The 144,179-nt window shown below is 43.1% G+C and overlaps 1 protein-coding gene and 1 long non-coding RNA gene across 3 annotated transcripts; both read right to left on the bottom strand.

Moving 5' to 3' along the window:
• Positions 1-11,818: 11,818 nt before the first annotated feature.
• LOC117876211 lies at positions 11,819-102,995 on the bottom strand. 2 transcript variants are annotated; one of them, XR_004645453.1, is made up of 4 exons: positions 102,829-102,995; positions 73,634-73,800; positions 42,067-42,189; positions 11,819-11,951 (listed from the first exon to the last, which is right to left on the bottom strand). It is a non-coding gene; the product is annotated as an uncharacterized LOC117876211 (long non-coding RNA). The 2 variants fall into 2 exon arrangements; XR_004645454.1 differs by lacking the exon at positions 73,634-73,800 and having other exon boundaries at positions 102,829-102,982.
• DIO3 (iodothyronine deiodinase 3) lies at positions 15,554-16,999 on the bottom strand. Its single transcript, XM_034768139.1, has one exon. It carries the CDS (start codon positions 16,896-16,898, stop codon positions 16,071-16,073), a length of 828 nt encoding a protein of 275 aa, XP_034624030.1. The 5' UTR covers positions 16,899-16,999; the 3' UTR covers positions 15,554-16,070.
• Positions 102,996-144,179: the final 41,184 nt, after the last annotated feature.

Here is a 144,179-nt window from a genome sequence, read left to right on the forward strand (position 1 = left end):
ATAATGTTCTTCTCTCCCACCTCAAACCCCCTTTCTCATGGGAAGTTCACTGAACTTTTAGTCTTTCAGTCATTTTTGTAGGACTGAGTGGGTTTTTTTTTTCAAATGGTTAATGATCTACTTGGAGTCTCTAATCATGGGTCCCTCATCCTCCTATCTTACCTAATCTCATGGCAGCTTTTACTAACCACTTTTATTGGCCACTCAACCATCCCTGAGTGCTTCAAGCAAGAAGTTCTGTCTCCAGAAATGTCATGGACTGTTCAGATAACTGTCGTCTTTAGGGACCTCTCTCACTGAATCCCTATTGTTCATAAACATGAAATGTATATGCCTACCCTGAGATTTATCCATTTAGCCTGTTGCATGAGCAACTGTGGGGCAGACTGTAACATTGAGGTGGGAAACCTTTATCTCAGACAAACTGCAGATAAGTCCCCTGTAATACAAACAGAAGTATCCTCAGGGCACAATAGAAAGGAGAGGGCACTGAATATAAAATGAGAAATAACTGATTAATTACCATACTTTATTAGAATTCAGAATGGTTCTCCTCTCCTTGTCTGCTGGAAGTGGGATACCAAACATGATCAATTGTTTTTGAGAATTGGCATGCCCCAGTTAGTTTCATAGAACAGTACACCTTTTAGCTATAAAAAGTTAGAGACCCCATTAAAGCTATTCTGACCCCTCTCCCCACATGGTTAGGTGTAACATCCCTCTATGCTTTATACAGGAATGAAATAACTGAAATGTGAAGTCAGATGCTGGCATGCTTGAGAACCATACGCCTGCTCTACTAAGAGAGCAGAGCAGAGCATCTGGAGAGAGATGAGAGAGTGTGGGTGGCAAAAGAAAAAACAACCAAGGCTGCACGTTAGAAAGATCATATCCTTACTTAATTTTGTGGGTCTCAGGAGCGATTAAGAAAACATTGGGGCTTTAAAAATATTGTTGAAGACTACAGAGTGATTCACAATAACACTTCAAAGAAGGGAATTCTTGGAAGTTTCACTGTAATGCCAGAAAGTAGACTGGAGGGCAGCAGAACAGCAACATAAGAACATAGTGATGGAGAAAGAACATATCTGGAGAGGAAGAAAGAAGAGAGAGGCTGAAGATTGGGAGAGGTGGTCAGACAATATAGATTTGTTCATATTGAGAACATGTGATCCCACTGGTGGGGGCAGATTCATTGCTTTTCAGAATTTGATTATATAGGCTGGGATGTTAGCCAATGCTTAGCCATATTTTCAGCAGAGGTGATGCATTAGCATATTGGCCAATCAAATAGTGAATTCAACTTCACACCACTGAGTGAATGACTCTACAGGAGCTTGTGAGGAACTTTTTGAGGAAGCGTTTTTATTAAAAAAAATTCCATTTAATCAAGTTTTGTGTGTGGAATGTGTTGGTTTTGACAAAACTTTAATTTATAAAGGTTTCTTTGATTCTAGAAGGAATTTCTGGTCACAGTGGGCATTTTTTAAAGACTACTGGAGCTCTCTCACAGGACACTAAGGCTAAAAGCTAGATATCAACGACATTTTTGAAAAATTCACCAGTGCTAACAAGGGCTGTGTAATGGGGTACACTCACCTCTCGTGAGCACCCCCTTGGCCAAGTGCGTGTGCCTACTCTCTCTCTCTGATTGTCCCTGCTCTGGGTTAGGGCAATGCCCCAGGGCTCCCTCCCTGGAGACAATGTCTTTGCCCTCTTGGCTACAGCCCTCCAGCTGGGCCACTATAGTTCAGTTCCCCCTCTGAGGTGCCTCAGGCCACTTCCCCCCAGTAGCTGATGGGGAGTGGGGGAAACCTAGGCCCACCCACTACCCCGAGTCCCAGCCCAGGGACCCTGTAGGTAGCAGCCATCTGCTGGGTCCTTTTAACTGTGTCACACACCTTCTCTAATTCCCTGTGCTATCTTCACCCTTTCTTCAAGGCCTTGTCCTAATGGAGTCCCAGCAACCAGCTCAAGGCTCCTTCTTGCTCTCCCTGGCTTCTGGAAGCTCTGCCCTGTCTGCAGTTCTATAGCTCCATCAGCCAGCTAGCCATATTCCCACAGCTCCCGCAAAGAACTGAATTCCCTCTGGCCCTGCAGCTCTTCATATATTAGGCTGCTGAGCCCTGAGTGGCTGTGTCCCAGCCACTCTAGGCAGCGTGGAGGACCCTCTCCTCTGCCATTTTTTGGTGAGAGGGTGTGGCAGGGCCATGAGGCCTCCAGCAGGGGACCTTGCAGGGTCTGGTATATCCCATCACAGGCTGTTTAAAATAAGTGTCAACATTCTAGAGACCAGTTTGAATTATATACAGTATCAGATGCCACATATTCTGTAATTTTATAAATGTGGAGGTTTTGAAGAGTAAGCTTGAGCTGTACTTTCTAGAATCTTCTTTTTAACTGTTTGACTGTAGAATAAATTGTTACACAGTGTCTTGGATGCAGTAAGAGACAGACATAAGGGCTCTGACTGTTTAGAGTTCTGCAAAAATAGTGAAACAAAGTTTTATGTTGTATCCTCTTTATTAAGTATTACAGCAGTTTTGGTCCCTATCCTGCATCATACTGAGAACTGGAACTAGATGAATAGTACAAAAGAAGATGAGTAAGTTCAAATTTTTTATGGTCATATTATCAGCTGTTCATTAGTATTCAAATGTCCATTGGAGATTCATAAATCTTAAGTGTTTGATGAATGATTATTCATAGCAAAGAAGTGTTATTTGCTAGTCTCCTTTTAAAGAAGTTTCAGGCGTCTAATGGAGAAAAAAAAAAAATAGGCTATGAGATTACCAATCACATACCACAGATAAGCAGAGAGTCGAAACAATGGGTTTACAAGTGCTAGGTTGAAAGTTGTTCACCAATTAGTCAGTGAAGGTTTATGAATACATTAAAAAATCAGTTCAAGAATGATACATGAACAGAAAAATTATTCTACCAGATATCCTGAGCATCATCCCAAGTCAGTAGGTAAGAAATGCCTCATTTGTTAAGTGATTAACATAAATTTATTCATTTTAACATTGCCAATCCTGAACATAAGTGGCCATTTGCAGACTCAAACTTGGTGACAAAATCTGCAACTCAAGGCCCTATAAGATTCCCCTATCAGACAAGATTGCAGACAGACGGATTGAAAAACAAACAAACCCACACACCATTAAATTGAACCATTGCAAATATCACATTTCAACAATCATTAAAATATAGCAAGACAATCTGCATTTTTTTGAACTGCAGAGCAGGTAAGTTTAAGCTACGACTTGGAAACATTTTACTGAGATACCCAGTTATGGATATGCAGCTCAGTCCAAATACTCACCAATTAATATTGCCCTTTTCTATTGTCATAGACGAGATTTAAATAAACCCCCCAAAACTAAGTGACTCAGAGTGGTATCCTTCATGATGAATTTACACCCATCAGCAGTCTTCATTGGTTATCTGTATCACAGCAGCAGCTGATCCTAGTCCAATCCAGTAATGTGTTTGTTTGGCCTTATTAAAGAGTGAAGTGCAGACGCCAATGATATCCTTAGCTGTCTCTTGACTTTCTCAAAAGCCTGGCTTGAGCGTTGACTTCTTTTCCAAAAACTGAGTTGTTGTATTTACTAGTGATGGTACATTCAACAGGATGGATATAATACCCTGTTTCCCCGAAAATAAGACATCCTCCGAAAATAAGGCCTACTTACAGTTTTGCCTCTCGTTGTAATATAAGGCATCCCCCCGATAATAAGACCTCCCCGATAATAAGGCATCCACCGATGTGTACCGTATTCTTCTTCATTGAAAAATAAGACATCCCCTGAAAATAAGACCTAGCGCATCTTTGGGAGCAAAAATTAATATAAGACACTGTCTTATTTTCGGGGAAACAGGGTAGTAAGTATTACAAACAGATGTATCCTGATTTAATGCCTGGTATTAAAGTTAACACATGGTATTAAAATCAATGAGTAGAAATTGCTTCCAAGACAGTAGGCAGATACACCATCTGGGAAGATGAACTGAAGAAGAGTTTGGAGAGAGTTTATTTTAAGTCCCTTTCCTCAGGATTGGCTTTATGAAGATAAAGACGGCTCTAAAACAGGATCAAAGTGACAGCGAACACAAGGCAACTGTCAACAGATGTTTCTCCAGTTTCCAGCAAGCTGTGAGGGAAGAATACACACACTTCCCTTTATGTGGTCTCCCATAAAACAGCATCCCCTTTTCTTGTATAGCCCTACCCACACATCACCCATATGATGGGCAGGGAACTTGGATTCTACTTATAACCCTTGTAGCAAGACTGCTGCCCCAACACACCCTCTCCTGGCTAGATATGGCATTACAGCACCATTTCCCTGAGTTTCCCTCACCTTCTTTTGGGTACTCTAGCCATAGGAGTGTCTTGGTCTTCCAGTCACACCACTTCACAGAGTCTAGCCCCTTCCAAAGCTTCTGAGTTTTCTACCGTGTCTAACAAAAAACATGACCACAGCCAGACCACCTTTTCCTCACAGGCACACCTCAATTGTGATAGGCTTTCCCTACACCTCATCCCAGAGTCCTATACCTCCCACAACCCCAGGGGCTGGCACGCTCTGCTCCCTAGCAGGAGCTCAGGCAGGCTGCAGCTCATCAGGGATCCTGCCTCTAATCAGGCATCCAACTCACCCTGGGAGTAGCCTGTCTGCTTTTTCCACCCTTCCTGCTCCTCAGCCTTTTTTCAGAGTATTTCATAGAGAGAGGGCATTTGCCATCACCTCCTCTCCTCTCTAGTTGGGCTTACCCAGCTCCATATGAAAATCCCCAGCTCATCCTCAGAGGTCTGCTAACTAAATAGAACAACCTGATCTCCAGCTGATTAGAATTAGCACAAGGCAGAGGGGGAGAGTGCTCTGTTACAGGCTGAACCCTTAGGGGTCAGCCAACCTCTGACACCCCTTATATGTTGAAATTTAAGGAGCAGCTTTATATGCTAAAGGTGATTTAGGTAGGGCTAAAGCTTTGACCTCTGTACAAATGACCTTAAACCTCTGTACAAATCTTGTGCCGAAGGTCAGAGAAACCAAGCATGCTGGAATTTTAAAGACTATAATTGCATATTGACTAATCAGTCAGTGTTCATCAGTTTCTTCATAGTTTGTCCACTAAACTTAGCCCCTGTTTACACTAAGTAAATTTGCACCAATGTAGTTGCATTTCAGAGCAAAACTGATGCAGAAACACTGACCTAGTGCAAAGCAGGGCTCAAACCAGTGTAGCTTATTTCAGTGTTACCAGCTAAAACTGCACTGGTGTAAATCCTGCTTTACATCTCCCTGGTTGTACACTCATGGGTATTTCCTTAAGATCGACAGGACCGTAGAGACAATACACGCTCACTACAAAGCCTTCACATTTATCTTCAAAAATCATGAGTGTGCTGCAGATTGCATGCACCTTATCTCAAATGTAGGGTGCCTAAAGCCAAGAAGATGACAGCCTAAGTCAAGCTAGGATGTTTCCAGGAAGTTTAAAACTGAAGAAAATAGTGTTGGTGGCTTTGGGAAATATAAACATAATTAGTCAGCTAATGGAATATTGAGAATCGGGTTGTCCTAGCTTCCTGGTTACTGCACTGTACTGCTAGAAAAAAAGCAGCGCTGCAAACAGAAAAGCACAGGCATGGCAATGTGTAGCCTATCAGAAGGTTCATGTTCTCATCTAGACACTTGATAGTTTCTTTACATTCTTATATTGTTACCATGTATATTACATGAAGGTACACACTTCAGTTATGTCTACACTGCATGCTCCTTTTGGCCATCTGTAGAGTACATACACTGCATGCCCTCCTAGCATGGGTGTAAACAGCAGTGTAGACAGAGATGTGAATAAAGACATGCCTGAACCCTGGGGGTATGTATCCTTTGCTCCTCCAAGCTGTGCCTCCTCATCTACATTGCTATTTTTAGCAGTGGAGTGTCCTGCAGCTGCCTCCTTGCTGCTGGGGTTTTGGAGGGAAAGGCTCCAGCAAGGGGGAAAAGACTTTGGCAGGGAGGAGGCAGTGGGAAAAGGTTCCAGCAGCCCCCTGCTACTGGAGCTTTTTCCCACCACAGGGACTTGCTGGAGCCTAGCTCTGCCACAGCGAAAGACTCCAGCAGCAGGGAAAGGCTCTGGCAGGGGGAGGCAGTGAGGAAAGATTCCAGTAGCTCCCTGCTGCCGAGCCTTTCCCCACTGCCTCCCCCATGTCAGAGCTTTTCGCTGACTTGTAACTACACACCACAGTGGGAACGCAGCCTGCTTTTCGCTGCTGGGTGTAGCTACACATACCCTACATGCTGACTCAAGAGGTGTGCAGTGTATACCTAGCCTTATTGACAGGATGTGGACCTGTCTCAAACTCCCTCTCTTCCAGTTTCAAGTCAAAGATGCCATATTTGCAACTGTGCTTTTATTAATCTCCCTGGAGCCTATTTGCTTGTTGCATCCTACACTTTTTCAAAGAAGTACCCAGGTGCCGGAGCATGCACCAACTTTTCAACATTTAGATGCCATAAGGCTTGAACCAAAGCCCACTGAAGTCAATGGAAAGGCTCCTGTCAACTTCAGTGGGCTTTGGATCAGCCCATAGTGTACTCTGATGCAATGGAAATCTGCACAACCACCAGATGTGAAGGTCATCATACTCACGGGAAAACTTGTACTTTGCGTGAATCTTATTTATTACTTCATGCAAAACATGCATGTACATTGTTATTAAGAACTTAGGCTACAGTAGCATCCAGCAGATCCAGTCATAATGAGGGCCCAGTTTTGTTAGGTGCTATACAACCATAGACCTAGATCTTACAAATGGATCCACCTGGGAATAGTCCTGTGCTTGTGCTTGAAATCAGTGGAGCTCTGCATGGATGCAGGCTTGTGCCCAGCCACATCCATGTGTAGGATCTAGCCCATGGAAGTAGTGCAAGCCCTGAAGAGCTTACTCTCTAAGAAGATGAGCATATGGAATGTGGGGGAAAGAAAAATAATCAAATATACCCAATTAATCTATCTGCATTTACATACATTTCCTATGTATATAGTTTAGGTTTGCAATTCCATAAATAAATCAATATCCACTTTCTCCAAATCCCCCTCAGCTGCCCACCAAAGCTAGCCAGCAAACTTTGAAAATTCAACCAAACAAAAGATCATTTTCAGTGAATTTTTTCATTGAATTTCCCTCCCCCACCTTATGGCATGCTCCGCTCAATTGCCTCTCAGCCTAGCCATTAAACGCTGGCTGATTTCTTCTAGGTGTTATGGCACAAATGGTCTTGAGAAGACATCAAACAGGTAAAACTTTATCAATACAGCTTCATATTATAGTTGTATATTTGTGATATTACACACAAAATGTTGATTAAACATTAATTTTTAAAACTATGAACTTGCATGAACTTCATAAAAAAAGAGCTACAATGATCATTACTGGGCATATCTTTTAGAAAAGAAATACACAACTGAAAGCGAAAATACACTTGCACAGAGTAGTGGAGAAAAACTCCAATTTAGTACCACCTGATACTTCATATGTCTCTAGAGCCATTTGCTAGTCACTTGACATATAGTCTAGTAGAAGGACCCTAACTGTCATTGATAGGAGAAAAATAAATAATCCTGGTCATTTGCTTAAATTTTAATACAGTTATCACTTTCTCAAATAAATGGTTCCCTTTATAAAATGCATCCCCCTTCCCCACCTTGTCCAAACACTTTTGGGCTAATTTTGATCTCTGTTTGAAATTGTATGCATGTGCCTGAGGAATTGGTAGCACAGTATGTTCTCTACGTCCATGTGCTACAAATCTGGCTGATAACAGCTTCACACAGTATTCTTTCCTGATTGTCCTTCATCACAAATGTTAAGTGCTGCTATCAAATAACTTGAAACTTTTTTTTTTTTGCTCTGAATTGTATGGTTCCCAGAATTTCCTCAACCCATAGTTCTGCAGCCTTAAAAAACTATTTTAAAAAGTCAAAATAGATATCCTCTGCTTTCATTTGTTACTACGGATATCAGAATCAGGTGAAACGTATGGTTTTGCAGGGGTTTTAAATTTGATCTCTGGGCTACATGAGAATGTTTATTTTTAGGAGTTATTTCTGTTATCTATTTCTATTTTGAACTAACAAAGGACATTGACATAGAAAATAACATAGCTATAAAGTACTGGGACTTTGGAAAAGCTTTGACTATTTTACTACAGTAATTATAGCATTGGAAGTGAGCTGCTTCACTGTATAAAGAGCTGGTGTGAATACTGTGATGGATCATTTACCATCCAGGAGAGAGAACATCTGATATAAACTGGAGGTATTAAATACATATACTCAGCTTATTATTGGGACTACAAGGGACTTACATACTGTCTAACCAGTCTGGTAAGAACAGCAAGAAGCCCCAGGGGAAAGAACTGTAAACATATAAATGAACTTTATGTTAATCAAGACAGCTTGGAATAGATGTGAAGCTAAGTGAAATATTCAAAGATTCTGGGTCAGATCCTATTCAATTAATATTGGATATAAAGGTATAAACAAGAGGCACAAGCTAGAGAAAGGGAATGAACCATGAGTCTGGAGAGAGACACAAGACACAAGAATGGCCTGACAGTGTGGATGTTAGAAACATCCATAAACTCCATAGACCAGAGTGCGTAACCCTTACCCACACAACTAGTAAGATTGATTTCAATGGGATGAAAGGGAGCAAGTATTCACCCATGTGAGTAAAGGCTGAACAATCTGGCCCTAAGAAGTGAAGAATTCTTGTTTAAATCCATAGTAACTAGAAGATTTGACCTTGTTTAGCAAGGTTGTTTCCCTCACTGGATATTTAGTATAATGCTCACCTTTGATTTTTTAAAATAAACTTCTATATTTAAGATCATTTTGGCAGTAGGCTGTTACAGGAGTAACCACTGCAGGCCATATCCAAAGACCTCTGGGGACCCAGGCGCTGACTTTTGTTTTTGCCGGTGGGTGCTCCTCTCTGCCCCCTCCTCCCCATGTGAATGGCAGGCGGGGCCTTGGGGGAAAGAGGCCAAGTGGGGACATGGTCTTGGGGCAGAGCATGCTTGGGGCTTGGGGGGGGAGAAGTTGATCAGGAGTAGGGCCTTGGGGCAGAGCAGGAGTGGAGCCATGGCCTGGGCACCAGGGCCCACAAAACATTAGTCTAGCCCTGTGGTTGTTGAGTACGCCCCTTTTTTTGGGGTGAGTGCTTGAGTCCTGGAGCACCCATGGTGTCAATGCCCCTATGTCTGAGGAGACAGGTGGAAGGCATGACAGGAGGTTCCTGGAATACTCAGTTAAGTGTGCATAAGAGGAGTGCCAATTTTCCGAAGGTGCGGACAGGACTTTGTCTAATGCTAGTTGGACAGTGGGGGGAGATTTTCAAAGACACAAAAGCAGTTAGGTGCCCAACTCCCATTGAAAGTCAATGGGAGTTGGAGGCCTAACTCTCATTTGTGTCTTTGAAAAATCTCTCCCTGAGAAAGTTTGAAGATGCAGGGGAATGGCAGGCATGACTGATCAAAGAAAGCTATACCAAACAAAATGAGACACCTTTGCAAGTGGAAGGAACTTTATATGGAGGAAGGCGGCCAGTAGGGTTCAAAGAATGTAAACAAGATGTAGTAGGTTGTTGATGGTATAAATTGCTGAAGGGATGTAGGGGACATGGGGAATATTTCCAGTTGAGAGTGGCTTCGAAACTATAAATGCAAACAGATTAATGTTTTTTTTTTACAATTCATTGTAGAAAAACTGAGGTTTTGAACTGTCACAGAAGATAAACACAGTGGCCCAGATTTTGGTCATAGTTAAATCCAATGTAAATCTGGAGTGACTACATTGATATCAGAGGAATTATTCCAGTGTAAAACTGGTGCAATTTAACCACGCCCTTTGTTTTCCTGCATGTGTGTACAGACCTGAGCACTATGACAGCACTTAGCAACTAACTAACTAACTAATAATGGTAGGTATCCCTTGTTGGTGGAAGGAAGCATAGAAGAAATTAATGTTAGAATAAGAATTGTTTGCAGGAGTGTTTGAGTGTTTAATTTCCAGGTTTGTACCTGAGACACTATTTGTTGCTGGACTAGGTTTGATTCTCTCTCTTCTTCCAGATAATTTGAAACAAAGTACAAAAACAAAGAATAAAAAGTTTTTTTTTTAAATGAGTAAGATCTCTGGCTTATTTGTCATAAAATATCTTACTTTGCCCAGTATAAGTAGTTCTCAATGAAAACAAGTGTATGAGCTTTTTGCTGTATACATTTTGTGAAGAGAATAACACAATATTTAGTAGTAGGATGTGTCTCAAAATGCACCAGATCACATTATGTTACATCACAGTTATATTTTTTAAATGTCTGGAAGCATCCCCTTTAGACCACACCACAAGTTCCTTCCTATTCTATTCCTCCAAGCTTGAACACTGAAAGCGTGATTATGTTAAGAGTATAACTCAATTAACTATTAACAGGAATAGGTAATTACGGCTTAGATTGTGCTCGGTTTGATATATCCCTTTGCTGCCTTTTGACTTTTGTTTGTCATCCAGTTGAAGGGGGGTAAAAAAGACAAGGCAATAAAATGTGTTTTAAAGTAGCATGTTTCTCAATACACTGTAGCAACTGGAAATACTTCTGACACATCTGAGCTTTTCAGAAGTGGAGCATATTGTTCTAATCTGATCTAAACAACTCTCCCTGAGCAACCTCAGTGGGATATATGCTTAAGATTTATTTTGAGTGGAGGATGTAACAGGATCAGATAACTTTGATTTGTACAAGAGGGAAAGTGTGATCTTTTTCAAGGTTTCCTGGCATTCATCGCAAATTTCTCTTCTGTTGCTCATTAAAGGGAAAGTGATAAATAAGTGATCTGCTTTCCGTTTAGAAGCAAGAATGTGGATCCGGAAGCTGATTTATTTCAAAACAGATGAAAAAGCTTGACCTCCGATAGCCTTTTACCAAAGTTCAGTAATAGCTGAAGGTACACTAGAGGCATGATCCTTTAACTATAGAAGCCAGTTAAGGACAGGGACCACTTCCTTCCACATTTTGTCTGAGTGGAAATCATTTTGTGAGCCAGAAAATGAGAGTGGGTCTGAGCTAGCAAGCTGCACAAAACTCCAGGCTTTAACTAAAGTGTGCCAGAAACATGAGACTAAGAGATACGAGGAGAAAGAAAGCAGAAGGTGAACTTTATTGAAAGCAAGGAAAATCTGGAAAGAATTCTACTGGCTAAATTCTGCCTTGGTAAACTGTGCAGCTGCGGTAAGCTCTTCATCATAGTTGAACAAGACTGTGAAGAGCCCAGTTAGGTGACACAATGCTGACCATGACTAACAGGTCTGTTTAGATCATGGCAAGTTGTGGTCAGCATTATGTCAGCTAATTGTGTCTAAATACGGCTGGGATCTGCATTTCATCATAATTAGCTGATATGATGATGAACACAACTTCTGGTTGACACTGAAATTGTGAGCAGCATCGTTTCAGGTAATTATGTTTAATTGCTGCTGGGACAAGGGTTTAATCACGTTAGCTGCTATGATGCTGGTCTACCCTAACTGCATTGTAGCAGATAACTTGACTCTTTATCATTGTTTTCAAACACAATAACACTTTCTAGAGGGGGGCTGCACAGGGCTAATATTGTATAAAGTTAATGTTAGTAAGATTGCACAAATAAGGATTAGGTCAGAATTTTTCTCTTTCTTTGTTACAAACTAACCAGAAAGGGAGACAATTTGGAATAGCTCTGGTTTGCATTAAACTCTTGTAACTGTCTTAGGTTTTCTTTATTCAAATTGATGTCCAAAGTCTCTGATTTCACAGTTTTGACTTCTTTTCTCAGTCCAAAGGCCAGGTGCCAGTTAGGAGGGGTCATAGGATGTAGCATATATTATCTCAGGATACCTGTATGGGTGAGAGAAACAGTGCTATTGTTAGGTCCTGGAAAGAAGAGTAACACAGCAGTGCACTGAAAGAGGCGGACAACAATGTATGCAAGATATCCATCTCCCAGGGTTAAGAAAGACTGGAGACTTTGTCCATTTCATGAGAGTATCTGAACACCAACTGATACTCATCATTGGGCTTATTTCCTTTGAACCCTCTCATGTAAATGCTTCATGACAGGGCACAGCAGTTTAGTTTATTTCCAGGGGCTGGCTCTCTTTTCTTCTGTTCTTTTTAAACTGGGGGAGTATATTGCTAACTGCTTTGGTTCCTTCCAACCCAGGAACAGTTTTGAAGGAAGATGAACCTATCGCTTTGAAAATGACGGTACTGTTGCAGAGTGCAGTGCTTTGGGTAATTCAGAAGAGTTACTTCCCCATGGGTCAGGGTTTCATTGCAGATGCTAAGATTAGTCTTCACCACCTGACTTTGGAAAGCAAACTATTCTTGGAGGTTTGGAAGATGTGTGAGAGCTCTTGTATGTCTATGAGAAGCAGTTACCCCATAACCATAATCCCCTGTAACCTACAGCATGAGAGACGGTCTGTGTTGTGTGTGTGACTAATGTTTGTGACAGCAAATGGATTCAGCTCAGGGAGGTCTGAAATGGATGGGGCCATTTGGTTTCCCTTTATGAAGATGGTAAGTTGAGCAGACCCACAAATACGCAGAGAGATATCATATTAAATGCATGGCTACAGAATGAAAAACTTAGAGTCTGTGTCCAAAATTTTCAAACTTGTATGCCTAAAGTTAGGTACATGATTTGATATTTTGGTACCTATATCAAAATAGCCTAATTTTTAGAAAAGCTGAGCACTCACGGCACCTATTGAAGTCATTAAGAGTTGTGGGGAGCCAGCAGCTTTAAAATCAAACCAGTTTGATTTGAGTGCCTAGCATTAGGTGCACATGTATGAAAATATTGACCAATATAGTTTTGGTTGCAGATTTATGAGGGGAATTAAGTGGTATACATTCCATAAGCCTGAAGTGGTTGAATGGACATGGCAACCTATTTCTGAAAAGAGAAGGGTTGTAATATGTTTATAAATGGTTTTCTACAAAGTTAACAACATTACTTTGCATAATAGGACTTAACTTGTCTTAAAAATTCTTCCTTTTTCTCATTAGGTCTAATCTGATATGGGAGAAATCTTGTTAATTAATCTCTTAATCAGGGAGATTGCAACAACTTGAGTTTCTCACCTTCATCTTTTCTAAGCCAGATTTTTATATGAGGAGCTACTAAAGACATTACAAGAAGATGCCTTCATCCCAAAATGTCTTGATAAGTGTGTAAAAAGCAACAAAGAGTCCTGTGGCACCTTATAGACTAACAGACGTATTGGAGCATAAGCTTTCATGGGTGAATACCGACTTCGTCAGACGCATGTAATGGAAATTTCCAGAGGCAGGTATAAATATGCAGGCAGGAATCAGTCTAGAGATAACGAGGTTAGTTCAATCAGGGAGGATGAGGCCCTCTTCTAGCAGTTGAGGTGTGAACACCAAGGGAGGAGAAACTGCTTCTGTAGTTGGATAGCCATTCACAGTCTTTGTTTAATCCTGAGCTGATGGTGTCAAATTTGCAAATGAACTGAAGCTCAGCTGTTTCTCTTTGAAGTCTGGTCCTGAAGTTTTTTTTGCTGTAGGATGGCTACCTTAAAATTTTCACCCACGAAAGCTTATGCTCCAATACATACGTCTATAAGGTGCCACAGGACTCTTCGTTGCTTTTTACAGATCCAGACTAACATGGTAAGAACCCACAAAAGCTTATGCTCCCAATACTTCTATTAGTCTTAAAGGTGCCACAGGACCCTCTGTTGCTTTTTACAGATTCAGACTAACACGGCTACCCCTCTGATACTTGATAAGTATGATCAACAATTTCCAATTGTCATTACTTATAGAAGTGTAGGGCTGAAAAGGATCTTGAGAAGTCATTTAGTCCAGCCCCCAGTGCTGAGACAGCATGAAGTAAACCTAGACTATCCTGGTGTTTGTCTAAGCGGTTCTTAAAAACTTTAATGAGGGGGACTCCACCACCTCCCTTGGAAGCCTATTTCAAAACTTAACTATCTTTGTAGTTAATGAACTTTTCCTAATACCTCACCTAAATCTCCCTTGCTACAGATGAAGCCCCTTACTTCTTGCCCTACCTTCAGTGGACATGGAGAACAATTGATCCTCATCCTCTTTATAACAGCCCTTAAGGTGTTTGAAGACTATCACCAGCCCCTCCCATCTTCTTTTCTTGGAGATTAAACATGCCCACTTTTTAACCTGATTTATAAGGACAGGTTATTCTAAACCTATCATTTCTTGATGGTTTCCAAAAAGATTATGTCCAAGGCAGAAAAAACAATACTTGGGCATAATCACTTAGAGGTGTTATTTCTGGATTCTCACTTGGGCTTCATATACATATTAAGATGTTAGATGAATTGAATGTTTTAGCCGTTGTGGTTTCATCATAAATTGGTGATGACTTATTTTCCCTGCTTGGTTTTACTGTAGGACTTCAAAGCAGTATGTAGTAATGAACACCTGCAACTTGAAATCAAACTGCTGTTTTCCCAAGGTTTGGGTTACAGAAAAGCCTGAGGGACTGATGACACACAGATGGAAATAGGGCTACCATCCCCCGCTAACCCATTCTTTAAATACATTTCAGATTACTGAGCATTTTGGGCCGGTCTGCTCTAAGGGGATGCACAGCTGTCCTTTGTTCAGGTAGGGATTGGGGCTTTATTCAGTGAGGTGCTTAAACAGGTGCCTTAGTGAAAGCAGGTGAGTAGCCACCTGGCCTTCAACGGGATTATTCATCTGTTTAAAGTTAGGCAGGTGCCTAAGTACCTCCTCTGAATCGGGGCCTTCCTGAGATGCTCTAAATTGTAGCTGACGGGAAGCGGCTTCCCAGCCTTTGCGGGACGTTACACGTGCCGGAGCCCAGCAGGTTACTCCAGTACACACAGCTGTGAGGCAGGGGTACCTTTGGGCTACGCGGCGGACACATTTGCAGCGTCAGCACGCTGCCGCCTGCCCCTAAGGAAGGGCTTAATTGCCTGTGCTCACGCCCTCGCGGACAGCCCCAAGCGCATGGCTAGAGCGATCTCCGCAGTCAGACTGAGGGGGCTCCGCACCGGGAGCGGGTGATTGGTAACTTTACAGAGCTCGGACCAGGAGCTGGATGCGTTTGGGATCAAGACGCTCAGTCTCTTTAGAGTTAGCGCTGGGTTTGTTTGTTTTAAAAGGTGTCTATGGCCATTAATGGTCGGAGCCCAGCGGTTTCCTCTGCCCAGCAGCATTTTGCATCTCAGCGGGGAAGGCTGTAAGGCACCCTCCGGGCAGGTTTTCTGCGGAGCGCGGACAGGGGTCCACTAAGTGCCCGGGATAGCGCGCGCCTCCAGCCCCTGCCCCAGCTCGCCTGATCCCCAGCAACTCGGAGAGTGTGGAGGGGCGGAGAGAGGTTACAAGGTAGAGGTTTCATTAGCTGATCAGTTCCGTTAAAGGGAGCCAAGAGCAGGCGTGTATTTATTCCAGATCTTTATTACTATAAAAAGTTCATAAAAAATGAACGCACATTTTACAAAAAAAAGGAGAGATCCCATAAATAGGACATTCCGTTTTGCCCCGGCTAGTGGCACTTCTAGTATCTAACAACATCGGACTCGATTCCCTGGTATTTTGAAAACCATTTCAAAATCGGTCGTCACCAAGCGATACTAGAAATGCCAACTAGTGTTTTCCGGGCACTCAGCAGAGACCACTCGTACACACAAGCACGCGCACACACACACGGACCCAGACCCCCTAGAAAAACCTCCATAAAAATAGGGAACGCTTTGTTTTTACAAAAAAGGGGTATTTACAAGATGCACAAGGACATGCAGCATGAACGGAGCTGGGCTGGCAAATCAACATGATTCGATCAGAGAAGGGGCAACAATGGCACTTGCATGAAACTCACACAGCAGCCTGCAAGTCCCGAGGGAGAGGAGCGGAGAACAGCTCCTACCACCCCCCCTGGAGGACACCCCCCTCCTCACCCCAGCACAGGGGCCGTTTCCTTTACACGTGGATGACCACCGTGCTGGGGCTCTGGAGCCGGTTTTTGTACTGGTTGAGCCAGCTCCGCAGTTCGGAGATCTTGTAGCCCTCTGGTCCTCTGCCTCCCTGGTACATCACCACCTCCTCCTGGATGATGTAGAGCCTTTCAAAGAAGGCGCCATAGGCGGCGCTGGAAGCATTGTCCATGGTGTCCACTGCCAGCGGGCAGCCAGGCGCCCCTTCCTGCATCAGCTGAGCCGCCCTCAGCCTGTCCTGGAGGCACTGGTGCTTGGGGATCTGGTAGGCTGCGTCCGAGCTGACCCAGCCGTCGGAGGGGTGAGCCTCTTCGATGTAGACCAGCAGGAAGTCAGCGATGTCCACGAAGTGCGCAGCCAGGCGCTGGAAGGACCTCAGGCGAGCCATGAACGGGGGTCAGGTGCAGCTCCCGAAGTTCAGGATCAGGGGTCTCTTGCCTCGGGCGTAGTCCAGGAGCCTAAGCCGCTTCTGCCCGTCCAGCTGGATGACTTCGGGGTTGGGGGCGGAGGAGCCCACGTGGGCTGACTTGAAGAAGTCTAGCTTCTGCCCGTGCCACACGGCTTTCAGGGACTCCAGGGTGAACATGCGGTTGGAGTCGGACACGCAGACCGGGGGGTCGTCCGGGGGCGGCTCTTGGCCAGGACAGGCTTCCTCCTCCGCCCTGCTGCCCACCAGCAGCACCTTCTTCCTGATGCAGAGAAAATCCAGGAGCCAGAGCATCAGCGCGGTGAGCAGGAAGCGGGGGAACAGGAGGATGCAGGCAGCGACCTGCGTGAGCAGCTGCAAGGTGTGAACGCCGAGGGAGTGGAGCATCTTGACGGCGGCTGGGCTCCCGCCCCCTTCGACACACGCCTGCCTGCCTGCCGGGCTCTGTGCAGCGCAGCTGAGATCCCGCGTCTCTTTAAGCCCATTTTATAGTCAGGGATTTAAATGAAAAGTGACTCCACCTCCGGCCAGAACCCGCCCCTTTGGAACTTAAGCCCGGGGATTACCTACCCCTCCACTCCAATGACCTAAAATACACAGGGAGGAGGAGAGAGACCCGGCAGGAGCTGCAAGGGACGTGCCACGGAGCAGGGAGCAGCTACTCTCCAGCAGCAGCCGAGAGCCAGGGCACGGCCGGGGGCTCCGGCGCAGATAACAAACAAACAAACACACCCCCTTACAAACAGCCCGGCCTGCACAATGCAACAGGCGAGCTCCGCGGCCCCGCCCCCTCCCTACTGCGCTCTAGGGGTGTGCGCGCCTGGGGGGCAGCGCACGTGGGGAGGCAGCGCGAAGGCCGGCTATAGCCGGGCGCCCCCAAGGCGCCTCCGACCCGGGTGACGTGACCCCGCTCCCCGGGGGCAAAACCAGTAATTCCCTCCGATTGATTGCGACTATTGCTGGGAGTGTTCCCCTCCCCCGGCCCTGACGCGCCCCTTCCCTAACTTCGGGAACTGAGGCTGGCGCAAGCCGCCGCGTGTCTGCAGGGCGAACTTCCCCCGGCGCAGCGGCCGGGCGAGAGGCTGGGGGTCCGGGGATCGGACAGGGGAACCCTCCGCCTTGACCCCCCTGGAGGGCTGGGCCCTGGAAGGGGCCGTACCCAGGAGGTGCATTTGCTTAAGGGGCGCTTCGCTTTTGCTCTGCCGTGATGAGCAAACTCCCGGTCCCCTGGCAGACCGCGGGGCGCCCTGCGCCCAGGCTGGGGAGCGACTGCAAACGGCCTCGCTGGGCTGCAGCCGCCGGGGGTCTGCCCTGGAGGAGGGGACGGGGGCGCTTGCCAGGTTAATGACCACTCGCTGCCTCTAATTGCTAAACCTGTTGACAGCATGAAATAAACGAGAGGGGAGAGAGACAAGGGAAGCGATTCCTCGCCACTAGGGGTAGCTGTTGTCCGAAAGCTGAAACGTCCCCGCGCTGCTGTGGGTGGTGAAGGGAGAGAGCCTTCTCGCCTCTTTGCAGAGTTGTGGCCGCCTCGCCAGTTGTAATCTTACATAACCCCTGCCGGCTCTTCCCTCTGCTGCAGAAAGCAGAAGCCTTGAGTTCACCTTGACCAAGTATCCGTTCACAGTGACAAGCAGGTGCCAGACTGGAGGTGAACTTGTGACCTGATGGCTCTTCATTCTATCCACTCTGATCCCTGGGGGGTAATTTCTTGTCATTGAACATTACTGTCCTTTCTTATTTCCAGTACAGAAATGCCTACAGGCTGCAATTGAGACCAGCGCCCTGCTATGCTAGGCAAGGTGCAAACATACACTAAGAGATGAGCCTTTGCCTCCAAAGAGCTTAGACCCAGATCCTCAAAGGTATTTAGGTTCCTAACTGCCATTGAAATGGGGCTGGGCCTTACAACCTAAGCAGAAAGGAAATGCTATTTATCCCCATTTTACAGACAGGGAATGGAGGCCTGTGGCAGAACAGGGAATAGAGCTCAGACTTCCTCAGTCTCAGTCTAGTGCCTTAATCTTATGACCATCTTGTCTCATTCTTTCTGAGAAATTCTAAGCCTCCAAAAATCTAGACCTGTCCTGGTTATCTGGGTATATATCTGTCCCCCATCGCAGTCATATCTGAGCACTGCCTTTATTGGGACAGTTAGACCATTTCTTGTCTACTTGATCTTCTGGGTAACAAATATGTATTATCAAATTTAATCTGAAGTGGTAGGATGGGATTTGTTGCATGCAGTGGGGTCTGTAAAGTATGGAACCAGTTTAATCAACATTGACTAAGTCAGGTTGAAAGTTCACTTAAAAAGACCCCAAACAGACAGAGACAGCAAATAACATAATGCACAGAAAAAAAACCCTTTCCATGATCAAGAGGAGCATGAATATAAAGTCTCGTGACAACTGGTGATGGAGCAAAAGACTTTAAATAGATGGGTGGAGTATTGGCTACGGGATGGAGCATGGGATTCGTAACCAGAAGCTTTGGATTCCATACCCAGCATTGCCACTGACTTGCTCTCACATAGTCCTAAGTATTCAAAAGTGTTCACTAATTCTGAATGCTTCTGTTGTTGTGTCATCAATTGAGATGTCGGGTGCCTGATTTGCAGCAGCGCTGAGGATCTGCAGCTTACATTGACTTCAATGAACACTTCTGAAAATTTGGCTGCATACCTCTCTGCCTTAGGTTCACTGTCTGTAAAATGGAGGTAATAACACTTAACTAGAGAATAAGACTGAGAATATATTATTGCCCTTATATAAATCGATGGTACGCCCTCATCTCGAATACTGAGTACAGATGTGGTCTCTTCATCTCAAAAAAGATATACTGGCACTAGAAAAGGTTCAGAAAAGGGCAACTAAAGTGATTAAGGGTTTGGAATGGGTCCCATATGAGGAGAGATTAAAGAGGCTAGGACTCTTCAGCTTGGAAAAGAGGAGACTAAGGGGGGATATGATAGAGTTATATAAAATCATGAGTGATGTGGAGAAAGTGGATAAGGAAAAGTTATTTACTTATTCCCATAATACAAGAACTAGGGGTCATCAAATGAAATTAATAGGCAGCAGGGTTTAAAACAAATAAAAGGAAATTCTTCTTCATGCATCGCACAGTCAACTTGTGGAACTCCTTACCTGAGGAGGTTGTGAAGGCTAGGACTATAACAGAGTTTAAAAGAGAACTGGATAAATTCATGGTGGTTAAGTCCATTAATGGCTATTAGCCAGGACAGGTAAGGAATGGTGTCCCTAGCCTCTGTCTGTCAGAGGGTGGAGATGGATGGCAGGAGAGAGATCACTTGATCGTTGTCTGTTAGGTTCACTCCCTCTGGGGCACCTGTCCTTGGCCACTGTCGGTAGACAGGATACTGGGCTAGATGGACCTTTGGTCTGACCCGGTATGGCCTTTCTTATGTTCTACCTCACAGGGGTCTAGAAGGCTTAATGTTCATGTAAATTGTCTTGAGAACCATGGAGAAAGGCCCTGTGAAAAGTATTATCCTCATTCTTCTTCTTCTATTCCAGAATAGACTACAGTATTGCGAAATAATCTATCTGTGCCCACAGTCCAGAGGCCAACTGTGGGTCATCCTTAATGTGTGACAGCAGTGAGTGAAGTGATTCAGTGTTCTGTTATCCAAATGGAACTGCATTTTTATCTCCTTTTTACTAGGCACCTCATAAAGACATGTTAATGCACTAGGACTGTTCTTTGTCTTGAGCCTGGACTAATAACTTATAGCGCATGCCATGGTGCTCAGTACAGGGCAAATCACTGAACAGTTATTTACTGTATTGTTAAACTTATTGCTGAACTCCTCATATGGGCCTCTTGCCACCTCTCAGTGCAGTTACACAATCTTCAAAACCACAAATTAAAGCTTCTAAACGAACACAGTAACAAATTATGTTGGCTCTAAAGAAACCCCCAGCAAAAAAAGTTGGAACTCTCAAAGCACCCCCTTCCAACTAGGCTGACAGACAAAAACCTGAGTAAACAGATGGGTCTTGCAACCTTGAACATCAACAAACTTTGCTCTGTCAAACCCATGGGAGTGACCCTGAGGCATCAAAATATGGAGTTTTAAATAGATTCGTTGGTGGAAAAAGATTGGAAATTCAGTCTTAGTTTATGCCTTTGGAAATCCCTCACTCTCCATTCCATGCAAACAACTTTGTTTTTTCTTTTCAGTTTGAGAGGTACTTTTGAACTGTGGCTTCCTATTCAGGTGTGGACAACTATGTTGGGCAGAGCACCTGGTGGAACAATTGCTGCAGTGGCCTGTGTTTGCACTCTTTTGCTATGGACTCCAAATACAATCTGAGGGCATAATTTCATTCTGATGTGAGGTTATATAAGATGGTGTCTAAATTCAACCCTCACTTGCAGCTACATAGAGCTAGAAGGAGAGGGAAGAAGATCCCACCTCGCCTGACAGAGGACCTGAGAAGATTTGCATTCCTGGCATATTCAGACACCAAGGAGGACTGTCAGGGTAAATTGGCAATGGACCATTTTATAGATGCCCAGCAGGACTTGGATTTGCAGATCAAGATGAGCAAAAGGAGCCCAAAGACACACTGAGAAGCTATGGAATTTGCTACTGAACTTGAATCTTTCCTTGCAGGGGTGCACTGGAAGAGGAAGCAGCTGCTAGTGAGGAAGAGGGAAGCTGAGTGACATGAGCCCTAGGCTATAAGTATAGCTCTGAGTCAACTATGTATGAGGAAAAAGGTGTTTCTAATCTGGTTCATGACCTTGTTGAACAGTTAGAAAAACTGATAAATTCGGTTTGTAAAACAAGGGAAATTGGCAATCATGCAAAACTAAGGGAAGCGGTTCAGTTAAATGCTAGTACTGTGGGGAAAATGAATAATAAAAGAGACTATTGTAAATATAAGGTGGGCCAGAATATAGCATCACAAGTATCTAATGATAGCCTCTTTCCTAGCTGGGAAATGGGGGGACACCATGCTGAAGGGGCAAATCTTGGCAAGGACCAGCGCTATTTAAAAAAAAAAATCTAAAGAACAATATTGGAAGTTTGGCTATTGAGTGTATATCAGGATCTGTGAAAAGTGTGGACATAGTGGACACTGTCTCAAACATAAATTATTAAACCGGACATGCTAAAAAGCCTAGGGAATAGGGGATTCAAATTGAACCAACTAATTTGCCTCAAATAGAGACAATGACTAGGGAGTTATTTGGGAAAATTGGGTTTGAAAATTGGACCTCTGGAATTAGAGCAAGAAGTCTGGCTAGCCAAAGTGGTGGATAAGCTGATAATTGTTTGGATTTTTTTATGGCTAATAACTTTGTAATAATTGCCAGGCTGGTGTCTTACAAATCCAGTCTATAGAAATTCCTGCTAAAGAAGTAGCCCAGGTGAAACAAATGGTTTGTAGGCAGTTGGCTCACAGTGAACAAGTTTCCCTGCTTCCATGGGCAGAAGTCATTATAACAGCTACAGGCTATGGTAGCTTTCCAGAAAAAGGAAGATGGGCAGTGGTTGAAACCTGTTTTGAAACCCAGGGTCTTGGGGGAATCTTAGCTACTAAAGCTGTTGTGGCGCTTAAAGAGAAACAGATTCATTTGCTGAATGTTTCCAACAAGCAGCAAATAGTAATGAAGAGAGCCATGGTTGCAAAATGTGAACCAATTGATCTAGTAAATGCTGATACAGAAGAAAACTACAAGGGGCCAAGGGTTAAAGGTGAGCTCACAGAGTTCTGCTGGGGCTTGTCTACATGGAGCGGCAACATGCATGTCTTACACACTGATTGGTCCATGTAGACCCTGTTGGGGTGTGCACTAAAAGTTCCCGAGTGCGCTTTACATAGTGCTGTTTGAAACTAGGAAACTCTTAGTGTGCACCAGCAGGGTTTGCATGGACCAATTAGTGTGAAACACATTAGGATGCTTTAGAAATCACACCCCGGTAGTGTGCATTGCGGCACCGTGCAGACTAACCCTTGTGCTTGTTCCGGCACAGTAATGTACAGTTAAATGGGGAACAGCAGAATGGTCTACAAGACTTTCTGATTAGGAATCAGGAGTTGTTCTCCCTGTCAAACCAAAGTATAGGTTGTACTGTACTAGTCCAGCATAAGTTCGATAGTAGGGGAAAACAACCCAATAAACAGTAACCAGTAGCAAAGAGGAAAGAGGCATTACAGGCCATTGAGGAAATGTATTAGGAAAGCATAAATGAGCCTTCAACCACCCTTGGGCCTTATCCATAATTCCAGTTAAGGAAAAGGATGGCAGCCCCAGATTCTGTGTAGGCTATCGAAAACCAAATGAAGTCACTTGGACTCTTATCCCGCACCACAAATAGAGAATACTCTGGATGATGTAGCACATTCAATCTGGATTTCTACACTGGATCTTAAAAGTGAGTATTGGCAAGTGGAAGTGGATGCAAAGGACAGGAAAAACTGCCTTCACAGAAGGGCAAGGTCTGTGGCAATTTTAAGTGATGGCTTTTGCCTTGTGCAATGCACTAGCCACATGTGAGAGGGATTCCATGGCATGCCCCTCTCAGCCTGTCTCTTATACCTAGATTATATCTTGGTGCATGCTAAAACCTTTGCATAAGAACTGATACACTTACAAGTAGCCTGGAATAAGCTGAAGGATGCCAATCTGAAATTAAACCCAAGTATATGTGAGTTGTTTCCGAAAGAGGTCCTTTACCTTGGGCACACAATTAGTGAGGAGGGAATTTCCACTGCAGAAAAGCTTTACAGAGCTGGCGGACTCCCTAGACACACACAAATGTGCAGAATTTTGTAGGACTCTGCTCCCACTACAGAAGGTTTATTTGTGGGTTTGCTAATATTGCAAAACCATTGCTTAGGTTGGGTAAGAAATGGAAATCATTTCAGTGGTCAGCAGAGTGTGATGCAGCATTTTCAGAGTTGAAAAAGGCTCTAGTGGCTGCACCTGTCTTGGTCTACCCATGTTTCAAAACCCCTTTCATGTTGGGCGCAGTACTGACACAAGGACACAGAGGGTTTGAGAGGGTGGTGGCTTTTACAGCAAAAGTCTAAGTTTTCATGAAAGAAATTATCCCACCACCCTAAAAGAACTCCTAGTGGTGGTTAAATATATAGAACATTTTCATCACTTATTTATATGGGAGGAAGTTTATGGTTTGGACAAACCATGCTTTCCTGCAATGGCTGTTTAGATTAAGGAATCCTGAGAAGCAACTTGCCAGGTGGTTGGAAAAATTGCAGTGCTCTGATTTCACAATTACACACAGGCCTGGGCAAAAGCACATAGTAATGCTGATGCCTTGTTGGGTGTGATAATTGCATACACTGCCCTGACCAGGGGAGCAAAGTGTTAGTTGCTCAAGTGAATGAGTGTGCTCAGAAGAGATGGCTTTCTCCTCTCTTCACCTAATATGCAGAAGTGCAAATGTTCCTACTTCATCCACTGGAACAATAGGAGTGGGGTAGCAGGAATGCACTCCAGAACTAAAAGTTTCCTAAAGAGCAGATTGGATTTTGATATCCGAATAGTGTGTAATTGGAAAATCAGCTGGCAAACACAGTCACCCTGGAAAGTTGTCACCTTGCAACACCACAGTAAAAGCTTTCTGGTCACAGTGGGAAAGCTTGGATTGGAAGATGGAATATTCTATAATAGATGGGAGAAAGCAGCCAGAGGGATACAGATACATTGAAAAAGGAGGTTCTGATGTTATGTCATGATTTTAAAACTGCTGGATATTTTGGAGTTGCAAAAACCTTAGCCAAGTGAAGGGAGAATTTCTATTGGGTAAAATGCAGAATATTGGTGCAGGAAATGTGATTCAAAGAAGGGTCTCCGTATGACAGGGAGAGCCCCTTTGCAGCAGTGTCTCATGGGAGCACCAGTAGAGCATATTCCCACTGATGTGCGTTGGGTCTTTGCCCGAGACAGAGGCGGGCAATCAATACTTGCTGGTAGCTATGGACTATTTCACAAAATGGCCTGAGGCTTACCCAATAAGAAGTCAAAAGGCTGCGACAGGGATCCTAGTGAATGAATTCTTCACCAGACTTGGGGGCTGAGGGAGTTACACACCAATCAAGGGAGAAACTTTGAAACTAAAATATTTCACAGGCTTGTGATATTCTACGGGTCCACACAACTTGCAGCACCACATCACACCCACAATCTGATGGGATGGTGGAAAGATTCAATAGAACACTGTGAATTCAGCTGGCTACCTTTGTAGTATGGTGCCAGAGCCTTTTATATTAAATTCGACATTATTCACAATTTCAGTTGCATTTATGTGCCTTCAGTCTGTTAAGCCAAACTGATGTAGTTGCTAAGGGCTAAACTCTGTTGTTAGAACTAGAGCCTGTATTTCTTTTGAATGTATTAAGACTTCTATCAAGGAAAACTCTTGTATCTTCCCAATCCTCAGCATTGGAGATCTCAGAGAATACATTATTCTAAATGCTGTACAACACAATAGAACATTTGGGTATGGATGGTTTTCACCCATCTACATGTGGTCTATGGTCTACAGTCACTAAACTCGTGTGTGTGTACATTTAAATGTATAATTATACATATGTATGTGTCTACGTTTTAAATTTTCTTTTTCCCCTTTTGAGGTTTTTTGGTTCTAGTTTTTCTTAATTTGGTAAATTTGATTTCTAGCCTTGTGGTAAAGTTTGTTTTTTTTACCAGCTGCTACAAAATAAATTCAGCAACTTATAAAAACAAAACCTCAAAAAGCTAAAATTAAAAACATCAGTTCTGCTTTGATCTAGAGGATGTGTTGAAATGGTATATTTACATGTTTATTTTCTATTTTCTAATTCCCAGTGCAAAAGCATATACAACTTCCCACATCTCGTATCTTTTTAGTTACATGTAGTTAATGTGTTAGGACAGAAAATGTAAAAGAGATGGGAAAGACTTGTATTAATCTCATTGAACTTTGGATGAGACCTAAATCTGCAAATAAATAATTTCTCCTCCCATAAGTGGCTACTCATCCCAAGTAACTACAGTGGAGCAATTACTCCTAGTTAGTACAGGTCTTGCTGCCCTTTGACCAGTGTCTCAGATCATCTCAGTTCACCTAACATTTTTTCCCTACGTTGGGTTTTAATACACTCTTAGCTGGTCCTGTATGTGTTGTAACCTCTGCTATTAATTCCACTTCTCTGAAGTGCAATAAAAGCTGGAATAATGTTTTTATTGTTCTGCACACCATCTTAAGGGACAGAGATGAAAGTGGGCTCTTCAGAAATGGATTATTATAACTCATGCCCCAAATAGAGAAACACATTTTTGGGAGGTGGAGGGGGAAATATATAATATCTAGGCCCCTCCCTCCAACATGCTCCTCTCTCCTTAAATAATACCCTGTTTGGCACTCAAAACACTAATATAATGCATAGTGCCTGAGAGACTGTAAAGAACAGTAGATAGAACACTGATTCTATGGGGTGGAATAACTGTGTTGATTATCAGTCTCCTACTAGAACTCTGCAGTGGAGAAATCATGAGAAGATTTGACCCTAAGGTGATACTATATAATTGTAGCCATCAGAGTGGTTTGCTCCATAGCAAAGGCAGCAGCTTAGTCCAGAAATTGAACTCCATGGAGCTGAACTTAACCTGCAGCTTTATACAGACTGAATACAGATCGAGTATTTGGGGAGGGACAGTGCTAGTCTCTCTACCTTTTTCATAGTGACTTCAGGCATGATACAGAAAGATGACTTTTCTTAGGAATGAGACTCACTATTTGCTTAGATCTGGACCCCTTCTGAGAAGACTATGGCAAATTATACCAAACTCTATGCTGTACAGAAGTTTTATAACAGGACTTAGTGTTTTCAATGGCTACAGAGTTCAATCAACTAACATCATTCAGAAGAATGAAAGCAGACATATGTGCCTGATAGAAATAAGGTTGTTCGTCATCTTTTAAACTGCAGCACCTAAATATTGTGATGGCAACAATATCTTGCCAAGACTCTATCAAGTGGCTCTTGTTCCATAGAAGACCTGACTTGTGAATTGGCAAACTGGGTCCCAGCTCTGTTGGTGGAAGATAATCAGCACACTGCTGTGCATCTTCTGCTGTGGGCAAGTTTCATCATTGTATGTCACTCTTTGTTTAGTGCTGATTCTTGGGCCACAAATACTATATAGGCAGAGCTCCTATTGACTTCAGTGTAGTCAGGATTTCACCTGCTGTGTAGTGAGATAACAGGACCCAAAAAGGGATGAAGAATCAGAAAATTGTTGCTTCACTTTGCTGCGTTTGGGAAGTGTAATAGAGTTTACCACATTTTTGTCATGTCTTTAGAAAAATAAAACCTTGAAACCTTGAATTGTCCAGACTGTGATGTGCGCCTCATCTAAAATGAACATGGATGTTTCCGTTTTCAGTCTACAGCTGACTAGGGGAGTGGTAAAGCAGCATTTAAGCAAATGTCTATTCAAGAAGAAATCTTTCGGGATCACGAGTAGAATAATCTTTTGCGAGGTGACCTTCACTTCTTAGAATGTAAAGATTTTATCCAGCAATGGTTTAACATTTTTTGAATAAGCTGTGGAGCTGAGACATGAATAGTTTAACAAGAATGTAGGAGTTCACTATGCAGTAGAGAGGCAGGAATGTTAGACTACTTTAAAACGTGGAACTGAGATGAGTAGCTTACTGAGCTTGTAAGTGTTTTTATCAGCCCAAAGCCAGAAACAACACTAAAACTCATCTTACACACACAGTATGCCTTACTTCTGTGAAAATGATCATTTTAAGTAAGATGGCACTGCGTTAAACAAATGGCCTTCTCAACATAAAGCTAGAATTCATTATATTGTGTCTGAATTCTTACCAACTCTTCAAATAATTTGCTCGTTTCAGGGCTTTTCTTTGAACATAAGTGTTTGCGCAGTTTTCCAGAGATTTTTTTTCCTGGCATTTGCACCATAACTCCATTATTTTTAGCCATATAAAATGGCATTATGCAACATCTGAAATTTGTTTCTTTAGATCTTGGTGATTTTATAAATCTTAATTTCCAGGATACTCCCTTGAAGTTACCTTCTCTTCACGGCTGTAGGCTTTCTCTTCCCAGACCTTTGGTATTTATTTTTACCATTTCTGTGGTCAGGGTTTGGCAATGTTGTATTCTACTAATGACAAAACATAACATAAAAATTGGAAGGAACACACCTCTTAATCTCCTAATTTAATGCAACTGAAAGGCTTTGTTAATCAATAATAGAGAGAATTATAGCTAGTTTCTGGACAAGTTTGAGACAATATAAAAATAGACTGTTGCAGCCAGATAGACTCTGACAAACGTGAACTATTCAACTGAAGAATAGCATGTAATTCTTTGTTTGATCCAAAATAGATGCAATTTGCTTATTTTAAATTGTAATACAGTATTTCTTTCTAAACTATTGCCCAGAAAGACTTGGAAGTGGTAGTCTGTTAGTTTGGACAAGTATAGGTTGTTTATATGGAACATTTTAATTGACATAAAAATTGTGTAAACCCAATAGCTCCTCTGTTCTTGGATGAAGAGAAGATCTTTGGCATAACAGAGAGTTGAATTTGTTCTCTAATTTTTTCTCTTAGGCAGGAAACTGCACATAGTTTAATGCTCGGATGAAATTTCTCAGCATCTTACATGATCATTACATTTTCCCTATAAGTGGCAAATTCTACTTTATACTATCATATATCCACTATTGATTTAAAATCACATCTGCTGATCTTTGCACCTGCCTTATGTTTTGATTTAATTTTGTTGTTTATTTAGTTAAGCTATGCAGACAGGGAATTAAGCTTATTTTACTGATTAAAATGATGCATTTTACAGTTTAATTTGTTTACATAGAACTCTTTCCATTTTGTATTCCTTAGAATCAAAAGAGAAATAAAGCAAAAATCCTATTGACTTCAGTGGGGTTAGGATGTCACCCAAAGTTAGGTTAGTTTAACAGCTGGTTTAAGAGTATTGGATTAGTTTAATAGCTCAGGTTGATTTGTGAGGTCGCTATACCTTTGCTTCTATACCTTTTTGTTTTTAGAGGAATAACAGTTATTTACTCTGTGAACTTCAAGGGTATTCTTAAACTAAACAGTACAGTATCTTTATAGGGGAAAATGTGATAAGTATAACTACAGTATGTGATATAGCCCATCATTTTCTCCTGAAGCTCTGTAGGAAAATCTAGCAAAGATGAAGTGTGTACTTCAAACTCAGATATTACATTTTGGATTCTGATTCACTCTTCTCTGGGGATGAATTACTGTGGATGCTTAGAGTGGGTCCAGTACCTCTGCAAACATTAATTTAAGGGAAGCTGATTGCATTTGAATATTAATGCCTACAAAAACAAGAAATCCATCTATATTCACTACTGTTTTTTTCAATTAATTATATGGGAATGTTAGTCCTTTGCTGTTAGTTATTACCTGAAACCTAATTTAAATCCCTTGAAATAAGAAGACAGTATTTATTTAGAATAGGTATTCTGTAGCATACCTTTATGGAATAATATATGCATAAAGCTAGAAATGTTGAATATTAAATGTGAAGAAAATCAAATTCTCTTAAGTCCACCCCAAAAAGGGCAGCTGTTTCAAATGCTTGCTTACTGCAAACAAAACCTGGATTTAATATGTACTGAGGGAACATTTTCACAAATGATGATGTATTTGGAGAAACTGATATTGTCTTTATCTAATTTTAATTGGTGTTGTGCACCAGTTGAGCCAAAAACAAATGGAAAAACAACCACAAACCCCAGGAATTGAAATAGCAACATAATAACTGAAATGGTGAAAGTGAAAGCCACTCAGAGGTAAGACTCTGAATTCATCCTTAGCTCACCCTTCTGCTGCTGCGTGCTCTCACTGCTTCCATCCTGCATTAATACTGGTTTAACAATCTCTGACATCGGGCTGCCAATGGAAGCAGCTGTCCCTTTTCAGCAGGAAAATAACTGCCAGCAGCAGGCTCAGAGAGGCTGATTTTAATTAAAATTCTGATTTCAAATACAATTCAGTTTGTTGTCCGTGACCAAAGGAGTTTTGCAGAATGGAATCTAATGGGACACCATGTTGACGAGAATAGGAACCACATTTGTTTAATAATCTTTGGGCCCTACTAATCATGAGGGACAGATCCTTAGTGGGTGTAAATTGTCAGATTGTCAATTTACACCCACTGAGGATTTGCCTACAGGTGATTAGAAATCTATATTTAAAACATAATATTCTTTAATTGACTAAAGTGCCTTTTAAGGTCACGCAACAAGTTTACAGTCAAATTGTTTTGCTGTTCATCATATTTTTGTTATTAGATTATTAGTACAGGCTGGTATTTCAACAATCAGGACTATGCAGCCATATAAAATCCATTGTAAACCTATTTTTTTTATGTACAGTAGATCCCAATTAAATCTTGTCCCTTCCCCACATCTCTCCAGGATAGTACCAGTGAGGTAGGGGAACTAGGACCTGATCCAAAGACCACTGAAGTCAATGGGACATTTTCCTTTTATTTCTGTGGTGGATCAGGCTCTAGTACAGTTCTGTGGGGCAAAGAGCATCTCACAGAATTGTCATGTGTGTCTTCATCTGCCCCACTCGGTCTGGGGTCCAGGGAAGTGGATCAGTGACTGATATATCCTAATCCCTTTGGAGTCATTGGCAAAATTACTGGTGATTTCAGATGGAGAATAATTGGGCCTGATTCTGTCAACACTTGCTAGGGGGCATAGCACTTATTACTGACAGAGTCCCATTGATTTCAGTGGGTTTCAGAATGTTGATTAAGCCCTAAGTAGATACAGGACTTGGGTTGAACTGTGGTGACACAGTCTACCGGCACTTATCTGACATTACTATCTTGGACTCCACGCTCTTAGCATTCATTATAACCCCCCCCTCTTCCTCCCAAACAGTGTAAGACTCTAGCTAACCAACATTCCCAAACGGCACCTGGCAGTAGGGTAACCAGACAGCAAATGTGAAAAATCGGGACGGGGGTGGGAGGTAATAGGAGCATATATAAGAAAAAGCCCCAAATATCTGAACTGTCCCTATAAAATCGGGACATCTGGTCACCCTACCTGGCAGCAGCTATAACCTGGCTACTTCCTGTGACCACAAGATGCAGAGATTTCACTCCACAGGAAGTTCCGCCTCAAGTGATCCAACTGACAGTTGTCTTAGTGATCCCTGATTGGCTTCTTGTTAATGTATAAGCCCATGGAGCATACCAGGAAGTGTCCAGGCACCAGTATGGATCTCTAGCTAGCTGCCATGACCACTCTGCTTCTGAACTCCCAGTACTGATATCAGTTCTGACTGGGACTGGGACTCCTAATTGAGCCCCCGAACCCCAAAACTGGCCTTGATACTTGGTATTGACCCTCAGCCTGATTCCTGCTTCTGACTTTGGCTTGGAGCTTCAACTTGATTCTTGACTCTGATACCAGCTCTGACCCTTAGCTTCAGTTCCTGGTTCCCAAGGTCCTGCTACTAGTCCTGTCTACCTTCACCCAGGATCCTGACAAACGTACACAATCATATTTGGAACAGCTGTATGATCTCCTTTGAGCAGCCTCTCATGTTGATGATCCATATGGGTGCTGCTTATTTTGTGGGTGGAACTTGGAAAGTACTACCACCACCAGTTATCCTCTCTCCCCCAGTTCAACCCATGGCAAATAGATGGTGAAAGCAGAACACTTGACAGAGGGGGGCAGTGCTGATACCAGAATTTTATGAAGCTATTCTGAGGAAATTTGAAACTTGCTCAGATTTCTAATCATTCAGGGATCTATCAAAGATCTCTACTCTACACTGCTTCTAAGAGGTCTCCCATTAAGGATTTCCTTTGGTTTAGATATAATGGGCTATTTTTTCTCTAGGGTGTGGGGAGAAGATGATGTAATTGATTAAACTCCTTTGATGCCAGCTATGGTACAGAAGCACACCAAAATTACCCATTCTGAATCTTTTCATCACATACTGTACTGGAATAAATGCTTCCACTACCAATCATGGGAATTGAGAAGATTCATTTACATTGCTCCTCCTGAAAGGTTTGCACCAGATCTAGTACTAACTTTTATCCCACACCAAGTGCTTTGTTACATTTGAGCAATGTTGACTCTGTTATTTCCTTACACTAAAAGCAAGAAATCATAAGCAAGGCAACAAAGATATAGACCACTCACATCCAGTGCAATGCCAGTTTCAAAGTGTTAGCTGGCAACTGTGATGATGCTCCTCAGCTAGTAACCCTCTTTAACACTCTCACTTTCAGTTTAACAGTACCACTGACTTCAGTATCCAACCCAAATAACTGAAAAATCACATGGCAGCGCTCACCCTTGATTTCAAGCCATTAACTTGCTGCTTTGTTGTATAACATACTGTTAGTACACATATGAATCTGTATGCATCTGTATAATTCAGTGGGTAAGATTTAATTTAGTAGTGTATACAGTACAGTTGACTTTTTGAGGAAGTCAGTAGTAAGTACATGGTAGAAACGTGTGGCTTTTAAACAGGTAAGAAGTTTTGAATTCTTTCTCTAGTGTATGTTATGTAGCGGTGCCAGCTAGTAATTTTATGTTGATAATTGTCATTGAAAGATTAAACAACATAACACTAGAATGCAGGGGTTAAGGCTGAATGTCACAATGTGATTTTCAGCTCTTTGTGTGCATTAATGGTGATGGTATTATTGAACTGAAAGGGAGATTACTGTCCACACCATGTAAGCTCAGTTTTGTTGGCTAGTGTGTGGGTGGAACCAAGCCAACTGTGCCTCTCTGATTTGGGCAAGATTGAGAAGTGCTGGGCACACGCCCCTGCTTTTCTCTCTGTGCCTAGGGAGATTATGCAGACAGGTGTGTGCGGGAGCAGGGTTTTAACTTCCTCTTATGCTCCTGTGTGACTGTGTAAGAGTTGGCCATGATCTAATCCACTGTTAGGCTGAAAGTGCCAAAAACATGAACAGAAGTACAACATGTAACTTTTATCTTTAGTAAACCAAATATTTTTTCAATGGGGAAAATACAGCACATTACATATGCTTAGATTAAATAAAATAGTTAATGTGACTCACTAGTACAGTATAACCTTGATCATCCGAATGTCATGGGAGACATTGAGTAAGCCCCGGCAGTCAAGGTTTTGACGGAGTGGAATTTTCAAGGCAATAGATGCTGGGGGAGTTGACCTTGTTTTGGATTACAGGAATTCTTGAATCAGAAAGGTTTGAATTAATTGAGCCTGTGTTGTGAATATTGTGTCAAAGATTGCTGAAATGAATGCACCGAAGTTAAACAATAATGTTCTTCAGTGTGTATCTTTTCAGAAGAGTTCATATTTTTCACTTAAAAGAATCCATTGTTGTAAAGCATATTCACTTTCTGTGCTTTCTTTTTTCATCTGGGCTGTCTGTGCTTCATTACTGATTATTGACATAATGTATAGCTTCAGTACCCTCTGAATCGATATCTTTGAATCTTGTTACACATTCCTCTGCTCATATTTAATACTTTTTCCACAGCTGAGCTTTCCCATACTGTGCTGTAAGTGGGCTTCTACCTTGACCTGTAGGGAGAGACCAGAGGGGACAGGAAGATAGCTTATTCTTCATGTGGATGCAGTCCTTGGCCTCTTTGCTGAGACTCCTGCCAAGTGTTCTAGTTGTGTTGGTTGTTTCTGTCGTGTATACTTGCTGACTAGGGACTTCACTGAGATGCTCAATAGCCACTATGTAGTAATGAATTTTGATTGTTACTAATGTGAGACAATACAAATTAGTGACCTAAAGGTGCATTTGCTTTTGTAAACAGTGATGTCATCCACCTGTCTGGTTTTAAGATTAAATTAGATAAGTTTATGGAGGAAATGGTTTAATGGTAAAACATAATTGGTGGGGAATACCGAGCAATAGCAGGTAAATAGTATAATGACTAACAAGAGTCAGGCTGGAGACTCTTGTCTACATGCTCGGGGTCTTACTGATCGCCATATTTGGGGTCGGGAAGGCATTTTCCTCCAGGGTAGATTGGCTGAGGCCCTGGAGGTTTTTCGCCTTCCTCCGCAGCATGGGGCAGGGATCGCTAGCAGGAGGGTTCTCTGCAAATTGAAGTCACCAAGACACAGGATTTGGGACTTCATCAGCAGAGTCAAGGGAAGGGTAGGGACGGTTTTGTGGCCTGCAGCATGCAGGGGGTCAGACCAGATGATCATAATGGTCCCTTCTGACCTTAAAGTCTATGAGTCTATAGAGAATGGTTTCTATTTCACTGTGTCTCAATACATTGTCATTTAATTAAAAGTGGTCAAGAGGAATAGCCACACAGATTGTGTAATCTTGCCATTTCATTTTTGTCTAGGTCCATTTTAGTACATTTACATGTCCATTATCTGCTCACTAATTATTTCTGCAATTAATGCCCCTTAAAAATATTGCATTTTTTATTAATGTCAAAAGATAAGATGAATTTCCCCGAGTGATAAAAGCATGAGTGAAATACAATGTTATCAGAAGTCTTATGGTTATAAATTAACTGCATATATGAGTGGTGCTTTGAAGTATTTGTTGTAAATTATTATTCTTAATGTGTTGGTATTATTCCTGTTTAATTTTTGGTTGAAGATATGGCTTTATTATTGTATACTCTATAGCAGGGGTCGGCAACCTTTCAGAAGTGGTGTGTCGAGTCTTCATTTATTCACACTAATTTAAGGTTTCATGTGCCAGTAATACATTTTAATGTTTTTAGAAGGTCTTTCTATAAGTGTATAATAGATAACTAAACTATTGTTGTATGTAAAGTAAATAAGGTTTTTAAAATGTTTAAGAAGCTTCATTTAAAATTAAATTAAAATGCAGAGCCCCCCAGACTGGTGGCCAAGATCTGGGCAGTGTGAGTGCCACTGAAAATCAGCGCGCATGCCACCTTCGCCACACGTGCCATAGGTTGCCTACCCCTGCCGATTGGCTGCTATTCTTTCCATTTTCAGTATGTCCCTTATTTTCAGATACCATCATTTAGCTGAAGGGCTTGATTAATTGAACCAGAGTATAAAGATTCATTTCTTTGCTGCAGTGATCACAATTCCCCACAGATAACTTTCTTTGGGTTGCCTTACTGGGGTTTCCAACAGGGCTCCTAGAAATTTTCAGAGAAGAGATTGAAAAAAAAAAAAGGAGAGAAATACCTCTTTATAAGTGTTACACAAATTTGAGTCCAGCAAAGTTTAATTTTGAGATATAACCAGAACACCATGTGCATGTGTTCCTCCCTAACTGCACACTCTTCAGCATAAATCAGATTTAGTTGAATCTAGTTTGTTTTGTATGGTTGGTGTACAGAAATATTTGGTTATTTTCCATTGAAATTCTCACCAGCTTGGGGCAGCAATGCATTTATATGCGTCTGCACAAATCTCCTTTCATCCCTGCTCTGCAATCTTAAACTGAAACTAATTTTCCTATTTTTCTGCTATTTCCTCTCTGTTTATATATACTTGTCCTTCATGAGACAGGAGAGAATTTTGCAGCCTTTAGTGATCTTGGTTTATATATTTCTATTGAGTTTTCTAAAGGGCATTGTTGTTCTTTAATTCAGAGAATGGGCGGGCAGATTCTGATTTACATCCATGGTGCTAAGAGCAGAATGTGGCCCTCTGTGTTTAAGGATATGACCACAATTTTAAAAAGTAATCTCGGATGACTCCAATTTTGAGTGCCCAAATTGGGACACTTTAAAAGTCTTGATTTTTCAGAGGGCGGGTGCTCAGCATTTTCTGAAAATCAGTCCCCTTTAAAAATATTTCAAGTTGGGCACCAAGGATTTGAGGCATTCAAAGTCATGTATGACTTTTGAAAATCTTGACCCTCATCTGGAAATACTTGTAGAAATCTTGTCTGTGTAACTTCTTGTTGTTTACTATATTTATTATTTGCATGCTGACAAGGTACTTGGCGCTGTACAAGACACTAAAATAAGATTATTCCTGCCTCAAAGAGCTAAAAGCCTAAAAGACAGGCACAGAGGAGACAGGGAACACTGAACAAATCCAGAAGACGGAGTAACATCCATATAATAGAATCATAGGACTCTAGGGCTGGAAGGGACCTTGAGAAGTCAAGTCCAGCCTCTTGTGCTGGGGCAGGACTAAGTAAACCTAGACCATCCGTGATGGGTATTTGTCCAACCTGTTCCTAAAAATCTCTAATGATGGCTATTCCACAACCTCTCTTGGAAGTCTACTAAGAACGTAAGATTGGCTACGCTGCATCAGACCAATGGTCCATCTAGCCCAATATACTGTCTTACAACAGTGGCTGGTGCCAGATGCTTCAGAGGGAATGAACAGAATGGGATAGTTATCGAGTGATCTGTCGCCTGTCCAGTCCCAGATTCGGGCAGTCAGAAGTTTAGGGACACCCAGAACATGGGGTTGTGTCCCTGACCATCTTGGCTAATAGCCATTGAAGGACCTATCATCCATTAACTTATCTAATTCTTTTTTGAACCCAGTTATACTTTAGGCCTTCATACCAATGCTTGGCAATGAATTTCACAGGTTAACTGTGCATTGTGTGAAGAAGTACTTCCTTATATTTGTTTTAAACCTACTGCCTATTAATTTAATTGGGTGACCTCTAGTTCTTGTGTTATGTGAAGGAGTAAATAACATTTCCTTAATCACTTTCTCCACACCATTCATGATTTTATAGACCTCCATCATATCCCCCCTTAGTTGCCTCTTTTCTAAGATGAACAGTCTCAGTTTCAGTCTCTCCTCAGGTGGAAGATGTTCCCTATCCCTAATCATTTTTGTTGCCCTTTTCTGTACTTTTTTTCAATTCTAATATGTTTCTTTTGAGATGGAGTGACCAGGTCTGCATGCACTATTCAAGGTCTGGGCGTACCATGGATTTATATAGTGGCATTATGACATTTTCTGTCTTATCTGTCCCTTTCCTAATAGTTCCTAACATTCTGGTAGCTTTTTTGGCAGCTGCTGCACATTGAGCAGATGTTTTCAGAGAACTATCCACGATGACTCCAAGATCTTTCTTGAGTGGTAACAGCTAATTTAGACCCCATCATTTTGTATGTTTAGCTGGGATTATGTTTTCCAATTTGAATAACTTTGCATTTATCAACACTAAATTTCACCCCCCATTTTGTTGCCCAGTCACCCAGCCTGGTTTGATCTCTTTGTGATTCTTCATAGTCTTCTTTGGATTTAACTATCTTGAATAATTTTGTATTGTCGGCAGACTTTGCCACCTCACTGTTTACCCCTTTTTCCAGAGCATTTATGAATATGCTGAACAGCACAGATCCTAGTACAGATCCTTGTGGCACCCTGCTATTTACCTCTCATGGCTGTGAAACTCATTTATTCCCAACCTTTGTTTCGTATCTTTTAACCAGTTACTGATCCATTAGAGGAGCTTCCCTCTTATCCCATGACTGCTTACTATGCTTAAGAGCCCTTGGTGTGGGACCTTTTAAGAAGCTTTCTGAAAGACCAAGTACAGTGTATCTACTGGATCCCCCTTGTCCACATGGTTGTTGACCCCCTCAAAGAATTCTAATAGACTCCAGAGCTTAACTACCCTTATAGTTATTTTTTCCCCTAATATCTAACCTAAATCTCGCTTGCTGCAGATTAAACTAATTACTTCTTGTCCTACGTTCAGTGGACATGGAGAACAATTGTACATTGTTACGATGTTCTGCCTTTGTCATTGTTTAGCTAATCAATGCACAATTAGTTGTTTCCTCATATGTCAGTTCCTCCAGCCAATGATTCTGTGAACTCCCTCTAGTTTATCAGCATCTTTCTGGGCGTATGGTGCCCGACCTGAATGTAAAATTCAGATGCAGTCATGACAGAGAAGGAATTAATCTCACAGCTCTGGGATGAGATGCCATTGCACATGCAGCCTAAAAGTGCCATGTTTTGCTGCCATGTGACATTGCAACCTCGCCTCAAATGTGCTGTCTATACTTAACCCTAGACCTCTTTCAACAGTGCTGCTTCTCATGTTTCTTCCTCCCAATGATTATATGTGGAATTATGTTCCATTGGTTCTCCCTATATATACTAGCTTGAATTTTGCCAATGTGAATTTCATTTTTAACCCATGTTTCTAATATTTGTAAATCCCTTTGAGTTGTTCCTCTCTCATGACTGTTGTTCACAACTCCTCCCACTTTAGTACCCCAGAGAATTTCACTGAATTTCACTCACTCTTCCAGACAATCAGTTGAGATGTGCAATAATATTGGATCAAACCTCAATCCCTGCAAATCTCCCCCAATTTACTACATTGCCATTTATTACACTTTGCTTATAGTCTGTTAGCCAGGTTTCAATCCATAGGACAGTGTTTCTATCCAAGTCAGTTTGAACTAATTTTTAAATAAAACTTCATGAGACACGGTATCAAGTATTTTACTAAAATCACAATATATTATAGTTAGTGGATTCCCTTCATTCACTTAAAATTCTGTCAAAACAGGCAGCCAGTTATGTCTGGCAAAATGCATTCTTTTTAGCCCTCCACTGCTTCTGGCTCATGCTTTGGGCTGAAAGTGGAAGGTTATTGTCTTTCCCAACTGAAATTGGGGCTCTTTCATGTTACGGTTTGGTTACCCTCCCTTAAAGTAAAATGACCGTATTTCCCTTTCTCTTTTATTATTTTATGATAAACAACAGTGAATTATGTGATGTGAATTATTGTTAGGTTATGTTTTCAATACACTGCTCTCCCAGGAGAAAAAACAAACCTTATAGTATTTTTGGGCTGGGCTTTTCAGAGGAACCTAAGGGATTTAGCGACCCTTCTCCCATTGAATTTCAAAGGGTTTTGAGCACCAATCTTCCCAAGGCTCCTTTGAAACTCTACCCTTAATTATAATAATTTACTATTGTTAGGGTTACCAGATAGCAACTGTGAAAAAACGGGACAGGGTGTGGGGGGTAATAGGCGCCTATATAAGAAAAAGACCCCCAAAATAGGACTGTCTCTTTAAAAACAGGGCATCTGGTCACTTTAATTATTGTTCATGATTTCATTTTGGTAGTGCCTGAGGACTATGTCCGTGTTATACTAGGCACTGAACAAATGACAATAGGACAATAAGCCCCTATTCCAGAAAGCTCACAATCTAGGATTCACACTCTTGCAATAGGTGACTAAACTGACATGACGTGGGGAGAACAAGGTAACAGTAAATCTTTATAATTTGGTGCTTTTTAACAAATGCTTTCTGCTGAAATCTGAATTAGGAAAATATATTTTTCTGTGTCTTAGATATTTCTTATTCACTGACGTTAGTCCAATTCAGAAAACAAGAGATTTTATTTTTTGCTCAGAAACATCAGACTAGCCAAGCACTTATTAGGGAGAATTTAGTTAAAAAAAAAAAGGCACATAACAATGGGGAAATGATTTGATAAAACATCAGTTTGGGCATGAAAATATTTTTGGTTATTGGACTCCACTAGTTTTACAGTAAGCAAAAATTTCAATTTAAACTATTGTCAACCCAAGGCCGTAAAACTAGGAGTGTGAGATGTTATCTTCTGCCAGTTACGTAAGTTCATGATGCATAAGTTATTGCAAAAAGTAGGGTCATGACTCCTAAAGCAGCTCCTTTTGAAGTGGTATTGTAATTCTTCTTGAGCCCTTTCTGCATATTTGTACGTTTCAGTGGATTAACTCTTAGCAGAATTTACCTTGATTTTAATGAAAATGAAATATTGATGTAAAAAAATCCTTAAATCTTCTATTGGAATATTGACTCATTGATATCAAAACAGCCCATACAGAGCCTGACCAGTTTAAACACAGATTCAGTGCCTAATCTTTCTTGTAGGATAGTTTAAAAATACTTAAAAAATAAGTGTGTTCTAGATTCAGACATGAATATCAAACATATTGTGCAGCATTGTCTAGCTGGAACAGAGGATTGAGAGTCAAGCAACCTGAGTCCTATTGGCACCTCTGCTATTGTCTTGCACTGTGACCTTTGGCAAGTCACTAAATTTCTTTGTGCCTCAGTTTACCCTTCTTCAAAATATCACCAAATGCTAAAGTTTATGTACATGAAAACTGTACATTTCAGTGAGTAGTAGACATACAGCTCAGCTTTATGAATTTCATCGAAGCCAGAAAGTAATTTTTTAATAGCCCACACAAAAGTGGAAACTGGAGTGGTTCTGTTTCGCAGGTTGGGGTGCTGGGTGTGGAGAGTCTGCAAAGAAGTCAATGCCATCTTTGTGTCATGGGCTCTGGTCCGTCCATCCTAATGCAGAGGGGTTTTTTGAGGATGTTGAGGGGATGTGACTGTTGACTTCACAACTACATAGATCCACTAACTAGTCTATCTAAGGTATTTATATGCCCCCCATCACTGTATTATCTAAGCACCTGACAATCTTTAATATATTTATCCTCACAATACCCCAATGAGGTAGGGAAGTGCCATCATTTAAATTTGACAGGTGGAGAAATGGAGGCACAGAGCAACTGAGTGACTTTCCCAAGGTCACACAGGAAGTCTGTGGCAGAGCAGGGAATTGAGGCCAGGTCTCCTAAATCCTAGGCTAGTACCATAGCCCCTGCACCAGACAGAATGGTTTGGCAGTCATGGCGATTATTGGAAGCCCTGGGTTTGGAGTAGTGCCTGATGAGCAGCTTCATTGCTACTCTGCAGCCTCTGAGGACATGGTTCCCCAGGAGCATTGCAGAACTCGTGAGCAAACAGCTACATGAGTGTAATATTTATGAGATGGTTATTGCTATAAAATCTGCTTGTTCTAGGGCTTCTACCTGCTACACTAGACTGGGCATAAAAGGGTGAAAATGGATGGAGAAATGGGGCAGGTCATTTGGATTCTGATAATTAACATTCCTTCTTAGAAAATAAAACTTTTGAAACTTTCCTGGAAATGGGAATTTACGATTTGCCACAAAGACCCACAGGGGATGCTGCAGCCGACACATACTTACAAGTGTGGTTATTACCATGCAATTCTTCTTCATGAGTAATGTCCAGAGCAACACTGAGCCATCCAGTCATACATATAATGCAACAGTGTGCTTGGGAAGAAAGACTCAATTAGAGGCCAAAGATTATAAAGATTTATTACCAATATTTGGGAAAAAGTTCTGACATCAGGGGAAAAGCAAATTGAGCAACAAAAGGGGAGGGGAAGTAATGGATTCCACAGAAAGAGAAGCTCTCTCGGCGTCTGATCCAAAGCCCATAGAAGTCTGAGAGACTCTTTCCATTGATACCAATGGGCTTTGGGTCAGGGCCTAAGAGAACAGAGACACTTTATCCTATACTCTTTCCTACTGTCCCTTCCTGAATTCACACACTGCAGCCTGTTCATGATCAGCATCATCATTATAATTATGAAAAGAAAATAATTGCCAAAATGTTCAAACGTGCTTGCCTGGACTTAGGTATCCAAATCTAGGCACCTAAATAAGTGTCTTGATTTTTTTCAGGGGGGCTAAGCCCCTGCAGTTCCCAGCGATGTCAGCCACCTCTTTTAAATGTTCATAACTGAACTATTCTACCGTTAACTTTCTAAGACCATTTTTGTCTTCACCCTTAATGCGCATATGAATCATGCGGCATTTTGATCGATGCCTTGTGTCTTGCATATCCTGTCCCAACACACTCATTTCTTGTACACATTACTTGTCTAGGTTCCCTAAGTTAGATCTGCTGTAAATAGTGCTTGTTGTTTTTCTTAAGTAGCTATTAAATGCTTCAGGAGCTCTTAAACCTTGCCAAAGAATACTTGGAATAAAAATAGTGCATAAACATAACTGGAAATGAGGTTATAGGACTGTGTTTAATTGTGTGAATCAAATCAGGTGTTGTGCTTAGGGTCAAAAGGGGCTGTACAGAATGTCAGGCAGGTCCTCAGTGACCTATCCCTATCATCATTTGGGTTCTCTGTTAGCAACTATTCATCTTACATTTACAGTAATAAAAAATTGCTTTCCAACTGCATGTAGTGGGGTTTAGATTAACTAAGCCTGCCATGATAGTACCATTGTTTCAGTGTACAAAAATGATTTTTTTTCACCAGGCACTAGGAAAGGTCACTTGCATTAATATCAGACACTGGGGAGAGGGGAAGCAAAAGAACAATTAAGGTATTCCTAATTTCAGTACTATTGAACCAAATTAAAATCCACAATTAAGCCTGACATGTGGTCTAAACACTCTCTGGTGGCTATTAGGGAACATGTGACATGGAAGGTCACCTGCAGTTTGAATAGCTGTGAAATAATCATGCACTGTAGACTGCATTAGGACTTGTCCATATAGGTCTGATACAAATCCCATTGAAGATAGTGGAGATTTTTCCTTTGATCCCAATGTGCTTTGGATCAGGCTCTCATTTCTTAAGGACCAGTTAACACAAGGTTCTTTAACATGATGGACCATACAGGAGAATTGGTTTTACCTGATAATTTCTGTTCTTGGAGCCATCCAGCACAGCAGGCTTGTTCATATCTATGGAGGTACTGGAGACTGCTGGAATTCAGCCGTCAGACAACCCTTCAGGATTTGCTCTAGCAAGTTCTGCCTACACACAGAGAGAGTATGGTGGTTGAAGCACCCGCTGTTTGCAATGTCTCTATTGCAATGTATTTTGTTTGCTTAGCAGCAAGCTCTAATGTTTGGAAGCTTACTTAGTTTTGTTGCTTTGGGGAACCAAATTTTATTTATATAAATGATTTTTTAAAATTTGACATCACAGCCACACCCAGCCTCAGGATGGTGAGGCCCTCAGAGAGGATTACGAAGGCGGAAAAGGTAAATGTAAGCTCATTTGGGCAGAGACTGACCCCTCCTCTGTGTTTGCAAAGCAGCTAGCACAATGGGGCCCTGATCTTGGTTGGTGCCTTGAGGAAATATCACAATACAAATAAATAATAATAAAAACCCCATTTCAAGTGCCCAATCCAAAAACCACTGAAATCAACGGAAAGATTTCCCCTGAAGGATGGAAATTCCCTGCCTTGCTATAACCCTATATTGAAGAAAACACATGGCACTTATGCTCTCAGACATAAGACTCAAGATCTATCTACATGTTAAGAGCAGCTGTAGGGTAAAGTCGTTTTCCCCTCTACCCTCTCCAGGTGAATGGCTCAGCTAAAGTCAGCTGTAGGGGATCTGCTGAGGTCCCTGCTATTGTTTCCAGACACATGCTGTGACTTGCTCTGAGGCAGAAGCCCATTAAATGAAAGCTTCCAGCCATTTGGTTGAGAGGGGTGGATGTGGAAGTCTGAAACAGAACAAGTGCTAGAACTGATATGGGAACCTTCATAGAAAGCCTTGGCATCACTGGCAATTTGTAAAGAAGACACCTGAACTGAATGTGGTTCTAACATATGCAACTTTGAGGACAGTTCTGTGGCTGGCGTGAAGTGGCATGTTGAAGATCAACATCTATCAGGTCCATAGATGACAGGTAGCCCTCCAGTAAAATTGTTAGTAAGCCTGATGAGGAAAACGTTAATTTGAATTTGGGTTTGTGATATGCTTGGGTAAGGACTTCAAATGCAACACTTTCCCCCTCAGTCTTTTTGGGATCACAAAGATGATCAAGAATCCTCCAGCTGAAGGATTTGCTCGATTGTTCCTATATATAATGGCCATCTGGCTGCCTTCTTCATGGCTTAATGCTTTTCTAAATGCTGGGGATTGGACGAAGCTTGGCACTGGGAACCAGTTTAACATGATTTCCTTCCTGAAGCATTTCCAGGTACCTTTCATGAATCTGAGCACTTCTGGCTTGATTAAAGATGGTCTTCTCCCTGCATCCTGGGACTAATTCTGATCTTTCACCAGTCTGGACTCTTGACATTGGTGCAGCTTAAACGGTGTAAAACCAGAATCAGCAACTTTGATTCTGGACTTTGTGAGGCTCATGTGATAGTCACACACTTATTTTGTTAGAGGAACCTTTTAGAGAGAAGATTCTTTCTGAAATTTCCCCCTCTGGCAAAGCTATTCCTTGATTGGTTTCTTGCACTGGATCCATTTCATCTGTTGGGCCTATCCATGAACAAAGAGAACTTTGTTGAATTGCCTGCAGAGTTTATTTTTCTTAGTCTGAGGCTTGGAAGATGGGAGCATTCTGCCACTTCTTTATTCAGCCCTTCAGTATGTGGGCTACACCCTACATATTTGGAGGATGCTAGTAAGTTTTACCCTGATTCTCTGCTTCTTTTCATCTTGTAAGCCAGAACTGCCTTCTGCTTGCCAAATTAGAAGCAATTGCCTATGTATAAAATCTGTGAGAGTCCACTGATGCATCTGCCATAAAGGCTCAGGCCAGAGTAACCTTATTCAGCAATGGCTTTCTCTTTGTGTTTCATGTTTACTGCTCTTTCCACTCTCCAACTTCCATTCTCTAGAGGGACATTTAGTTGTTTATTTGGAGTTGTATAACGCATACTCATCAAAGAATCTTTGGGCACATGTTCAAAATGCGTTGACTGACCACTACAGCTACTACTACTTAGAACTTAGCAGCTTTTATGTGAGGTCTTGAAATGCTTTATGATGGTAGCTATTGTGATCTCCTCTTGGAGATGTGGAAACTGAGTCACAGAAAGGTTAGGCCACAGAGCAGGCCAGTAGCAATTTCAAGACTAAGAACGAGATCTGCTGACTCCCAGCAACTACTTTAACCACTAGCCCATGCTGCCTTCCATTGATGTGCCAGTCTATACAGCGCATAAGTGCAATACTTTCCTCAGGTACCTGTATCAAAGAACTTTTATAGCATAAAATGCCTCATAATATCATTTCAATGATGGAAAATATGGCCATTACACAGCGATGCCCATGATTGACAGTTTCATCCATTTCATATACATGGTGCTGCTCCCTCCACAGCAAGGGACAGCACCATATTGTAGGATCTCTGGACAGGATAATAATAGAGACTAGCTCCATCTTATCATTCAGTAGATAAGTGTGAATTTAGGGATTCTTTAATAGTTGTATTTTTGGTATAACAAAGTAAGAGCTGTGAGAGGAGTACTTTAGGGTGTTCATGTACTATCTCATAACTGTCTTCAGTTCTACACGCTAAGGTAGTATTTAATCCCTGGTGTGACCTTATTGAACTCAGTGGAATTTCATCAAGGAACGTATTTATCCCAGCATTTTGTAATGATCTTTGTGAAATGTTTTGATACAGAGCATTACACAGATAAATGAACCAACATTCATAACCAGCAAAATTCCAGTCATCCCATGTTTTTTTGTAAGGAAATGTTTATTAGAGATGGTTATTGCTGGAACATTCTGATATAAAAAAACCCCAAAACTGTTTACCAGTTCTTTCTGTCCTTACTCAGGTAAAACTCATTACTGATGTGGTGGGAGTCTTGCCTGGCTAAAAGTTGAGTAAAGGCTGCAGGATTTAGCGGTGTGTTGTTTGCCTTGTGCTGCAAAAGTTCAGTTAGTTTGTTTCTGGCAAGCAATGTTAGCAGTTTTGATGGCTTTTTTATTGTATTTAATTATAATGATAAACTGTGGCAGTGATTTACAATAACATTTTGGAGCATTACAAACACAATTCTAAGGAAAAAAGGTTTCCTTTTATATTACAAAACACATTGACAGTGGAGTGGGTTGTCTGAGGCAAAATTCCTGATATATTATACTCTAAATCTCTAAGCTTTTAAAATATTATTTTTTATTCTGTGGGAATGGACTGTGATTTTTACTGTCCACAAAAGCTGCAATGGCAAGAAAATAAAAATGTTAGCACAAACTCAGAATACCACAGTGCTTTCTTATAAATTTGCATGTGAAATCAAAGTCAAAACATGCTTTTCAGTATTAAAAAATCACATTGTTCAGAGGATAACTGGAGGGTATAGTAGGGAGAACAGAAATGACATCCCTGGTACAATTATGTGCCTTGATTTATTTAATACTCACTTCATTAGCCAGGGCACATACTAAACTGGTGTTAGGGCCACACCAAATAACTTATGTTGTACTAGACAGTCAAGCGCAATTAAAAATTGTAGAAGGGTCACTTGAACAAGGCTGTGAGCTCCTTGGGGAAAGGACTTTCCAGAAAGCACCTACCATGCTATGTGCACGACCATAACCAATAGCAATAAGGTATCCTTCCCAATGTGGCTGATATTTATTCACGAATAAGGATAGACTTTTATCATGAGTTATGATTCCATGATTTTTATGTTTGAAAGAACTATTTCTCTGTGACTTTTGGCATTTTATCTGAGAGTGGATGGATGTGATGGTCCTAACCAGATTTTGCTGAGAACTTTGACAGCTGCCAAGTTTTTTCTGTCTGCTGCTGGTATCTACCTTAATCTGTTTTTTGTAATCGATAATTATTTTTTAATGTGGAGTGGTGGATTGAGTTTGCTCTCATAATTTACACCAAAAGAGACCTCTCACTTACTGCTCTAACTAACTGGTTCACTTTATAGTTATCCTCTTCTCACCTCCCCTGCTTCTTTGTCTCATCCTCCTGTTGCCACTTGTCATGACCTAGACTCTTTGGGGCAGGGATTTTCTTTTTAGTGTGTGTCTGTATCGTGATTAGCGTGACAAGGTCCCGATCAGAGACGACAAATAACTGTTGATAGTGGGAAGGGAGGGGGGGGAGGGAAGGGCACAATTAAAAGGTTCTGGTGGTATGCAGTGGGCTTCAGGGCAGGGCATATAAATCCTGGCAGAAATCTGGGGGGACACATGCCCACCCCCATGCATCACCTCAGGTCCTGATTCTTGATTGGTATCCCTAGGTATAGCTGCAATACAAATAAATAAGGGAACTAGGAGCTTGGTGTGAGACTGTGGTAGGTCCCTGCAAGATGACAAGGAAGTGACAAGAGTGGAAAAAGAAGGTTCAATAAACACACACAAATGAAGCGTGAAGGCTAGGAATGAAAAGTGTATATTCTTGATTAGATGAGTGCACAAGCAAAAGCTGCTGCTGGGGCAGCCCTAACTAATCCAAATGGTGTTTATGCAGGGCTGGGCTAGAGGAATTATTCAAGTACGGTCACATCTGCAGGGCTTATTTTACAGCACACACAAGCATTTTGTATTCTCTCAAAAGCTACTGCCGTTACATTCACCACTTTTTAACCAACATTCCCGAGCTAGTAGGAATTAGAGATGGGAAAATCCTTTTAGGTCCCCTTATTCTTCCAGCTACTAGTGCAGGATTGATTCATATATTATTTTATCAAGTGCTCTGCCCAGTCTAATTTAGATAACCCACATAGTGGGGTCTGCAAAGTGACATCTATGCCTGTCAATAAATATTCTTATGGTTTAAAGAGATTTTCATAGTATTTCTTTACTTTGAAAATAGCTGTGTTTTTTTCCCTTTACACCCCTCCCTCCTTTTCACCATTAATAATACTTACCTCTTATATAGTGCTTTTCATCCATTGATCTTAAAGCACTTTACAGAAGGCAGTATCTTTATCCCCATTTTACAGATGGGGAAACTGAGGCCCTGAGTGGTGAAGTGATTAGCCCCACATAGCCCAGTGGCAGAGCCAGGAATAGAACTCAGCGCTCCTGAATCCTAGCCCAGTGCTCTATCCATTAGGCTATTCTATTAGTTAAGCCCATTTCTTATTCCACCCAACTATCCTTCTTTGTGTCTTTCCTTCTTCATAAGCATGCATGCCTATAATATATATTATGGCACAAGGTTTTAGCGTTGTGACTCCTATTGATATTAGTTGTAGTTATAGGTCTAACACTCAGTGTGCAACTTAAAAAAAAATAAGGAATGGGGCAATTTACACAAAGGGGCAGGTCCCGGACTGAACACTGTGAACTCTTAGAAGATAATAAGCCTGCTGCATACTTGTGGTGACATCTGTTTTAGGCTTGTGGGAGGGGAGTGTTGGTTGAGGTCTGGGATGCTCTACTGAGGCATCCTACTCCTCTATTTGCTTTCTATTAGGCTTGAAAAACAAATGAAATGTGTTAAATGATTTCAAAGTGCCACTCGCTGTACTTCATTCCTATTTTGCAATTGCCAGCTCCCCGTAATTCCTAACGCTAAAATGTCTAAAATAACAGTCATTCTATTAAGAGAACCAGGGCCAAAGGACTATGGACCACATCGACACACAGAAAAACTGTGTCAGAATAATTTCCATTGGGTGTTTGATTGTTTGGGGGTCCAGCACAGTTTCTTCTTGTGCAAGAGGTCTTTCTTTCTAAGCCAGGAGCTAATTTTGCTTCATGCAGTATTGACACATAGCTGACCTCTCAAATGCAAAATTTTTGCACAGGCAAAACAGACTCATGTTTTTACATGCATACAGACAGCTACACAGGCCAGTCAAGTAGCTGGGCACTCAATTTGTGTATGTAAGTTTAGGGCCCTTGCTGAAAAATTTGGTCTGTGATAACCACCTTACCCGGGAATGGTCATTGTAGATTAGGTTGTGCATATCTTATTGTTAGAATGCTCGTAGAACTGAGCCCAAACCAAAACACAAGAACCTTGAGGAAGATCACATCTGGATCGAGAGTTGAATTTTGCTTCCTGCTCTTGAATCTGTAATAGACCAAACCAACTCTCCCCTCCCCACCTTAACTTTGGAAAAGTTTGCATCTGGATCTGATTGTGTGCTCTATCCCGTCTCAAATGACCGTATGGTCCTTATGTACTTTTTATCCAGTCCTCTGCATCTTTAGGTAGCTGGAGGGAAGAAATACATTTTTATTTTCAATCCTTTGCTTTTTTTTTTTTTACATTAAAATGTATAGAGTCAAACTGTCCATGTGAGAACTGAGGGCTTACGTTATTTGGCTGAATCTCCTTGATATGGGTAGCACCTGTGTATTTCCAGTATCTTGAAAACTGAATACCATGCTGAGCCCGTACTCGCAATGGTTTTGTATTTATTTAAATGTATCCTCAAACCACCACTTTGCTTCCTCAATCCCATGTAACATAGAAGGATCTTCACTGCAGTGCTGAATTAAAGCCACTGCAGTGAGGTGTTAATAAGCAGGCACAGAAAGGGAATTAGTATAGAGCAGTTCTCAGGCTTTTTCATAATGAATGTAGATCCTAACAGAGCATTTCTCAGAGCCAGCTCACCTCCCAGTCCCAATCACATGGGCTGCCTCACCACGTGCAACTCTGTAATGTCTCTGTGGCAGCTACAGTGATTGCTTAGAAGGAAAACCAAAATGCGTACAATAAATCTTTTTAATGCGACATGGCAGCTGGAAACAAGGAAAAGAAAACAGCACCATATGACCAGCCAGCTGTCTGTGGACTGACAGTAAGTGATTTGTGGGCCATCCGTGGCCCATGCACCACAGTTTGGAAATTGCTGGTTTAGAGAAGGGGGCCATGTGAACATACAACACAAACCTGCTTTTACTCAGTTGTGCAGCAGTCTTACCTCCTAGTGCTTTGCATTTCTATTGCCTCCCTCTCTCCCTTTTCTCTACCCATACCTTGTGTTTAGCCTGCCCCGTATAAACTCTTCCAGACCTTTTTACCTCTGTACCATCTTCCAGTCTGTCCCTTAAACTCTCTCACTAGTTGGGTGTGACATACCTTGCATTGCTACCTATTATGTATCGCTTCTGTGTGGTACAGTAACAAGCACAAGCCCCTAACTGGGGTTGTCAGAGGCTGACTCGCCCTTTAAAGGCAAGCTATGCTCAGTCTTTTCTGTGCCCTACCTGCTAGCCCCCAGCTAATGGTGATTTGGCAACTTAGTGCTAGCATTCCCCAGCTGAAGAGAATTGGAGGGACTACTCAAGCAGAGCTGGGAAGAGAGTCTAGGGGAGAGAGACTACAGAGAAGTCAAGACTCTTCTGCAGGTAGGAGAACCCCCCACTTCCCCTGGGAGTAGCGTCAGGCCCTAAAATAGAGTGAATAAAAGCACTTAGTACAGCCTGATGGGGTGGAAGATTTATTAGGTCAGTAGAGAGGGAGAAGCTAGAGGCCTGAGAGCCAAAGGGAAGCTGTGTGAAGCAGCCCAAGGGGACATAGCAGTAGGATGTAGTCTAGGGAAACAGCAGCATGTCTGAAGAAAAAGACCTAGCTGTTAATTCAGGGTCCCTGGGCTGGAACCCAGAGTAGAGGGTGGACCTGGGTTCCCCTAGCAGACCCTGGGGAAGGGACATGCAAACCCAATTGAAGAAGCAGGTTAGGCTCCTGTGGGGGAGGCCTTGAGCGAGGGCCAGTAAGAATACTGCAGTGGCGCCCAAGAGGGGTGGAAGAATTATTATTGGGATGTTGATCCTAGCTTTTCAGTTGGACCTTCTGTTACCCTAGAAGGGGACTGAACTTAGTGACTTAGCTGGATGGCCAAGCTCTGGAAGACCTGGTGAGAGGCGGATGGCCTGCAGCAGGTTCTGGAGACAAAGGCCCTTGCAATATCACAAGTGACACAAGGGGATGCGATGGGTGGCGAGTGTACTGCCTTACAGGGTGCAATTTTGCTTAATTAGAAGTATATGTATCTAAAAGAGTGTCTTTGACATAAATTATAAAATGCAATTATACATATACTAGTTCCAGCTGCCTTCTCAAAGCAGAAAATAACCATCTTAAAAAAGTACTAGTCTAGCTCTCCAGTAATGGAATTTATGTTAGCAATAGGCAAATGTTTCAAGGTTTGAAGAGTCCATTCAGCTGAACATCAAAAGGTTCAGATGATCCACTGAAATGTAGCCAAATCTCTTTGATCAAGTAACTGGTATTGACACTGCATGAGAATAAATGCCCTCTGTTGTGATTTCTGGTAATTCCTGGTTCCAGCCAAGTTGGAGAGTTTGGGTACCCCATGAATAGCCTTTGTTAGAGCACTGTGGTGTGGTCTTTCTGGTCTCTGCCCAAAGCAGTTGTTTACATAAATACAAGTAAGAAGTTAACTGAATGCTAGCAAACCTAAATGTTTTGGTGCTAGTTTTGGGTGAAAAACTGGGTTAGGTCTTACTTTATTTGAACCAAATTGCCCTCTTGAACTTGGCCCAATCCAGCAAAGTTCTGAAGTCAATGGGACTGGACACTTTTTATGTCTTGACTGAAGGTTCTTTAATTCTTTATGAAGCAACAGAGAGTCCTGTGGCACCTTTAAGACTAACAGATGTATTGGAGCATAAGCTTTCGTGGGTGAATGCCCACTTGGTTGGATGCACCCGACCTGCATCTGACGAAGTGGGCATTCACTCACGAAAGCTTATGCTCCAATACATCTGTTAGTCTTAAAGGTGCCACAGGACTCTCTGTTGCTTTTTACAGATCCAGACTAACACGGCTACCCCTCTGATAATTCTTTATGGGTTCTCCAGTTTATTTCAGAAATCCTGTATTGCCATTATCCTTGAATTCCATTCTAAACCCGAGGGCTGGGACTCAGAAGCCATGCGTAGAGCTCTGCTGAGTTAAGTCATTCCATTTTGCAGAGGATTTCTATCACACACAATATGGTCACTTGCTCCAGGGCAGTCCACCTGGGGGGCTGCCATCAACCTTGGAAACCCTTGGGTCCCTGACTGCAAAGCAGGCTGGCAGGAAAGGGGGCAGGTTGTTTCAGAACCAGCTCTGCTACAGACTTTCACAACGACCTTGAGTAAGTCACTTTGTCCCCAGTCCAGCAAAGCATTTAAACACATGATTAACTGTAACTTGATTTCAATGGAACTACTCAGATTTAAAGTTAAGCACATGTGTCAGTGTTTTGCTGAACTGGGACTTTAATCTCCCCAGCTGTAAAATGGGAATCCAGCTGCTATCTCACAGGAGTGTTTGTAAGTATAAATGAACTGATATTTCTGAGGTGTTCAGATTGTGTGGTGGATAATATATCATAGCAATTCCAAGGCGCACAGATAGAGCTGCTCTGCTGTATGTCATACTTACTCCCTGAGCATCACTTAACACTGATGTGCACAGACAAAGAATGGCAAACCTGAACATATTTTAAAGCTGTTACTGGCTCTGCTATTCTTTTTTCCCTGTTAAATGGCAGTTGTATATAGCTGGCCAAAAACTTTTTCCTGAAACTCATCTAGAGCTGTTTTGCTTTTAGAAATCTAAAACTTGAGTCAACCTTATTCTGTTTAATGTCTGCATGAGTAACTAAAGTTTAAATCCACTTTACGGTCACCATCATTGAAAACAGGACTCTTTTTCTACACTTTTATCTCAATTTTATTACTTTCTTGAAGTTTATTAAAATTAGGATTTCTAAAATCCTCTTTATTTTGCAATCTTTGTTGGACTGTAGTCTCAGTTACTCTGGAAGTTACAACTTTGGCTTTTGTGGTATTTGGACAACATTTTCTTTAAGAAATCCCTTGGGGGAAGGGGGAGAAATCTTGACTTTTAAAAAGTTGGGGCATCAATTTCCCTAACTCTTGTTTTTTTCTTCTATGTTGTCCTTTCAGACAGCACAATAGCAATAATATATTTCAAGGGGAGCAGCTCTGGTCTGTGCTTCTCTTGAATGTGATCCAAGAGTTAATATCCTGTTCCCTTTCTAAGAGCTGGATCCTTAATAAGCTCCTGCCAATTAGACTCTTTTTGGATAGACTATGTCTTCCTCCCATGAACGATAATGTGTCAAGGATAGAACAGACTAGAATTAGGCCCAGAGAGGTGCTTGCCCTGAATTTGGGGGTGTTCAAAAACAGGAACCTGGATATTAATTTTGCAAATAATATTTTTCCCCTCTATAAAAATGAGCTGAATCAAAATACCCAGATCCAAACTCCCTTAAGTTTTTAGGTATTCAAAATCTGTATCCAGCTCTAGATTTGGGGCCTTATTCTCCTCTGATGCCAGTTTTAAACAGGATTTGCCATAGTGAATCAGACTAATGGTCCATCTAGTTCAGGATCCTCTCTCTGACACTGGCCAGTGCCAGCTGCTTCCGAAAAAGAAATATTGCATTAGTTAGTTGGGGATTAGCCAAGAAAGTTTCCTCCTGATTCCCAGTAGTGAGAGGTTGTCTTGTGTTTTGAAGCTTTATATCCTTTTCAAAGCACCTTTTTAAATACTAAATAACTCTGCATATTCTTATTATCCATATACAAGTTTACTCCATTGAGTTCTTTTTGATTTGCACTATTGTAAGTGAGAAGTGAATCAGGCCCCTGGACTTTGCAGCTTGTTCTCCTCTCTAAAACAAATTCTCTTCGCAAGTTGATTAATTTCCCTGCCACCAAGCAATGTATGGATTGCCACAGTTAGCCTCTATGCATCTAAAGTCCTTCTAAGAGCATCCCAGTAAGCTTGAGAAGAATGCTCAGAAAGTTTGATGCCAATTGATCCCCTTACATAGCTGTACAGTCTTGTTCTAGACTTCCAGTATAACCTTGGGTAAAGCTCTCTGCCTCAGTTTCCCCTCCCATAAAACAGGGATCATGTCTACCTCCCAGGGGTGTTTGGAAGGATTAATTTATTAATATTTGTAAAATGCTTTGAGATTTGGGGGGGGGGGGATAGCTCAGTGGTTTGAGCATTGGCCTGCTAAACCCAGGGTTGTGAGTTCAATCCTTGAAGGGGCCACTTAGGGATCTGGGGCAAAATCAGTACTTGGTCCTGCTAGTGAAGGCAGGGAGCTGGGCTTGATGACCTTGCAAGGTCCCTTCCAGTTCTCCAAGATAGGTATATCTCCATATATTAAAAAAATATATATATTTTCTGTCTTATCAAACACATTTAAAATTGTCTATACTGTTTGTATCAGCCTTCCCCTCTGTCAATTATCTGACAAAATAAGATATTTCATGTTGTCTATTAGGAAATATCTCCCATTAATGTAGAAAGGCAGCTCCTTGTTCTCAGAGTCCATGGCATTTCAGTGCCTCTGAAAACCACACTGCTTATTTAGACACCCAATTTTGAGAAGGTGCAGGCTCCACTCCAAACAGCTGTAAGTCAAGCTCTAAATGAGTATCAAAGACTTGACCCTCTATGTAGATTCCCAAATACCCCTCCCCCCAAGTTAAGGTTCACCTGCCATATGCCAAGCCACTGGCTCAGCAAGTCTTTTGCTATTTTTGTCCCTTCTTTAGGGAGGCAGCTTGTCTGCTTAACTCAACTCGTAATTCTCAGATCATGATCTGCATGTCTTCAGGTTTGCCACGTGTAAAACCCTTCTGACTGCATGTGTATTGTTTTACTCTTGGAACCAATGACCTGTAGCATGAGGGCATGACCTGGACAGAATGACCCAAGCTTGGAATAAGGAATCGCAGCTAAAAATATATCTTGTGCTACCAATACGGAAATGTGGGCATTTTACATTCATAAAAGACAAAACTTGCATCTCAGGGAGTGAAATGATTTATATTTTCTACCCAATAAAAATATGTACCTCAAAAAATAAGTCTCAATACTATACATATATCCACCATATTTTGTTAGCTTTTGGGTGAATTATAATAAAAAATGATTTAAAAAATAGAACTAAGTTAAGCCACAATTTCTGATCCAAGGAGGAGGGATGACCCCTTTAATTCCTTATAAAACAGGACAGGGCTGAGAGGGACATCTGTTTGATTCCCCCACCCCACCCCTAGAAAAACTGCAAGAACTGTGGACAGATAACACTCTGGGAGGGATGAATAAATCCTGCACAGCCCACAACCTTTATTTATTTATTTTAGTTATAATTTCAGAAGTGTGTAGGGTGAAATCCTGGCCCTATTGATTTCAGTGGGGTCAGGATCCCCTCTCCCCAACACTTTTAGATTTGTATTGTATGGGCTTGATCCTAATCCCACTGAAATGAATGACAACATTTCCATTGACTTCCATAGGCTTTAGATTGGACCCTACTTACAGCACCTGTTATCAGTGCAGAAAGGGCATGCACTGTGTGTTAGCATATCTTACTCAGAGGTGTTCTTCCAGTTCAGGACAAAGAATAAAGGAGTCCCCCAAAGGTACAGCCGTACTTGTGTGGGACAGCCTAGTGATCTCTGTTGTGGCTCATGGAGGAGTACTGTTGTATAAGATGTAACAAAACAGCCTTTGTGTAGAGCATAGAGCAGTACTTACAAAAGCCACAAGACAACTTTTCAATCTATTTATAAAAATGCTTGCAAGTCTCATTTCAAGGTGGGTTAAAGATTATCTTTCTCAGCTCAATATTTTTATCTAGAGCACGGTAACAAATAAAAAGGGATGCGGGGAGAAAATACTCAACAAGCAAAGAACATACAAATTCACTGGGTCTTGCAAACTCTTGTTCTCCTGGCCACCAACTGACTCTTGGTTGCCTGCTAATAACTTGCAGTCACTATTTCTGCTTGACTTTGTTCATTCCCTCTGAGCTGCCTTTACTTTTAGACTGCATTGAGGTTTCACCTCGTCCAATCTATATCAAAAGGTCTTGACGCAGCCCTGCGTACAAGTTGTAAAAAAGGAATGAATATTTTGCCTTATGAAATATTGGCTAATGGATCCAAGTCCTAAAGTACTTATGCTTTTTTAATAGAGTGACTTCTGGTATGTTATGATGTGTTGTTATTTGAAGCCAAATTCTGATCTCATTTGTACGCACACAACCCTATGGACTACAATGGGCTTGTATGTGTGTAACTGACAGCAGAATTTCACCTAATACTTCAAAGGTTTATAGCAGAATATGACGCTATTAGCTGTTTTTTGCTAATCATCCCACCTATTCTACTTGCAAGTGTTCACTGACCTGTTTACCAGCAGAACTGCTTCAGTTTAATCAAGACTGTATGGAAAAATAACAAATAATGATACTTATAGATCTTATATTGCCTAATGGTAGAGTGCAAAAGCAACTTCATAAAAATGCTGCCATCAAATCAAAGATTAGGTTTGAAGTCAGAGAGGTTGCTAGTCTTGCTACTTGATCCACATTTCTTTTGTTATGGTGAATTCATGTATCCATTTCCTGGGAACTGCTGTCATCAGGCAATTATTTATATATTACCATGCACAGCACTTTATAATAGGTAGGGTGTGCCAAAGAATACAATTTCTCTCTTGACAAGATTATAACCCAGGGGGTATACAATACAGTGCAAAACAATAGGCAGGTACCAAGTTAATGAATATAGAACATGCTGTACAGCTGGAATGTTTTGCAGAACAGGTGAATTTTGAGGAGGTTTTTGAAGGAGAGTGCTGGCTGGATATTAACTGGGAAGCCTTTCCAGGTGTGGGCTAGCATGGACGTGGTGAAAAGGGATAAAGATTCTGCCTACATGAGGGAAATTTCTAAATATTTCCCACTGTTGGTTCAGCTCCACTGAAGTTAGTAACGTTGGAAGACCTAATATAGGCTAAGGTGTTAAAAACACCAGTGGCAGCTGTTTACAAAGGCTCCCAAATTTAATACTGGCAGTGGAGCTGAACAAATGTAGATAGGGCGACAGGGAGCAGACAGGAGTGAAGTCTGGGTGAAACAAAAGGAGTGGGAGGGAGCACAAGAGATGAAGTACAGCCTGTTCCTAGTCGGAGTAAAACTGTCCATAGTCCAAAATACAATACACAGCATATCATTGAAAAAGATGCCTAGACTGAACAATAACGTTTACGTTCCTTAACTTGTGCGTGCCAAGCAGTAGGATGTTCTGGTCATTAAGGAAATTAGCTTTTAAAAATTATTTTTAAAAAGTTTTTTAATTACAAGCTGCATTTTGCCTTTGTTATTAGATGGGGTCAGTCAGGTTACTGAAGTAATTATTGTGCTCTGCTTGGCACTGGTTAAAGCTTAACTGGAGTTAAGCATTCAGTTCTGTATGGAAAAAAAGACACATGGACCAATTGAAGAGTTTAGAGGAGTGCAACAAAGATGGTAAGAAGTTTGGCAAATAGGATCTAAGTGGAAAGGTTAAGATAACTTGGCATCTTTAGCCTAAAGGAAAGACAAGTGTGCGTGGGGGACATAACAGGAAACATAAAGGAATGTTTTAAAGAGGACAAGGATCAATTATTCTCATTAGTCACTGAGGATTGGACAAATAATAATTGGCTGAAGCAGGAGGGAAGTTTTTAGGTTAAATATTAGGCAAAACTGTAGAAGAACTGTTAGACGATGGGACAAGCTGCCAAAGGCAGTTGTGCAATTTCTGTTGTTGGAGTTATTCGAGGCTAAACACCCATCTACAGGAACAGTTATAGAATAATTAAATGAATCCTGCCACAGTGCAGAGGGGTGGTTCCTAAGGGCCCCATTGATTCTACGATTTGGTTATGTATCCAATTTCTCTAAGTTGTTTGGGTTTTTTTCTTTCTCCTAAATCCTGGAGTTTATTTCAGCCTTCATTAAAATCTATTGGAGGGGAAGGGGAGAGAAATTCAGCCTTTTAAAAATGTTATTTTGGCTGTCCAGAAAACTTTGAAAAACATAAAATATCAACTGATTTGCAATCATATGTTTCCTTTTAAGTCTTTCGATCTCTCAGATTTCCTCTTTGCACAATAGAAATCTCCTTTTTGTCCCTCTGAAAATGTGGGGACTAGGAAAGAAGGGCAGAAAGCACTTAATAGAATTGCAGTAGTTTATTCACTGGCCCTCTCTCTCCTCTTTTTAGCAGCAAAATTTGGGATTGCAGCCTTAAATTATCTCTGGAAATCACTGACAATATGCTTGTCTTCATTTCTGTGTCTTCTACCTGTAAACAAATGATCTGTCAGATAATGAGCAAATCTGCTTGCTTGGGAGTAGTCCCATTTAGAGAATCCGTCCCCTTCACTTAATCAGTACCAACTAGGAGTAACTCCAAGTAGAGTTACACTGGTATAAAAATCACATAGAATCAGGCCCATGCACTTCAGTGAGCTGAGTCAATGGGATTTGGCCCAAAGACTCAGTAGGACAGATCCTGTTGTCAGATGTATGGTGCGTATCAATGCATATATCAAAGTATCTGTCACCATGCTTGCAAGCAGAGCAAAACTTTTTTTTAAGATTACAATCTATTTGACCAAATGACAGTCATGAAGATGAAGCTATTATGTGTTACACTGTGGTGATGATAAAAAGGCCAGTGAACTAACTTACATTGCTAGCAGTGCATTACATATGCAATTGTAAACCAGCAAGCTGGGCTTGTTTGTTTTCCCATTAGCATTATAGGTATAAAACCAAAGCAGTTTAGTGTTCTCTGAGAAATGGAGTATGGTTCAAGCAACCAATCTGCTGATGTTAACATGGAGGCAGAGGCACAGCTGTTCTTAGGGTTAAAAAAAAAGAGTTAGCAAGGATTTAACATACCACCAAAAACAGTGGAGTCAAACCAAATCTCTCTTCTGCCAAGACTGAAATTGCTGAACATGCCATCCCCCCCCACCCCAGCATGTTGTGTTTACCACCAAGCTAGAGTATTATCTCTGCAAAACAAGGATATATTTGTTATGGAGATTATCACTGTTTGCCAAATCAATAGGGAGAGAGGGTGGGTTGGTCCAGTAAAAGATGTTACCTAACTTCTGTTGGTGAGAAGGACAAACTCTCGAGTTTACACAGAGCTCTTCGTGAGGTCTGGGACCTGTGCTCAGAGTGGAACAGATTGTCTAGCACAAGTTAACACATTTCAAGAGACCATTCAAGGTGAAGTGACCCATTAATGCCTGGGGAGGGGAGGGAGGAAGGCTTTCTCTCTAATGGCTACAGTAATGCTTCCAAATCAATAAAAATATAAACTAGAGTAGGAGATGCCAGTATAGTGTGATGCCCCTTAGGTTTGTGTTAAATCCCTAAGCCCCTCCACCCTTTCGTCCACTGTTGTGTTGCAATGAGTAAATTGGGGACAAGATTCTGCTCCTGACACCCTCTGGAGGGGTGTGTGGAAGAGCTGCAATGCAGCCAGGGAGCCCCTCAGGAGCCTGGACCACACAGAGGTTTTTGGGGGCCTGGGCCAAAAGCTGAACCTGAGATCCTTCCAAAAAAATGACCACTGATGGGAGGGTTGGCAAATGAGCCCACACCACAGTCACCGTACAGCAGCAATTCCTGTCCCCCGGGGCTAGGTGGTGTGACCTGGAGGAGGGGAAGGGGTGCCCAGATCTACTCATGGCAGCAGTAGTTCTGTCACCCTTGGAAAGGGTGTAGCATGCTCCAAACTTCAGGCTGAGTCAGCTCCCTTGGATAGTGGAGAGGAAGTGGGAGGAGCCCCACTTATCCTGGCCTTAATGCCCCTGCATGCAGCTAGCAGCTGTTGGGGCAGTAACAGAAGCTCCACCTCGAGTCCCTGCTACCACCCCAACAGTCTAACCCCAACCCTGTCTCGATAAGATTCTGTCCAGCTCCTGCATGGCTGCTCAGAGAACGAGGAGCTTCTCATACACCCCCTCCCTCTCCCCATCCTTGCACCCAAGGGAAATGGAGCCAATTTATGGTCCTGTTTGTGGCAGGGGCTGTCGCTTATTTTTCCTTAAAGGGACATGTGCACCTAAGGCATCATATAAAGAAGAAGAATCTCTGCTGAGAAATTTTAACATAGATACTCTTGTTCATCAACCAAAATCTATGTTTCTAAAACAATAGGTGGGAGATAACACACACACCCTTATAGACATTATAGACTCATAGACTCATAAACTTTAAGGTCAGAAGGGACCATTATGATCATCTAGTCTGACCTCCTGCATGATGCAGGCCACAAAGCCGTCCCAACCCTTTCCCTTGACTCTGCTGTTGAAGTCCCCAAATCCTGTGGTTTAGAGACTTCAAGCAGCAGAGAATCCTCCAGCTAGTGACCCCTGCCCCATGCTGCGGAGGAAGGCGAAAAAGCCATACACATCTAATAGAGAAGAAATTATTCTTTTATTTTGTAATGTATATTAATGGGTCTATGTCCACAGATTCTCCCAGTGATCTTAGAGCTATAGACCCTTACTCAGTATCTGTTATCTCAGTTCTTTCTCTTCCTCCTCTGCCTGGATTAAACCACATGTAGATTTAAAGGGAAGGGATATCTCCTCCCTCCATTGGTGAAACTAAGTAGACAGGAGAAACCAAGGAATAAGAAATATCTACATCAGAAGAAATGGTTCATAGGTTAGCACAGAAGAGAACTTATTCCTAATCACAATGATCTAAGTGGCAAATCAGCTGTAATAGCTTGCAGAAGACTGTCACACTCTTTTGCTGTTATCTGTACCCATTCTGTTCTGCTAGGAGCAAAGGTAACTTGGTGTTTCTACTGCTGCAACATCTGGACCCTTTGCAGCTCAATGTGAATTCACATGAGTGAGTGTGACGTGCCACATTAGGTGAGCAGATGTTATCAGTTTCTGTTTGGTAATAGTTTTAAAGGCAGATCCAGCTACGAGAGGGTAGAGCAAGAAAAGCAGGCACCACTTTGGGGGAGTGCAAGTGAGGCATAGGAAAATCACTCCAGAGATATCTTCAGAGACTAGTCAAGACAAAAGTTACAGCACAAGCATTTGGAAGGGGGCCATTGCAAACAACTTGTCCTCATTCCAGTTGAGCAACTGTAAGCAGGGACATTTTCAACACAGGCCATTTAGGGACAGAAGGAAAGATTGGATGGCATTAAAAGCAACTGCACAAATACACAGGCCTATGAAGATGTGGCCACCGGCCATGCATATTCAGAGCAACCTTTCCTGCTTCCCGCCGCCCCCCCACCCTCCTACAGGCCCTACCTCAGAAAGGGTCACACCTATTGCTAAACACATGACATACCAGAGATTGGCATAATTTAACCTTTGACTGAATCACTTTTCTTAACTGGGGCTCATACTGAAGAGGGAGCAGGAGTGAGGATGAGGGTGGGGGAGCAGAGAATAGGGCTATGAAGGAATGTTAAAGTAATCAATGTACTAGAGGGAAAAGAGGAGCTTTCCTTTGGTGAAATATTCACCCTCTGATCCTTGGTTTTAACGGGCCTAGGAAGAGCCACAGTGACAGTCCTACATATTTTTTGAGGAAGTGCTGAGGTGGTGGTGCCAGATCATTGAAGTCTTTTTTCTCTTTTTTTCCCCCTACTCACAAGCTGCCGTCCCTCTGTCTTTCCCCTAGCCTCTCAGAGCCAGCTCAGCTTGTTTTAAAACTTCTGCTGTTCTCCGCACTTCTGTATTTGTTCTACATAAAGAACAACACAGTAATACCAGGGTATAAAATATATCAGAAGGACAGGTCGTGCTGGTGGGGGAGTGGCACTATAGTGAAAGAAAGCATAGAATTGAAGTAGAAATCTTAAATGAACTAGGGTTACCATATTTCAACAATCAAAAAAGAGGACGGGAGGAGCCCCACCCTAGCCCCGCCCCCATCCTGCCCTAGCCCCGCCCCTGTCCCTTCCACTCCCTCCCACTTCTTGCCCCCCTCAGAATCCCCAACCCTCCCCCCCACTCCTTGTCCCCTGACTGCCCCAACCCTTATCCACACCCCCACCCCCAGACAGACACCAGGGACTCCCACGCCCCATCCAACCACTCCCCACCCCCTGACAGCCCCCCCCAGAACTCCCGACCCATCTAAACCCCTCTGCTCCCTGTCTCTTGACTGCCCCCTCCAGAACCTCCCTGCTCCAGACTGCCGGAGGCCCGATGGGAACGGCCGGCCGGCGATCTGCGAATGCAGGGAGGGGGAGGGAGGGAGATAGAGGAGTGGAGTGATCTCAAGTTGCAGGGGAGAGGAGGGGGAAGCGGAGGAGGGGCTCTGGCTGCCAGAGCCCCGTGTGAGTGGCACGATCCGGCCGGCTGCCCTGTCAGCGCGCGCACTCTGCATGGGGGGGAAATCTGGACATTTACAAATTTCCCTTGGATGCTATTTTTAACTCAAAAAAGCCGGACCTGTCCGGGGGAATCCGGACGAATGGTAACCCCAAATGAACCAAACTGTACCATAGAATCCTTATGGATAGTAATTCCATGATTGAATAATAAGAATATAGCAGTACGGATATACTACCTACCGACCACCTGACCAGGATTGTGATAGTGACTGTGAAATGCTCAGGGAGATTAGAAAGGCTATAAAAATAAACTCAGTAATAATGGGGGATTTCAACTATCCCCATATTGACTGGGTACATGTCACCTCAGGACGTGATGCAGAGATAAAGTTTCTTGACACCTTAAATGATTGCTTCTTGGAGCAGCTAGTCCTGGAACCCACAAGAGGAGAGGCAATTAAGTGGAGCACAGATCTGGTCTAAGAGGGGAATATAGCTGAACTGCTTGATAATAGTGACTATAATATAATTAAATTTAACATCTCTGTGGCAGGGAAAACACCACAGCAGCCCAGCACTGTAGCAATTGTTTTCAGAAAGGGGGACTACACAGAAATGAGGAAGTTAAACAGAAATTAAAAGGTACAGTGCCAAAAGTGAAATCCCTGCAAGCTGCATGGAAACTTTTTAAAGACACCATAATAGAGGCTCAATTTAAATGTATCCCCTAAATTAAAAAACATAGTGAACCAAAAAAGTGCCACCATGGCTAAACAACAAAGTAAAAGAAGCAGTGAGAGGCAAAAAGGCATCCTTTAAAAAGTGGAAGTTAAATCCTAGTGAGGAAAATAGAAAGGAGAAACTCTGGCAAGTGAAGTATAAAAATATAATTAGGAAGGCCAAAAAAGAATTTGAAGAACAGTTTGCCAAAGACTCAAAAAATAATAGCAATTTTTTTTAAGTACATCAGCAATAGGAAGCCTGCTAAATAACCAGTGGGGCTACTGGACAATCAAGATGCTAAAGGAGCACCCAAAGACAATAAGGCCATTGTGGAGAAACTAAATGAATTCTTTGCATCAGTCTTCACAGCTGAGGATGTGAGGGAGATTCCCAAACTCGAGCCATTCTTTTTAGGTGACAAATCTGAGGAAGTGTCCCAGATTGAGGTGTCATTAGAGGAGGTTTTGGAACAAATTGATAAACTAAGCAGTAATAAGTCACCAGGACCAGATGGCATTCACCCAAGAGTTCTGAAGGAACTCAAATGTGAAATTACAGAACTACTAACTGTGATATGTAACCTATCATTTAAATCCGATTCTGTACCAGATGACTGGAGGATAGCTAATGTGATGCCAATTTTTAAGAAGGCTCCAGAGGTGATCCCAGCAATTACAGGCTGGTAAGCCTGACTTCAGTACTGGGCAAACTGGTTGAATCTAAGAACAGAAAGAATGGAATTGTAAGACACAGATTAACATGATTTGTGGGGAAGAGTCAACATTGTTTTTGTAAAAAGAAATCACGCTTCACCAATCTATTAGAATTCTTTGAGGGGGTCAACAAGCATGTGGACAAGGGGGACCCAGTGGATATAATGTACTTAGATTTTCAGAAAACCTTTGACAAGATTCCTCACCAAAGACTCTTAAGCAAAGTAAGCTGTCATGGGATAAGAGGGAAGGTCCTCTCATGGATCAGTAACTGGTTAAAAGATAGGAAAAGGTTAGGAATAAATGGTCAGTTTTCAGAATGGAGCAAGGTAAATAGTGGTATTCCCCCAGGGGTCTGTATATTCATATTCCTAAATGCTCTAGAAAAAGGGGAAAGAGTGAGGTGGCAAAATTTGCAGTTTCAAAACTACTCAAGATAGTTAAGTCCAAAGCAGTGTGAAGAGTTACAAAGGAATCTCACAAGGCTGGGTGACTGGCAGATGAAATTTAATGTTGAGAAATGCGAAGTAATGCACATTGGGAAAAAATAATCCCCGCTAAACATACAAAATGACGGGGTCTAAATTAGCTATTGCCGCTCAAGAAAGATCTTGGAGTCATCGTGGATAGTATTCAAAACATGTGCTCAATGTGCAGCAGCCATCAAAAAAAGCTACCAGAATGTTAGGAACTATTAGGAAAGGGACAGATAATATGACAGAAAATATCATATTGCCTCTATATACATCCATGCTACACCCACAGCTTGAATACTGCATGCAGATGTGGTCACCCCATCTCAAAACAGATATATTGGAATTGGATAAGGTTCAAAAAAAGCAACAAAAATTATTAGGGGTATGGAACAGTTTCCCTATGAGGAGAGATTAATAACACTGGGACTTTTCAGCTTGGAAAAGAGATGAGTAAGGGGGGATATGATAGAGGTCTATAAAATCATGGCTGGTGTGGAGAAAGTAAATAAGGAAGTGTTATTTACTCCTTTTCATAACACAAGAACTAGGGGTCACCAAATGAAATTAATAGGCAGCAGGTTTAAAACAAACAAAGAGAAGTGTTTCTTCACACAATGCACAGTCAACCCGTGGAACTCTTTGCCAGAGGATGTTGTTAAGGCCAAAACTATAACCGGGTTCAAAAAAGAACTAGATAAATTCATGGAGGATAGGTCCATCAATGGCTATTAGCCAAGATGGGCAGGGATGGTGTCCCTAGCCTCTGTTTGCCAGAAGCTGGGAATGGGCAACAGGGGATGGATCACTTGATGATTACCTGTTCTGTTCATTCCCTCTGGGGCACTTGGCTTTGGCCACTGTTGGTAGACATGATACTGAGCTAGATGGTCTTTTGGTCTGACCCAGTAGGCTATTCTTATGTTGGCTCCAGTGCCTCGGAGGTTGGGAAGAGGACATAACAGGACTAGGGTGCCAGCCGTGACCAAGACTTGTGCTTCCTAAGGACAAGCTCTGGACTGCTATTGTCAACAGATATTTCAAAACTGCTTCCCTAATCCCCCACTTAGCTAAACCTCACAATACAATTTCATCCAATGGAATTTTAGCAGGAGGAGTCTGGCTGGCTCCACTGGCTGGTATTTGGGTGGGGAGTCATTCATCTCTAGGTCACTGATTTGAATTTGGCCCACCTTGTGGGTAACCACAAGCCATTCCCTTCTGATAGCAGTTCAGTGCTATATGCAAAATATGTAGGTAGTCTCAGATCCTAGGAAATATATCTAGATCATGAAAGCTAATAAATGGGTGGTAGAGACAGAATTACTCTCATATCTGTCCAAGGCTAATAGTGAAGCACATTGGTGAGGGGGTGTGAAAATGTCTGCACTGCCCCTACCCTAGGAGAGGTACCTGTTGGGTGAAGAAACGGAGAACTTCAGTCTCTTGGGCTGAGGATCCAGCACTTTTAAACAGTATTAATTTCACTTATTTGTAAGTGCAAAACAAAACAGCTATTAGTACTGGGACCTTAAATGTATTCGTGCTGTTTCCTACTGGCATTGTGTACTTATTAATAAGGCTAAGTTTTTGTCACAGATATTTTTAGAAAAAGTCAGGGACAGGTCACAAAAATTTCATGGAAGCCGTGACCTGTCCCTGACTTTCACTAAAAATATCCCTGACGAAAGGGATAGGCAGATTTAGCACCCACTGCCGCTGGGGCTCCTAGTCCCGCACAGCTGCGGTACGTGGGACCTTGGGGCTCCCAGTGCCCGCAGGGCTGGACTGCTGCAGGGTCCCCTCGCCCCTGGCTGCAGTTGGGAACTGCAGGGTCCCCCAGCCACTCACCACGTCTGGGTAGCTGCGGGGCTCTCCCCGCAGCCTGCTGCGGCTGGGCAGCTATAAAGTTCCCCCGTTGCCATTGGGCTGCTGCAGGGTCCCCTGCTGCCCGCCGTGGCTGGGCGAGGGCTGGGAGCTGCAGGCACGGGGCTGGCTGGGAGCTCCAGCCCCGAGGCAGAAAATGTCAGAGGTCAGTGGAAGTCATGGATTCCATGACATAATCGAAGCCTTGCTTATTAATACTATATTGTAATTGATATCTTCAAAATGCTGTGCAAATTTGAACAAATTAATCCTCCCACCAATCCAGGAGACAAGTAATTATTCTTATTTCCGACATGCTATAGATACATCTAGCTGGAAACTATTGCAAATAAGTACACTAAATTCTATCTAGTAAACAATAACTCTTGAGGCTTGGATCCAGCAAAGCACTTACGCACAAGCTTAACTTTAGGCACATGAGATACCCCTTTGAAGTTAATAGGACTTCTTGCAGGTGACAGAGAGAAACATGCTTAAGTGTTTTGCTGGGCAGAAGCCTTGATTAGGAACCACAGGGTCCTATTTCTCTAGAAAGTTTATAACAGGGGCTGTATGTCATTGTACTTGTATGAAATACCAAAAAAAAAAAAAAAAAAAAAACCACCCACCCAATCCCTCCCTCCTCAGAACCCAATCACCCTAAACTAATAACTGGGATATCTGGCTTTAATCCTTTAATTAGTATTAAATTCACCACTAGGCAGAAGCTGACAGGAGTGATAGCCTGCACAAGTATTCCGTCCTACACCTGTGGTACTTAGGTTGTACTTCTTCTTGGGTTTCTGAAATAGAAAGAGCTCAATTGCTCTTTGGAGCTGTCTCCATTTGGCACTTGGACATGAAGTCTCCTAGAACACAGAGGTCTTTCTGTGAAAGACGAGATAGCCCTGATTGCTTTTCCTTTACTCACCATCTCAGAAGGACCTCAGCCTCTTCTTTGCTGCAGTTATTCATGTACAGTTTTTCTTTCCCTCTTATCTATTTTCTGTGTGATGGTTTCTGTCGGGGGTGGGGAGGGAGAAGTTGTTCTTTAGGAAGCCAAATTCTACAGTACACAGCACATCTTGAATACTTGGCAGCTCTTCAAACTTCCTCAAGAGGCTGTTTAAAGGGCCCCAAGAAGGGGTAAGGTATTATCAGCTCATTTTTAGCATGCCAGAGTATATTATTTTACACATCTAGCAACATGATGTGTTGCATCACAGTCCACCTCAAGAGCCCAAAGGAGATCATGACACAGTGCCTAAGAAATATCTGATGTCATCTATGCTACAAGACTGTGTAGTTGACAAATGAGCAGCTGTGCAATTGAGCCATAAACATGTACAAAAGTAAAGTCAGAAGTTAAACATTGTTATCTGCCAATCATCCATTGTTCAGAGGGAATATCCTGAGTAGATGACCTTGCTGGGGTGTCTTAAAAATGTACGCATAACTGTTGGAAGTGGGCCCTTTGACACCATTTGGGATTAAACTGTTGGCAGCAGAGACTTGCTTACTCAGAGTATGATGTGGCTCTGTTTCACAGCTTCCAGCCACATGGGAAAGAGGTATGGTCTAGTGGGAAATTCAGTCTGTTAATAGAATCCAGAGCATGGGAGAAAGTTTTCTTTCTTTGTAATGCAGGATTAATGGCAACATAATGTATCATCTAAATTGGAAGCAACATGACATCAAGATAAGCAGGGGGATCAGTTGATGCAAATTGCCTTATGTTAGCAAGATCCCCTGTACTCCCATTGAAATAACTCACTGGACTTGAGTATGATAGAAGGTACAACACAACTGGATCCCAGGTTAGGCTCCTTTTACTTATTTAGTAGCCTATACACAATGGCTCCCTTTTTCAAGCAGTTTGTTACCTGGAAATAGTCTTGTGACTCTATTCTTCCAAACCTTGTGCTTTTTCAACGTTTGCCAAGAAGCTGAGACATAGAACAGATTATGATTTCAAACTGATGCCTATGGTGCATGAAATGACACTTCTTTCTGTCTCGTCATAGCTCCCCTGTGGGATTGTAAATGTCTGTTGTGTGCATTTCCCTTATCCTGCATCTCCCTCTCATTTTCTGTGTCAGACTGGATTCACCTTCGTAAGTCCCTTGGGGTATAAGGATATTTAAGGGAAAGGAGAGAGAACTACATATAGGTGTTCTTGGCTGGGTAGTCATTTCCCCCATTATTAAATATAGTATATGAAATAGGCTGATATTAAGATTCAGGAGCTGATGGCTAGGCTGTGGGGACACATTTAGCAAGGTATTTGCTTCTATTGATTTTTTTTTTTTTTTTGAGGTGCTAATCCCAGGGGCCAAATTCTATCTCTAGTTGAGCATAAGCATGGGTCTCAGAAGTGGAGCAAGTGATGCAATTCTAAGCTTGACCCCTTCCCCTCTCCCCAGAAAAGGACTATCCCTGAGATGTGCAGGATACGGTGCTATACCATGACAATGCCAGAAAATGGAATGCGTCTCTGAGAAAGTGGGTGGGGTATTCTGAAGCCAGGAGTGAATTATATATTGCTACCTGGGAAAGGTGCTTATAGCTACTGTTCATTGCAGGAAATTTAATTTTGGCTATAACTTGCCTAAGTGGGCCATTAATAGGTATTGCCAAAACAGCTTGCTGTGACAGTGAGTATATTACATTCATATATACTGCGGTGTTGCATTGCATCATTTCCTGGCTTACTGAGTAAATGGGAATTTAACTTTTGATGTAAGCTCTCAATCCATCACAAATATCCTCTGCAGCTGACTAGAGAGGAATAGGTGTCATTTTATGCTATGTCTGATATGTGTGGCAAGCAGCCCCATGACAGTCATCCCACCTCTGAAATTGTTATTTGTCATTCTTTTCTGTCAGGTTCTGACAAGTGCCCCAATAAGAGAGGGCCTGAAGCACAAGTGTTGTAAGGGGCATAAGGAGAATGAGCTACACATGCTCACAGGAAAGGACAATGAGATTCAACATGCTGTTACAGGCAGGTGCTATCAAAAGGAACTCAGTGTATCCAAGCATATTGGTGTTTGTGAATTACTTCTGGCCAGGAGGACTGCAGGCAGGGGCACTGAGAGAAAATCCATTTCTTTGCAGATAAGGGCATGTTCTGGGGTGGAGACGGTCACTGGGGGGAATACCAGACGGTTTGCATGACCAGATGTGCAGACACTGCTCACATCCTGGAACATGCAGCTTTTGCTCTCTTATATATGTATCTCCTTTTGGGGAGGGGAACATTTGGCCACGTGACTTTTTTTTTTTTCCTTAGAAAGTGGATTAGGTACTTGTACTATTCCTGAGCGTTACATGGAGAACTCCCCTGGTATTAATGACCGCATCTGAAGAAGCAAATCTCTGACACATGCGGTTTCCATTTAGATCAAATGGCACGTGCATTTTGGAAAGGTGCCTTATTGAAAGACAGACATTTGATGCAGTAGTTACTTTGATGGCTAGTGACTAATGTTTGCAGTAAAATCCAGTGCAAATCGCTAAGATACAGTTTAAATCCATCTTTGGTATCCAGCCAGGCAAAACTGTGGAAAGAGAAAGCTGCACAAAAAGAAGGATGGCTTAGTCAATAGAGAAACCAAGGAATTTAATCATGATAGGCCATATTCATCCTATTTGCTTCAAGGGAGTTACTCCAGGGATGAATTTGGCCCAGTCGATGTATTTGTATCATCTATTGTTAAACTTGGAAAACTCTATGAATGTTAGTATACATAAAATATCAATACCTCAGAGAATGAGCTCTAGTGGACAAGATAAACTGATGGTACTAATGAAAGCGAAATCAAGTCTGTGAAATCAAGAGATTTTTGTAGCAATCAGACAGAAAAAAATCCCATTTTGAGCTCTTGTTCTTTTACACTGATGCACAAAAATAAACACTACCAAACCCACTCTTCCCCCCCACACACACACACAAACCAAAGCCCATAACAACCAAGCCCCCTTCCATCTCACTGACCCTTCCTGATGGTCAGCCAAAAATGAAAAAAAGTGAACAAAGATGACCTCTAAAGGAAAACAGCAGCCATGGGAACATATGCAGTGAGTTAAGGACACAGTGGCAGCTATACTTTAGAATCGTCTGTCTTTTGTCAGTGGAAGTCAAAGCCCTAATAGAATGGTAATGTAGCTTTTCTTCACATGAACTACTTTTGGTATTTTAGTTTATGCTTTATTAAAGTTCTGTTTAAAACACACTTCCAAACCTTTTACAATTTGGATTGTCTTTTTGCAACCACAGCCCTGCCCAATGGCCACTGTCAGAAACTCTTCCCAAACTTTGCCCAAATCGGGCAGATTTATGGCAGTCTATTGCACCTGAAGAGATACAAGCTTGAATAGGGAGAACCATGCATTCCACCCACCTTTTCAGAACTGGGCCTAGTCCCACAGAATTTGGTAATGGGTACACTGAAAAAGTCTGTTCCACTACCTATGATCAAGTCTCATGCCAGTCTTGGCTGTTCCAAGTCAGCAAGGTAAGCCTTGGCTGACTGCTGACAAGAGGACACCCTGAAACAGTCCATAGTAGGAGTATTGAAAGAACAAACCAGGTGGCCTGATTTTCAGAGATACTATTTACCCACAACTCCATTTGAAGTTCATGAGAGCTGTGGCTACACAACAACTCTGAAAATCAAGCCCTACATTCACTGCCAATCATCTTGCTGACTACGATGTAGACTCAAACCTCTCTTTCCCAGGTGTAGTTAGCAAGAATGATTCCCCCAACACCTGGCCTCTGCTTATATTCCTGGTATTGCCTACTTTAGGGTTAGTCCAAGTTCTGGCACAAACACAGCGCCAGCTGCATTGATGACCCCTGTGTGATTTAAAAACAAAAACAAAAAAAACAAAAAAACCCAGATGGTTTCTAAAATAAAAATTGTAGGCCCTTTCAGTACTAAATAAAAACACAAAAAGCCCTGAAATGTTCTGAGACCATTAGCATTCTTTTTCAGTAAGCTGATGTCTGTAAATGCATAAATTTGACAATAATGTCCAGGAACTAACTAGGGCAGACTAGCTGCTATGTTAAAAGAAATATTGAAATTTATTTATTTAGCCAATTTATGCAACCGTTAAAAACAAAATACGCCCCCTCCCTACCTTCCTGCAACAGGTTTCTGAGATTGGCTGCAAGAAAGTTATATTAAATGCAAAATGAAATTAGTTAGCCTTTCAGAGCTTACTGATATAACCGTAGAAGGGCATTTAATTTCTTATTACAATAAAAGTTGTATACAAAATTCTTAAACTTTAATCAAGAAACTTGGAAAATTACTTTTTTATTCATTTAAGTAGAGTATGTAGATAATTGGACCGGTTTTATTTAGAAGTCAATATTTATCAACTAAACTACCATGACATAATGCAGTTAGTCAAATGTCAGTACATGGGGACTAAGCGCTTCTGAATCCTACTCTTGGATACAGGTCAGTTGGTCTACATTAAGTCCTAGAAAACAGAAAATTGTTTCCTCTTGGTAAGAGATGTGATCTGGTAATAGTTTGAGCACAGAGCTGGAAGCCCAGAATGCTTGAGGTTCAGTCCTGTCTGGTTTTGCTACTGGTTTGGGTTGTGACATTTTGTATATTGGGTAAACTGGGGCACAGAAAGCTTAACTCTGTAAAATACATGCATCACAGTGATGTCCTCAGAACTAATTCATATTTGTTTAATGTTTAGAGGTCCTCAGACTTAAGGTGCCATGTACATGAGGAAAAAAAGTTTTTATATTATTTATTACTGTTCTAAATGATTATGTAAAATTTTTTTAGCATCCATGATCTTGCAAAGTCTGCAATATTAATTGTCAATAGCCATCTGTCTTTATACACTCTCTCTCTAGCTGATAGAACGAGGAGTACTAACACGGCTACCACTCTGAAACCTGTCATTCTAGCTGATGGAATTTATTAAAGAAAAATGACCATAGATTAAATAAAATGGAATTTATAATTTCTACACTAGGAGTTAGTAGTGTGGTTCTACACTTTTTTAAGAATAATGCTGCATTTTGGTTAAGCTTTTCAGTGCTGCTCTAGCTATAGTCTACAAAAGATGTTGTTTTGCATATAATTATAATACTTATTAAAATGTGACTAAAGGTTTAGTACTGATGAACACTTCATTCGTAAGATAAAAGCTTCCATTAACTTAAACTTATTATTATTCATATTTTTGCAGAAGCCATTCATCTCCTAATTTCAGCTCTTAGTGCATAATGAGTACTCACAAGTGTGTGAATGTCCATATTTCCCATATCTAAAAAGAGAGAAACAATGCAGACACTTCTGTAGTGATTGAGAGAGAACAGCACTGAGCTTTGAAATTTCCTGGTTATTGCACCAGAACAAGATACAATGTGAGAGTACCTAACTCTAAAAGAAAACACTCCGAGTAGTATCAAAGGGCTAAATAAATGGGACTACTAGTGGGATAGGATATTACTCTGCGTGAGTAAGGCTTGCAGAATCTGGCCCAAATAATCAGGCTCCAGTGATTGTTATAGGAAATTCCTATGACTCTCCATTAGGGGAGTGCTCTTTCTCTGAATTTGCTATATTCTCCACTGCAGCTCTCAGTGTAATTGCCACATTGTAAGATGTATGATTTCAATGGGGCTACTGATGAAACACAGCAACATTCAATGTAAGTAAGGACAGCAGAATCTGGCTTTATACTAGGGAAGATACGTCACAACACATTACCAGCTCAAATGAGAGTGTCTCAGTTGGAAACATAACCAAGTTAACGCAAGAGCAGAGCCATTAATGAGCTTGTCTTCATTGATTAAAACAACTTTTTTTTTTTTTTAAACCTCGGGGTAAGTAACGTGTGAGTTATCCTGAGGTAAAAACACAGTGAAGACAAGACACTGCAGTTTTACCACAAGGTCAGCTCTATACATGAGCATGGATAGCAGACTCTGCCCCTGCGTCAGAATAAGAGAGGTTCAATTTTATTCTCTACTATGTAGGTTTTTATATCCCGCTCATCACCATTGTATCCAAGCATCTTCCAGTAGTGTATTAGCCATGTGACTAAACACCTGTCATATGTTGGTTGTTCTCTTATCCTCAGCTTCCCAGAGGGAGAAGTGGGTGCAGCGGAGTGTCTTGTTGTGGTAATGGGTGTCTTATATTATTTAAAAAAAAACCCACACACATAGCAACAGGCACTTATCTTAGAAAAGGCAAGGTCAAAGAAATGTGCCTGGCACTTGGAGCAGACAGTGGTGAAGTTTGTGATAGTCATAAACTCCCCCAGGAGCTAATTCCACAGTCTCAGACCACGCCGGAAGACAGTTCTGTCTCCCACACATGAGCTTTACACTTATTGTTGAGAGTTCCATTGTGTCCGAGGATTAGAGTTGTTGACTGTGGTCTTCATCCCAGAGCTTTAGATCAGTGGTTCTCAACCAGGGGTATGTGTACCCCTGGGAGTATACAGGGGACACACCAACTCATCACTGGACATTTGCCTAGTTTTACAACAGGTTACATAAAAAGCACTAGCGAATTTCATAATTCATACAGACAAAATGAGAAAGTAAGCAATATTTCAGCAATAGTGCTGTGACACTTACTTTTATGTGTGATTTTGTAAGCAAGTAGTTTTTAAGTGAGGTGAAATTTGGGGATATGAAAGACAAACCTGACTCCTGAAAGGGGTACAGTAGTCTGGAAAGGCTGAGAATCACTGTGTTAGATGATCTTTTAGATGTCCTGGAGCCAAGCCATCCAGCATTTTGAAGAGAAGGACTGAGACCTTGAACTTGATTTGATATTCTATGGGAAGCCAGTCGAGAGAGAGGACAGTGCTGCAGCATTCTGTACTGATTGGAGTTTCCTCAGCACTGAAGGCTTCATGCCCAGGTATATCACATTGTTCTTGTTTGGATTACGGGTGACAAAGGCATGAATAACTGAGACCCATAGGCGTGGACTCTGTGGGTGCTCTGGGGCTGGAGCACCCACAGGAAAAAAAGTAGTGGATGCTGAGCACCCACTGGTGGGCCCCACTGATCAGCTCCTCCCCCTCTCCCCCAGTGCCTCACGCCCGCTACTGATCAGCTATTCAGTGGCAGGCAGGAGGCGATGGAGGGGGGGGAGGAGCGGGGGACAGGAAGAGGCAGAGTGAGGGTGAAGCGGGCTTGGGGATGGAGACAGAATGGGACAAGAAGAAGTGGCGTGGAGGCACAGCAGGGATGGGAAGAGATGGGGGGAAGGGGTGGACTGGGGGTGTGGGGCCTGAGATGGGGTAGGGGTGGAGCACCTCCAAGGAAATCAGAAAGTTGGTGCCTGTGCTGAGGCCAGATCTTTGTCCACCAGGATGGGATGGAGTTTCCTAGCCAAGCGGAGATGGTAGAAAGCATTCCTTTCAGATGCTGCTATGTGAGAGTTCAATAGCAGGAAGGAACCCAAGAGTGCTCCTAGACTATAGACTGAATTGACCAGTTGTGCACGGTGGTTGCAAGCGCTTCAAAATACCTTACTCTGACCAACATCACCTCTGTCTTGCTCAGCTTCAGCTTCAGCCAGGAACTGATCTCATCCAAGCACTGGGCCGTCATGGTAGTAATGATGTGGTCGTATGTGGTGAAGGTTGGATAGAGCATATTGCTGGTTCTTGAGTCCATGTTGTCTGACCTGTTCACTCAGTCATTGTATGTAGATGCTGAAAAGGACCAGAAAGAGAATTGATCCTTGTGGAACTACATAAACCAGGGGTCTAGTGTTGAAGGTGCAGCTTCTCATCACTACTTGTTGGGACTGTTGTCCCAGAAGGATTCGAACCACTTGAGTATATGAGGTTCAGAGACTAGATAACGTTTTCTTTTCATGGCCAAGCTAAAATAAATCCTTAGGCCTGATTCTCTTTTCAAGACTTTAACTCCACTGAAGCGAATGGAATTGTACAAATGTTATCTCCTGATTTACAACCATGTAAGTAAGACGAGAATCAGCCTGTTAACCTTTTACAGAAGTATGATGTTACGTTATTCCTGTGAAGCATCATATGCTGGCTGTGCATCAGACAAGAATCGTGCTTTATAAGTCATTATTACTTCAGCTCAACTTACACTAAAACCATCAGCTACATCCCATTTCCTTTATTTATAGTTCCTTTATTATTGGAAGCATCATACCCATGATCTGCTTTCCACTCTGTTAGAGATGGTAAAATGAATTGAATGTGATTTTCTTTTTTTTTTCCAGTGACAAGGGATCTCTTCCACTCCATTGAAATCGATGGAAATCTTGCCAATGACTTCAGTAGGAGCAGGCCCAACCAACTGCCAAGCATTTTAGCTTTCCCTCAAAGGAGAGTGAGGAAGGCAAGAGCTAGGGCTTGTCTACACTTAAAGCAGCGGTGCAGCTGTAGCACTTCAGTGGAGATGTTACCTATGCTGATGGGAGGAATTCTCCTGTCGGTGTAGGTAATCCATCTCCCAAAGAGGCAGTAGCTAGGTCGATGGGAGAAGTCTCCTGTTGACCCAGCACTGTCTACACCTGGGGTTAGGTACATTTAACTGCGTCACTCAGTGGTGTGGATTTTTCCTATTTCCCAGTGTAGACAGGGTCTTAAAGTGCAACAATCTACAATGAATTAACAGGTCCTCATTACATCTATTCAAATGTGGCTTTACAGACAATTAAATGCTGGAAGTGTAGTGTACTGGAACATCTACTGATGTACTCTAGTTGTATCCAGAAATTTATATCTTTGCTTATATGTAGTAAATGATAAACCACTTCATTCATTCTTGCATAATGTATTCTAATCAGTGGTTGAAACAACTGAGGTTGGTCTGACACCAGCATTTTTTGTTAAATACACGCAGAATATATATATGGAAAATATTTATGCATTGTTTTATCTAAGAGATTTTCCTGCCTATTACTGTTCTCATGAAATTTTACCAAGGCCCTGTGTGTGTTCTCTGCACAGGGCTGAATTTCACCAATTCTGCATATCTATTGCATTGCCAGTCACACATGATCATAATTTTAAAATCCTCAAGATACTGGGCCAGACTCTGCCCCGTGCCCCAGGGTTGGTTGGATTGACACATGCTAGCTCTGCTTGAGCTAGCATGCTAAAAATAGCAATGTGACTGCAGAGGCAAGGCAGCAGCACAATCTAGCCACTCATAGTCAATCCCACCCAACCCCCTGGCTGTGTACTCGGGTGGCTAGCCCAAGCGGCTGCTCATGCCACTGCAGCCAGACTGCTATTTTTAGTGTGCTAGTCCAAACAGAGCTAGCGTGTCTGTCTATCTATGCTGGGAACACTCCCAGCTTCTGTGTAGACCTTCTCTTAGACCAAACTCTAGCTATGCCTTTATCCAACAATAAGATCCTGATCCATCTCTTCACTGGAAAAAGATATTGGTGAGGAGTAGAACTTTTTTAGCCATTTATGCTGTCTATGAAGCATGTCATCTCTATATATCAGTGGCTTTCAATCTGTTGTCTGTGGACCACCACTGGTCTGTGGAACAATTGCTGGTGGCCCATGGAGAACTGGCTGGTCACATAATATTGACTCTATTATTCCAACAGTTACTATTTTAGCTTCTTATAATGCAATTTATTAAATACATGAGCAATTGCTGTACTTGTGTCGTGGGCCACAGGTCTTGATCCCTGGAACACAGGACTCTTAAGTACTAGTAAGCTCAACACTGCCACCCAGTGACCTGCTAATAGTTACTAGGGCAGAAGCTGAACCACAATGGAGGACTCCAGTCCTTGAACCTGACTGGCAGACTGCTGGGGATCCTGATTGATCCTCAGTTCCTATATAAACCCCCAGCACAGGAACAGGAAGTTGTCCATGCAACTGGGATTCACTCTGCTCCCCTTCCCTGGCTTGATTTCCTGGCTTCTGACCTGGCTTGACTCCTGGTGTTTGTCTTGTGGTTCTGATCTCGTTTGTCATCTGCCTCTGACCCCCTGGTATCCCAACCTAGCCTGGCTCTGGTTACCAATTCATGATTCTTCTATCAAGTTTATTTCCTGTTTCTGAACTCCTAGTATCCTGACCTATCTGGATCTTGATTCTCATCCCATGACTGTGGATTCCGGCTCTGAGCACTAGGTCTGACTGCCTATGACCTGACTCTGACAACTTGCTACAGAGCTGCTACTGAGCTCTTACATTGCAATGGCCATGAGTAATACTTTCTACTGTTTCTGGTTGGCTAGGAGACTCTGTCCCATCCTGGCCAACGAAGACCTGGCCTCAGTTATTCATGCCTTCGTTATCTCTTGGCTGGATTACAGCAATGCATGAAGCCTTCAGTGCTTGGGAAACTCCAGCTAGTACAAAATGTTTCAGTGTGTCTTCTCTGCAACACAGGCTACTGTGAGCATATCACATCTGTCCTCTGCTCTCTACACTGACTTCCCATAGAACTTCAAATCAAGTTTAAGGTCTCAGTCCTTCTATTCAAAATACTCTATTTTGGGCCCAGGATATCTAAAAGATTGTCTAAAGCTCGGGGATGAAAAGTGTGGCCCCTCTGCTTCACTCCTCTGGCAAAATGGAACTCTCGGCAATAAGGGTAAAGCGCATCTGTGCAAGAGACAGAACCTTTTCCGGAGTGATCCAATATAATGTTGTAATGAAAGCCCTGAGCAATCAAGGACTATCACAGACCTCACTACTTTCTGCTTCAAGTGCAAGTCGCATTTCTTTGACCTTGCCTTCTCTATGCGACACACATAGCAACAGGTATATTTAACAACACAAAGTAAAAAATGTACCAAAACAAGATGCTTTGCTTCACATGCTGCTCCCTCTGGGATGAGGATGAGAGAACAAACACATGACAGATGTGTAGTCACATTGCTTAATGCACTGCTGGAAGGTTCTCAGATACAGGGGGGAGGGATAGCTCAGTGGTTTGAGCATTGGCCTGCTAAACCCAGGGTTGTGAGTTCAATCCTTGAGGGGGCCACTTAGGGATCTGGGGCAAAAATCAGTACTTGGTCCTGCTAGTGAAGGCAGGGGGCTGGACTCGATGACCTTTCAAGGTCCCTTCCAGTTCTAGGAGATGGGATATCTCCATTAATTTATTTATTTACTCAGGTGATGTGTGGTATAAAAACCTATATAGAATAGGACTGTTCTTCAATCATCAAAAGCAGGAGGTGGCCTGTTCCATCACAAAGAGGAAGGGAGGGCTCCATGGCAGAGTTTCTCTGTTAAGATGTGGTCTATGCTAATAAAAATCTTTGCAAATCCCTACTGTGTACATTGAAATCTTTGGGTAAATATAAATCTGTTATATAAATACAGGCATTTGTTTAGTAAAATAATTGAGATGTCCTAATATCAATGTCCAAGTACAAGTCATAGAGTGATTTAAATCACAATTAACTAGTATGGGTCTGTCAAAGTTAAATTTATTGTAAGGATTCATTCTTTGTAAGTATCACATGGTGGTTATTGAGTTATATACTGGAGAGGAGAAAGAAAGCTATTTATTGCCTTTAACCCCAGAAAATATAAGTGCTAAAATGGAGATATGATCTAACATTGCATCACTTGATACTAAATTTGGTCAGGTTTTAAAAATCTTCTGAAAGGATACAGGATAACTTTTAAAAATGGGCTGACATTAGTTTGTTGTTTAATATAATCACATATTTATTGGGTAGATACATACACTATATAACAGCTTTTTGAGAAATCACAACAATCATCCAATGGGAGAGAGATTCAGACTATATTCTGTTCTACTCACTGACCATTTTAAAATCAATATTGGATGTTTTTCTAAAAGATGCTCTAATTCAAATACAAATTATTATGGGGACGTTCTCTGACCTGTGCCATGCAGGAGGCCAGACTAGAAGAACACAGTGGTTGGTTGTGGCCTTGGAATCTCTGAATCTCACTTATCTTCATGCAACTTGACTGCAGACCCTGAACCTGCATGGGTGTAACCCAAGGCAAAAACTGGCGATTTATGAGCGAAATATTTCCATAGCTGGTATTTTTACAAGCTGTTTACTGTTAGTGCTGGTATTTATAAGAAATGTTCATACTGACTCTAACAGGCAAATAAAGATTTCACCCTCTCCTCCCCTTTAAGGCAGAGAGTTGGCCATCAGAATGAGATGCAAAGGTCATCAGAATGTTTTCCCGGTTGTTTGCACCATGGAATAAGCTTACAAAATACAGATTTCACAATACTACGTTACCAGAATTTCCAATGGAAATCGTCTGAGCTGCATATTCGGTATAACTGAGGCTGCAGAAGGGCTTTCTAATCGAAATTGCTGAAGCTATTATAATCCCTGTCCATTTTAAACTCCTCTATTATAACATTACAAAGGAAAAGAAAATGGTTAGTAACCTCCCATTTAAACCATTGGCAAAGAAATGGAGAGAGCTTAGAAAGTCTACACTAAATGAATAATTGATAAAAGCAAAGTGACTTGAACAGGCACAGAACATCACTCCTGACTTGCTAGAACAATTAGTTAAAGCCATTACTTGGGAATCACTAAAAAGGAAACTGTACCCTCTGCTCAATCCAGCAATTTAAAAGTTCTGAGGGTGAGAAGCACTTACTCTCATGAATAAACGGTGAAATGTATCTTTAAAATAAAGTTTTTTAATTAGAACTGGCAGTTCTGAACCTGCTGTTGGCAGAGACCATCCTGCTGAAAAGGAGTCCAATGCAATAAACTGTAAAATATGTCTCTCGCCTGCTTTGGTACTTAACAATCAGCATTTAAAATTGAACATTGTATTACATATTAGACATTACAGCTCTTTTCCCCAGTGGCCAAAGTAGGATGGAGGTTTTGTCATCTCTCTTTCAGTGGGCTCTATATTCAGCTGGTGTCATAAATGATGTCACTTTGTTTAATAAATAAAAAACATTGGCCACCTGTGGTAATAGAGTCAGCAATCCTACGTGATAGTTTTAGTCCCATCCTGCAAACCTTTGTTGCCATGAGTATTCCTTACTCACCCAGGTCCTGATTCAGGAAATCACTTAAGCACATGGCTAGGTTACATTGGCTTTGATGAGACTTAAGCATGTGCTTAAAAGCTAAGTATGTGCTTAACTGTCCTGACTAGGGTCATCCTGAACTGGGGTTGCTGTGTCAATAGGAATGCTAATATGAGTAAGGACTTCTCAGGTCAATAGGGTTTTCTAGGATCAAACCCTTTATTTTCAAACTGGGACTGTAAACTCTGAGATGAGAAATGATTCTAACCCTGTGAGATTAAACTTTCACTTAAACTGAGCAGAATAAGTGATTTTGTTTAACATTCCGGGGGGGAAGAGAGCATATGTTTAAGGAATAGAAAGAGTAGGTGAATGGAAGTACAAAATGTCCCTTGTGACTTGTCTCTGATTAATCTTCCAAGAAGAATGATCCAATCTCCTCTGCTTTCCTGCTGTGATTGATGGGCCTTTGTGGTTTCTGCACTCTTCCTCCTTTTAAATCTGCTCTGGCTGTTTTATCATGTAGCGGAGTCCATTTTTTTTTCTATAGCCCAAACACAGCAACCCTTGTCGCTGACCTCATCAACCATGTGCTCAGCATGGGCATGAGTCACAATAGAAATTAGAAATCTTAGCTCTTTCTAATTTGGCCTTCTCGACGGGGAGCAGGGGATTCTGATATTTCCAGACTTGTTTACTGGAAGTCTTGTCAGTTACAATAACCCAGTTTAGCTCAGAAATCTTCAAACTGACCTGTCATTCCCAGCATGCTCCTCGGAGTCTAATTGAGGAGTTGCATTTTCTGTCAGCCACATGCGCTGGTGGCAAAAACAAGTATGTGAGGAACAACAGGGACAAGCTAGAAATGAGTCGAAAGTAAAGTTGCTTGTTTGACCAAGAGAAAGGAGGAGGCAGGTAGGGAAACAGGCTGGTTAGAAACCCATTGCTGCCACTGTTGGACATGTATTCCATGCTAGATATGCTTTGCTTCCTGTCCTGAGGTTAAATACACTGGGGAGGGAGAGGAGGCAAGCAAACAAGAATCTTTAGTCATTTAAGGTTGCAGGGAAAAGCCAAGGGCAGCAAAAGAATTGACGGGTGATAAGAGCTTCTACAAATATATGTGGGGGGGGAGAGAAGCAGTGTCAGGGAAAAGAAAAGTCCATTTATAAATTAGGAGTGGTCTGAAACTAGTGGTGAGGGCGTATGTGGCTATGTAAAGGTTTGAGTATTGCCCTGTGCCTGCCTACTAGGAGCAGTACTGGAAGTCTTGTTCGTTCTCTCTCTCTCTCTCTCTCTCTCTCTCTCTGGTGTTCTCCTTAGTCTGAAGGACAAGTCCCCCAGACTGAAAGCACATTTCACTCTTGGTGGATGGGGGAAAAAAATTACATATTTAAAAAAACTGGCTGCAAAGATAGGCTTGCACAAAGAAAGAAGAGCAAAAGTTAAGCTTCCAGCGCCCTGATCCTGCAGTTGACTGCCCACAGAGCCCTTGTTGCAAATAAGCCTATTTGGTATAGGCACCCATATTTCAAAATCAGCACAATGTTATTCTGAACTGGCTAACTGACAGATCTCGAAGAGTTATTGTCAATGGAGACTCCTCATTGAATGTGGGTGTTTCTAGTGAAGTTCCGCAAGGACTGGCACTAAGCCTGGCAGTATGCAACATTTTCATCAATGGTCTGGAAATAAATAGAAAATCACTGCTGATAAAATTGGAGGATGACACAAAGATTGGTGGAGGGATTAATAATTAGGAGGACCGTGCAGTCATAAAGAATGATCTGGATCACTTGGTAAGTTGGGCCCGTTCAAACAAAGTGCATTTTAGTACAGCCAAATGCCAGGTCATACATCTAGGAACAAGGAACACAGGCCACAGCGTGTTCTGAAAAGGATTTAGGGGTCATAGTGGGCAAGCGAATGAACATAGATTCCAAGGCCAGAAGGAACCATCTAGTCTGACCTCCTGTATAACACAGGCTATAGAACTTCCCCAAAATAATTCCTACTAGGAAAAACATCCAATCTTGATTTTAAAATGGTCATTGATGGAGAATCCACCATGACTCTTGGTAAATTATTCCACTGGTTAATTACGCACTCTTAAAAATGTATGCCTTATTTCCAGTCTGAATCTGTTTAGTTTCAACTTCCAGTCATTGAATGGTGTTACCTCATGTTACATGGAACGTGAGCTCCCAGTGCAATGATGAGGCGAAAAGGACAAAGGTGACCCTTGGATGTATCAACAGAGGAGTAGGGAAATGATTTTACCTCTGGTATATGGCAAAATGGTGCAAGGGCTGGTGGAAATGCTGCAGAGTAAGACACTTAAAGTGCTTGGTCTGTGTAGCTTATCAAAAAGAAGATTGAGAGGTGACCTGATTACAGTATACAAGTACCTTTAAAGGGGAAAAAATACTGGGTACCAAAGGGCTCTTTAACTTAGCAGAGAGGCATAACACAAGCCAGTGGCTGGAAGCTGAAGCCAGAAAAATTCAAATTAGAAATGAGGCACACATTTTTAATAGTGAGGATTATTAACTATTTGTACAAGCTACCCAAGGAAGTGGTGGATTCTCTCTCTCAATGTCTTCAAATCAAGACTGGAGGTCTTTCTGGAAGATATGCTTTAGCCAAATGCAAGTTATTGGACTCAATCCAGGGGTAACTGGGTGCAATTTAACAAACTAAATGATTTAGTGGTCACTTATGGCCTTAAACTCTATGAATCTATGAAACAGTTGTAAACCTCTAGGGCTAAATCCTTCTCATCTTGTGTCTCGATGGAGTTTCACCCATGTCAAGGGAGGAATAGAGAATAAGAGGACCATGAACAATAAGCAACTTAGGTTTAGAATGGTATGAATCTTGCCAAATAAACCAGATTTAAAAAAAATAGAATTAGGGTTCAATCCTATAGATACTTCCATGAAGGGAACTCCCACTGATGTCAATATGAAAGTGTTCGGATACTAATGTAATGAGCATGGTATGTGAACAGATAGACAAATAGGTCAGCCAATAGAGTATATATAAGAGCAGGCCCGTAGTGGATAAAGAGAATGTTGTAGATGTAATATATCTGGATTTGACTAAAGTATTTAATACTGACTCATGAAGTCTTGAAAAATGAACTTAAATTGTTTTGGATAGGAACGCCGTCATGTGGGCTGAAACTGGCTGAAGAGAAGGGTAATGATAAATTGCAATGTATCGAAGTTGGTGGAGATGGCTTGTGGGTATGGCAAGGACTGTCGTTAGGTCTGGTTCTATTTAATGTCTTGATTAAGAGGACGTAAACAGCACAAGAGTAAAATTTTCTGATGATACTAAGCCAAGAGGAGATGCAAGCAACAGTCATCAGAGAAATAACACAAAGTGACCTAAGCATATTAGAAACATGGGTACAAAATATAATGTGGTTTAGCATGAAACAATGCCAGCATCTGAAGAAAAATAATCTGAAATGTATAAACTTATTAGAAGGGGGAAATAGGGACAGTAGTGGACAGCAAATTAGATATGAGTTTGCAATGTGAAATAGGCTATATAGGTAAAGACATCATCTCTCAGAGCAGGGAGAAAATACTCCACCGGTAAGATTCTGGTAATGTTGCATTCAATTGTGGGCTCAATATTACCAGAAAGTTATTGACAAATTGGAGAGAGTTTGGACAATTGCAACAAAAATGATCCATGGGATTGGAAAAACTGTCTTAGAAAGAAAGATTAAGGCTCTGATCCAGCAAAGTACTTACATCCATGCTTAACTTTAAGCACATGAATAGTCCCATTGACTCCCACCACTCCCTTTGTAACCGCATTAGCTGTCTCTACCAGGTGGCTTCAGTGGTGCTACTGATGTGCTCAAAATTAAGCATGTGCTTAAGTGCATTGCTAGATTGGAGCCCAAATGAGCCCAATTTGACTTGGGGGAGTAGGGTAAAAGTTGACAAGTATATGAATGGTGTAAATTAGTTTCACTGAAGTCAGGAGCTACCCTGATTTATATTAGCTGTGACTCTGCCCCTAAGCATGGACCAGAATTAAATAGACTTGATCCTGCAGTCCTTTATTGCACTGGAGTGGTGGGGCTGTAGGACTAAGCCACGTTGTGGTGTATTTCTGAAACTGAGAAGCATTAGACTGTAGGATAGTCTTTCAAGGGGAACTCTTATTGCTGGGACTTTTCAGACAGGACAAAACACCATAAAGCATACCTTAGGGAACAATACCGTATTGTTAGATTGGAGGGTGTAAGAATTCTTTTCTATCTCTAAGTTCTGTGATTCTACCGAGCGGTAATCGCAACTCCATAATTTAAGGTTGGAGGAACCATTCCATTCTAAGCTCTTCTTTGCAATTATAACTATTTGTAAAAATATTATTTTGTGACTGAATTTCTCATGTTCATTTTTGTGATGCAAAGGAAATTAATAAAAGTTTTTAAATAATAAGGCTGGGAAATACAGAAAGGATGATAAAATGCTTTTTATCATAATGGGCACACCTGTTCTAGCTACCTTTTTGTTGTTTGGGTAGATCAGGGCTAAAAAGCAATTGACTTTATAAGGAAGGATTTTTCAAAGGAGTTGAAAGGAGGTAAGTGCCCAAATCCAATTAAGGGTCAGTGGGAGTTGAGCACTCAATTCCTTACGTTCTTTTGAAAATCCTAGCCTAAAAGGATAAATAAAATTGGTTTGATAGCAAGAGGAATCAATCTGTTATGGAAAGAGTCAAGAACACCTTATTTTAAGAATTAAAACAGAGATCTGATGGGTTTATTGTACAGTACTGATAAGGGTGATCATATAAAGCTGATAAAGAAATGACTGGAGTCTGATCTGACTCAAAGTCTTGAGTGTATTTTGAAGCTATATTATTTTTCAAGGCAATGTTTCTTACAATATAATAATGCCCTGAATTATAATGTCACACCATTTTAACTATTATTATTATTATTATTTATTATTATTTATTTAGTATTTCACACTGTCTAAAAGAGCATCCGCTACTGCATTTTTTTCTTTCATTAAGTTACTTTTTATTACTAACTGTTAACTTTGGCAGCATTTTAGTTGGTAATTTTTCAGTGGCCCTTCTGTGGGTGTGGCTGGCAAGTATCATAGAATATCAGGGTTGGAAGGGACCTCAAGAGGTCACTAGTCCAACCCCCTGCTCAAAGCAGGACCAATCCCCAGACAGATTTATACCCCAGTTCCCTAAATGGCCCCCTCAAGGACTGAACTCACAACCCTGGGTTTAATAGGCCAATGTCAAACCACTGAGCTATCCCTGCAGAAGCTAGTAAAGCAACTGTACAGGATACGGGTAAATGAGAAGGAAAGGGCAACTGAATGGCGATTACAGTGGAACTTCAGTTTTCTAAGCCTTGATTAATCAAACCTCTGAGGTGCTGAAAAGTTAGTTTCCCCCTGAAGATGAACATCAGCACATAGGGGCCAAATTCTCTTGCTACATCCTCATTTGTCCCTTTTGTCCAGTTTTGTATCATTCTGCTTCACCCTTTCCATCTTCATGACCCTGGTCTTTCCATTCTAAATATGCTGTCTCAGCACTCTAGCTTGGTGAATAACTCGCCATCCCATGCTACGCTCAGCTCCTTCATTCAGAGCGCACTCCCGTATTTTGTTTGGCAGAGCAGCTACAAAGGATCGCATACATTTTTACACCTCCAGCACAGAACGAAAACGACCACAATAGAGGCCAATATGTGGGCCCATGGTGAGAATGCACTCGGAGAGCTTACAACAGTATGATTGAGTCCTTCCTTTTCATCCCTTTGTACAGAAGCAAGCCCTGAGCAATGGTCTCAATCTGAGACTGATGGCAAATGGAATTCTGTTCTATGGGAAATTCTGACCTTTTTGAAATGTTTTCATTCCAAATCGGAACAAAATGCTGAAGTTTCTAAATTTCCCACAAAATACAAATTTTGAAAAATTAAGCTTAAGAATGATCAAAATGTTCTGTTTTGATAATGCCCAATTGTTTTGTTTTGATAATGATGAAATGTTGTAATATAATATGTGTTTAATATTTCATGCAGCATACAAATATAATAAAATAGTATATAAAAATATATACTATATAATATAAAAATATATAATATATAAAATATTATATAAATAGTATATAAAAGTCAAAATGAAACATTTTGACCTTATCAAAACTGAACGAGAAAGTTGCAGTGAATCATTTTTCATACTTTCACTCTATGCATCCGAAGAAGTGAGGTTTTTACTCACGAAAGCTTATGCCCAAATAAATCTGTTAGTCTTTAAGGTGCCACCAGACTCCTTGTTGTTTTTGTAGATACAGACTAACACGGCTACCCCCTGATAAGTGAATCATTTTGATTTTGTTCCCTTGAAAATTGTTAAAATCCACACATTCCCATGAAAAGTTTTGATTGAGATGAAACTGCATTTTCTGACAGCAAGCGTTCCACTGAAGATGTCGGCACTAACTCTAGCCTCAGTGAAGTGCCTGACAGCCAGGGCCGCGAGAGTGGGTTCGGGCCCTGGTGAAAATTTTCTTTTCGGGCCCTCCAGCAAAGGCAGACTGGCTAAACAGGGATGATGAGGTGGGGGGGAAGATGGGGAAGCCAGGCCCAGAATTTTTTCGGGCCTCCCTAGCAAGGGTGGATTGGTTAAACAGGGCCCCAGTAATTTGTACCGGCTTCCTGCACCTCTTGTTGGCCCTGCTGACAGCATTTGGAAGAACTCCATATATCCCTGTGAAAGACCAAGGTAAATGGACACCACACCCACACCATCCTTGGAGATACATTTGTGTTTCCCCAGAACGATGATGTAGTGTTCCAAAATGCAGGTGAACAAGGGTACGTCCACACTGCAACCCCTTCCCCACAGAGGCGGCTCCAGGCACCAGCACACCAAGCGCGTGCCTGGGGTGGCAAGCTGCGGGGGGTAGCCTGCCGGTTGCCATGAGGTCGGCAGTCAGGCTGCCTTCGGCGGAATGCCTGCGGGCAGGGCTGGCTCCAGGGTTTCCGGCTCCAGGGTTTTTGCCACCCCAAGCGGCAAAAAAAAAAAAAAAAAAAGCCGCGATCGCGATTTGCGGCGGCAATTCGGCGGGAGGTCCTTCGCTCCAAGTGGGAGTGAGGGACCATCCGCCAAATTGCCGCCGAATAGCTGGACGTGCCGCCCCTCTCTGGAGTGGCCGCCCCAAGCACCTGCTTGGCAAGCTGGTGCCTGGAGCCAGCCCTGCCTGCGGGAGGTCCGCTGGTCCCGCGGTTTTGGTGGCAATTCGGCAGCGGGTATGGCGAAGGCGTGGGACTGGTGGACCTCCCGCAGGCATGCCGCCTGACTGCCGTGCTTGGGGCGGCAAAATACATAGAGCCGCCCCTGCTTCCCCACCAGCTCCAGCGACTCGGGCTATGGGGCTAACAGTAGCACTGTAAACCGTTCTCCTCAGGCTGGAGCTCAGGCTCTTCAACCCGGTGAGGGGGGTGGGTCTCAGAGCTGGAGCTCCAGTCCAAGCGGGAACATCCACACTGTTATTTTTAGCCTTATAGAGTGAGCCCCACAAGCCCAAATCTTTTGAACTGGGCCCTCAGACTCACTGTCGCAGGCCTTTTATTTGCAGTGCAGATGTACCCTCAAATACCTGCACATCTTGGACAATACATGTGTATAATGTGCAATCATTGGCAAACACTTCATTATAAACAAAGTTATTTCAAAATGTTCAGTAGCGTTCCAAGGAGTTAGTTCTAAGTATATGCCAGCATGGCAATGGATACAGTAAGCAAATATTATAATCCACTTAGTTTAGGGTAAATATGTGGCTAAAAATGTGTGAGATCAATCTATTTCTTTTTACATTTCTATTATGAGAATCAGAGACCAGGCAGCTGAGATACAAAGATTAGAGGATGATTTTGCTCTTCTCTTATCAGGTAGGCTAGCAGCCAATAAAACTAAAACCCACACTGGAAATGAATGAGGGCCTGTAGGTGTAGGAATCTGCTGTTTGTACAATTGCACAAGTTCTGCTAATGACTGATGAATATAGGCCAAGTATTCATGTAGATCTGCAAACTTTTGTTGCAATACCTGGGAAGCTGAGTGCAAGCTCCTTGGCTCTTCCAAATCAGTCATCTTATGGGAAGTAAGGAATCCTCTGTCCTCCTTTCATGCTCACATCTGTCATATCATGTTTTTTTCCCCAGATTTAACACATACTTAATCCTACGGTACCATAATGCAAAGCCTGGAAAGTTGGGGGTGGGGTGGTCAGTTGTAGATTCAGAATTCCTAGTATGTGCACCTGGCAGATGCAGGAAGAGTCATGAAAAATTGGGAACCACCCACCAGTTTCAGAGAAGGAGTGCTCTGGTTCAGATGCAATACCTTAACTTTTCACTTCCAGTTTGAGTTCATTTCCTCCTTTTGCATCTGTTCATCATTGGGCCCAAGAGAAGTAAAGATCTGTCCCTCACAATTAGAAACAAGTGGATTCTTTTTGGAGGATATGCCCATTGTTTACTCTACCACACGGACAAACTCATAAAAAGCCACTGAGATTACTGGATGTAGGGCTGCAGGCCCAGAGGGATGTGGAAGCCATGAGGTTGTATAAAATATGATGTTTAGTGAAGGACTGGCAGTTATATGTACTGCCAAAGTGGCTGGATCGAGTATCAGCACATTGTGGGGACTGAACCTCAGTCATTTCAGAAAATTCTTGTGTCTTGGAAGGAACGGGGTCTGGCACCATGCACCTCCTCCCTTTCTGCTTAACCCCAAGTTACTGCACTACTTATGTCTTTGATTAGTGACTTGCGACTCCTCTTTCCCAGGCAGGGGTGTTACCCTTGGGAGGTGAGTGAGGAGCTTCCATGATAGACATGTGCATGTACTTTAATGGTACTGAGAAGTATAGATCATTATTCAACTATGTGCCTCTCTTTCTCTAGGTTAACTTGTCATTGTGTTCTTGCTTATTTGTACTTTATATTGTCACTTCACACAGCAAACCAGTGTCGGATGTTCTTCCATTCTCCTTCAGGAGAAGAAAAGAGTCTGTGCACAGAGACACGCATCTAATCCATAGCAACCGTGCTGCATATCTCTGTTTCCAGACCACTGCCAATTCTGGTTGTAAATCCGAGGAAAGCAACCAGTAATGACAGGAGCTCAGTTGCTCTTTTCGAGTCACATGCAGCCTAAGTTCTCCATGCGAACACAGACCAGGCTACCATTTCATATTTAGAAATGATGTTTTTCAACAAGCTTTGGTTTCCCTGAGCAAGCATGGTTTTACCCAGTGAGTTGAGCTGTGAAGAGAATCTGTGACCCCCATCACACATCTGGCACACGAGCATAGTTGCATCACATTTTAAGACAGATGGATTTCCCACCCAGCGTGAGTTCAGTATCTGATCTCTGTACCTTGGTATTTATTCATGTGATAAGTCTGTTTCTGATTATTCTTTTCTCTCTGCTGCATAGTTTAAGGGCAAGACTGTGGTTTGGCCGATGCACCCATGCAAGGGAGTAAGGGTGCCTGAAAAAAATAATCAGAACCAGACTAATCATATGAATGAATAACAAGGGACAGAGAACACACACCATGTATACAATCAGATACTATGCTCACACCGGGTGGGAGATCCATTTGTCTGGAAATGTGATGCAACTATGCTCATGTGCCACATATGTGACGTGTGTCACAGATTTCTCTCTCTAGTCAGACTCATTGGGTAAAACTCTCTTGTGTGGATTGCATATCATAGCATTGCTCTGATATGCAATTCTCCTGTATGGAGGACTACATATCAGAGCAGGGGGCGAGATCAGCCTCCATCAGGGGTGGAGATAGGCAGAATGAGTGCAGCTTTTACTTGCCTCCCCACCACCTATGCTGATCCGGAAGAATAATCTGCTACTGGTGGTATAGACCTGTAGTGTATTTACTTTCCCCCTTGAACAAGGGGAGCTAATTGTGACTCTTAGAATCAGAATTTCCTCCCTACTCTGCTCCTGGGACAATGCAGCTATGCATCAGCCCACTGATCAAGGCAATTTGTAAAGTGACAATCTTGCCCGATGCAATTCACCCTGGTTTGGGTACTTACGATGGCCTTTTGGTGTTATTTTCTGAGAGCTACACCCGGGGCTACAAATGGCTCTTATTCTAAAGTCAGACTGCAATTTAACTATGGCTGCAGCTAACCAGTCACTGATGTGGAAGTGGGCTTACCTCCGCTCCAAAGAGACAACCCCAGACTCTTAGCGTAAGAAATGTCATTGAATTTTTGTGTAATTGTGACTGTGTGACTGGATTAGGCAGAGCCTGTCAAACTTTCATATTAATTTACTGTGACTAGCTTTTATTTACCACAGTATTAATGCTGAGGAGATGGAGAGTGGGTTGACACATTTTCATAGAACCATAAAACCATAGGGGTAGAAGGGACCACAAGGGTCATCTTCTGAGCCTCTGCCAAGATGCAGGATGTGTTGTCTAAACCATCCAAGACAGATGGCTATTTAGCCTCTTTTTTGAAAATCTCCAGTGAAGGAGCTGCCACACCCTCCCGAGGCAGTCTCTTCCACTGTCCTACTGTTCTTACAGTTAGGAAGTTTTACCTGAGATCTAATCTCCATCTGCTATGCTGTAGTTTGAACCCATTACCAGCTTTTCTCCATCATCTTTATGGCGGCCTTTCAAATATTTTAAGGTGGCTATCACATCCTCCCCACCCCCCATCTCCTTTCTTCCAAACTAAACATATCCAGTTCCTTCAGCCTTTGCGCATATGGCTTCCATTCCATCCCTTTGATCATCTTTGTCACTCACTTCTGGATCCTTTCCAGTTTGTCTACATCCTTTCTATACATTGGTGGATGTATAGAAAATTGGACACAGTACTCCGCTGAGGCTTAGTAGAGCGGTACTATCACCTCTCGTGACATGCATGCTGTGCCTCTGTCAATGCAATCTAAAATTGCATTTGCTTTTTTTAACAGCATCGCATTGCTTGATGAGGTGGTGATCTACCAGAATTCCCAGAGCCTTCTCAGCAGTGCTGCTGCCAAGCTAGTTATTCCCATTCTGTATTTGTGCGTTTGGTTTTTCTTCCCTAAGTGGAGCACTTTACATTTGTCTTTGTTGAATTTAGTTTTGTTGTCTCTAGCCCAGTTCTCCAATTTATCAAGATCCCTTTGAATTTTAGCTCTATCCTCCGAAGTGTTTGCAACTCCCCCAACTTTGTGTCATCTGCAAATTTGATCAGTATCCTCTGTATTCCTACATCCAGGTCATTCATAAAGATGTTAAAAAACACTGGACCCAAAACAGACCCCTGTGGAACCCCACTCAAGACCTCCTTCCACTCTGACATCATTCCATTAAGAGTTACACATTGTTTGCGGTTTAACCAATTATGTTTCCACTTAATGGTAGTTCGGCCAAGCCCACATTTCTCCATCTTACTTAGCAACATGACTAAGGGACTGTGCATGGGCGTAATTTGAGGAGTGCAGGGAGGGCATTGCCCCCTGCCCCAAACAGAGGTGAGGTATGGGAGGTGGCATGTGGGGTCACATGCCACTCCCCCATGCCCCAATTTTTACGAGTGCTGAATTGCTCTGCAAGGCTTGCTCTGCTCATTGGCCTTCTGGGGAAGGGAGGGGAAGGAAGAGCGGGGCCTCTGTCCTTCCCATGCTGCGCCCCACCCCCTACATGCTTCCTGGGCCCCTGTTCCTGGCAGCCAGGTCGAGGCAGGGAGTGGGATGGATCAGCTGCTCTGGGTTGCTACCTCTGCAGCTGCCTCCTGGGTCATAGTGTCCATCTGTTTCCAGTGAGTGCCCATGGGAGGGGGCAGAGCAAGGGGAATGGAGGTGGGGCTGGGAGAAGGGAGGAAGACACAGTGGGGAAGGGTGATGGGAGAGGGCAGGGGGAAGAGAATGGGATATGGAAGTGTGTGTGTGTGTGTGTGTGTGTGTGTGTGGGATGGGGAACCAGGAACCCTGTATGTGGTGTCTCCTCGGCGGTGGCAGCAACAGCCCCAGCAGGGAGGTGGCCACAGCAGTGCAGAGAAAGCAGCCACATTGCTGCAGCAGCCAATGCTCAGGTCGCCACAGCGGCAGCTGAGGCTCCCCTCATTAAGCTGACCTGTCCGACCCAGCACTGGCAGCCCAGGAACCACTGCAGGCAGGGGGAGTGAACCAAGAGAACTGGCTTCAGCATGCGCACCCGTGCTTCCCCCACTCCCCCAAATATAGCAGTCAAACTAAGCCTATGGCACTGTGTCAAAAGCCTTGCTAAAGTCCAGGTATATTATGTCCACCACATTCCCCCTGACCACCAAACCAGTTACCATGTCAAAGAAGGAAATGAAGCAGGTTTGACATGATTTGTTCTTAAAAAATCCATGCTGGCTGCTAGTGATCACCCCTTCATCCTCCAGGTATTTGCAAATTGAATGTTTTATACGTTGCTCTAGTAGCTTCTGAGGTACCGAAGTCAGGCTGACTGGTCTATTTTCTGGCATACACCACATCACCCAGTGAAGTGAAGGACATGCCCGTCACAAGCAGACTGTTCTGCTTTGGTAAACGGCAGGCAGAATTGACGTGCCACAGAATTATATCAGTCTCGATCCTAATTTTTTCTACACAAATTGACTTCACATCATGGTTTCAACCTCCCCAGGGTTCTTTAGCCCCTCTTTTCCAGTGACCTACAGGTCCAGAGAAACAATGGGATGATTACTGGCTTGATACTATGTTAAATGTTTAAAAAGGGCAGGGGAAATATGTCTAGCAAGGGATCATTTAAACCTAGGAAAACATCAGTAATTATAGGAATTTACATAACACCTTACTCTCAGAAGGATCCCAAAGAGCTTTACAAACAGGCTTACACAATCTCTCTACAAGACTCACTTGACCCACCACTGAAACGCAGAATAAAATTTAGTCATGTTTAACAGTGCATGGGAACAATGTAGAAGAGGAGGTAAAAAATACTGTGTTCAGCTGAAACTACAGGGGGATTTTTAAGGTAGCAGGTAACATGGTGCTAAAACAAGACAATTAGAGGGTCACAGGATTTAGAGCCCCTTAATTGTCCCTGCCACCAAATGGGGATAAGGGGTAGAATGAGGGAGAAAGGAGGACTCCAGTATTTTCCCCAGGAATTGAAATTAGGGGGGTGTTCAAATTTACAGGGAGGTGAGGATCGAGGGGTGAGATCGTGAGGGTGAGGGTGGGCTGTATGGCACCATAATAAAAACTGAAAAATGTTTCACAACCATTTTATTAGATTTAACTCATGTTTTAAAATCATCACAAATTAAAGTTAGCTACTCAAGCCTTCTATGAAAGCACTACATCCTTCTTGGTTTCTTGTTGTAATTTTGCACAACTCTGTTAATAAACTTCTTGAGTGCAGTGTGTTCATCTTTGGTGGCTTCTTGTGTGTTCGGTACTTCCAGTCCTTCAGTTGGTATGCTCATTAGTTCATTCACATGATCAGGCAGAAGGCGACTTCTTTCAGAACACAAAATTCTATTCAATGATGAAAAAGAATGCTCAGCTGTAGTTGTTGTGACTGGGAGTAGCATGAGATGAATTCCTACTTCTTTCATCCCAGGAAACATAGCACAATGATTGGGTCAAGCCACTAATGATGACTGAATAAAGATTTGACTTCAACTTCTTTTTTTATTTGTTGTATGACATTCCACTCTGTGTTCAAATTCTCTATTCTGTCCTGATCACATTGCAGCCCCATTGCTGGTAGTGCCTCACTCCACTCAACTGTTGGTATTTTATAAGACTGGCATCCATAAAAGCTACGTGATAATGACTTACAACTCACTCACCCTTGATAGGGAACTTGATGCTAGAATTGGCAAAGCTTCTGTTACCTTTGGGAAATTTACCTCGTGTTTTGGAATAACAAGTTGCTCACTCTGAACATAAAGATGTCTGTTTATCAGGCTTGTGTCTGTACCCTCCTTTACGATTGTGAAAGTCGGGCTATGTACTCCAAACAGGAGTGGAGATTGAACAGTTTCCACCTCCGCTGTCTTAGAAAAATCCTTGGTGTTACTTAGGACTAGGGTACCAGATGTCCTGTTTTTATATGGACAGTCCCGGTTTTTGGGACTTTTTCTTATATAGGCACCTATTATCCCCCACCCCCTGTCCCATTTTTTCACAGTTTCTATCTGGTCACCCTACTTGGGACCAACGGATCACCAGTAACAAAATCCTTGAGAGAACTGGTCTATGTAGACTACACTGGACACTTGCTGGCTTCGCTGGCTAGGACACATGAAGCGCATGCCTCAAGATTATCTGCCAAAGGCTGAGCTCTATGGTCAACTTAAGAACCGCAGAGGAAGGCCAAAGCTCTGATACAGTGACAAGGTCAAGCAAGGCCTGAAGAAAAACTGGGAAAATCCTGCCCATAATCAGTCAGTTTGGAGAAGCCGGGTTCAGGCTGGTGCAGTCACTGTGGAGAGCCACCAGAGAGCCCAGGCTGAGGCCTGCAAGTGATCCAGGAAGCAGAATGTGCTTCAGTCTCCATCTGGTGAGTAGACCTGTGGCCACTGTGGAAAGGTTTGCCACTCACACATTGGGCTCTTTTCCCACACAATTGCTAAGAACTAATGACGGACCAACTTTGTTGCATCTCCTTTCATCTGTCAAGATGTTGGATGGCCACCTAATAACAGTTGCAGTAATTTGAAGACAACACCCAAGGATCACTCATGAGAAAGCCAGCAGGTTTTCCCAGGTTGTACTAACTTCAGTCCCAGAGCATCTTCAATTTTTTACAGGATGTTCAGTATTTTTGGACTCTTGTTGAAAAAAGAGTATAATGAAGATATTACATTTATGGCTTTTTAATGTCTTTTGAAGATTCTGAAGCTTATACTAGTGCTAGCTGAATACATCATAGAATCATAGAACTGGAAGGGATCCTGGGAGGTCTAGTACAGTCCCTTGCACTCCAAGCAGGACTAAGTATTATGACCATCCCTGACAGGTGTTTGTCTAACCTGCTCTTAAAGACCTCCAATGACAGAGATTCTACAACCTCCCTAGGCAATTTATTCTAGTGCTTAACTACCCTGACAGTTAGGAAGTTTTTCCTAACGTCCAACTTAAACCGTCCTTGCTGCAATTGCTTCTCCTCCGAGATTACCAAGAACAATTTTTCTCCCTCCTCCTCCTTGTAACAACCTTTTATGTACTTGAAAACTCTTGTCATGTCCCCCTTCAGTCTTCTCATCTCCAAACTAAACAAACCTTTCTTCATAGGTCATGTTTTCTCACCTTTAATCATTTTTGTTGCTCTCCTCTGGACTTTCTCCAATTTGTCCACATCTTTCCTGAAATGTGGTGTCCAAAACTGGACACAATACTCCAGTGCGGAGTAGAGAGGAAGAATTACTTTTTGTGTCTTGCTTATACTTCACCATGTCTTCCAGAGAAGTTTGCAGCTCCACAGATGCACAAGCAGCCATCTGTTTGGGGTCCAATTTACAAGCATTTACTCTTCTAAGATATGGGTTGCAGGCAATATGTCTTCTATAACCTGAATATCTAGAAATGCATCTACTGGCCTACCACTGACATCAAGATAACAACATTCACAGTGACTTAATATTTGATGCCTATTTGCATCGGTACATTCATCAGCCATGTATGCAAATTTTTTCAATGTGGTGAGAGAGTTCTTCGCTTTTTCAACTGCTGAGTTGCACCCCATGCTTCTAAACAGTCAGTTGAGTTTCTTGCAGAAAGAAAGTGAGCATTTGCTAGTCTTGTTTAGAACCAGTGTCCAACTTCAGGGTTAACCACTGACAATGCAGTGAACATTGGTCTCCAGTTTGTATTGTGTGGTATCTCTTGTTTAAATAGAAAGCATGATGCGACAGCCACGTTTGTTCGCATAAACTGTGTTGTGTCTCCAGCATTCTTAACAGCCTCATTAAGTACTTCTAAAATTGGCTTTGACAGTGACTGGCTTATAAGGCATTCTGCATGTGGATGCAGTCCAGAGGCTTGGTGTTTTGCAGCCTTTTCATGTAGTTTGTCAGCATTGGCTTTGCTGATCCATCTGGCAAATCAAGCTCCTCACTTTTACCAGTTGTAGCAGTGAGAAACTTTCCTTCTTTGTAAGCTTTTTTGCAAGAGGTGCATTAGTATCCATCTTTTCAAATTTCAATAAAAGGGACAAATTTGACCAACAAGATCAGGAACTGCCTTTAGGTTGTGGAGACAGTTTCTTCAGTAGGTAGCTGTGTTTGTGCTTTGGGTTGTTGAGATGTAGATACAACACTTGAACCTTCACATATTAAGAACCAAGAATATATCAACATGTTATGTTCTTCATCTTGGTTGGTTTGACCATGGGGGGAATTATAGGGGAGTTCAGAGGGGGTGCAGGGAAATCTCTGGAGGACTCCTTGCACATCTCACCTAAAGACTTTGGACAATCACATGGTAAATCACCCTGAAAGAGTCTGGGAGGTGAAGCACGCAAGGCCCTTGGCTCTGCACTGCCCCCGATTTACAGCTGTGCACAATCTTGCTATTAGACTAAGAACTAATGGGGTTATTTATGAAGCCACCATCAAAATGACAGGAGATGATGATGTAGGCATGACAGCACAGCATGTCTGAAATGTTATATGACATACCACTATAGCTTGTGACAGGCTATAAGGAAAAAACAAATGTGTGTGTGTGTGTCATGCTTTTGAATATCAGCAGCATGGCACAGAAATCTGCAGTTCCATATGGATTATTGTGGATTTAGGTTATGGCTATTATACGCATTACCAGATTACTTGGGAAGTGAAGTCACATCAAGCTCCCCATTGCCTTGTAGTTCAGTCTTTTAAAAATAAAAAGGTGGTTCTTGTCATTTGCCTGTGATTTGAAACAACAGCTACTAACCTGTGTCAATGCTCTTCATGACATTGAATGGAACTCTCATTATCCCATGATCGATGTGACCCTGTCAGGACTGCAAGATAATGTCATGTCTCCAGTTGTGAAACACCATCATGTACTTTAGTTTCTGGGCCTCCAATGATTGTTGAGATAGTTGTTTGTGTGCTGGATTGAGAGTCCAAATGTTGTTGATCACTGGATGATGATTGTTTCAGTTAGTGATGTGTGCTTTGTTGACATTGATAGGAGGATCTTGATGGAGAAAAAAATGTGTCAAGAGGGACCCAGGTAGTGCCTCAGTATGTGTAAAAGGACATGAATCAAGTGGTATGTAAGATTATTTACATACGTTCCTCCATGCATGAAAACTGTACAGCTAGCAAAATGCTTCATTTTGCAATAGAGCACACTTGATTTCGTACACTCCGAACTCCTATGTAAGAGTTGAGTGTGCAATGAAGACAGAAATGGGCCAAAAATGAATATTTTTGACCTAGGTGAGTAGGACTCTGTAGCTATGCACCACTTTCTGCAGGTGGAGATCTCTGAGCCAAATAAAGAGCAGAATATGGTGCAAATTAAGCAGTCCTAGTAGGGCACCACGATACACTTACTTTTGGAGTTATTTCCTTTTTTATTCACACACAGAGAGCAGACTGAAGCTCTAATGAATTTGGAAGACAAATTCCACAAAATCTTTCCTGTACTGAATGCTTTCCATGCATTTAAAGAGTGAGAATGTATGTTTAAGAGGCAGACAGACCATAATTTGCCCTAAAACTTTTTCTTGTTCCTTTCCATCTGAAAAGTTATTTATTTCCACATATATTTTTATTTTCTGTTTTTCAGGGGGGAAGGAAAATATAAGTAAGCTCTAAAACACATGTTGTTATGGAGCTCTTTCTCAACTTTACTTCTCTTTCACTGATGAGTTCATTAAACAAAATCTCAACAGAAATAAATGTTGTGATGAGATTAACAGAATGAATGCTAGAGTTCAGATACTGACCTTTTTTTAAAAACCAGTGGGCTTATTGACGTGAAGGGAGTTGTAGTTTAAACACCAAGGTCAATTATTTTGTTAAATATTATTTAAAAGTTACTGCCCTGAAACGAAAACAGAGCTATCCTTTCCCTAAACATTCAAACAAGATATTCCGCCCCCCCTCTGTAAATTGTACTTGATAACTTCTATTTGATCTTCAAATGTAAACAGTTTCTGTTTCAGATTTGTGTGACAAACTGTTTCTAAAACGAAAATGATCTTAAAAGTTTAGAGCTGCTGTTTACTTTCCCTTCTTAATCCTATGAACAGCTTTTTGTAAGAAAAGCAAGTTGATATGAGTCTGGCATTTTCTGTCTACATTAAAAACATTAATGTCAGACAGGTCTTTCCATTCATCCAGAAAGAAAACAATTGCTGTATTTTTGTGTGTCGGGTTAATAGGAAATAGTGTGGAAACTTCATTCAGATTTCTTTAAAACCAGTATGGACCATGAGTTAAGGTCCAATGGAGCTTTGTTTTTGTTTTGTTTTTTTTTAATCAGTCTAAAACCTAAGCACTATCATCGAAGGTAACAGTTGCCGGACCGAGCGTGTTTGTTTTTAAATTGCATGGACAAAACACTGAACACTATCATTCAGATTGTTGGGATCAGTGGGCGGTGAGTGATTAAAACTCAGGCACGAGTGCGAGGAGTATATGATTTATTCCTAGCTCTAATCGCGAGACTTTGAACAAGTCAGTTAGCCCCAGGTAAAATGGGGCTAATAATAGCCATCCAGCAAGGATGTGAAGAGGCATAATGCGTTGCTGTTTGTAAAGCGCTATGAAATCCTCGGATGCTGTAGAAGTGCAAATTATTATGACTAGTGGCTTATTTACTTTTATTTGAAGAAATGTCTCGTTTTTGGAACTCCGTAGACGAAGCTCGGGCTTTTCTCTGCACGCCAGGCACGTGGTGCGAAATGCCAGAAACGCTGTAGGCTATAGTGATACACAGATCATAAAATTCAGCTAAGACAAGCCTCGTTCTTCGAAAGAACCGACTGTTCCAACTCAAGCTGATTGCGTTATTTATTTGTAACTATCCGTACAACGTATGAGCAGTAAGGAGACGGGGGTCATGTCTAGAGCTTCTCGTGCTGTGAGAGGGAGCTCACAAGATGTGCAAATGCAGATCCCGGTAGGCTTGGGTGAGAAATCGCTGAAAGGGACAGAAGGCGGGAAAAGGGGAGTTCAGAAAGCCAGACCCCAGGGCTTCTGCTTCTTGCAGCCCCTCAGCTGGTGGAAATCGGTATGGCTCCCCTGGAACCCATAGCTCTGGGCCGAATTACACCACCTGAGGATTTTCCTCCTTTGGCGCCTAGAGCCATGACCTCAGTTTTTAAGTCCATTATCTGTACCCGCCCATTGTCTTTCCCTGACTGTTATCACCGAAAGGCAGCGGACTGGATTCGTCTGTCCGTTGCTACCTTCGCGCTCTGCCCTCGCAATGTCATCCATTTACATTCTTGCCCTCTCCCCCTACAGGGGGCTGGGTGTCCCCCCCCCTTGCTTTTGATATTGGTTACATTCAAAAGAATAAAATCTATTTCATCCTCATACTTCTCCCAGCCTGGTCTGGAATCAGCGAATAAGCGCAAACGCCTCCAATGGCTCGTTTGTGGTCTTTCTAACTGCGCTAAGTGTAACAAATAAATCCGCCGCTTAGACCTGGAGAGATTCCTAAGGCGGGGGTGGGTGGGAGAGAGCTCCCCTTAGCTACCGGACAGAACGCTACGTTTCTAACCTTCCCTCTTGTCTATTTCAGCCTTGCTATTTTCCCTTTATTATTCCCTCGACTCTTAGTTTACCCATTTCCAGCCCCCGAGCAGCAAAGAGAGCGCAGATCTGCTCCTTTCATTCACATCTCTTTGGGTTCTTTGGGGCTGAAGATCTGGATTGACCAAAACAATCTGTTTTAAACCGCTGCTTGTGTTTCCCTCCCGCCAGGGTCAAGGCATCGTTCTTTCTGGACTCAGATTTATTTTTCGTTTCTTTTCTTCTTCTTCTCTTCTCCTCTCCCCTCCCCTCCCCCCCTTCGTTCTTTTTGTCCAACTGGGATTTTTCACACACTGTCCTCCTTTCGCATAGTCTATTGATCTCAACGTTTATTAAAAACCAGCCTCTGTAACGTGCTGTCATCCGGGCACAGGAAGAAGAAGAAAGTACACTGGGTAGGTGAGGACAGGGGTCACTCAGATGTTATGAGGCATAGTGCATTCTTGTCTGTAAAGTGCTTTGAAATCCTCAGATGTGGGAGACGTCTAAATTATTTTTATTTCATTAGGGGAAAAAAGATTTTTTTTAATTCATTACCCAAAGTTGGGGGCAGGGACGAGAAGGGACGAAAATAAGCAAGTCTGTACGAGTCACTACTAAAATACAACGAACAAGCAGCCTTCGATTTAAGGGATCTTTCTGCTTTCACCAGGGAAGAGCAAGTTGTTCAATATCCTTGTGTCCTGTGCTCCGCTCGAGAGCCTCCAGGAAAAGTTCTCCACAAGTGACCAATGTATAGGCTTGGGAAGCGCAATGAACACAAACCCCATTGTGCCTAAGGAGGAAGCGAGCCCCCTGCTGCTCCTTCGACCTGTCCCCATTTAGTCCAATTGTAAGGAATTCGGCAGGACAATGGGAGTTCGAATATGCAGGCACAGCTGGTAGGGGCAGGAAAAATGATCGACGAAAATTCATTGGACACCCATCACCCACCGAGCCCTTTGCATTAATCAGATGCTAGCAAGCCAAAGCAGCCCTCTTCCCTCACATTCCTTGAGACAGGTCAATAAACCCAAAACACCCCCCCGCAGTTCACGCAAATCCTTTATCGAAAGGTTAGGTGGAACCCCATTTTTTGTATAGACACCCCCCCCCCACACACACACACTTGATCACAATTTTCCAATTTTGATATTTGCTGAGTCAAAACGGACGCTGGCAAAGTTACAGTGAAAAATAAAAACAAATCAGCCTGCTAGCCACAAAGATCAGTTTTGCTGAAATTGGTAGTGGGAGGGGGGCCACGCAAAGCGTCTGAGTTAAGTATCATCCCCTAATGTAGATTTAACAAATGATATTAACAAACCGCAGAATCAACAAGGAGCGAAATAGACCCACACCTTACACTGTAAGTGATTACGGGTTTAGATCCGCTAAAAGTGTTCTCCTTCCAGGCGGCGTGTTATTGTATTTTTATTCTTACGCATAAATGATTAACAATGAGCGTTTACAAGGGCACAACCAAAAAACAGCTTAAATTGATCCGAAGCACACACCCGGTGCGGGAATTGGCAACACACAGCCCAGGAACTCGGCGGATCATACGAATGGTCATTTCGAGCAAGGAAGGAAACATTCTGATCTGGGATCGTGACCAAATAATAACGTGTTACATAAAGCCAAGGGCGGTTCTTATCAGCCAACCCGACCTGAGGATGAACAACCCGCAGGAACCGATCCAAAAACAATCCTGTTAAAGGAGCAACTGTGAAATGCCAACGCTCTCTCTCCCATCGCGCCCTCCTCCCCACTAGATCAACATCGCCCGTCTGTAACTAGGGCTTTTAACCAGCAACCGAGTGTGTGTGTGGGGAACAAATCCTCCCTTAACAAGATTTATCAAGAAACATTTAACTGGGCTTTAATCATATTAGCAAGAGCCCAATTAGGGCTGCGAGAGAAGCGAGAGGAAGAGAGGCGGTGTGGGGAGGGAAGGGACTGGAGGAGGAGGAGCCGTAGATGGTGTCATCTGAGGACAAGCTCCTTTCACCAGGGGCTGCGCATCCTCGAGCGAGGGAGGGCGCGATCAGCAAACGCTTTCGTACCGTGCCATTTCCTTTCCCTGCAGGGGGCGGGGGCGTGTGTGCAGGACTATTAAGGCCCCGCCGATAGCTTTTAAATTATGGTTCTGAAGCTATTGTGTTGTCTCTCTCAGGAATAAAACAAGAGCAGGGAAAGGAGAGAAGGAATCAAGGCAGCTTCAAGAGACTGGGAAGGGGGGCAACTAATGTGCCATAGATAGGTGGTACGGTCAGATAGTTACACAGGTGCTGGAACTAGGGGTGCGGGGTGCTCCAGAACCCCCTGGCTTGAAGTGGTTTCTAGCCTATACAGGGTTTACAGTTCGGTCCAATGGCTCTCAGCACCCCCACACAATACAAATTGTTCTAGTACTCCTGGCTAATATCAACGCGCAAGCACTCGTGTAAAGACCTACCAAGTCTCACTCCTGGCAAGGAGATCATCCCCCGGCCCTCATTTAAGGAATAATTGTAAAGGCGCTTCCCTTGATTCCCCCAAGCTTGCTGTGCCTCCCAATGAGTCATCCCCCCGCCCCCAGGTTTGCTTTCAGGACTCCGTCTCCCCAACCCCCACGTTCATTGTCACACGCTTGAACAGTCGCTCTTTTCTTTTCTTCCCTCCCGCCCCTCTAAAGCGGATGAAACACGGTTCCAGCCGTTCCCAAGGGGAGCTTTGGCCTCCTGCTGCGTTTAATTCGAGTTGGAGGTGTTCGAATTCGGGCGGCTCCGCGCCCTCTGCGCCCCCCCCGGAATCAATGGGGAAGAACAGTTTTTTGGAAGACATTAAGGGGGCGGAGGGGAAGTTTCCATTGGGGCAGAAGGGGGCACTTGACTAGGGGTTAAATTTCTGGTTTCAGGCCCTGGAAGGTTAAGCCTCCGCTCAGTGCACGATCCCAGGGGAGCAGGGGGCATTTCGAGTGTTTCTTTCGTTTACTGGCTCGGTAGGACCTCGCCTGTTTCATCTGCCAGGAAAACGGTGGCAGGCGAAACGAACGAAATCAGTAAAGGGAGGCGATGAAATGCGCCCCCCGCCTCGGATCCTGAACCTGTTCGGGCCACCCGAGAAATGTTTGGTCGGGGGATGGGGTTGGACAGTGACCAGGGCGCAAAGCAAAAAATCGTCCTGAGTTAAAAGGGGAAGGGACTTGACCACCTGAGGGGAGAGCCGTGCCCCGGTGCCAGCCTAGGAGTAAGGAGCTAGGACAGCTAACTAGCCGGGACCTCTGGGCGCACTGATTTTGCGACGCGCCTCGCTGCCGCCCTTTCATTTGCTTCCAGGTTTTAGGTGATAAGCTCCTTAGATAACAAGACACCTTTTGCCCAAGCGGCTCCGGCTCTTTGCTGACGCACACTGTACAAAGGGTTATTGGTTTTAAAGGGGCGGAGGGCAGGGTTTAAACAGGGGCTTCCGGGTTATCATTCATTATTATTTTATTCAGATGAATTATTTATTTCCCCCCCGCATGCAAAATATTGAGGATTTGTCTCTCTGCCCCTCCCCCCCGTATCTACCCGCTACCTTTCAATATAAACAGGCAGTTTTTGGCGAGCAATGGTCAACTTTGCGGAGCGGAGAGGGCTCCAGGGGGGCTGAGGTTAAACTGACTTGCCAAGGAGTCTCTGCCAGCCGTCAACACCCATCTCTCTGCTGCTACAGCCCAGTACAAACAAGCCCTGCTGGACGCTACCCTCCCGGCTTCCAGATGTTGCAGGCCCGCAACATCTGGAAGCCGGTCCGCCGGGCGCTCCGCGGCAGCGGGGCATTCTGCAAGGAAAGATACCCCCACCACCCCGGCACAGCGCTCTCCCCACGCCGCTGCTCCCTCCTCTCCTGCGGCTGCCGCCGGCAGCTTCCTCCTTGTTTCTGTCTTGGCGGCAACCTGTGTCTGTTTCCCTTTGAATCTTACCTTGCCAGTGTGTCTGCGGAGCGTATCTAGGGCCCCCCGCCTAACTCTACGTGGCCAGGGGCATCTCTAAGAACTCTACAGAAGGGGTGTTAGCTGCCTCCGGCACTCGGAGCCCCAGCCTTGCGCGCGCTCCGCCGGCTGCTGGCAGCCGAGCCGGGTTCATCTGAGGACAGCGGCGGCTCCAAGCCTGCGCTCTAGTCTGCCTGCCAATGTCTCCGGCATACTGATGTTGCCGAGGCGGCCTCGGCCGGGAGGTGACTCTCAATGGGCCACAGCAGCCGCCGATTAGCGGAGCAGCATGTCAACCGAGAGGGAGGCACGTCTTGGCCGCGCCGCGCCGCTCTCCTTCCCCATAACCTTGTTCTGCTCCGCTGCGGGATGGAGGCCGGAGACACACGGGACCACCCCCAGCCTGGCCCCTCCGACCCCCAGCATTTACACCCGTGCATCCCCCTTTACAACAGCGCAGGGGGCATTGACTCGGCAAACCTGCCCCGGAAACGCACCTGCTCTCCCCTGCTTTTGCCGCCTAACGTAAGAGCAATTTGCTTCCCCTCGGGGACTCTGGAAACCAAAGGCCGGCTGGTGTGACTGCGAGTCAGTGCTTTCCAGAGCCAGTCTGCTCCTTTCGGAAGTAATGAGGAGTTTTGGTTTCTTCCCCCTGCCAGCCTGCCCGGCCAGCTCCCCCTGGGATCTGAAAGTCAAGCTCGGTTCTTTCTGGATTCTGCACCATCACTTAGCCATGATGGCGGTTGAAGATGGGTGAGCCCACGCAGAATCCGCCTCACTCCCCCAGGGCTGTGCTGGCCCTGCAGTGCTGAACAAGTGAAAAAGAGTGAGCTTTACTTTTTAAATAGATGATTGCCCAGAGTGGCTATTTGGTGAGGGATGGCAAAAGCAAGGTGCGGCTTTCACGAATGGGCAGTATGTGTACTGGCCCTGCAGGGTTTGGGGTGGATGACTGCCTCCTTATGGGGCCTAGTGAGCACAGAGGGGATTTAGCTGGGCACACCAGAGCTTGACTGGAAGCATGGATGCCCCTTGACAGAAAAGAGAATTTCTCTATGTAGGGCACAAGCAGAGCTGGAACTGTGCCTCGGTACTGAGTACAATGTGCATAGCTATCTCTGTATATGCATCTTTAATTCATACTTTACTGTGGTGTTTAGGTGCAATATGCAAAATAAAGAGTCACATTTATATTTGGGTCCAAATATGAACCATTCTGCATTCTAAGCTGCCTTCTGAATTGATATTATTCTTTGTGGTTGTCTTTCAGGGAGGGTAGGGGGCGGAAATCTTGCCAGGCTGTTGTGCTGGTCTCTGTAGCTGCAGGAAAGACCTTAGTGCAGGGGTGGGCAAACTACGGCCCGGGGGGCGCATCTGGCCTTTCGGACATTTTAATCTGGCCCTCGAGCTTCTACTGGGGAGCGAGGTTGGGGCCTTGCTCCGCACGGCTCCTGGAAGCAGTGGCACGTCCCCGCTATGGCTCCTATGCGTAGAGGCAGCCAGGGGGTGCCACACACTGTCCCTGGCCCAAGCACTGCCCCCGCAGCTCCCATTGGCCAGCAGACAGGGCCATTGGGAACTGCAGTGGCGGCACCTGTGGACGGGGCAGCGCGCAGATCCGCCTGGTTGCGCCTCCACATAGGAGCCAGAGGGGGGACATGCTGCCTCTTCCAGGAGCTGCTTGAAGTTAGCGCCGCCTGGAGCCTGCCTCCCTGACCGTCTCCTATGCCCCAACCCCTTGCCCCAGCCTCTCCCAGCCTCCGAACCCCTCAGTCCCACCCGCCTGCACCCCAGAACCCACACCCCCAGTGGAGCCCTCATCCCTCCCTCCCGCACCCCAGCCTGGAGCCCCCTCCCGCACCCTGAACTCCTCATTTCTGGCCCCACCCCCGAGCCCACACCCCCAGCCAGAGCCCTCACCCCCTCCCGCACTCCAACTCCCAATTTCATGAGCATTCATGGCCCACCATACAATTTCCATACCCAGATGTGGCCATCAGGCCAAAAAGTTTGCCCACCTCTGCCTTAGTGGGATGAGTTTTGTACCAGCCAGGCCTGGCAAATTGCAAGACTCTGGCTCTTACTGACCTCTAGTGTCAGTGTATTCTACAATTCAGGGCCCTCCACTGAGAATGCTCTGTGCTTGACCCTGTACAGTTTCACCCTTGGGATCATCAGTTCCAGCTGAGCTACTATCGTGGAGTTCAGAGGAAGAGGTGGCGATTGAGGTAGCTTGGCCCTTGTTTCCTTATTTTTTATTATTTCTCTATTGAACAGGACTTTTGCAAAGGCTCTGGAATCAGACATGGTGCCAGTGGAATATATAGAGCATAAGTGTGATGAACTTCTGATGGTCAGTCATGGTTACCAAAATGTCTGTTAACTATTTGTGGTTTCCATGGAGTCTTTGTGGCAAGGCTCAGATAGAGCCTGGTGCAAAAACCTTCATGTCGAGCATTCACACATTTTCCTGCTTCTGTTCAAACAAATTCTAACCCAAGTCTTTGTGTTGCTCTCTTTTTAGACATTTATACTACGTAATGTGATCACTGCAATGCTTTTAAGAAACATGCTATGTCAATTGCAGAATGTATTAGCTGTGCAAATGGTGGACACTTGGTAAAGGACACTTGGCCATTTTGATTGTTGTGTGTATAATTCAAAAGCAATTGCACCCTAATATGTAGATATCATTAAATACATTTTAATTTTGAATTCAAAGCCAATTTTAATTATACAAGCTAAAAACAATTTTTAAATAGACATTTCTTTTTAAACTCATAGGACTGAGTCCTGTGTTCCTTGCATATGCACAGGAAGTTCTGAGTGTGCAGGGAATGCAGGATCAGGCGTGAATTTTTAAAACAGCCAAAGCTATTTGTCTCAAATGTGCTAAAAAAACCCCAAACCCCTGTACCCTGGGGCTGGAATCATGTCATCAGTGTTTCAGCATTAAGTTAATTTTTATGTGCTCAGTGTAACCCTTTGCGAAAAAAGAGCAGAAGAGGCTGTTATAATAGAAATGCTGATAATGCTAACCATAATGGTGTGAACTCACGACTATAATAAGACCTTCACCTCAGCTAGCAGCCTAATTCCAAAGAGCTGATGTTATCCACTAATGTAATCAGTTTGTTGGCTGTAACATAGGAAACTGGGAATTGGTCTATTTTATTGCTATTTTTGGCATAAAGATTTCTTTAAAAAACAACAACAGTAAGATGCTAGGATTCAGGCAATTAGATTTACCTTTATTGTTTTAAATAATAACCCCCCATTCTTTTCTTCATTTACAAATGTATAGTTTCCACTTCAGTGCAGATTGACAAAAGCATATTTTAGAAAGGGACAACAAGTGCTTTTCAAGGGCTAAAACATGCTTTCAGACTAGTGACCAGTATTAAGGAAAGACCCAATTATGGAAAATGGTTGAAGGTTTACGGGGGGCGTCTCAAAGCACAAATGTTCATTTTAGAAAATAGAAGTTTCCTCCGGGGAAGTTGATGAATGAGTTCTGAGTGATTTGCAGATGCATCCTAAGGGGGGATGGGAAGAAGAAAAGAAATGACAGATGCCCTGTTAATAATTTAGAATTATGTTTCAACAGCTAATGAAATTGCATCAGATATGTGAAAAATTGGAAATGACTGCTTATGCATTTGAGCTGGTAAATTCAACATTTGTCATTCATACCTCTTTCTTTGGATACATTTTTTTTTTAGGGAAGCTGCATTCAGTGACTCTTGGAGGTAACTCCATTCTAGATCTTAATACAAAGCACGTCCAATTAACTTTTATGCAGTATCAGATGAAACCCTCCTGGGTGAAATCCTAGCCCCCCCTGAAGTCAATGGGAGTTTGTCATTGATTGTTGTGGGGGGCAGGATTTCACCCAGTGTGAATAGCAGTATTGTATTGTCATAGAAAATTAAAAGGATAGAAGCAGGCTGAGTAGCCCATCAAGTCTATTTGTGGAACTCTGATTGACTTTAATGGAATTCCTCACACTTTGGGCCTGATTCAAAACCCATGGGAGTCAGGGTCATGGATGGCTTGTTGGACCAAGTCCTTTATCTCCCCACCTTGCCATTACTAAAGATATTAGTTAAAGTATATGAAGGCAGTTAAAGTGTAGAAAAGAATGAATGTAACCAAATAGTAATTGTCTCTCTAGTTCCTCACTTTGTAAATAACAAAGAGAGCAACAAAAATACCTTGACGTACAGCAGAAGAAAATGTGCAAATTCTTGAAAAATCTATCAACAAATCCTGAAAATACCCTAATGGCTTTTATTTGGATTTGTTTGAAATTTCTTGAAAATCATGCCTTCTGAATTATACACGAATACTGTTCTACTTACAAGTGAGTCACATGCTTGTCTAGGACTCTTGAAAAGTAGGCTAAAGCCACTACAGTGACTACCTTGTTCATCTGATTAGCTTAAGGCAACATTAACCCTCTTCTTAGACTTGTCACCTAAGCATAGTCTTAATGCAGATATTACAACCATTTGTGAATGTATGCACACTGAGCTGGGGAAAGTCTCAGGGAGTGCAGTTGCTTGCTATCAGACTTAAATACAGAAATGTCTCAGAAGATCTGCATTATATAGCTGTTGGTCCTGCATATTGCCAAGCTGACTGGCAAAGGGGTTTTAAGGCATGTAAACAATTCCAGAGTTGTTCTTAATCACATAATTGAAGAAATAAGACAAAGACGATGTAATGAAAGCTGCAATGTTTTGTTTGTGTAAGGTAAAAAATGAGTGATTATTGAGCTGGGGTAGGGAGACAAGGAAATGCTGGGTAAAAATAATTTCTAAGCGGTATTCCCAAGTGGGCATTTTCTTCCTCTTTTATTATCTTGTCTGTAGCACACAGGGAAATTTACAAGATTTACAAGATATTTATTATTTATGATTTATATTGTGAAGACCCAAATAGGGCCTTATTGTGCTTTGTGCTGCACAAACATGTAGGAAGACACAGTCCCTGCCCCAAAGGGGGCAAAGGGTGTGTGTGTATGAGGAGGGGAAAGGGGATCTATACATCAGTGACGTGATCAGGGTGATGGTAGACATGCTAATTGTTAGCTCTTCTTTTTTAATCAATGTTCATTTATTTGGTTTCTGTAAATGTTTGTTTTTATGATGGTAGCTAGAGTAGGACCAGGGGAAGTGCGTGTATGTGTGTATGTTTGTTTAAAAAAAAAGGGAGCAAGGGGAAGGTGTATTGAGAAGGTTGGGGAGGAAGGGTTGTTTGGAGAGCAGAGAGGGAATACTGTATGGAAGGCAGGGAGAGTGAGCTGCCATCAGAATGGCTGTGATTGGAAACAGGTTTCAGAGTGGTAGCTGTGTTAGTCTGTATCAGCAAAAATAACGAGGAGTCCTTGTGGCATCTTAGAGACTAAAACATTTATTTGGGCATAAGCTTTCGTGGGCTAAAACCCACTTCATCAGATGATTGGAAAAAGGGGCAGGAGGAGTTTGTGGTGAAAGATAATCAGCAGACAGAAAATAATGTCCTGGGGTCTTGTCTCAGTTGAACTATATCTTCTTTCGTATGCCCAGCATTTCTCACTTCAGATGCAATTTGGCCAAACGATAAATGATGAAAAGTAGTAAGGGGACAGTGAAAAGTAAGATTAAGAGAGAAATGTATTTCATTTATTAATTTGAAAAAAATATGCTCCTCCCACATGCTGGGGAGTGTACATTTATTATAAGGAATCCTGGATAAAAAACTAAACGGGAGTTAAGTTTGCAAGGAAATAATAGTAACTTGGGGATGAGAAAGAAAAACAATATCCCCTACAAAAGGAACCCCACAAACAAACACTGCACACAAACATTGTAATTGTATTGTTAAAATTGCATTAGAACATGAGGAAATTCACAGTTCAGGTTATTGCTAAAAGAAACCCAAACATTTGTAAGTATATGTAGATTTAAAGCTCCCGAACAACCTTAATTCTGCCCCAATAATGACATCACCCTCCAATTTTCCTTCTTTGTTCTTGGGGCTGATCCTGAAAACCCCTTATGCCATGTGGCCCAGATTGTGACTCATGATATAAGGAGATATTCAGTGTGAGTGAGGGTATTGGAAATTAACCCTGTGCTACATTTGGCTCCAGGATTTCTCTGCGGGATAAGAAATTCACCAACTAAATTGTCTGTACCTCTGCTTCCAGTGCTTTCCCTTTCTCTATGGATTCTCTGATCCTGCAGGACTTCTACAACCCTTCAGAATGGTAGCAAATTACTATGGTTATTATTTGTATTATTATTCGTATTCGAGGATCCAACCAAGATCAGGGCCCCATAGCACTAGGTGTTGCATCAACATATAGTGAGTGATATTCCTTGCCACAAAGAAATTACAGTCCAAATAAGCAAGCCAGACAAAGGATTGGAAGAGGCACACAGAGGTGAAATGATTTATTCAACATCACACAGCAGCTTAATATCAGAACCAGAAACAGAACCTAAGTTTCCGGCATCCTAGTCTAATATCTTTTAACTGGATCATATTGAATTTTGTGAATGGGCTGTAAGGATTAAGAGTACTAAATAATTTGCTTCTGGAAATACCGTCTGTATTAAAACTGCCTGATTCCTATGTCCCTGATGCATTGTATCTGTGCAGAGTTCAGAAAATCTACCCCTGCTGCGAACATGTGGCAAAAACCATAAGACACTGGGGATATATGTTGACTACAATTAATATCTGATAAAATAGAAAATAAACATTTTCACACCTTCCCTTTCCCAATTCTTAGACAAAATTCTATGCGTGAGACTAGCAGCTGAAAGTCCACTGGAAATGGGATTATGGGAGTTCAAGAATTCCCTTGTCCTGCCCTGCCATGGGCTTGCCGTCATTGCAGCCCAAAGAGTGGGAGCAGCTGGCCTAGGAAGGGAAGTGTCCAGGGAACGTGCTGATTCAGTGCATCCCTGGACAGCCTGTGCTGCTAGGGCTCTTGTAGAGCCATGACCTGACAGCTGTTTTATGGGAGAGCAGCGCTGCAAGCACTACCTGCCTTTCCCTGGGGGTGAATCGCTCCTGGAGTGCAATGGCACCGGGGAGATAGCTTTTGAAATCCCTCTTCCACCAGCAGGGATGAATGGAGCGTCTGGTATTAAGAACAGGAAAGCACTTTTTCATCAACATACTTTTTCGGGCTGATCCTCAAATAGATCGTTGTACCAGTCAGGAGTGGGAAACCTCCCCAGCATATCCCAGTGTTGTGCAACTCACTGGGTTCAACTTTTCACCTCAGTGTATGAGAGTTTTCCAGTGCAAGTAGCAGCTTTATTGTTTACTTAATAAGCAGAGATCATTCCTCTTGGCACAACCTGCTGACAGACATTTGGGGAGGGGTGTGATTAAATCATTTAATTCATACCTGCAGGACAAAATGTACCCTGTCACCAGTTTTGTATCAAGGTTCCGTTTGCCAACAGTTTATATAAATAATTAATAGCCGTTGTACGCTTGTTACTAACAAGTGGTATGTGTTATAGGTGGTTAGATCAACACATCAGTAGTAGGTGTCCTAGATGGCTATAAGTTATGTTAAAAATCAACCTGTTGCCCTGTGGGACTCAGTAACAATCTATAAAAAATGATTAACTATTTATTAAAATGACCTTTGACTAGCCCTTTATATACTGTTTCTAAATGGCGCCTGAATATAAAGCCTGACCATGTAGTCTTTGTGTCAGACATGCTAATTTCACAGCATCAAAGAGGATTTTCAGAAGGGAATTTTATAATCAACCTAAGCTCATCTAAAGTACCTTAAAAATAGCTAACCCAAAGACTGCATGGAGAGAGCATACAATGTGCCCAGATGTGTGTTGTGTAGAAGCTAAGGAGCAATACTAATTTGCAAGCACTTTAAAATGCACTTGCAGCAGTGGTTCTTTAACTAGTAACTGAGAAACCTGCTCCTGTTGGGCCTCTTATAGAATCACAGAATATCAGGGTTGGAAGGGTCCTCAGGAGGTCATCTAGTCCAACCCCCTGCTCAAAGCAGGACCAATTCCCAACTAAATTGTCCCAGCCAGGGCTTTGTCAAACCGGGCCTTAAAAACCTCCAAGGAAGGAGACTCCACCACCTCCCTAGGTAACGCATTCCAGTGCTTCACCACCCTCCTAGTGAAATAGTGTTTCCTAATATCCAACCTAAACCTCCCTCACTGCAACTTGAGACCATTGCTCCTTGTTCTGTCATCTGCCACCACTGAGAACAACCGAGCTCCATCCTCTTTGGAACCCCCCTTCAGGTAGTTGAAGGCTGCTATCAAATCCCCCCTCATTCTTCTCTTCTGGAGACTAAACAATCCCAGTTCCCTCAGCCTCTCCTCATAAGTCATGTGCTCCAGACCCCTAATCATTTTTGTTGCCCTCCGCTGGACTCTTTCCAATTTTTCCACATCCTTCTTGTAGTGTGGGGCCCAAAACTGGACACAGTATTCCAGATGAGACCTCACCAATGTTGAATAAAGGGGAACGATCACGTTCCTCGATCTGCTGGCAATGCCCCTACTTATACAGCCCAAAATGCCGTTAGCCTTCTTGGCAACAAGAGCACACTGTTGACTCATATCCAGCTTCTCGTCTACTGTGACCCCTAGGTCCTTTTCTGCAGAACTGCTACCTAGCCATTCAGTCCCTAGTCTGTAGCAGTGCATGGGATTCTTCCGTTCTAAGTGCAGGACTCTGCACTTGTCCTTCTTGAACCTCATCAGGTTTTTTTTGGCCCAATCCTCTAATTTGTCTGGGTCCCTCTGTATCCGATCCTTACCCTCTAGTGTATCTACCACACCTCCTAGTTTAGTGTCATCTGCAAACTTGCTGAGAGTGCAGTCCACACCATCCTCCAGATCATTAATAAAGATATTAAACAAAACCGGCCCCAGGACCGACCCTTGGGGCACTCCGCTTGAAACCGGCTGCCAACTAGACATGGAGCCATTGATCACTACCCGTTGAGTCCGACGATCTAGCCAGCTTTCTATCCACCTTACAGTCCATTCATCCAGCCCATACTTCTTTAACTTGGCGGCAAGAATACTGTGCGAGACCGTATCAAAAGCTTTGCTAACGTCAAGGAATAACACATCCACTGCTTTCCCCTCATTCACAGAGCCAGTTATCTCATCATAGAAGGCAATTAGGTTAGTCAGGCACGACTTGCCCTTGGTGAATCCATGCTGACTGTTTCTGATCACTTTCCTCTCCTCTAAGTGTTTCATAATTGATTCCTTGAGGACCTGCTCCATGATTTTTCCAGGGACTGAGGTGAGGCTGACTGGCCTGTAGTTCCCCGGATCCTCCTTCTTCCCTTTTTTAAAGATGGGCACTACATTAGCCTTTTTCCAGTCATCTGGGACCTCCCCCGATCGCCATGAGTTTTCAAAAATAATGGCTAATGGCTCTGCAATCTCATCCACCAACTCCTTTAGCACCCTCGGACTTGTGCACGTCCAGTTTTTCTAAATAGTCTCGAACCACTTCTTTCTCCACAGAGGGCTGGTCACCTTCTCCCCATATTGTGCTGCCCAGTGCTGCAGTCTGGGAGCTGACCTTGTTCGTGAAGACAGAGGCAAAAAAAGCATTGAGTACATTAGCTTTTTCCACATCCTCTGTTACTAGGTTTCCTCCCTCATTCAGTAAGGGGTCCACACTTTCCTTGACTTTCTTCTTGTTACTAACATACCTGAAGAAACCCTTCTTGTTACTCTTAACATCCCTTGCTAGCTGCAACTCCAAGTGTGATTTGGCCTTCCTGATTTCACTCCTGCACGCCTGAGCAATATTTTTATACTCCTCCCTGGTCATTTGTCCAATCTTTCACTTCTTATAAGCTTCTTTTTTGCGTTTAAGATCAGCAAGGATTTCACCGTTTAGCCAAGCTGGTCGCCTGCCATTACTATTCTTTCTACACATCGGGATGGTTTGTTCCTGCAACCACAATAAGGATTCTTTAAAATACAGCCAGCTCTCCTGGACCCCTTTGCCCTTCATGTTATTCTCCCAGGGGATCCTGCCCATCTGTTCCCTGAGGGAGTCAAAGTCTGCTTTTCTGAAGTCCAGGGTCCGTATTCTGCTGCTCTCCTTTCTTCCTTGTGTCAGGATCCTGAACTTGACCATCTCATGGTCACTGCTTCCCAGGTTCCCATCCACTTTTGCTTCCCCTACTAATTCTTCCCTGTTTGTGAGCAGCAGGTCAAGAAAAGCTCTGCCCCTAGTTGGTTCCTCCACCACTTGCACCTGGAAATTGTCCCTTACACTTTCCAAAAACTTCCTGGATTGTCTGTGCACCGCTGTATTGCTCTCCCAGCAGATATAAGGGTGATTAAAGTCTCCCATGAGAACCAGGACCTGCGATCTAGCAACTTCTGCTAGTTGCCAGAAGAAAGCCTCATCCACCTCATCCCCCTGGTCTGGTGGTCTATAGCAGACTCCAACCACGACATCACCCTTGTTGCTCACACTTCTCAACTTTATCCAGAGACTCTCAGGTTTTTCTGCAGTTTCATACCGGAGCTCTGAGCAGTCATACTCCTCTCTTACATACAACGCAACTCCCCGACCTTTTCTGCCCTGCCTGTCCTTCCTGAACAGTTTATATCCATCCATGACAGTACTCCAGTCATGTGAATTATCCCACCAAGTCTGTTATTCCAATCACATCATACTTCCCTGTCTGTGCCAGGACTTCCAGTTCTCCCTGCTTGTTTCCCAGGCTTCTTGCATTTGTGTATAGGCACTTAAGATAACTCATCAATCGTCCCTCTTTCTCAGTATGAGACAGGAGTCCTCCCCTCTTGCGCTCTCCTGCTTGTGCTTCCTCCCAGGATCCCATTTCCCCACTTACCTCAGGGCTTTGGTCTCCTTCCCCCCAGTGAACCTAGTTTAAAGCCCTCCTCACTAGGTTAGCCAGCCTGCTGGCGAAGATGCTCTTTCCCCTCTTCGTTAGGTGGAGCCTGTCTCTGCCTAGCACTCCTCCTTCTTGGAACACCACCCCATGGTCGAAGAATCCAAAGCCTTCTCTCCGACACCACCTGCGTAGCCATTCGTTGACTTCCACGATTCGACGGTCTCTACCCAGGCCTTTTCCTTGCACAGGGAGGATGGACGAGAACACCACTTGCGCCTCAAACTCCTTTATCCTTCTTCCCAGAACCACGTAGTCTGCAGTGATCCACTCAAGGTCATTCTTGGCAGTATCATTGGTGCCCATGTGGAGAAGCAGGAAGGGATAGCGATCCGAGGGCTTGATGAGTCTTGGCAGTCTCTCCGTCACATCGTGTATCCTAGCTCCTGGCAAGCAGCAGACCTCTCGGTTTTCCCGGTCGGGGCGACAGATAGATGACTCAGTCCCCCTGAGGAGGGAGTCCCCGACCACCACCACCCTCCTCCTCCTCTTGGGAGTGGTGGTTGTGGAACCCCCATCCCTAGGACAGTGCATCTTTTGCCTTCCAATCGGTGGAGTCTCCTTCTGCTCTCTTCCCTCAGATGGGTCATCTAGTCCACTCTCCACATTAGTACCTGTAGAGAGAACATGGAAACGATTGCTCACCTGTATCTCCATTGCTGGTGCATGGACGCTCCTCTTTCTCCTTCTGGAGGTCACATGCTGCCAAACCTCTTCACAATCCTTCTGTCCCTGCTGCGCCTGCTCTGAATCTTCAGAACATCGTGGCCATAGAAGCATCTCCTGACGTCTGTCCAGGAAATCTTCATTTTCCCTTATGCAATGCAGAGTCGATACTCGTTTCTCCAGCCCTCGAACCTTCTCTTCCAATATGGAGACCAGCTTGCACTTTGTACAGACAAAGTTGCTTCTGTCCTGTGGAAGAAAGACAAACATGGCACAACCTGTGCAGGTTACAACAGCTGATCGCTCACCTTCCATATCACCATCTTCTTAAGAGCTTCCTCAACTGTTGCAGGAACTACTCAGAGAAACCTGCAGATGAAACCCTCAGTGAGCTCTCCCCAGGCAAACTCCCTCTGTTAGCCTCTGCTGTTCACCGCTCAGCTGGTTCGCTGCTGACTGCCCTTATATACCAGTCAGGCCCACTCAAGGCCCACCTGGAACAAAGCACTCCCAATTCACACTTTTCAAACAAACAAGCAATCAAGCAAGCACACGGTCAAACTGACCAACTGTCCCAGCAGCAGACACTCAGATACTCACCAACATAGCCCCCCTAATGCAGCACTTAGTGTACCTCCTCTTGGACAGCTCCCAGGCAAACTCCCTCTGTTAGCCTCTGCTGTTCGCTGCTCTTCCCCTCAGCTCCCCTATCTCCCACTGCTTGGCTCCCAGCATGTTTAATTATGTGGTCCACCTGAAAGGGCTCTGCAGTGACTATAGTTTGAAAACCATTGACTTCTAGTAGATAAAGTTGTAATAGATGGTAACCTAAAAGAGGATAGACAGTCTTGTTGTAGGGCATTGGCCTCGGGCTCAAGACACCCGAGTTCTCTTCCTGGCTCTCTCTCACTTAACTTCTCTGTGCCTTCGTTTCACATCTGTAAAATAGGACTTGTTGTGTCTTTTCAGCTCACAGGGGTGTTAGGGAGGAGGAATTCATCACTGTGGAGACTGTAAACTGTAAGGAACAGGGAGTGTTTCCTTGTACGTGTGTAGTGCCTAGTAAAATGTTGTTCTGTTTGGGGCCTTTATGTAAAAATAAAGAAAATGAATGTTTATGAGGCACAAGGGTGATGCATGCCATAGAAAAGCCACTACCTCTTTACTATCCCTTCTTCTAAACGAAGATCGGTTTAAAAACATACCCCATCCCCCAACCTAAAGGCCAATCACCAGAGATACAATATCAGAAGAAGGGGATTAAAGGCAATTCTCAACAGTCCAATGTTTAAACCAAACGAGCTATTCTTTTGGCTAGATTCACCAAATGCTACAATGTTGGGTGCACCAGTTCAGAAAAAAATACAAACCTATCCAACTTTGAATTGTACCAGAGGGTCAATAATGAGAGCGTTCTGACTATGATGTGTTGGGCATTGTACAAAACACAAATAAAGACAGTCCTTGCCCTGAGGAGCTTGCAGTCTAAAAGATAAACACATTCGACAAGATACTCTGAGAGGAGGTACTGAGAACATTGTAGTTTTCTTTACTCTTCTCTTCCCCACTTGTAGTAGGGTTGCGCCGGGGCTCTACCCTCCGAGACGGAGGGGTGCCACACCGGCTCACTAAAGTGCAGGCAGTCCAAGCTCAGGTCCCTTTACGCAGGGGCTGGGTGGCCCACAGTTCAGGAGCTCAGGCCCTTAGGCAGGGGCTGAACGCTAATTCACAGTTTAAGCAGGCCCAGGCCCTGGATCAGGGCGGGCACACACAGTCCCAGCTCAAGCCCTTTGGGGCAGGGTTTGAGCAAACAAGCAGTTAAGGGGCTCAGGCCCTCTGGTGCAGGGGCTGAACAGACAAGCAGTTCAGGAGCCCAGGCCCCGGGGTCAGGGCGGGGCACCAACAGTTACAGCTCAAGCCCTTGGATGCAGGGGCTGAGCAATCAAGCAGTTAAGGAGCTCAGGCCCTCTGATGCAGGGGCTGAGCGGACAAGCAGTTAAGGAGCCCAGGCTCCCACCTGAGCGTTGGGTGAGGAGGAAGCCTGCCACCCATGCGGGGTGGCAGGGGGGAACGCAGGCCCACCCACTCCACTGCATTCCAGCCCGGGGCCCTAGCAGCGGTTACTGCCGCTGCTGGTCAGTGGGGTATCCAGACCGCAACACACTGACATCGGCTCACAGGCCTCTGCAGCCTGACCGGGGTCGGCTACCCCCGGGCTACTTCTATGTTCCCCCTCGGGGCCTACCTCATTGGTGATGCCGGGTTCAGGCCAGTCCAGGAGCATCGGTTCCTCGGGTGCGGGGCTTGGGGGCCGGGCCGGCAGCTCTCCCCCAGGGTAACTGGCATGGGGCAGGCTTGACTCCTCCTCGGGGCAGCTGGTCCGGGGCAGGCTTGGACAGTCCTCCTCAGGGTAGCTGGCACGGGGCAGGGTTGGCCAGTCCTCCTCGGGATAACGGGTCCGGGGCAGGCTGGGCCAGTCCTCCTCGGGGTAATGGGTCCGGGGCAGGCTGGGCCAGTCCTCCTCGGGGTACCTGGCGAGAGGTAGGCTTGACCGGCGCGGAGGGTTAGCAGGTGGCTCGCGGCCTGCGGCTGTCTCCCAAGCGGGAACTCGGCCCAGGACGTCTGCTCTCTCTGGCAGTCTGGGCCTCACTGAGCTCTGCTGGCGGGATTTTATACTTCCGGGTCGGGGCCGTGACCTCGGAGGGGCGGGCCCTGGACCCGGTGGCTCCGCCCACACTGGGGTTGGAGGAAGCTCGGCCCTGCCGGAGACGGAGGGGTGCCACACCGGCTCACTACACCACTATATAATGCATGAACTTCTAACCCTCAGCTCTCAATGTTGAGCTTCCTCTATATTTCATTGTTTTGAAGGGGCTGGATTCCACACACAAGTTCTATAACAACACAATAAAGGATATCTTTGCAGTATTTCTGACCTGGCTGGAACAGTTACTGGAGAGTCATAGATTCATAGATTCCAAGGCCAGAAGAGACCATTGTGATCATCTAGTCTGACCTAACACAGGCCATAAAAATTTCTCCAAAATAATTCCTAGAGCGCATCTTTTAGAAAAAATCCAATCTTGAATTAAAAATTGTCTGTGATAGAGAATCCACCACAACCCTTGGTAAATTGTTCTAACAGTTAATTACTCTCACCATAAAAAAAATGATGCCTTGTTTCCCATCTGAATTTGTCTACCTTCAGCTTCCAGCCATCGGATCATGTAATATCTTTCTCTGCCAGATTGAAGAGCCCGTTCTTAAATATTTGTTCCCATTCAGATACTCACAGATAATAATCAAGTCACTCCTTAACCTTCTATTTGTTATGCTAAATAGATTGAGCTCTTTGAGTCTATCACTATAGGGCATGTTTTCTAATCCTTAGATTTTAGAAAGCAACATTTAATGTGATTTCCACCCTGATTTCTTGATCAGAGCTTCAACTAAATTCCCAAGGTAAGCAGTCCCCCCCCCGATTTGGAACAAGGATTTAAACTCATGTTTCCCGTTTCTCAGGCGAGTGTCCTAACCACTGGGCCATTGCCTGTTGAAGCTTTCCCACTTAGTATAAGTATCTAAATATTCACTGGGCCAGGGAAATATTCTATAGTTCAGTGATTGGGGCACTCTCCTGAGATGTGGGAGCCCAAGTTCAAGCACTTGTTCCAATGGTTATTTAATTATACACAGTGGAACATCTTCAACCAGAGAGATTGAGGGTCCCATCCCAGAATAGCCCATATTTCACTGGTTAGGGAACTCTCCTGAGAGCTAAAATATGTGGGTTCAAATCCCTGCTCCAACTCGGGCAGAGGGGGAACTGGACCTGGGTCTCCACAGCCTAGGGGAGTGCTCCAATGGAAGTCTGCTGCTATTATATTGCTTGTGAGAAAGGGCTCAGGCCTAACTCCAGGAGGGGGTTCCTGCCTGTGACTCCTGAGAGGCAATAGGTGCTCCCTGCAGCACAGACTTAGGGGCCTACATCCCTTTGGGGGTGGGGCTTAGGTCACACCCCCTCTTCAGCATTACTTATTGGCTAATTTAGGCAGCTCCCTGCTCAGCTCACTGGCTTTTATATATCCCATTCTTAGGTGCCTAATTCTCCCCATGCATCATATAGGAATCCTGGGTGCCTAAATTGTTGATTCCATTAGGCAGCCGGGTGCTTAAAGTCAGGTGTTGCAATGCTGCCCTAAATCCCCTTTGTGGCTCTACCCCTTAGACTCTGTCCTTGAAAAGCCACAGTATTGATTGGGGCTGTGGAGTATTTATTTGTGGGAATGGTTTCTTGCCTTACTATATATAAACTGTGTACAGTGAGATTATCATGAGAGGTGCCATATAAATTAACAACTCAACGTGTCTCAATCTCATTCAGGTATCAATTGTTTATATGTTTCTGCCCCTCTGCCAACTCTGCTTAACTGTCCTCGCTCCCTATAAATCCCTGCCTGCCTATTCTTGTGGTTGGCTCTTGGCAACATTTTATCTTTAATTGTCACACACAATCAGCCCATTTATCTCACTACCCAATAAACAGTCTAGAGATGAAAGATGCCATACTCCTGGCATGTAAATAACAGCAGTTGCAAAATATCAATTGTAGATTGCATCAAGGAAAGGGCCACGCAAATACCCTAGAACAGGGGTGGGCAAACTTTTTGGCCCGACGGCCACATTGGGGTTGCGCAACTGTATGGAGGGCCAGCTAGGGAAGGCTGTGCCTCCCCAAACAGCCTGGTCCTTGCCCCCTGACTGCCCCCCTCAGAACTCCCAACCCATCCAACCTCCCTCCCAGGACCCCGCCCCCTATCCAACCCCCCTGCGACCTGTCCCCTGACTGCCCTGCCCCCTAGCCACACCCCCGCCCCCTGATAGCCCCCCCGGGACTCCCACCCCCTATCCAACCACCCTCTGCTCCTCGTCCCCTGACTACCCCCTCCCGGGACCCCCTGCCCCTAACTACCCCCCAGTATCCCACCCCCTTATGCAACCCTCCCTGCTCCCTGTCCCCTGACTGCCCTCCCGACTTCTATCCACATCCCCGCCCCCTGACAGGCCCCCCAGGACTCCCACTCGCAACCCTCCATGTTCCCCATCCCCTGACTGCCCCCCCCAAACTTCTGTCCCATCCAACTGCCCCCTCCTCCCTGACTGCCCCCCAGGATACCCCACTCCCTTACCCAACCCCCCCCACTCCTCGCCCCCTTACCAGCAGCAGGAGCTCGCAGCCGTGACACCTGGCCAGAGCCAGCTGCACTCCCCACACTGCAGGGGGCCAGGGGCCAGGGCAGGCTGTTCCCGTGGGCCGGATGTGGCCTGTGGGCCGTAGTTTGCCCACGTCTGCCCTAGAAGAATCTGCTTCAATACAGAAAAATAACTCCCACTGATCACACACCCCTATAACCTCACATTAGAACCCATATGGGTGTCATCAAACAATTTCAATTCATACTTGATGGGGACCACTTCCTGCAAGAAATCTTTCCTGAATCCCCTCTTCTGACCATCAAACAACCCCCCAACCTTGCCAAGTTCATCATCAGAAGTAAGCTCCCCACAGACCAGGACACACCAATTCACAGTGGCACCAATCCCTGGCCAGAACAACGGATGCAAAAGCTCCAGACATATCTCCATTGCTACAATGATCTGTAGCCCCCACGATGCACCTTTCAAGATCCATCGTTCCTATACATGTGAATCACAACATGAGGTGTACCTCATCCACTGCATTAAGTTCCCCATAACAATTATGAGGGTAAAACCAGACAATCACTGTGTCAGAGGTCCCCAAACTGTGGGGCGTACCCCCTAAGGGGGCATGGAGGACCATTCGGGGGGGGCACAGCTGGGGTCTGGGCCAGTCCCATGGGGGGTAGGGAGGGGCGCTACCCAGCTCTGCTCCTGGCCCTGGTTGCTGGCCCTGCGCCTGGGGCTCCTCAGCTCCCAGCGCCCGGGGTCTGGGCTGCCGGCCTGGGGCCCTGGCTGCTGGCTCCGCTCTTGGCCCCACCCCCCACCTGTGGGCCTAGCCTCAGCCCCTTAACCTTGTCCGCGCCCCCACCCTTGGCACCACGGCCCGGCTACGGGAGGGGGATGCTGACAGGGATGGGGGGCGAGTGTGTGTGAGGTCAAAAGTTTGGGGACCACTGCACTGTGTTCTTGAACTCACATAGAAATATGATAAAAGACAAAAACACCCCATCACCATGAGCAAACACTTTTCACAAAGTGACATAGCTGAACCGTCTATATTCATCCTCCGAGGAAACCTGCACAACACCTTCAAAAGGCGTGTCTGGGAACTTAAATTCATAATTCTGCTAGACACAGGGCTGGCTCTAGGCACCAGCATTCCAAGCATGTGCTTGGGGCGGCACTTTTCAAGGGATGGCACTCCTTTTTTTTTTTTTTTGCTTCGGCAGCGGCACTCCGCCCCCTCACCCCCCCTTTTTTTGCTTGGGGCGGCAAAAAACCTGGAGCCGGCCCTGGCTAGACACCTAAAACCAGGGACTCAACAGGGACACTGGTTTTATGGCTCATTACAACAACTTGTAACACACCACACTGCCTCCTTTCCTTAATTTCCCACTTCAGATCCCTTATGCATGTAGGGTGACCAGATGTCCCGATTTTATAGGGACAGTCCTGATTTGTGGGTCTTTTTCTTATATAGGTTCCTATTACCCCCCAACCCCCTGTCCCGATTTTTCACACTTGCTATGTGGTCACCCTATATGCATGGCAATCTAACCCTCAACTGCCCACTTCATTTCAAGTGACTGCCTACAACATGCATTACCCTTTCTGATTAACAATCTGTTCCAACTAGAATTTAGCTCAGATGTTCTGATTTCCCTCCCCCACCTGAAGAAGAGCTCTGTGTAGCTTCCACCAGCAGAAGTTGGTCCAGTAAAAGATATTACCTCACCTACCTTCTCTCTGTAAGTTGCAAAAGTCACTCCAAGAAGATTATGTGCATTGCCATCTTTCTGCTTGGCTATGTAACTCAAATGGTGAAATAATTGTGTCTCAGGGGAATTTTGTTCTGAAACAAACTTTGAAGTGGACTAAAATATTTGGTTTGTCCAGGTCAAAGCAAACAGAATATACACTGCATGGGAATAATGTAATCAACGTGATGGTTTTCAACCTCACTGACAATGAAAGGGTTAAAAAATACCAATAAATGCATCTATTTAACATCATACATTCTAGCATTTTTTTCTTGCATTTTCCTATCACAGTATTTGATGAAACAGCTTTTGTTTGCTCACACTTGTCTCTTTTAAAATTCATATATCAGCAGTAAAAGCTATTTTTTCTGTAACAGCTTGCACTTAGTTCCCAATGGAGACAGAAGCCTAGTCATTCCATTGCTTTGGATTATAATATGAAGCTTAATTCTTTTTTAAATCTAGAGACTTTTAGTGCCCCAGACGCCAGAGATTGTAACCAATTTACATGCTGCAATAATACTCGTTTAGCAATCTGTACGAGTTCTTTACAATAGAAAAGGAATGTAGTTTGTGACCATTAGACCCCTACATATCACTTGAGGGCAAATAAGGGCAGTGGCAGAAGAAAGTCAATCTACACAATATGAATCCCTCCTGATCTGTGGAGCTGTCTTTATAACTGCATAGCAAAAGGAGAGGGGTTGTTTGTCTGTCTGTTGCATTTCAAAGGTACTTTTCACCATGGCATCTAAGTGTCCTGTTATAGCTAAAATGTTGTGCATGATGAGTGTATGTGCATTGGGGAACCTGAGATAGCACTTTTAGGCCCTGATCTTGCAAACACGTACATATAGGTGCTTAACTTTAAGCATATGAGTAGTACCATTGACTTCAATTGAACATTTCATATGCTTCAAACTGCGCACATGTGGGTTTCCTGGACTGGGGCCTTAATTAGCCGTTGTATTGGAGAATGGTGCAGAAAGCAAGATCAAGAGCCAAAATCTGGTTGCCCTGCTTGCACAGTGGCCTTCCTGAAGATAAGCTGGATTTAACCCATATTTGAAGTGTAGCGAGCATAAGCACTAAAAGAAAAGTAAAATGACCCTCAGTAAATTAGGATGAGAGAGTTACTAATCATAGAATCTATGATCAAAGTGATGGTGCAAAGAAACAGCCACAGCCCCTTTCTCACAAGCATCCTCCTTATTTGATTATCCTAATAGCCCATTACAGCCTATGGCTGCCTTTTTACAGGAACATTTCCTCGCTATGTCTTTCTGGGGGATGGGCCCTTTAATTGGACAGAGAGGTGGTGCTGCAGCTCCAGTAGGGTCATTATGCAATTTGTTGCTTTTTATTGCATTGCTTCTTTCTTCTCAGCGGTAAGTATCCTTAATTCCTGCTATGTTTTCTTTTTCTTAGGGTTTGGCTTCACTACCGGGGTAAGTCGACCTAAGTTACGCTATTCCAGCTACATGAATAACATAGCTGTAGTCGACATAGTTTAGGTCAACTTACCCCGGTGTCTTCACTACACTGCGTCGATGGGGGGCACTCTCCAGTCAACTTACCTTACTCTTCTTGGAGAACTGGAGAACCGGAGTTGACTGGAGAGTGCTCTGCCATTGATTTAGTGGATCTTCACTACATCTGCTAAATCGACACCCCTGCATCAGCAGCGTCAGTCTCCCAGGAGTGAAGACAAGCCCCTAGTCTTCAGGAGATGGCACCTTTTCACAAAATGTGTTTCTCCTCTTAAAACAAACACAAGCTGCAAATACACACGTAATATCCTGTTCTTCTCTGACTCACCAGCTCACAGGTACTACCTGAGTGTTGTTGTAGCCGTGTTGGTTTTAGGATATTAGAGAGACAAGGGGGTGAGGTAATCTCTTTTGTTGGCCCAGCTTCTGAAAGCTTGTCTTTCATACCAACAGAAGTTGGTCCAATAAAAGATATTATCTTACCCACCTTGTCTCTCTAATGTACTACATAAGGCAGCTTTGCCAAATTGTTATGAAAACTTTCTAGCTCTGATACAAAATCTGCTCGCTTGATGTGTGCCATGATGATTACAATTTAAAAAATGATCTCTACCATACACGTAAAAGAAAATTCCTCAGACTGAGTGAATAGGCAGTAGAATTTTGCCAGGCTGTTGTAAATGTGGTGATTGCTATTTTTTAGCACAGGTAATAGTTTCTAAATGGGATGTGGAGTTTCTGGATATACAACTGATTACTATTGATCTAGATCTCCTATCAAAATATTTTTCCAAAAGATTTTTTGATGATAATGCTTTGGAATACTTTTTGGCTGGTTTTTTATGCCTTTTTTATGCCTCTCCTAGCAAGATTGAGGTGTCCACTTACATTAAGAGGTTTAAAAGTGTTTGGAATCTTCAGCACTAAAGCATAAGACTTTGACAGTCTGAGCTCAGGCAGAAAGGTCTGATAAATGTATGTTGGATAGAGGGTTACACTTGCACATCTCAGAACTTCAATTGAGATCAACGGGAGTTTTGGCAATGCAGGATTGGAGTCTTTCCTGAACTTCCAAGTTAGCATGAAAGTATTTTCCATGAATTGGTAGTGGGAAATCCTAACTCTTGGCATCATTTGGAGATTAAAAGCATTCTGCAATTTTCTGTTAGTGGTATTGAAGTCCATCAATTAATCCTTTCAGAAACACCACCTGGCATGTCCTAAAACCTTCTCTGCCTATCACCTATAGCACAGTGTTACCACTCTAAAGAAGGGCCTTGCAAAGCTAAATGCCATTGGAATTTAGTAATGTAGGCTGCATGTGTAAACTGTGGTAAAGCTGAGTTTCTCTAGAGAAAAAACCTGTAACTGATTAAATCATGCCTCTAGCTAAGTACAAATGAGTTTGAAGTGGATAAAAACAGTTAAAAACTTCCTGGTTGCTGTCCGTTTTCAAAATGAAACTAGACAAGAAGATGGCAGGAAAAACCTCCTAGTCAAATCTGACTTTAAACCCAAAGGAACAGAACAAAAGAAACAGTCAGGGTTATGGGCCTTTAAAAATTTGGTTAGTGCAATATGAATCCACACAATAGAGTCCAGCTTCAAGTCCTTAATTTTCATTGAGAACTTAATAAAATAAACATCTCTTGGGTGTAACCACTTTAGGATGTTCTACCTTGTGGCCTGCCATGGGTAACGGTGAATGCTGAGAAGCCTAGAATTCTAGAATATGGGTTTCTAGTCATAGCAAGTCATGAGAGATTTGATTCCCAGACTTGTCAATGGCCTAATTTTGAATGTTGCTGCTCCTGGATCTTGGTGTAGTGACCTGTTCCCCCCTCTGCCCCCCATCCTTATTTTAGAAAAAAAAGGAAAAAATTGTGGGACAGTATTTATTCTTTTTAAATGGTGACTGTTCGAAAACTGTGACATGCTTGCAGGGTGGATTTGATTTAAATCAAATTGATTTACATCATGATTTAAATCACTAGTCAGGAAGATTTGATTTAATCACGGATTTCTACATTCTTGTTGGTTGTTATAACCTTAATACATATTCTTCACAACTTTGAGATAGATGTAGGTTTCATTTTTAGAAGGTACACACTATAAATTTTTAAAGTGATTTATTTTGAAAACTTTTCAGAATAGTTTTACAGCTATATCAGAAAATGAATGATTGGTTATTTCATTTATCAAAGGTAATTGAAGCAGATATTTATGAAGTCATTGGGAGGTGAACTATCTCCAATTCAACAGGTTAATCATTAATATTTGGAGGATTTTCTTGCCATGCTGTATTAGGAGGAGAACATCACCAGACAGACATTTAAATTGTTTTATTTAACTAAAACAACAATGTTATGCATTCTGGATTTTTTTCTTCAACAGCAAACATAATATTTTAACAAAACAAGCATATGAATTTTTGAATTTAGTTAAACATTCAAGTTTTTTAAAATCAGGTTGTTTTTGTTAAAATTGTTTTTAACTAAAATAGTTAAATGAAATATTTAAAAAAACAAAACAAAAATTAAATCGACTATGTCAGTCAGGTCAACATGAGAAATTTAAAATATTGGCTTCTGCAGCTATCTCAATCGTCTTCACCTTCATTTTCCTGTTTGTTCATAATCTTGAAAAAGAAAAACTAGCTTTCCTGCTTTTTCAGGTCCCAAATGATTTCTCAATTTGGAATGAATTAGTCCAAAGGAAGAAAATATTCTTTTTACACTGGCAGAAGAAGCTACTGCTGTTAAAAGTGAGATTAGCACTTCAACAGTCTCTGAATCCAAGCGCTTAAGTGACTTTCACCAGTTCACTGGTGTGACTTTCTTTAAGACATCAGCAGCAAACATATATTTCTTGAATGGTTCACCCTTAGCTCTGAAGTTGATTATAGTTGGCATTATGGAGGAATGATTGCTGGATGTCCATGTCATAGCCAACTCCTCTTCTTCAGCAGTTAAGATTTGACCCTGGTACCGAGTATTGAGAATATTTGCAAGAAAATGAGCTGGAGATAGTGCTTGTCTCATTCGTTTTTTTAATGCTTGTAATTTAACTCTGTCATTGCATATTTCTCTTTTTAAGATCTCACTCAGTTCCTTCTAAATTTCAACAGCGTCAGCAATAAAACAGCGATTTCCCTGCATTTTGTTCAAGGCTACAGAAATAGGCTTCAGGGTACTCAGCCTGTGTTCAACATTTCTCTTAAGCCCAATGTTGAGATCTTGGGCTGTGACAGTCCCATCTATTTTTTTTTCACAATTTTGTTCACAAACTGTCATCAGATTAGGCCAGTTCTTGATATAGTGCTCAAAACAGTCCACTACTGAGTTCCATCGCACCGTGTGGGAGAGTTAGCTTGGTTCCTCCCACTTTTTTCAGAGCAGCTGCGGCAAAGTGGTGGTTACAGAAGTATTTTGCAATTTCGGCAACATTAGCCTTTATTCCTGGAACACTGAAGTCTTTGGCTAGGAGGTGCATCAAATGAGCACTGCAACCGTATGTTATTTGGGATTCTCTTCTAAGTTTCTTCTCGTCTTCGATACATTTGCAGCATTGCTCCTGGCATTGGCCACTGCCAGTACACAGGATAGGAGAGCAAATATGACATTAATATGAAAAGAAATGGAAGTGGTAAGAAAGCATCCATCACTGAAAACAAGCCGATAATGCCATTAATGCGGGGGTGGGGGTGTCAAAGCAGGGACAGAAGGAAAGAGAAAACCCAGTGAGTCATAGCAATAGAAACAGTAGGTGCTCAGCACATTGCAGCTGTGCCATAACGAGGGCGAGGTGAGTGAGGCACTTGCCTCAGGCGTGGAAGGTGAGGGCGCAGAAAGTCTCTCCTTCGGCGGCAATTCAGCGGCAAGTCCTTCCCTCTGAGAGGGACTGAGGGACCTGCTGCTGCATTTCCGCTGGTCGTCGGCAAGGGAGAGGGGTGGCACGTCCGGCTCTTCGGCGGAAATTCAGCGGCGGGTCTCTCGGTCCCTCTTGGAGGGAAGGAGGAACCCGAGAGGAACCCGCTGCCGAAGAGCCAGACGTGCCGCCCCTGTCCCTTGCCTTGAGTGCAAAAATCCCTAGTTATGGCTCTGCATTGCAGGATCAGCTTCTAGAGCTATCTGCCACTTCTTCCAGCTACAAATCCTAGCTACATCAGGGCTTCTCACTTCTTTGCCAGAGTTGGCCTTGGTGCCACAGGACTCTCTGTTGTTCTTTGCCAGAGTTGGCCTTGGAGGTGTAAAAGCTCTATAAAAGGTGCTAGGTTTGGCCTCCAAAACTGAAAGAGTTTTATCAGACATTTTCACCAGCGGAATGAAAGTGATGGGATTTCCTGTCCTTGAAGATGCCATCAGAATCACAAATCCCTCCCCTGACTCATTGGTAGAAGGGAGATTACTGCTGCTGACAGACATGTGAGTGTGGGAAGTCAGAGTCCTGGCAATCTATCTGCCTGTATGTCGTCAAAAGTGTAAGGCCTGATCCTGTGATGTGCAAGAGCAGCTCCTGAGAGATGTTGAGGACCCTTCACTCCTATTGTGGCCCCATTACTCAGCACTCTGCAGGACTTGGTCCATGGATATCTAGCAGTGCAAGTAGACAGCCAATATATTATATGAAAGGTGACGAAGCGATTATTTATGTATTTATTTATTTATTTATTTTAGGTGGCATCCTTGCATCTTGAAATTACAATCTTCCTTGGTACTCCATGTGGGCTGCTTGTTTCCAGCGCTTCTAAGGTAGGACATTCCTACGATCACTTACACACATAAGTCTGATCTTGCAGTAATTCTGTAACTGCCATTGCTCTCCCTCTGTGCCTGATCCTCTGAGGATATGAGTCTATCGCAGGCCCACCTACCGGTGTATGACTCTTCAGGTCCAGCTGTGGCAGCTCTTGCTTTTAGTTTTAGAGGTCCTTGGTTCAATGGCAGAATAACATCTGTCACTCTTGGGCGAAACTCCTACTGAGAGCAACAGAAAGTTTGCCTGAGTAAGGAAATGGCCCCCCTAACATTTATTCACCACTTGTCCCATTCCTCAAGAAGCACAGTCAAACTGGTTTCTGTCAGAACACTTCTCTTCTGCCTTCTCACAGATTTTATGGTCTCATGGGAATGTACATTCATTTAATTAGAAGGGAATCCAAGACACCAAAACCAAGTGAAACATCATTATAATTAGGGTGGAAAACTATGAGAATTGATCAGTAAGGCTGCATCACTTTAAAAAGTCACAATTCTCCCTCCTGCTAATACTGCAATTTCATACAGAGAGCTGGTAAAATTAGCTGTATCTATGCTGGGAAGACGCAAGGTGATATTTTTACATATATGTTATGTTAGAGGCTAAAACAATCCACAAAACTAGATGCATTTATAGACAACTAGGGAAAATACTGAGTGTGTGTACGTGTGTATATATTGTTATGAGCGGGGGAAAACCTTTTTAGAGTTAAAACCTTGTTCAAACTGATGTGGGAACAAGCCCTTCCTTTAAGATATTTATAAGAGACAGTTAAGGGGCCACACCTTAAAGCCTCATATAGTTTGCCCAGAAACTAGCACCATGTGGGTGGAGGGTTCAACTAGGTGTTGGCCAGATGTGTGTATATATGGCCAGGTCTACTCTACAGACTTATATTGGTAGAACTGCGTTACTCAGGGGTATGAAAAATCCATACCTCTGAGCGATGTAGTTATACTAACCTAACTCCTGGTGTAAACAGTGTTAATGTCTCACAGGAGGGCTTCTCCCATTGACCAGGGGCACCATTTCAGATTTTGGTGGGGGAGGGGGGTGGCAACTTTAACCGTGATTCCAGGGACTACTTAGGCACCCGGAAACTCTAGGGGTATTTTGCAGATAATAACTTAGAAATTAGCTGATAGGAGCACTGTATCTAATGCCTATATAAAAAAAGAGAATTAAATAAATATTAGACCCACTAAGCTCTAATACTAACATGTTTTCACATCTTGTGACATTCACTTAAGGTACACTGGTTAGGTTTAAAATTGTAATGTATATTCTTTGTTACTAACTCTTGAATACCGCAATTGAAACAATTGTAGAAAAATCTACATTATGTTCTATCACTTTTTTTCAGTTCACTAAGCTTGGAATAGATCATTTAATTTTGGAAACATCCTCCGAGGGCAAGGCCCGTGAGTTTATACTGCACCTGCAGGGGCTCTAGGGGTGTTACTTCACTACAAATAATAGACTAGAAACTGACTTTAGGCAGGAGTGAAACTGACACTTTCCAGTCACTTTCATAGTACTGCCAATCCCAAATGTTCAAAAATCATGAATCAGGCTCACCAAAAATCATGAGATTGGCTTTAAAATAATGAGATTATGTAAAAATAATTGCTTTGGTGTTCTTTTTATTTGCCTTCTGCTTTTTGAGCCGTTAGGGTGCACTGGGGTCACATTTTGAAGCTTTCTCCACAGCCACGAGGACTAGACACTTCATTTTCCTTTCAGAATGAAGGCGGAAATCATCACATATCTGCTTGACTCCAGGAGCTGGGACTTTAAGGAAAACAATTATCATGAGACTCATGACAAAATCATGAGAGTTGGCAACACCACTTTCACTTCTGTTTAAAGGCTAGTTACTTTCCAGAAGGCTCTTAAACACAACACTACAGTGATTGAGTTGCAGTTCTCATAGGAGAATATTTAAAACTAAACACCAAGAAAATTCCACATTTTAAGGCTGAGAAAAAAAGGGAGACTTCTGAAATATATAAGGGCCACTGCAGGCAGGAAAGCAAAATCAAAAGGCACAGGTGCTCTGGGCAACTCTTCCTTTAGAAAGAAAGTGGGAGAATCAAATCTTCTAGTCTTTAATCCAGTAAAACTTCTATTGCCATCAGCACCTTCACTCATAGATATTAACATGTGCTTAATAACTGTACTCTTCATACTTAAATATCTGAGCCATCTTATCCAGGGCTACACATTTTATACACATTGGCTCAGGGACTACATTTTCTGGCATATTCTGAGCAGTGCTGAGAACCATAGATGATGCCCAGTGAATAATACGAATCATGACAATAATCGTCAACTTTATGGACTCTGTGGATGCAATTTCTGTTCATTGTTCTGGAATTGGCCTGGATAAACCTGAAATCCTAAGAATTTGGCCCATAAACACATCTGATACTTATACAACACTTCCTCATTCCTTCCTTGTCTCAAACTCCGAACAAAAAATGATAAAACAATATGGTTTTCAGTTAAAATGTAAAATTGCACAGCAGCCATTGCTTTGCAACCCAGCATAGGGCAAAATCTGCCACCTCTTGGGAGTTAAGTGATCTCCTCTCATCTGACTCTCATTCGCCATCCTTCCTGACCTCTGTGCTGCTTTTCATGCTGTCAACCATGACATCCATCCCAACCTCTTGGGACCGTTTGCTGGAGTCTCAGAGAACTGGCCACCTTGGTTTTGCTCCCATCTATCAGAGTCCTCTTTTTCTGCAGCCTGCAGCAGAGAGAGAGGCTGATTTGCTGGATAGGGAGCTAGCCCTCAAAGACCTGGCAGTTCTACTCTTCCCCTGTGGACTTTGTGTATGACCTCAGGCCAGTGCCTTAGGGACAGAGTTTCAAAGGTTTTTTAGGCACCCAAAGATGCAGCTAGGCATCTAGTGGGGTTTACAAAGCACCTAAACTCGGCACTTTTGAAAATCCCCCTAGGTGCCTAAATACCATTGAAAATCTGGTCTTTAGTCTCTCTTTGTCTCAGTGCCCCATCTGTACAATGGGGATAACTGCACTTCTCTACCTCACCAAGGGGCTGTGAGGAGAAATAGGTTAGACCCGGGGTTCTCAAACTGGAGGTCGGGACCCCTCGGGGGATCGCGAGGTTATTACATGGGGGGTCGCAAGCTGTCAGTCTCCACCCAAAACCCTGCTTTGCCTCCAGCATTTATAATTGTGTTAAATATATTTAAAAGTATTTAATCTATAAGGGGGATCGCACGCAGAGGCTTGCTATGTGAAAAGGTTCCCCAGTACAAAAGTTTGAGAACCACTGGGCTAGACCTTGTGAAGTGCTCAGATACTATGGTGATGGGACCACATAAGTACCACAGGTAGAGTGGGAGCTTCTCTATACCACTGCTATCCATTTCCCTGGTTTTGACCCCTTTTCGCCCAGGCCCCCAAATCTCCCCCTTTTCTGAATGTAACCTTGGCTCAGAGGGCCCTGCGTTCCCTCTGAAACAGCCCCTGACCCCACCCCCAGGGATTCCTGTTTTACAGGATAGACTTCCAGAGCCTTAATTTAATCACCAGCCTTTTCTTATCTTAGGCTATGTCTACACTGGCGCTTTACAGCGCTGCAACTTTCTCGTTCAGGGGTGTGAAAAAACACCCCCCTGAGCGCAGCAAGTTACAGCGCTGTAAAGCGCCAGTGTAAACAGTGCCCCAGCGCTGCTCCCAGCACAGCTCCCAGCGCTGTAAGCTAATCCCCTCGTGGAGGTGGAGTACCTGCAGCGCTGGGAGAGCTCTCTTCCAGCGCTGGCGTGCGACCACGCTCGCACTTCAAAGCGCTGCCGCAGGAGCGCTCCTGCAGCAGCGCTTTGAAGTTTCGAGTGTAGCCATGGCCTTAATCACTCTGCCTCTGTTTGTAAACAAAATACTGACTCCCTGCCTAGGGGCACATCTCCTCTGCAGAACTTACATTTCACACTAATGCTGTGCTGTAATTAAGAGCTCCATCTGGGAGCTTGCACACCTCCTGTACGAAACTTGGGGATGGGCTCGCACCTCCCTGCTGCTCCCCTGCTCCCCCTAATTGGCACCCTTGCCGTTGACATAGCTACCGTCTCTTGGGGAGGTGGATTAACTATGCAGATGGGAGAAGCTCTCCTGTGGGTGTAGTAGCGTCTTCACTAAGGCACTACTGTACAGTGGCACAGCGGTACTGGTGCAGACGGGCTGCTGTAGTGCTGTACGTGAAGACAAGCCCTGAGAGAACACACCCAAACTTGGAACAGTCAAGAACAGGGGGAGAGGCAGAGGCTAAAAGCAAGAAAGCCTGGCAGTAGCCCATGAACACAGTGTGACGCTGCGTGGGAAAAGCTGGCTAAAGAGGCTTGGGACTGTAAGCTAAGAAATTGCTTCTTTTGTTCTTGGTTCCTCCTGCATTCAGAGACACAGAATTTTCTATATCTTTGTAAATAAAACTATATCAAAGAAATACCTATCACCAACGTCTACTCCCAACTGGACCATCCCAGGGCCCTGAAATTTGGCTAACTGCTCAGGTCAAAAAGGAGCAACTAGCTATTAGGTACGTTATTTCCAAGTAGAGCCAGAGTGTTGGCTATTGAAAGGGTTTGGCAGCTCACTCTTCCATAGTCTAGGAGTTTTTATTCATAGATTCATAGAATATCAGGGTTGGAAGGGACCTCAGGAGGTCATTTAGTCCAACCCCCTGCTCAAAGCAGGACCAATTCCCAACTAAATCATCCCAGCCAGGGCTTTGTCAAGCCTGACCTTAAAAACATCTAAGGAAGGAGATTCCACCACCTCCCTAGGTAACCCATTCCAGTGCTTCACCACCCTCCTAGTGAAAAAGTTTTTCCTAATATCCAACCTAAACCTTCCCGACTGCAACTTGAGACCATTACTCCTTGTTCTGTCATCTGTTGTCCAGCTTTTCTAAATAGTCCTGAACCACTTCTTTCTCCACAGAGGGCTGGTCACCTCCTCCCCATGCTGTGCTGCCCAGTGCAGTAGCCTGGGAGCTGACCTTGTTCATGAAGACGGAGGCAAAAAAAGCATTGAATACATTAGCTTTTTCCATATCCTCTGTCACTAGGTTGCCTCCCTCATTCAGTAGGGGGCCCACACTTTCCTTGACTTTCTTCTTGTTGCTAACATACCCGAAGAAACCCTTCTTGTTATTCTTAACATCTCTTGCTAGCTGCAACTCCAAGTGTGATTTGGCCTTCCTGATTTCACTCCTGCATGCCTGAGCAATAGTTTTATACTCCTCCCTGGTCATTTGTCCAATCTTCCACTTCTTGTAAGCTTCTTTTTTGTGTTTAAGATCAGCAAGGATTTCACTGTTAAGCCAAGCTGGTTGTCTGCTATTCTTTCTGCACATCTTTTGTTCCTGCACCCTCAATAAGGATTCTTTAAAATACAGCCAGCTCTCCTGAACTCCTTTTCCCCTCTCATATTATTCTCCCAGGGGATCCCGCCCACCAGTTTCCTGAGGGAGTCAAAGTCTGCTTTTCTGAAGTCCAGGGTCCATATTCTGCCGCTCTCCTTTCTTCCTTGTGTCAGTGATTGTTTACGCTGTGGTGGATTTCTCCTCAGGTGCAATTTTTAGGCACATGTTGACCCTGGGTAACAGGAACATTGAACCAAACCAGAACTATCATCCTGATACCATGTTTTTAAAAAAATTAAAGAACTTTGCTGTTTGGATTTCAGAGAAATGATTCTTTAAATAAACCAAGGGAAACACCAGGGACTGCATACAAATAGTCTTTTAGAGCCTAATCCAAAGCCACTGAAGTAATTGGAATGACTCATTTATTTCAATGGGTTTTGGATCCAATCCTTACTGCTTGCTATGATGTTACTAATTCAATGTAAGAGTAGTTCTTATTAGGCAGGAGGCAGCATCCCACTGCGACGCTGGCAGACCAGGTCCCAGCTCATGCAAAGATTCCTAGGCCTCATTGAACACTTACAAATGCATAGATGGAAATGAATCAGGCTTACCTGTGTGTTAGCATTATCAGAATAGATATGAGAGTTATAACAGTTTGTTTGGTGTGCTTTATGGAATGCTTGCGGGATGCTGCCTGTATTAATCCAATTTATAATCTCTGTATCCCACATTATAATGTTTAAATGTTATCTCTGTAACTATAAAAATCTTTGTTAAGACTGTAAATTCCCCACAGTCAGGGGAGAAGCATCACCAAGTGTGAAATATTAGTGTACCCCAAGAGGCGTGATCTCCTGCTCATCAGGAAGGACTATTGAATCCAGATGGTCCATTGTAGAACAAAGACTTTGTCGATTGCTCCCCCCATACTCATGAAGAGGTTACATGCAGGAGAGCTTGTCCCATCAGCTTGGAATCTGGGGTGGGGTGGGGGTAGGGGTGGGTGGGGATAAAATCTTTGACAAGGAGAAACTGGATCTTTTATGCTGTCTGGAGTCTGAGGGGCAAAGGTTCCTAAACATAAGTAAAAGGTCCACATGCTGCTTGGCATGGGCCAGCCTTAAAGAACATATAGAACTGCATATTATAGAAGCTTATATTATGTTTTACAATCTAAGACTGTAACTCATTTTGGTGTGTATGTTTCCTGTTTTAACCTTGTAAATAACTCCTATTTCTTTTCTTAGTTAATAAATCTTTAGTTAGTTTATTAGAGGACTGGCTGCAGGTGTTGTCTTTGGTTTGAGATCTGAGTACAATTAACCTGGGGTAAGTGACTGTTTCTTTGGGACTGGCAGTAACCTGAATATTATTGTGATGTTTGGTATAAAGTAACTATCTATCACATAATGCAATTTGCCTGGGTAGCAAGATAGACTGGAATGCCCAAGGGGACTGTCTGTGACTCCATGGGAACACTGTTCTAGTGCTTTAGGAGTTCACACTTGTTGCTGGGTTGGTAAAATCTAATTATAGAACATATTACCAGTTTGGGGTTTCTGCCCTGCCTTTTGACAGTCTGCCCTGAGGTTGACACTCATGGTCGTGAGCCACTCCAGACAGTGTGACACCCAGAATTAAATCTGGCTTCCTTTACTGTCAGGAAAGGATTCCATTGACTTCAGGAAGTGCCCACCTGAGTAAGGTGAGCAGGGTTTGATGCTGTAGGAGAGGATGGTCTCAATCAAAAAGCCAAAGGGGGCAATGAGCAGCAAGGAGGGGAAAATACGTATTTGCAGGTCATTGTATCCTGTAGTTTCCACAAACTGTCCATTTTACACTGAGATCTGGCATTTCCTAACTGTGTGCTCTTGAAGAAAAATGTTAACACAACTTTGCTGTTTCCTGTCAATCTGTTTGTTCTTTATGGATGCTGTTAAATGGTGAGATTTTAATCTTGCCAGTCAGCCTAAGAATGCAATGATCATAATACACAGTTGATTAACTTTTTACCCATCTTGTTACAAAGAAAGTTCATTGTTACGAGAACCATGTTTGTTTGGCAGCAAGTCTGTAACTCTGCTTTAACCCTTCACCCAATGTTTTAATGTGATAAAAGATCTTTACCAGGCCTGCTACCACACTTTTGCTAGCTCATACTAAATGACATATTATGGAATTTTAACAATAGACTCTTTTGAGTGATTCCTAGCTGAACAAGCTTGGATATCAATGTGCCTCTATTTGGACAGGGTCAGATTCTAAAACTCCTGATGGAGAGTGGCAGTGGGGCCACTTGTGGAGTAAAGTGCTACTCAGCAGGAGCAAAGGCTATTATCTGGCTCAAAACGTTATAGGATCTGATCCTGCAAATACTCACCGAGTGTCCTGCTTATTACAGTGCGTAGCTCCAGCAGGGCTGTTCATGATAGTAAGCACTATATTTGGTAGTAAGGTGACCAGATGTCTCAATATTATTGGCTTTGTCTTATATAGGCAACTGTTACCCCCTCCCCCATCCTGATTTTTCACACTTGCTATCTGGTCACCCCATTTGATAGTAAGTGTTTGCAAGATAGGCCCAGAGATTGTCTCTAGCAAATTTCCCTAGAAATTACCTGCTACGGTACAGTTGCACCATCTAAGAGAAAATAACTTTAGGTACCATGTCTGTAGTCAGCAGGCCAGAGATTGAAACGCTTTTATGGCAAACATATTATGACATGTCAGATACATTCCCATTCACACCCTGGTATACAGTGTGCAGCTGAGCATGCGGAGGCCTGCAGTTATTCGAAACACCCTCCCAATCTCTCGCTTTAATCTTTAGGCCAGAGACTCAACTGCTGTAAATTGGTGTAACATAATTGTCTGTAATGGCACGACCCAGACTGACACACGCTGAAGAAATGGCCCTCTATTTAAAGCCTGTCATGAGGATTTCCATACTTTAAGGCACCCTCGTAGGAGCAGTCATGTGCTGCTCTTTCCGGAGCTGAACATGGAGAGAACACCTTTTGTTTGCAGTGGCAGCTCTAGGAAATGTAGTTTGAGTTCTATCCGGTAGGTAAAAAAATGGATTAGAAAATATTTGCGGAAAGGAGTCTTTTAGGACAAAATCTAAGTCATTATGCAGTAGGCACAAAGACATTATTTGCACCTTTCCAACAAGTTGGGAAACATGTCTGTCTTTCTGTAAAAGATCCTTGGATGTCATAATGTGGCATTTGCAATGGTAGAACAGGGAAGTAGTTACTAATGCTGTATTGTGCCTATTTTGCTTTATCTGATTGGCTTTGGCAGCAAAGTGGGCGGTGGCTCAGGGTTTAAAATCTACAGAAAAATCCAAACTGGGCACTAGTTATGTATGTGATGGCAAGAGTAATAGTAGTATTCCTTTGGCACTGTGCTGGGAATGTCCTCAATGGTAACACTGAAGCTTGCCCTCTGTGCTGTATCGTATCTGGATTTGTTAGCTTGTGTAATTAAACTGTGATTCTATATCACTAGGTTATCTAAACTAAATATAGCTTAAATTCCTGACATCAGCAAATGCAGTGCAGCCCATTACAGCAAAAACAGTAAATGATCTCCCTGCCTTTGTTTGGAGAGACAGTAAGCTAATGGAACATCGCTTTTTCATTGCTCTGGACTTGACAATACATTTGTTCAGTTAAGAATAAACTTTTGCTTTTTTTAGTGTGTTTGTGAGCTCTGTGTGATGTATATGGCTGTGCCGTTCTTTTGCAAAATGTGGGAGAAATGGTTCAATAATAGTCCACTATGGAATTTCTTGCATGTCCACTGAAGCATCTGCTGTCAGAGACAGGCTGCTGGGTTAGACAGATCAGTGCCCTGATCTGGTAAGGCAATTTTGTACTATGTAGAAAGAAAAAAAAAGTTTCCAATCTCATCTATATGGTGTAAATGTGAAATAAACCCATGGTAGCCAGTGGAATTATACTAATGTGAGATCAGAATCAACCATGAGATATTTATTCAGATGGTAACACTGTTTGCCTGCCTCTTGCAAACCATGAATAGTGCAAAAGGCATTAAAGCCCTTATTTTAATTTCAGATGCAAAATGTATGATGAAATCCACCAAGGGAGCATGCATAGAGCACAGTTTTTTGGTGTTACTGTACTTTGCAATCTGTGCCAGACATCTATACAGCCAGACAGTAAACAATGTCAATGCTACCTTAGCACAGGGTTTACCTCAGAGTGGGAAGTACAGCTTACGTTTAAAACACAAAGGTCAGTAGGCCACCAAGACCATCCCCCACAAAAATACAATTGCCCTTTCATCCGCAGTTGATAGCTCACATTAATAATAGCAAAATGTTTTCTGGGGAAAAGCCCATGCAACCCCATCGTATTTCTGATCTAGAAGTAATACTAATTGTGGCTATAGAGTAGATTGATCTTGTGAATTCCTGACTGGCAAGTCAATGATATAAATCTTTGAGTAAATTAAGGGCAAAGTAGGAAGGAGAGGAGAGCAAGGGATGGGAAAGGAAGAGAAGAGGAGAATCTTGTCTTCCTTCTTCTTTCCTGTTTTTGCCCTGTTCCTTGCTGATGTTTCCTTTCAGTAATAAGTTCACCTTCCCATGGGTGTCCAGTAACCAGTAAGGACCCAGTCCTGCAAACGCTTCTGCACAAGTAGTCTGATACTGACTTCAAGGGGACTACTCGTGAATAAAGGTCTGTATATACTTATGTGTTTGCAGGCTCAATTAACACTAACTGCTCACTCCCCTTCCAAACCAGTCACAATGTGATTTTTGGGTTGCAGAATATCGGCAAACAATGCTTTGCTAAAATGTTTATGGAAGTCCTAACATAAACACGCTACAGATTTTGAGGTCACATTTCTCCTTCAAAAACAAATTTGAATCAAACACTAAGCATGAGAAGTTCCACTTTGGTTGCATAATTCTTTGTAAACTTTAAATTTGAGACAGCTGAAGGAATGGGTCCTCCCTGGCAGAAGTGAATCAACACTTGTATTGAAAAAAGATGGTCCAAAAAATTATCTTGTTGGAAAAGGGAAATCAAGCATTAAACTTACTTCAGAGGCCAAGACTGCTGAAATATAAGTATCTTGGCTTATTTTGTTTTCTGTAGAGATTTTGAAGTTAAGTAATTTGAAGATGGTTCATTTAGTTTTTGACCCAGATTTAATAATGATTATTGTGACATGAGTCATAATAATATAGTATTTAGCTAATAAAGTGTTGCATTGAGAACTGTCAAAGTTGGGTTTCTGATGCATGATGTAGTTTCCATTCTCCCCTTCCCCCACAATGAAATGAAGCTTCTAATTTCAGTTCTTGGTTCCCTTGGATACAAAACTGTTCAATAGAGAACTTGGAGGGTTTTCAGAATTCTTCACTCCTATCCTTGAGCTCTGCTCTGTTCTAGGACAACTAATGCTAAGAAAGATGGATAAGGAAGGATGAATAGCTGAGAACACAAAATTAGGAAGCAACAGGGAAAAGAGGGAAAGGATACAATAGGAATTGCTGTACTGGATCAGCCTAGTGGTCTATGGAGTCCAATCTGGGGACCCACTCCAATATCAGATAAAGGTGGGAGCATGACTAGAGAAGGGTTAGCACTGGTGACATGTTCGCTGGGGACCATTAAAGGTGAAGAAGGATGTCAGTCTGAAAAACTTGTAGCAAAGGAGAGCGGTCCAAATTAAAAAGTCAGCTGTGAGCAATAACTGTCACTGGAGTTGGTTGGTATCTTTTCATGTAAAATTGCTTTTTGCCAAAACCGATATTTCCACAGGAAGTGTCAAATAGTCAAATTCAATTTCAGGTTTTTATCCAAAAGAAATTTTTTTGAAGAAAAATTTTGATCCAAAGAAAACCTTTTTCATGTTTGTCATTTTTTTGTGGGAACAAAAGCTATTTCCCAGGCAGGTTTAGCTACCACACATTTACCTACCATTTCTTGTTTTATTTAAGGAAAAACCTGGGATAATTTCACAGGTCACTGCATGGTAATTGGTGGAAAATGCTGAGGGCCAGATCCTGATTCCTCATGCACTGTCTACTCTGTCCCTCTCCAGCTGGGGAAAACAGGCCTAGCTGACCTCTGACACAGGGGCACCCCCAGCTGATGGCTGCAGTTAGGCTTAGCAGATTTTTAAGTATTTTTTAAGTTTTTTATCAATTTAAATTTTCACAGTTGCAGGGAATTATGGGGAGGGGTGTTCAGACAATAATTTAATGACAGTGGACATTGAGAATAAAAAAATTTAAGTTTTATAACCATTAAAACACAAATTGTCAACATTCTGTTTCAAAATATACAAAGTTAAGTATTCTTAAATCAAACTCTAGTAAGTTCTCAAGCGCCTTTTTCTTACTTTGCCTATCTGTACATTTCTATTTTGTTATTGATTTGTGTATGCACAGTGAAATCTACATCTACTAACATTTACAGATAAAAAGCTAATCCTTCTAAAACTAGCGCTCGCCTATGCCTTAGCATATGTGTGTTGAGGGAATGTTAAGATAGTTTAATGTACATGGTTGTTGCATAAGGGCTAGTCTACATTGACAAAGCTAAAGCGCTCTAAAAAACCCACCTCAACGAGAGGCGTAGCTACCAGGACTGGGAGTGTGGCTCCCAGCGCTGGGGCACGTTTACACTGGTGCTTTACAGCACTGCAACTTGCTGCGCTCAGGGGGGTGTTTTTTCACACCCCTGAGCGAGAAAGTTGCAGCGCTGTTAATTGCCAGTGTAGACAAGCCCTTAGTGTGGGCTGCAAACCGAGCATTCTTCTTCTTCTTCTTCTTCTTCTTCTTCTTCTTCTTCTTCTTTTTATTATTTATTTGTATTACAGTAGCACCTAGGATCCCTAGTCATGGACCAGGACCCCATTGTGCTAGGAGCTGTACAAACACACAACAAAAGGACATTCTCTGCCCCAAAGAGCTGACAATCTGAGTATAAGACAAGAGAGATCAGGTGGTTACAGACAGATGGATGGGGGAGTACAAGGAAGTGATGAGACTGCATTGGTTAGCATGATATGGCATCAGCACACCAGCAGCCTAACTATTGTCAAGTTTTTGTAGACCTCACGGCAAAGGAGAGTTTTATGGAGTGATGTGAAGGAGGGCACTGAGGTAGCTTTGAGGATGCTTACACGACGCTTCTCCCAGGCACAAGGGGTGGCATGGGAGAAAACATTAAGGTGCCTGTTTGACAATTTAACAAGGGATGATGGAGGGTGGGATAATGGGCCAATTGGAGGTGAGAGTCGACCTTTTGATACTGAACAAGAAATGATAAGTAGGGTGGGGCTAAGTCATGATGGGCCTTGGAAGTGAATCAAGTAGCTTATGATTGATGCAATAGAGAAGGGGTTCCAGTGAAGGGATGTAAAGAGAGAGGTGCCGTGGTCAAAGGGACAGCTAGGAAAATGATCTTTGCAGCAACATTGTGAAGGGATATGAGTGGGGCAAGTCTGTATTCGTCAAGGCCAGAGAGAAGGATGTTGCAGTAATCGAGACACAAGATAAAAGGTTATCTTAGCTAAACACAGATAATAGAAAATATTGCGAGCAATGCCATTTTGACTGACTCTTTCGCTGCTGCCTATAAGCACACCGCCTTTTGGTTGGGAGGTGTTAAAATTTTGTTAGCCGGTTATATCGCAACCTATTCTGCCTTTTCTTAAATGTTCTCTTAAGCCTTTGCGATTGGCTTATATTTCCTCCATCTGTACCCTCCCTTTCCATATCTTTCTTGAACTGCTTCCTTCCATCCTTTCCAAGAACAGGCTTTCAAATCTCTTGCTGGGTGAAATCCTGGCTCCACTGAAGTCAATGGGAAAACTCCCATTGGGGTCAGGATTTCCTGCACTATGTATTTTTTTCTGCGTGCCATCATCAGAACACCACTCCGCAACAGGAGTTTCTCAGAATGTTCATTTGGTTCTGACTCTGAGGTTTGTGTTGTGTTCATTAATAAACCTTAAAATGTTTCTAACACATTACTAACCATTTTTTCCCCTTTAGGCCCAGTCCTACCTTACTACTGCAACTAAATCTCCTAAAGAGATCAGTGGGAGTTTTTGCTGTGCAAGGAATGCAGGACTGAGACCTCTATTAAGAAACAGACAATATATGTGTACAAAAATGTCCTAAACCAGGACTTTTTGTAAAAAAATCTTTCTCTTTTGTTAATCCCTGCATTAAGAAAGCTGACTGTCTTTCAGCTCATTAGCTATACTTTCCCTTTTACAGATATTCTTGCATGTAGGGCCTCATTCTCCAAAATTATTTTCAGATATTCACGTGAATTTCCAGTTCATGGAAACCTCCCTGTTCAGAACAACAGTTAAACAACTGCTTGAGTCCCACTGAAGTAAATGGCATTTAAACACATGTTTAAAGATAAGCATGTGTGTAAGTGCTTTCCTGAATGGGGCCCTAACAGATTAGTTTAACTATTTAAGCAACTTTTTTATGGGAATTTTATTTATCAGAGATGAAACAGCCATAATAAATACTTTATCTGACAAGTATATGCCACCACTGTATTCTCTTATGTAAATATATAGTTCAACCATTTTTAGGGACTATTCAGTTGTGTATTTTTTAAATCTTACAATCTGTTGTCGACATATGGATTTAATTTCCTATAAAGATGTGATTTTTAAGAACCTAAGTGATTTAGGAGCCCAAGTATAAATTCATTTAAGAGCCTTTGAAAATCTCCCCTTCAGATATTAAAAGTCTAATCTAATGGACTGTGAAGGGCTCCTATGGAGCCAGTGCTGTGTATTGAGTCTTTAGAGACTTAGGCCAGATTCTCAGCTGGGGCAAATTGGAGCAGCTCAGTTGTGCTCACAGGAGCTATGCCAGTTTACACCAGCTGACAGTCTGACTCTTTCCTTTAGTTATCCAGTAACAAGCAAGATAATAAGTATTTTATGATAGCACCTAAATTACAAGTTAGTTCAAACACAACCCATTAAGGGCAGGCGACAGCATTAAGAGACCACATGCACTGGGGACAGCATGTGGTTGCATCACCCCAGGGGGAATTCTAGCAGGCCTTATGCATTCAGGAGCTTCCTGGCATGTGGGGCAGAGAGAACTTGTGCAGTTCCCTAGGAAGATACAACCTGTGCTCCCCACCACAGCCAGCCAGCTCCGCTCTCCTTGGCATACCTACTCCCCCACCACATTTGGGGCCACTTGCACTCCACAGATTGATGGGGGAGCAGTCTCTTTTCTGCTCTGTGGAGGGCGCAGTCTGGATCTGTGGCTAGCTCCATTGTGCTAGGTGCTGTGCTAGGTGCTGTCCCTGTGCCAGGGAGCCTATAATCTGTTTTTCACTAATGGCAATTAATAACAATGGGTGAATGTTCATTGCACCCTCCCCCTCACCGTGCACCCATACAAGGGCTGGCTACAATCTGGGACATAATAGTTAATCCTCACAGCAGCCTTTCAAGAAAGTAAGTGTTCAGGAACTCTTTGCAATTCAAATAGTTGGCATGCATCCAGTGTGCCCAGGTTCATAGGTTAAAACACCTTCCTGCAAAGTTAATTTTGAAGAGCGAGCTAGCTGGAATTTCCTAAAGAAAATAGCTTGTTAGGTATTCGTTTTTATGGTCAAAAGATCCAATGGCCTCCAATGACATCCAGCGGACAGAATGTGACTCAAAACACTGTATGGCCTTCAGCCACTGCCATGATTTGGGTCTGATCTGACGATCCCAGGACTGTTTTACTTACCTGCTTGCACAGGTCACCAGCCTTCTCTGAATGCATCCAAATCCTTTGGTTCACATTACAGATTTGTGGCATGAAAAGACTGGACTTTTTCCACATTAGGGAACATTGGAAAATGTTCATTTTAATTTATTTGCCCTGGTATAACGTTGTTGTTTTTATTTTTCTAGTAGTAAGGATTCAAATATGAAAAATTTGGCTTCAGGACAGAGAACTTAAATGCAATATTTCAGTCAAGTATGACTTTTTAAACTTCTAAGAAGAGTGGCTTATGCAAGAGGCAGCATGCTTTCTAATAATGAAAGCTGCAAGAGAGGTCTGCCTTTGAAGACCTGATCTTTCATTCCTGGGAAGCCCACAAGTCTCCCACTAAAGTCATACCAGTTAAACACACAGTGAAGTCTGTGGAACAACTGGTTGTGCAAGAAGTACAGGATCTGGTCCCAAATGTGCACTAAGAATTCACCCCTGTGCACAGACATGGACCTCACCCTGCATGGTCCAGGGCAAGTAACTTGTCTTCCTTGTATCTCAGTCAATTCAGCTGTAAAATGGAATAAAAGACCCCATGGAAAAACAGCTTGATTTTATAGTGTCTGTGTGGTTGTTTGGTATCGCTTAAATACATCAAAAAAAGAGCAATCATAAAATCAGATTAGATCATTTTTATTATTGCCTGAGTAAAATCACATTATTGCCAGAGTGAAGCATGATCGTTTCTCTGAAACAATAAATGAGTCTTTGGAGAAATAAAAATTTTATTAATGAAAATGTGGATTTTTCTCAACACTTTTTGGGCCAGATGCATTGGTAAACTTGCCTTCTTTGAGCCATTCTGGAGACACAAACCAGCCATCCACCTGGTTTAACTGGTTAAGGTGATTTTATGGCTGTTTTACATCTTTGGAGCTTATTGAAGAACCTGACTTTTAAACTAGAATTCAGACTGCAGAGAGGCAACACTAAGTTCTGGTCTTCTTCCAGTAAGTGCCCCTCTTCTTGCAACATATCCCTCTCAAAAATTGCACCAGCAGTGCTAGCCAATGGGGTGGGGATAGGAGGGGCAGTTTTGGTTGGACACTGATTAAGGGATTGGTACACCCAGTTGATACTGCTTTTAAGGGGAATTAGTCATTCAAATCATTTAAGGATGGCTTTGAAAATATCAGCCCTCGCATCTATGATGCATTCAGTCTCAAAGGGTATATCTACAGTGCACATAAACACCTGTGGCTGGCCCATATCTGTTGACTCGGGCTTGTGGGGCTTGGGTTACCGGGCTGTTTAATTGCAGTGTAGACATTAGGGCTTGGGCTGGAGCCTGGGCTCTGGGACTCTTCCCCCTCCCCCCCCC

Source organism: Trachemys scripta, chromosome 4 (genome assembly GCF_013100865.1).
Source record: "Trachemys scripta elegans isolate TJP31775 chromosome 4, CAS_Tse_1.0, whole genome shotgun sequence".
NCBI classification, from domain to species: Eukaryota; Metazoa; Chordata; order Testudines; family Emydidae; genus Trachemys; species Trachemys scripta.